Source organism: Pinus tabuliformis, chromosome 4_1 (assembly GCF_031772625.1).
Source record: "Pinus tabuliformis cultivar Carrire ecotype Pingquan chromosome 4_1, CPIR1, whole genome shotgun sequence".
In the NCBI taxonomy this organism is placed as follows: Eukaryota; Viridiplantae; Streptophyta; class Pinopsida; order Pinales; family Pinaceae; genus Pinus; species Pinus tabuliformis.
This window is the reverse complement of record NC_142303.1, coordinates 700,693,018-700,837,196: the sequence shown is the minus strand read 5'-3', so window position 1 is coordinate 700,837,196 and position 144,179 is coordinate 700,693,018.

The window sequence follows — 144,179 nt, the reverse complement described above, 5'->3', positions numbered from 1 at the left end:
AGAAAAGGCACCCAACTCCTTTCTTACAAATATGCTGTGTTACGCCTTTAATTCTTTCTTCATGTTTCTTTCGTAGCAGCTTACAAATATGTTATGTGCTAATTCTGTTTGCTAAACAATGTTTGTATTGCAATAATGTTTTTGTGTTTTCGCTGAATCTGTAAATTATGCGTTTGCTGGCATGTCTTCCTTCAGTTAAAAGGAGAAGAGCATAAGACCATATGTATCTGAGTTGTTTACGTAGGCCCTATATTTTGAAGGCTTGATCATTATTAGTCGTTACGAGCAATCTTAAACGAGACATGACATTTCTTATAGATTCGATGCCCCTTCTTGCAGACCAGGGTAATTGAGTCATCCAACCACGAATATTTCGCTGTTAAAGAAGTGATTAGCTTGGGGAGAATAATTAGGGTTATCATCATTGTTAGAGTGGTTTAAACCAGCCAAGTTTCCAATTGTTTTTGCTACTTCTATATATATAAAATTTAAATTTACATTATGATACTGGTTTTTGAGATTATTAAAAAAAATTATATTTTTTAAATTAAAAATTATTTTTTATATTTAAAAATATAATTTAAATAATAAAGCATTGTAATTTTATTAATAATTAGTAAAATATTTCAATAAATATATAGAATGTTAAAGCTAATAGATTCCTAAGAGGAAGGGAATGTTAAAATTAAAAGATTTATAAGATAAAGTGAGTAATATTGAATTGTAATAATAGAAGAATAAATAGGCTTTTTATTTAATATAATGAAGGAAAATTTGATATTGGATAGAATAATAGAAATTTAACATTAATATTATCAATTTCATCCATTCATACTACCTTTAACAAAGTTACTAATCATAAAATATTTCAATCTTAAAAAAAAAAGAGTCATCTACTTAAAAGAGGATAACAACTTCTATATAAGTTAGACAATCTTACTAACTAAATTATATTTTATGTAGTGAACCTTCATATTATTAATTTTTTGTTTGAAAGAAAAAATAACTTAGGATTTTCATGACTATTCATTCGAGATTAGTTTATTTTTTCAATCTTGATGTCACAATGAAAGTAAGACATTAGATGATAAAGTATTATCTCTAGAAAAATCTTTTCATATTCACTCTTGAAATGAAAGTTGTTGTCCATAGAGTTGGAAGCAATTTTAGTTTTTTCACCTCTTCTTTCACATTAGAAAACTAGTCAATGGGTGGAGAGTTTTCTTGGATAAGGATGATAACATAGGGTGTATCATTATCATCGTTTAAGCACTTAGTAGCAAGCTATGGAAATCATGGAAATCACTTTCAATGGAATAATATACATAAATATGTATCAAAAGTGAGGTATTAGATCAAAGATTACCATGTCACTAGTTGTAATTGAACATTGATGTGGATGATCCCAATCACTTCTCCTAATAGCCCAAGATGAATCCAATTGAAAGATGGAATTTGTAATTATTTACATTATTAAAAGGGTTTTTTAGCCAAGTAAATGCCTTCGAACTCTAAGATTTTATTTTTTTCCAATCCTATCACCAAATTTATCTTTTATGCTTGCATTAAGTTTCTATGCCAGCAACTTAATTCATATAGTTGAACTACAATAAATATATTCTTTAAATTTTACCAAAGAAATTACAAATATTCACTATATTTCATACTGAAAAATAATGTATAAATATTGAAAACATTATAGATAATGATTATTGAAGGATATGCACTACTGAATTATGTCTCTCTCATTTTGATGTCGTCTACTCATAACCATATTTGATGCTTTTCATCTTGTCTTATGTCACAAATGAGTTCCATTTTGTTTTTTTTTTTTTTTTTTTTTTTTTTGTAATAGCAAAACATTTGAATATAGAATTTCATGTGATAATTATACTCTCAAGCTACATAAAAATAAAAAGAGTAAATGTAAACATATATTTTATGCAGGTTGTTGTTCGGATGCTTCCACTAATGATGCAACTATAATTTCTCTCTGCCACGTGACCATATTATAAAGGTACCATTGACAAATATTTTCCAAAGTTTTGTTTGAAGGGGGAAGATTATAAAGTTATAGTTCCAATGTATTCCATGAATGTATTTTCTAGAAAGGGAGAGCATGGGTAACCCATAGACCAGTCACATATTTGTTCTTAAATTTCACCCAGAATATTGGAAATTTTGGATTTTTGACAAATTTATGTTAGTTTGGATGTTTCAGGATAAGTAATTTTGTGGATAACCTCCATGGCACCTCTAATAAGGCATATTGGTGTAAAGTGTCCCCACTAAATGCTATCTAAAATATCATTTTGATCAAGCCTTAAATATTTAATATCATTATCTAAGGTAGACTTAACGAATGGGTTTGTGTTTCCAACCATAGGTTTAAGATTCTAGACAAGGTGTTTAGCAAGATCGCGTACTGGACAACCAATAATATTTATGATGGGTCTTAAGGGTATACATTATTTATGAATCTTAGGGCCTTGGGGTTGTTTTATATCATTTTATTGTTGTCACATTCATTTATAGATCTGATGGAGTTGCAAACCTCCTTAGTTATTTTCTTCAAGGGATTCTTACTTAAATTTTTGTAGCCTCCACTATTATTGAAATGATATAACATTTTATTGGATATTTATTTATATTAATGATAGTAACTCCTCCCTTTTCTCAGATGTAACATTTCCAATGCTTAAATCTTAGGTGATTTCTATCTGAACTCTACATCTAGGGTTTATGTGTTCATCCATAGTTCAGATCACAGTAGAGGCTGGAGGAGGACCCCCTCCTTTCGGGATACTGTCAAAAGAAAGAATGAGGAGCCTGAAATCTCATTATTTATGAGCCTTACTACCTACAATGTCTTTCACTGTTCCAGAACTCCTAAATCTGCAAGAGAGGAAAAGAAAACAAATGGAAAAGATGCAGAAGCGAAGTCTGCAAATGGAAGTGTCCTAAAAGAAGCTTCGACTTCTTAAGAAAGAATGAAAGAAGAACCTCAAGACTCCCATTTAGACAAGCCCCAAAGAACCAACTCAAAAACCAGCAACAACTACAACCTTAAGGAAAAAAAGATCTTGGTGTTGGTTTTCGAGGATCCAAATGTGGGAGCCTATAGAGACTATGTGCAGGAGCATGTAGTCATCTATAAATTCATGGGAATCTGGCCCGTTGTAAAATCTTTGAACTAGTGGATTCAGAAAAAATGGAAATGTAAAGGATAGATTAGGCTACATCTGGGATCGAAGGAATTCTTCACAGTCATTTTTGACCTCCAAGAAGATAAATATCATATATTAGAAGGAGGCCTATACTTCTTCAACTCATTTGGGCTCTACATGCGATAAAGGAAGGAAAATTTCACCCCTAAAAAGTAAGACTTCACTAAAGTCACGCTTTGGGTTAGGCTCTACTTGCTACCAACATACTATTGGTCACCATCGATGTTAAAGGGAATCAGGGTTGAGCTAGGGGAATACATAAAAATGTCTAAGGGAACCAAAGATGATTACTATGTGTCCTATGCAAGAATATGTATTTACATGAATGTATCAGGTGCCCTACTGGATGCAATCAAGTTAGTCTTCAGAGATGAGGTTGGCTCTAAAATATTGACTATGAACATGTACCATTTAGATGTAGAAAGTGTCATGAACACATGCACCTATTCAGAGAATTTCCCCAAAAAAAGGCTCAACAAAGTGACACTTAAGCCCAAAATAAATCAAATGAACAAGGTTTCATAAAAGTGGGTCCTAAAAATAGCACAACAAGAAGACTCAAGGAAGCAAGGTCAATATCAAGTAGCCAACAAAAACAAGTTTGAAACCCTACAAGAAGAACAAGAAGAACCAATCACAGATAGTAAGAATGAGGAAGGAAATAACAGGAGAATCCAAAACTAGGCAAATCAGACACAACTAAAGGATCATTCCAATCATTTTCAAGCAGAGGAAAACCACATACATGAAGACGCTGATATGGAACTAGCAATGACATACAATTCCCATAGAAACAACACAATAGAGGAAGACCTTGAAGGAGTTGATTTCATCTCCATAGTAGAAGGATTGAAAACAAATGGCCTGGCAATTATACCAATAGAGCACATACAGAGAATAGAAGGAACATACCTTTTAAAATAAGAACTAAAACAAGGCATGTTCCAAAAATTCCCATATGACCAGACACATAAAGGGATACTGATAAACATGACAGTTGGGCAGCACAACCCCAAAGGATTGAGAATAAAACATCAAAGGAAAACCACATGTCAGCTCCTCCAGGAACTTGGAGCAACACTTATTAGTGAGGGTAAGGTAAAATCTCTCACTATAACCCCGCATCTTTATCAATGAATTGTATCTCATGGAATATAAGAGGCCTAAATGGTCCAGGAAAAAAATTGATCTTAAAACAAAGACTCATTACAGATAAACATGAAATTTTTCTCATTTAAGATACTAAGATTTCAATGGAAAACCTCAACATTCTTCAGAATAATTGCTTCAAAGAATTAGCTAAATTGCCAATTCAACAATTTCCACTAAATGCAAGCATTTGATACTATGGAAAAGCTCACTTTGTGAGTTATCCTCATCTACAACGACGAATAGCTCCATCATTATAGTTATAAATATTATTAGTTCTAATGATAGCATATGTGTAACAAACATATAGGATCCATACAAGGTAGCTGAGGGAATCCATATGGTAGAAAAAATTAAAACTATCATTGAGTCCATACCTCTACCCTACAAAATCATTGCAAGGGATTTTAATATGGTCCTGAATCTTGATGAAAAAAAAGGTGGATTCACAATTTGGACAAAGAATTAAAAGTCTTCCAAGTAACCATTGATGAGCTATGTTGGATTTGATATCCCAAAGACAAATGGAACCTTTACCTAGAACAATAGAAGGGGCGGAGTGAGACACATTTCCTCTATATTTAACCATTTTCTACTCTTAGAAGCCATCTACATGACCTCCTAGGAATGTGAAGCTCGTATCCTCCCCAAAATGGGTTCAGATCACTAGTCTATATCACTGAAAGTGCACATCTCCTCTAGCCCAAAAAATTGGCCCTTCCATTTTGAATCGCTCTGGCTTGAGTACCCAGACTTCATGGAAAACATGAAGGAATGCTGGAAAGGACTAGCACCCAATCAAGTACCAGAATGTATCAATTATAGTAAAAATTAAATTTCATCAAAAAATAAAATCAAATTCTGGAATAAAGAGGTCTTTGGTAACATATTTAAAGACAAAAAAGGGTTTGGAACATAGTATGGAAAATCTCCAAAAAATAATCATCGGAAATGGTATCACTAACCAAATCAAGTGGGAAGAAATAAGGCTCCATAAGAGATGGGAAGAAAGAGTCTTACAGGAGGAGAAAATTTGGAAACAAAAGTCTTGAATCATATGGCTTAAGTCTGGCTAACGCAATTTTTCCTTATTCCATTGCTCTATCATTCAATATAGGAGACACCACAAAAGCCTTGGCCATAAATCCAAACAAGGAAGCATGATGCATACCCATGAGGATATAGTGAGTGAACTCAATGAGTACTTCAACAATCTCTTAAAGGAGCCGCGGGTAGACAAAACTAGAGAAATCAAGGAAATCACTCACAACATCCCTGTAATCCTCAATCAAGACCATAACAAAATGCTTCTAAGGGAAGTAACAATGCAAGAAGTAGAGGAGGTCATAATGTCCATGCTTAATGGGGAATCCCATAGACATGATGCTTTCACTATTGATTTCTATAAATCCTATTGGCCTTTCAGCCTATTGACTCCAAAATAACAAAATTGTTCTGAAATCCCTCAATGCCACCTTTCTTACTCATTCTTAAAGAAGAAGGTGTCAATTATTTGGATCAGCTCTGTCCTATTTCCCTCTATAGTGTAATATACAAAATCATCTTAAAGGTCCTAGCCAACATAATCAAGTATGTCCTTCCCCTTGTTACATCGTCAAACCATGCGGAGGGAAGGAAAATACTAGACAACATTATTCTATGTCATGAACTAACTCACTCACTTAAATTTCAAAAGAAGCCTTACATGATGATACAACTGAACATGTTGAAGGAATTTTATAAAATAAGTTGAGATTACAGGAAGGAAGTCTGAAAGGCTTTTGGATTCAATCAATACTATATTAATTGGATTATGGCCATGGTTTCTAGAGCCTTTTTCTCCATTCTTCTCAATGGTTCCCCATCCAAGACTTTTTTCCCCTCTAGAGGAATAAGGCAGGGAGACCTCCCTTCCTCTCTGTCATCATGGCTGAAGGCCTAAGAAGATCCCTAAAGGTTTCCAATATTAATAACTCCCTCATTAACCTCAAGCTTCATGATAATGCCCCCTCCTCAATCCATCAACAATTTGTTGGGTCCCTATACTACTAGTGTAACCCCTTATTGTTATTAGTACAACCCCCTTATTATATTTTTGTGCCCATGTAGTCCCCATATTGTTATTATTGTGCCCCATACAAGCCCACTATTATTATTATTGTGCCCTTACATTATTATTGTTATGCCAGCTCTGATTATATTACGACCCCTTAGACTCCTATACATAGAAAGGAGGTCTTGTCATTTGTATCATCCAAGAATTGTTCATTTGTGTAATGTAAAGGAGGTTTCCTCTTTGAAAAGGCTTATTTCTACAAAGCTTATCTATCTTTTCTATCATTTTATGAGTTGGTTTCATAACACAATTTGTAGAGAATACCTTGTTACTAGGCATCCCCATAGTCAAGGAAGCCCTCTCCTTCAAAGAAATTCTCAAATTTTTTTCAAACACCTCGGGAACTTCCATCAACCTCAAAAAATATAAATTATTATTCTTCGACATTCCCATTTTGATTAAGAGAAATATCACTAGAAGTTTGGGCTTTGAAATATTTTCTCTCCCCTCTAGATATCTCGGAGTCCCTATGACTGACATATCTTTAAAAATGTCCAACTAGGAGGACCTTCTCGAAAAAATTAACAAAATAATTTCCAATTGGACTTTTCACTCCCTTAATTTGGGAGGAAGATTGCTCCTCATCAAATTAGTGATGCATGCCATGCCTCTATATATGTTTTCTACTATAGCTGCCCCCAAATCAATCACCAATTCCATTAGATGCATCCAAGGGAAATTTTTATGGAGGAGCTCAGAGACTAAGATAAGACAGGCTCTTGTACCTAGGGAAGGTCTGAAAACCAAAAAAATGTTGGAGGGTTTGATTTAAGGGATCCAGATATTCTTGGAAAACCTATAGGGGCTAAGACCTAGTGCCATTGGCTAGAAAACCCACAAACACCTTGGTGCCTCATCTAGAGGGAAAAATATGTGCCAACTCGCTCAAATGATGATCTCATAAGGCTTATAGATGACATCAAAGGTTCATCGATTTGGAATCAAGCATGGAAGAAAAGGCTATCATTCAAAAGAACAGCTTCTCTGAGATTGGTAATGGAGAGAAATCCATTTTTTGGGAAAATTCTTGGCAACAACTACCCAACCTAAATAAGGACCAGTTCACCCATCTTTAAACTGCTATGAAAAAAAATTAAAGAACATGTTGTCTCATTACTGGAAGCCCAACAACAGATTGGAAAAATGGCGAGAATGGTTGGAAGACAAGTATTTGGAACCTCTTCCCATTGGATTTGATTGGAACACTTTTCCCAATACCATTCAAGAAATACAAAACCAATTTGACAGAGGTGAAGATAAGATCAAATGGGGTAAAAGCTCAGAAGGGCATTTGAATCTCAAAGAAGCCTACGGCTATAAGGAAAATCATGATCAACTATAGCCTCAACAAAAATGGAAAACTCTGTGGAGCAGAAAATGATGGCCTAAAATAACCCTTATTCTTTGGTTAACCATGTAGAGGAAGATTCTAACATGGGACAATTTATGAAAAAGAGGATCCAATGAACCCTCAAGATGCCCTCTATATGAAGAGAGTGAAGAAACAATAAACCATATCATGAATGACTGTGATTACACTAATATACTTTGGGAGTGGACTAAGATGGTATTCAGATCCTCTAACAGGGACAAGGATTCCATACTTAATACTCTTGATAATTGGAGAAATTCATTTTCCTCACACCCAATGGTTGGAAGGGTTTGGAACATTTTCCATGTACTATATGTTGGTAAGTATGGAAAAAGTTTTAAGCACAAATTTTCATAGAAGAAAAAATACCAGAAGAGAATATGCTTGCCTTAATTAAATGGATGATCCAAGAATCTATAGCCATCTCTAAATTAATAATCTTCAGTGAACCCCATTTTCATGTTGATCTAAGGATCTTATAACTCCTTGAGCAGAACCCTCCCCCTTAAAATAATTTAACTCTAGCGATGGAAGACTAGGAAACTCCCTGTCATTGTTACCCTTCATTTAAATACATCCTCAAATTGAATTATGATGGAGCTACTAAAGGAAATCTTGGAGCTGCAAGTTTTGGTAGAGTATTCAGAGACTCAAGAGGAGAGATAATATGGTTATACATGGGAAGCAGGGGCATAGCTACCAATAATGCAACCTAACTCCAAGCTTTGGAACACGGTCTAGAAATTACCAAAGTCTAGGGATTTTTGCTACTCATCATGGAAGGAGATTCAACTATCACCACCTAAGCCCATCCAATGCTTCCCTAAGGCGTGATTGTCACCAAGGTCACGTACAACTGGAAACTCAACAAAAAATTCCATCACATCAGTCGCCAAATCGGAGAGCTGAGTGGGCTCCACTTCTAGGTCATCAGATGGAAGAGTAAAAACTTGGCCAATAGGTTGGAAAATGAAGGTAAAACTGGCAACACAAGAATTTACTCCCTTTCATGGAGTGACCTCAAGGATGGACCTCTCTGTCGAGATTGTGAGGCATTAAATAACATTAATAAAGGATTACAGGTTACTCTCAATAATGAGAATGCCTGTCAACCTTTATAGAAGGAATGATACAATACCTGCATCGTGTCATAATGAATTCCTCAAACAAAAGTCGTTTCAATTCTTCCTGTGAGGTAGGAAATTACGAGATCACAATGAAATTTCAAAACCATCGCCAACCAATCCCTTGATTAGTACCATTTCTTTCTCTCTAATGAACATGTTGCACCTCATACTAGCCGCAATTAATGGCTTTTTCATGCCTACATTTTCCCCTCTCACCTAGACCATCTGCTCCTCCTATGAATACTCTGACCTACTCACTCTTCCCCACTACTCTTTTCTCCCTTGGGCCTTCACTTTCATCACCTTTACCTTGGTTTTACCTCTTTATTCCCCTCCCTTACATATCATGCTCTCTCATTGTAGCTTAGCCTTTGTCCCCCATTGTGGTTGGGACATCAACAATGCAAGGTGCAACAACCCTAGTATGTAGCCCCGTAGAAGATTTGAGGCATCAACGAGAAGAGAAGCCCTCAATTAGGCTATCTCTATTAACCCTGAAACTCAAGAACACATTCATAATCTAGAGCTGTAGGCACATGACATAAGAAGTTCGGTGACCACGGAAGCGATAGATGGTCAACTCGAATGGATGCCAGATCCAAGCCTCACCCATGCTAGAGAGAATTTTTATAGTCACACTATTGAGCTCTCATGGCAGCTCAAGACCATTCTTAGAATCAAATGGCAAGAACAGTCTGAAAATACTAAAGTCCTGGAGGGAGAGTTAGACATGATGAATAATAAATTTACTGTCTATGTGGAATCAACCACCACTGACTCTTCGTCACGAGGTACTTGCCACATTACGCTCTTCTCAAGAATCATATCGTTACCACGCAATCCAATGGGGGTGCCTCTCCAAGCATCAAGAAAGAGACAGCAGGCACCTCCACTAGTCACTAAGCCGCGACAGATGCCCCTATTGGTAGTTCTCCTGAGAAGCCCATCAAGTTGGAATATTGTCCCTTAGATGGAATTTCTTCATGAAATGGTTTATGATGATTTCTACATGTCTTTGGCACTTTCCTAATATCTATGGAAGTCTCGATAGTAATGCTACTATTTGTGATTCAGTTCCCCCAGTTACTCATAGTTCTCGCCCTCTCAAGCTATTGGGTAATTTTGGTACTTTTGTAGAATTGGCAAGCAGAATCTCCATCTCTCCTTTCATCCCAAAAGTAGGGGCCTTTTTAGTAACTATTGTAAAATAAAAGTTTGGAACTAGTGTAAGAAGAGGTTTTTTTGTAACTATTGTAAAAAGAAATTCTATAACTAGTGTAAGAGCATCTAGCTTGAGTCACCCCACTCTAATTGTAAATACCATCTTCTGAATTAATAGATACTTTCTTACTTACAAAAAAAACTCCTTCCTTTTCTACTTTCAAAACCATAATGTTAGGGTTGTTGCTTAAGGCATTTAGTGCTTGGTATTATTGTTTACTAATGTTGCTTATCGGGGCTTTATCTTTCTTAAGAATAGTTGAGTAGCCTTGGTCGATTTATTATTTATTGTTATCAACTATATATTTAATACCATATTTGATATTACATAAGATGTAATATCTACATATCACCATTAATTTTATTTTATGGTTTTCTTTTTCTTTTAGCTTTTACTAGGCACCCTTACTCTCATTCTACCTTTTGTTTCTCTTTAAATATTTATATATTATTTCCTAGTAGATGAGATTCTCCCATCATTCTTATATTCATGTTGATGATGAGCCATGTACGTTGGTTTGAAACATAGAAAAATAAAAAGCCCCTTGTGATTTGAACATAAACAATTCAAGAAAGCTTCAAGTTTTTTATATAATTATCAATAATTATTAGGCATATGATATGGATCTAACCTTCAAAGAATATTCTCATTAGTATACAAAAAAAAAAATACATAATTTCAAAGTAATTAGTAACTTGAGATGTATGATGAAGTCAATATTTTGATGTGTATTAAGGATTGATGTCAGTGTTCATTTACTAATAAGTTAACTTATATAGATGTGCATTAAATAAAATTATAATTTAGTTTATTATTATGAATTTTTTAATTCAACAATTTGAGATGTATGATAAAGTAAGTGCTTTTATGCTTATTAAGGGTTTATGTTTGTTTTCATTTACCATTTATTTAATTTATATCAATGTGAATTAATAGTGCAACTATATAAATTAATTTTTTGGTAAACAACAATATAAATCAATCAATAGTAAGTATCAAAGAACTTACTTCAGAAAACATTTGACATTGTTAAAATTAGAAAAATCATAAAACTCACAAAATTATGACTTTTTTTGTAAATTATTATTATTATTATTATTATTATTATTTTGTAATTTAGATTCAAGAGTAAATATTTACAAATACACCCGGATGCGGGTGTTTTTATGAGAGGTTAATGCTCATACGAGTGAAGCAGGCATCTGGCATCACTGTGGAGCAAGTGGACGATTTCTGGCAGCGCATTAAATTCCTTTAATGAGGAGTTGGGTACACGGCATGCGGAGTAAGTTCTTCAAAATGGTGAGCACAAGCTACATTTCAATTGCTCAGACCTCGACATTCTCTCTGGCTCATTCAAGCAGAGACATTCCCGGTCGGATTGGTTCACAGAATTTAGGTGCAGAGCTGAGCATTTGGAAGCCATCATGGCTCCATAGATGCACGCATCTTGCCAGCTTCAAGCATTTGATTTCGATTCTTCTGGCTCGCATCTGGTATGGTCAGTCTTTTTTCCTTTGGTATATAATTGTAATAGGTCGTGTTACGGTGTCTGTTGAAGTTGTTTGGGCAGGGCGTGGGACTCATTCCGTCAGTACTGGAATTTCTTTAGGGGTTCTGATTTCTATCTGTGTGGAGCTTTCCCTGGGCGCCTTCTACTCTGAGTACTGTTATCTCCTGTTTATTTTAAATTGGGGCGGGTCGTATTTCTTCCTCCTTCAACCCTTTTGTCCTCTCAGTTTATTAATCTTTGCTGCTATGGCCCGACGTCGAGGAATTTCCCTGAGGGGTAGTAGTTCAGGAACTCGCGGGGTGTTAGAGGAAGGGGAGGTGTTGTTCCACGACGCATTTCCCCGCTAGCTTCTGTCTTGACGGCCTCACCATCATCCGACCACTCTGGTCCATCCCTCAACAGTTCTTTCCACTCTTCCCTATTCACATTTAAAAGCAAGCTAAACAAGCCTACTATCTCTGCTATCATCACAGTCATCTTCTCAGAGGAAGAAGATGATCTCTCAGGCTCTGATGAACAATTCATGAACAGGTCTCTCTCATAGAATTCTAAGGACTCTCAAGGAAGCATGGCAGGGGATATCCTCAATATTCCAGAGGCGCAGCAGGCGGAAGGTCATGAAGAGGACTCACAACATCAGAAAACCTCTTCACATGAGGAGATCATTCCTTGTGCACCGGCGCATTTCTCAGGCACTATTTTGTATCCGGTGATGCCTCCAGGCTGCAATAATATGGATGTAGAAGACAATGTGATCGTTGAATGGATCAGCTCTCCTTGCAAAGCCAACGATGAAGATGCAGAATTACCACCTCAGGCATAACTCTCGCCGTCTCAGCAAGACATCTCAGGACTGTGGTTTTTTGTTTGAATTCATTTCTCAGTGGGTATGCTCTATGGTATTTTTCAGTATAATCCTTTATCGTCTCCTAGTTTATAAGTCTGGCTTTTCATTTTTTGGTAATAGCCACATAGAACTGTATCTTGTAATAGGGTGGCGGGAAACTAAGTATAGATACTATTTAGTTCTACTGAGTTTTGGGCTCTTAGTTTTCATTTATGTAAACAGACGGTTAAGAGCTGAATGCAACAGTTTTTTTTTACAGAGGGCAGGCTATAGCCCCCTCAGAGGTTCTTTTCCTCTTTTATTTATACATAATAGAATAGTCTTTTCTCAGAAAAAAAAAAAAAAAAAAAAAATTAAATAAATAAATAAAATGTTTACAAATACATTACTTAAAATTCTAATGGTCTCACCTCGGTCAGGTTGATTAACCATTGCCATAAGCTCAAAATAAAGACTCCAAAAAAGATAAAGGCTAGCATACCATAACCTTAAAGGAAAGAGATACCAAAAAACTTACAAAATGAGTAAAACACCAAAGAACATACTTAGCCATTAGATTTGACTAAAGCTAGGTGGTCTTGTCCCATCCTAGGTAGGGGAGGAGGGTGAAATGAGTAGCTGAGGTGTTGCTCTGGATGAGTCGGCCAATCCTCCACCACCTCCAACTTGTTTAGCATGTGCATATGCCTGTTCCAAATCATCACCAGTCTCTCTCTAAGTTGACACTAGAAATATTGAATTTGTGTTAGGGTTGCTATTACCGCTTCATGTTCCTTTGCTCAAACATTCTTGTTGGCTTCCAATGACATTTTCACTAACTAACTTAGTGAACATATGGTGGGGTGAGAAGAATTTTTTCTCTTACACTGAGTAGAATGGAATCCATGACGGGGCCCCTAAAAGCCCTTTTGTGCACCTATGCATAGCCCTGACTCTACCTTTTTCTAGTAATGAAACTGAGGTTAGAGTTCCTCTACTAGTCCCCTCCTACCTCTTTCCAACTAGGAGATTTTACATGGTGCCATGCACTCTCAAATCCATGACACCCACCTGATTCCTTTGGCGCTTACGCTCCTATTTTTATCCTCCTCTTCCTCCTTATCACCCACCAAGTCCTTTAAAGTGACATGCTGCTACAAAAATATTCGAAACTTACCTTCATGTTGAATTCCCTACATTGTCAAGCCCCTCTCACACGTAATTTGAGCCACCTAAGACTTGTTCGATCTCTGCTATGTACACCAACCCTAGCTAAATCTGTCATAAATAGCGACTTGCCCAAGATCACACACCTCTATGGTAACTACTAAGGGCCATAGGGAAAAATAAATGATAATTAGTTGGGGTAAAGGCATCCTCAATTGCACTTTAAAACTCATCTTAACTCCACCACCACATCTAAGAATGATCCTTGTGATAAAAATTGCAATAGACCATACTTTTTTTAGATATCCTAAGGAAATTCATCAGTTAATTAGGATTCAAATGCTCAGTCGGTCAAGAGGATGGTACAATAAGAACATAAGTAAATATACAAGAAAAGGCCCAAAGGCACCCTATTGTAGTCGAATTCCAACCCTATCACAACCCAAGTAATGGTAGGTTTCTGTTATGAAACCAGCTCAAGAAAAGATAGAAAAGAAAGATCAACGCCTTAGAATTCAGCCTCTTCGAGGGGGCAACCTCCTTTACATTACATAAATGAACAATTCTTGGATGATACAAATGAAAATACCTCCTTTCTATATATAGGAGTCTAAGTGGTCCCAATACAATCAAAGCCTACATAACAATAATATTGTAGGGCACAACAATAACAATAGCGGGCTTCTCTGTGGCACAATAGTAACAATATGGGCACTACATGGGTACATCAATATAAATAAGGGGTATAACTACAATAGTAATGGGGTAATCACTAGTATTATAGGGACCCAACATGCCCCTCTCCTTCAAAAAAGTGTTGTCCTCAACGCTTGAGTAGTTCAGGATACTTCTGCATAAAATTCTCATCCTCCCATGTGGAATCTTCAGCGGATAAGTTCTTCCACTTGATAAGGTACTCTGAAATTGATCGATTTCGTAGCTGTCGAGTTCTTGTTTCTATAACTGCTTTCGGTTCCAATATAATTTTTCCTTCCTCGTCAAGTTCTGGAAATATTGTTTGAACTGGGAGCTTGTCGCCTATAACCTTCTTTAAGCATGAAACATGGAAAACTGGGTGCAATCGAGAAGCTGCAGGAAGCTCCAATTTGTATGCCATAGTACCAATCTTTTGCAACACCTTGTACGGACCATAATACTTTGGTGATAATTTATTATCCTTCTTAGCTTGCTTGAGGGACATTTGCTTATATGGTTGTAGCCGTAGGAATACCCAATCACCTACATCAAAACTTCTTTCACTGCGATGTTGATCTGCCTGTTGTTTCATTCTATTCTGTGCCAACACAAGGTTATCCTTTAAGAGTTGGAGGACTTGTTGTTGATGTTCGATGTGATGTTCCACTGCCTGAACCTTAGAATTTTCTCTTAAATATGATGTGATGGATGGTGGTTGATACCCATAAAGTGCCATAAATGGGGTCATTTTTGTTGCTGTATGAAAGGAAGTGTTATACCACCATTCAGCCAGAGGCAACCATTTGACCCATTGTGTCTGTTTATCAGATACAAAGCAACGAAGATATCCTTCCAAACATTTGTTTACTATCTCAGTTTGCCCATCAGATTGAGGATGATAAGATGAGCTATGAGCTAACTGAGTACCAAGACAAGAAAATAATTTTGTCCAAAAATTTCCAGTGAAAATGGGATCTCTGTCACTTACAATAATCTTTGGGTTTCCATGTAGCTTTTGAATTGTTTCCATAAATGCAGTAGAAACTGTACTGGCTTTAAATGGATGTGATAATGCACAAAAGTGTGCATACTTGGTAAGTCTGTCAACTACCACCATGATGACACTCTTTCCCTCAGACTTGGGTAAACCTGTGATAAAATCCATTGAAACCTCCTCCCAACGTTGGCTTGGAATGGATAAAGGTTGTAATAGACCCGGTGTCTTAATTGTTTCAACTTTATTTTGCTGGCAAACCAAACATTCTGCCACAAACTTTTGAATATCTGATTTAAGGCCATCCCAAAAAAATTCCTTCTTAACCCTGTGGTAAGTTTTTAAAAATCCTGAGTGCCCTCCTAAGGGAGAAGTGTGCAATTCCATAAGAATCTTTTGTTTTAGCTGGGAATTCTTACAGAGGTATAAGCGATCTTTGTACCATAACGAATCATTTTTCCAGCTAAATGTATCAGACGTACTGGAATCTTGTTGTAGCTTTCGAATAAGTGCCCACACTTCTTCGTCATTCTTCCATTCCTCCCTTGCTTCATTTATCCAATCTGGTTGGATAATAGAAATGGCGCACAACAATGCTTCCACATCCTCATCCTTTCTTGAGAGTGCATCTGCCACCACATTTTGCTTCCCTTTTTTGTAGATGATTTCAAAGTCATAACCCAACATCTTTGTGACCCACTTTTGTTGCTCTTCAGAGGATAATCTTTGTTCTAAAAAGTATTTAAGGCTATCATGATCCGTTTTTACCTTGAAGTGTCTTCCCATTAGGTAGGGTCGCCATTTCTTAAGTGCATGGAGTATTGCCAACATTTCCTTCTCATAAATAGCTTTGCTTAAAAACTTTCCCTTGATTGGACGACTTTCAAAAGCAATGGGTCTTTCATCTTGCATTAGAACAACACCAATTCCATTTCCTGAAGCATCACATTCCACAATAAAGGTTTTTGTGAAGTCCGGTGTAGCTAAGACCGGTGCTTGGCACATTGCCTCTTTAAGATGTTCAAAGGCCTTTGTTGCTTCCGGAGTCCATGAAAATGCATCTTTCTTCAATAATGTTGTTAGAGGTGCTGCTATTCTCCCATAATTCTTAACAAACTTGCGATAATACCCTGTCAACCCAAGAAATCCTCGCAAATGCTTTATGGATGTGGGGATTTTCCATTCCTTAATGGCTTTAATTTTGCTAGGGTCTACCTTAACTCCTTCATGAGATACAATATGACCCAAATATTCCACCTCCTGGACTCCAAAGAAACATTTGGATCTTTTTGCATATAATTGTTTCTCTTCCAATAGTTGTAGCACCCTGTCAACATGTTCAACATGATCCTTCCAAGACTTGCTGTAGATTAGTATATCATCAAAAAATACTAACACAAATTTTCTAAGGAATGGTTTGAAAATTGAATTCATCAAACCTTGAAATGTTGAAGGTGCATTGGTAAGGCCAAAAGGCATGACCAAAAATTCATAATGACCCTCATGAGTTCTAAATGCCGTTTTCGGAATGTCTTCAATCTTCATTCTGATTTGATGATATCCTGAACGAAGATCCAACTTGGTGAAGTAAATTGATCCATGCAATTCATCCAGTAATTCATCAATGACAGGAATGGGGAACTTATCTTTAATAGTGAGCTTGTTGAGCTCCCTATAATCCGGACACATGCGCCATGATCCATCCTTCTTGTGCACCAATACTACTGGAGCAGAGAAAGAACTTTGACTCGGTTGAATTATACCAGCCTCTAGCATTTCTGCAACCATACGTTCAATTTCACTTTTTTGGACATAGGGATATCTGTACGGCCTGATGTTTGGAGGAACACTTCCTGGAATCAGATGAATAGCATGATCATGATCACGCATAGGTGGGAGACCTTTGGGAGTCTCAAATACCTTGGAATGATTGTCCAGGACTTTTTGGAGATCTGGAGAAATAGATGATTCCAATGTGGAAACATCTAGCGAACATAATTGTGCAATTACACCTCTTTGCTCCTTTTTTAGAAGCTTTGTCATACCATTAGAGCTGATTATCTTTCCTGGTTTCCCTGCAATACCCCTTAATTCAACTTCCTTTCCTTCCACAGAAAATTTCATGAAAAGTTCTTGAAAATTAAAAGCTATTGTACCCAAGGATTGTAGCCATTGGACTCCTAGTACAACATCAGCACCTCCCATTGGAATGGAAAGCATTGGGCTAGTCAATACATATTCTCCCATGGATAGCTTGATATTATGGCACTTTCCAGAGCAATTTATTGTTCCTCCATTTGCAATCATCACTTGACACTCTGGTGCTGGATATAGGAAGCAATTCAATTCTTTTGCTACCCTACAATGAATAAAATTGTGGGTGCTTCCTGAATCAATCAACACTATTACCTTTTTCTTCTTGATTTGTCCTTCTATCTTGATGGTTTGAGGAGTGGTAATTCCCGCCAATGCATTACAAGATATGGTCGGATTTATTTGTTCTTCATCTAGGCTTTGTTCCTGGAATATATCCTCTTCTTTTGACCTTTCTTGCTCCTTTTCTTCTTCCTCTTCACAATCTATGTAGAATAATTTCTTCTCAGCACACTTATGACCTTTTGTGTATTTGCTATCACAATTGTAACAAAGCCCTTTTGCTCTTTTTTCTTCCAATTGTTGTGGTGTCAACCTTGTAGGTTGTGGAAGACTATGGGCAACAACACTTCCATCTTTATAGTTGTGAATGGTATGCTTCCTAGTTGCCATAATTTTGCTTTCCATTTTTCTTGCTAACCTGAATGCCTTCTCTAATGAATCAGGTTCCCAAAGGCGCACATCATGTTGGATATTATCCTTTAAAGACCCTATGAACACATCAATCCTATGCTCCTCTGGAATATCTTTTACCCTTATGTTCAATTTTTGGAACTCCTCAATGTGCTCCATTATTGAACCCTTTTGTTTGAGACTTATCAATTGGCTAAAAAAAGTGTTGCTTTTTGTATCCTCATAATGTGCTATCAATTCTTCCGTAAAAATTGCCCAAGTGATAAATTGTTTACGAGAACAAAGCCATTGATACCATACAAACTGATTTGGTTCCAAATATAAAGTTGCCATACGTACCTTTTGTGTGTTTTGCACATTATTGAGATCGAAGAATTGCTCCATCTGTAATATCCATGTGGCGGGATCCTTGCCATCAAACTTCCTCATATCGATTTTTGGAACATGGTGAGTCTTCGATCCAACATTAGCGTCTATGGTATCATGATTAACATTTCTTTTGTTCTCATCATGAGTTTCCTTTACTACCTTTTCACCATTAGTGACACTTTCTTGTAGCAATTTGTTCAATTCTTCCATATCTGTCTTCAAATCTATCTTCAAATCTGCCATGTCTCTCTTCAAATCTGTCTTCAAATCTATCTTCAAATCTGCCATGTCTCTCTTCAAATCTGTCTTTGAATCATCCATCTTAGCTTCCATGCCCTTTATCTTAGATTCCACGCCACTTATCTTAGCTTCTGTTAGCTTTTGTGAGCGTGACATTTGTTGCACTTGTTCTTGTAATTTTGATATATCATGTAGCATTTCTTCTTCTTCTTCATGAGTCATGCTAGAGCTTTCAGGTTCCTTACTAGGTGTTTGCATTTTCTTTCCTCGGGGCATCAGTTACCGATAATAATGCTTTACTATGCCCTTTGAATTCCTTTAAACCAAGCTTACACAAAAATTTAAAAAAAAAACTACACACCTTTTTTCACTTTATAGAAGCCTGATATTGAATCTGATGTATCTCTGTAATTTCGAATCATCCAGTTCTGAAATTGCTACCTGTAGTAGCCTTCTGCGCCCTCTTTCCAATGCCACAAGTCTGAGCCAAATTGGATTCTCCAAGGAAGAGTTATGTGAAATCTCCCACAGTGACTTGCTTTTAGACTGGTTCAGTAGAGCGAACTTGTACGACGTGCCACGAGTCACTGTTTCAACCTTTGAATCTAAAACACACATACAAGAAACTACAGTCCGTCCTCTTTCTATACCTTTTTACGAAATTTCAATCCGATCCTCAGAGAGAGAGTTATGACGATTTTTCCCAGGTCACCTGTTTTGAATGTAATTCAGGAGTCTGCAAAAAGGCCAACTTCCTCAGATCATATCTCCGAAAATATCGCGCGAAAATCTCTAAAATTCGGACCCAAGGTTCAGCGCCAATTTTTCTCAAATGGGTTTTTTTTGCGACTTCTGAAACATCACAGAAAACAAGTTATAGCGAAAATTCCACGATGACCTGTTTGGAGCAGCGAAACCCTAGAATCCAAAGCTCTGATACCAAATGTTATGAAACCAGCTCAAGAAAAGATAGAAAAGAAAGATCAACGCCTTAGAATTCAGCCTCTTCGAGGGGGCAACCTCCTTTACATTACATAAATGAACAATTCTTGGATGATACAAATGAAAATACCTCCTTTCTATATATAGGAGTCTAAGTGGTCCCAATACAATCAAAGCCTACATAACAATAATATTGTAGGGCACAACAATAACAATAGAGGGCTTCTATGTGGCACAATAGTAACAATATGGGCACTACATGGGTACATCAATATAAATAAGGGGTATAACTACAATAGTAATGGGGTAATCACTAGTATTATAGGGACCCAACAGTTTCCCTATCCCACCACTAATATCCATCGATGAGGCTCCATTCTAAACCGTACACCCCTAAATACCACTGCCAAAATATGATTGCAATTCTCGTCAAGCTCTGCTAAGCATCATCCTCCACCTGCCTTTGAAAAAATGCACTCGAACGTGGATGGTAGGATTCACATCAGCTTGTCATGACATACCCTGTCACGTAGCCCATTTCCATGTCATTCACATGCAGAACTTGGGACGTGGCAAGAATCAACCCCCGAAGTCCTGGGGTTATCCACTCCATTGGGGTTAAATTATTATTATTATTATTGTTTATAAAAATAATCACTACATAAGTTAACTATATATATATATATATATAATAACATAGAAGAATATTTTTATCTATTGGGATTCACACCCACTTTATGATGGATATTCTTAGTTTTTAAATATGCTTTCAGTATCATGTGTCAATTGCATTGTAAATAAATACAACATTGCCAAAAGACCATAACTTATTTCATATGACATTTATTTTAATGGATCAATTTAATTGAAAGGGAAAATGGCCGCAACTACTTTGGAGATAGGCATTAACCTTTGAGTTACATATTCTTCTAATAACATTCCAAAATATTCCATCAAGGTTAATCCATATCACTATGTCGATAGGCATGTCAGTTTTGGAAAAGGGCCATATTGGAAAAGGGATTCAAAATGGTAGGGATTTAATCTCCACTAAGTATTCTAGAATATTCTTAGAGGTATACATAGATCGAAGGCTAAGATATATCTCTAAAGAAGTTATGCCCTTTTCTCTTTTTAATTACATTTATCAATTGAAATATTTATCATATGAAATAGTGTCATATGAAGTGAGTTATGGTTTTCATCCATTTGGTATTGATAAGTCATGGTCATGACCAATGGTATTGTAACAAAGTCTATTTATAGACTAAGCATATTTGTGTTAAAGTGGAAGTAAATCTAAATTTTAAATAATCTTAGTTCTTCTTATTTTATTAATTTTAGCAATGTGAAATGTATTATGGACATACTCACAAATTTTAAAATATATTCAAAATGATAAAAAATTGTAATTTCATTAATAATTTACATAATGCTTTAATGGGTAAATGGTGTTTTCAAAATGTTGGAGGTGTGAATATATAGGAAGAAGAAAGTAACACTTAAATATACGTTCTTTCTGGATTACCAAACTGGCGGAGAATTCTATTGGATTTATTTAGGATTGGTTGGAAGAAGTGGTTTTTATCTTCTCTACCCAAATTGATTTCTTGTAAATAAAAATATATATAGACTTTAATTTGAACATTGAAAATATTGTCCCTATATTTGTTTTATTTAATATAATATCCAACATATTTTATTGTATTCAATTTAAAAAATTAAACATTAACATTACTAATCTTATCCACTAATAGTTCCTGTAACCTACTGATAGTAAAATATTTAATTCTTAGAAAGGGAAGAAAACATATTATTGGCTTAAACATCAAAGAGGTCACTTTTACCTTTATGGGGATGGAAATGTGCCATTAATTATCATGGTCAAATGGATGACTCCTAACTTGCGCAAACATGCCAAATTCAATAACCTCTCTATCACATGGAAATTTGATTCTCTCCATGTTGTTCTTTCATTATAGTTTGCATATTCATGGTTACTTGGAAGATTCTCCTCAAAGATAATGCATGTGGGATCCTTCCTTATCTCCACTAGTCTTAGGGGGCTATTTCTTGCTCTACTTTGCATATATTTGGCTTTTTATATCATTTTTTCACACCATTCAATTCTACTAATGTCATTAGCCAAGAAAGGAGGGATTTCGTTGGCTCTGGAAACCAAACAATTTTTGTGAGATCGATCGGCATTAGAGAAGCCATGGTTTGAAGGGCATTGACATGACCATCAACAAGCACTAGAAAGTAGTGAGGCCTTCTCATCTATTTTTCCTCCTCCAACCAACAACAAAATTCACAATATTAAGGCTTGAATTGTTGTAAGTGATAACTTTTATGTGATTCTAAGTCACTAGATGAGGTTTCATAGTGGCTTCTTGGACTTGGCCATACCAAGGATAGAAGTATAAATAGGGAGAAAGATACAATAAGTTTGTTTCTTTCGAGGACAATAAATGTGGCGAGGGAATCTATGATTTGGAAGCCAAAATTGTTGTTATTTAAAGCCTTTTATAGTGTCGAATGGAACCCATAGCTCCACTAGAATCTTGTTCCAAAAGCCCTACATAAAGTACCTCCTTGGACTCTTAAGAAAATATTATGTTGGTCAAAATCCTTTTGTTTTGTAGCTTTCTAGTAGATAGAACTATTTCAATAATGTATTTGGCATTTGTCCACTTTTCTTATATTGTATGTAAATAATTTTTTCTATTTTCGTTCACTTGACAATGAAGCTACCTATACAGATCTATGTTCCTTACAGGGCATGTCGATGACGTAAATTGATATTATGTTTTGCTAATGAAATGTAAAATTCAATTAATTCACAAAAAGAGTTTACTTTTATTTTTTTAAAAGAGGGTATAAACTTCGATAATGAAATGTAAAATTCAATGAATTCAAAAAATAGTTCACTTTTAATTTTTAAAACAAGGTATAAACTTTCATAAGTTATACCATCTTGCTACTTCATCAACAATATTTTAGTTTATAAAAAATTGTATTATTAGTTTTTATTTGAAAGATAAAATAACTTAAGTTCTTTATGGAGATTTAGTGGATATTATTTTAATTTTTCAAACTTTTTGCTAGAGCAAAAGTAAGACATTAAGAATTAATATGCTATCCTTAACATAAACTTTTGTTATCCCTTCTTGAGGTGAAGGTGCTTTTGGTTAGATTTGGAAACCATTTTATTTTTTAACCTTTTTTGTACATAAGATGTCTATATATAGTCATTCTTTTAATGGGTGAAATGCTTCCTCTGGTGAGAAGTATAAGATAGGGTGTATTATCACCATCATTTAAACAATGAGGAGAAAATTAATGCAATATTTTTTTATTGAATAATTTACACGAATATTTATCACAAGTTAGGAAAATCAAATTTAATCACCTCACTTGTTGGAATTGAACATTCATAGGGAAGATGTAAATCAATCCTACCAACTGCCCAAAATAATACAAATTGAAAAATGTAATTTGTGATTATTATCAATATTAATATGTTTCCTAACCCAATTTTATCACTTCCAACTATAAGACTTGAATTTTTTTAAAGCTTATTTATATATTCTTTAATTTTGTTAAAAAGAATTGCAAAATTTTACTTTATTTGGTATTTAGAAACAACGTATAAATATTGAAAACGAAACAATAGTGAATTATACCTCTCTCCATTTTATGCCCTCTATCATCAACCATATTTTTTCCCTCTCACATTGCTTTATCTAAAAATAGTTTCCATTTTATTTTATCTTATTTTTTGTATTAGGAAAACAATTGAATATAATATTCTATGTGAGAATTATACCCTCAATCTATGTAGGAACAAAATAAATGAAAGTAAAGTTATCTTTTATGCGGATTCGTATGTCATGAATGGATTCGACTCTTTTTCTTAATAAAAAAATATGAATATAACCTTTTACGTCTTTAAAATATCCAACAAAATTCATTTCTCAATTTTATATTATAATTCTACTTTTTGTCACTAGGAATATGAGGCGGCATTAATTGTACCCTTTTGTCACTAGGAATATGAGCCCGTCCTTCACTAATAAATATGTTAAAGAAACTTACATTTATGCTTGTTTTATTGTTATATTTCTTAAATACTTCATTGGTGTGTTATATACTACACAAAAGTGACTTTATCTCCACTTGAATGTTTGATGAGACTTTTTATATTCAAGAGCTGTCTTTATTTTCTTTAATATATATCACATTGGCATCTTTGAGAAAGATTAGATGTATGAAATTTATCAGTGGCGAGAACTCTTCCATGTTGCAATATTCTTAATGTGCTCTACATTTATTAAAGACAACACTTGTAACATGTTTTTTTGAAGTATTTGTTCTCAACCATGTGTCAATTGGATAATTTAATATAAAAACATAATCACTCTTATATTCATTGTTGTTTTATTATTATTGCATATACCAAACTATGTTATTGATTAAAATAATATAATATCATTTTTGAACATATCTTTATGCTACCTCTCATAGCTCTCCAAGATTGCTTTTATATATTTATTTCAACGAGCAACGATCAATATATGTAATTCATAAAATACTTTATTAAAGTTGCATATTCATGTAATATTTATCTTAAATCTCTACAATTCTCACTCCATTTTTTCAATGGCATACTAGACTGGAATTATACTTGTATTCTTCGATTTATCCAATGGCATACTAGGCTGGAATTATACTTGCATTCTTCCATCAAACTTTCGTTCCTTAATAGTTTATTTATCTACTTATATTATAACAATTCATATTTTTTAGGCTCACACTTTAATAACTTACTCTAATCATCTACTCTATAGCATTAGATCATATCTTTAGAAAATACCCCACTTATTTTGAAAACATATAGCCAAAGGTGAGAGGAAGATTTAGTGAACTAATAGTGGCTAACATCATTTAGTCACACAAATTAGCTTCTTGGTATCTAGGACGTTACATAATGTAAGTTTCCAATTTTTAAAATAACTCTCTCCTAAGTGTTGAAACAATTTTCGAAAACCGAAAACTAACACCATAGCCTTAATTAAATAAATTTAAATAAAATAATTTAGGTTGAGTTTAATAAAATTTATCTATATTTTCATATTATTACATGTATTCGAAGAATGTTGGTCATGATGATACATGTGGGCCAAGAGGAAATTTGCATTGGATGGTTTCAAAGGTATCCATACAAAGTAATGATATTAGTAATATAAAATTTGTATTGCTGATATTTTTATATTATAGTAATTATATTAATTGTGATCAAATATAGAAGCTAAAAGTAGGAACTAAAAAATTAGTTAACGTATTTGAAAAAAAGGAAAATTTAAAACCTAAATTTAAATACACATATTTCTATTAAAATCAAAATTTAAATACACATATTTCTAAAAATTATAACAATAGGTAAAAACATTGTACCTATATATCACAAAATCACTCAAAAGTCTCTCTAAAAATTTGTAATTTGTAAAATTCCTCATTCTTTGCATCATTGCAGCTATCGACCAAAATCGACTACTATTGTGCCTTTACTTTGTGGGGAATGTTGTGCACACATCGTAAGGAATATGATGATTTAGGTTCGAGGAATTGGTCTACTAAGATATGAATTATCTTTTTTGCATGTTGATGGCTATAACTTATTATATTATGCCTTCTTTCTTTTTCCCTTCTCTAGCCACAACCCTTTCACACCTTCCAATCTTGACTTACGTTAAGAATGTGTTCCATTTTTTTTGTTAAATAAATTGGCTATTATTATTTCAAGTGATAATTAAACTAATCCTTTAACTATCATGTATGTTTCACTCGACATTTTTTCAAAACATATTTGATATAATTATGCTTAAATTTCAAAATCTACACTACAAGGGTTAATTTCTCATTACATTTTATATTTTTTTATTATTAGTCATATGCTTATGTGTGCAATATGTAAAATATAAACAAATAAAGATAAATAAAACAAAATTCACAACACACAAATTATCACAAAATGTAACCTACGAAGCCCTTTCGAGAGAAAATCCTTTTGGAAGGTGAGGTTACTTCTATATCTTTCTCAATAAATAAAAATGGATATAACTAAAAATAAGTGAGGCCTATGTCTTGTGGGATCTAATTATGAAAAAGTCATATCAGTTTTCTCTCTCCCTATCTATTCTCAGCTACTATGTCAATCTATGGCTGAAAATGCACTAAAATATAACGGATTCCCTTTTCCTTTGAGTGGCCTAGTTATAACAAAACTCTACAGCCTATTAGTGCTTAAGTTTTATTCATTCAAATCTTAACTAAAGTTAAAATATTGACTCTTATAGAGTGTTATTCATCATGATCACATTGGTAGTAGTTTTGCATGAGTAATGGTGGTTGCAATGGCATCCTCTTGAATTGTGGTGGTCTAAACAAGAAGGTCAACTTCTAAGTCGCATAATTTTTTCATAAAAGACTAAATTTAGGTGATTATTGCAATCATATGAATAACAAGAATCCTTAATCGATCCAACCTCTCCTAGATTTGTAAGGATGGGTATTATCCTCCTTTACATATTTTTGCATACATAATAGATGAAAATGAAAATGATGAATATGTTTACCTAATTATTTAGAGAATCCTCCTAGATAATAGAAGTACATGGACACTCATTTTCCATTGTGCAAGGAGAATTATATGAAAAACTAAACTTGTTAGATTATCAAATGACCGTGAATGTCAAAAGCCATTATATTGCTTCATTTTAGTCATTCCACCTACAAACATATCACAAATTCACTATATTAGAGATCTAGAGGACAAAAAAATGGGTTGTGGGTTCCAATAACTATTCCACTAAAGTTCCCAACAAGGTATGGATATTGGGAAAAAAATTATTTCAAAAAGTACACGTGATTATCCATCAACCAATATAAGAGAACCATATAATTATGTACTAAGATTTATCAATAGGTTAGATGGAGAGAACAAGCCTATATTCTTAAAGGTTTCTTTGATACTCTTGATGCCTATTATCTTTAAGAAGGTATATTTTTCAATTAGCACACCATTCTATCTGATAATGGTAGAAAAGCACAAGTGGGAGTTAAATTATTTGGACATGACTAGACATACAAATATTTGAAATTATTTTGTTAGTTATGAATCTTAAAGAATTGGTTGCAATAATGTTTCAGTTGAACCTCTAATATATGTTTGTTTCCAACACTTCGGAATCATAAGTAGATGTGAAATTTTATCAAAAATTTTGATAATTTCTTTTTACATTTGTAGAAACTAATTTTGTATAAATAAAAAACCATACTATATTAAAAGGTTACGAATATATTCAAATACATAGGGATTTGGTAGGTTGAGGGATACTTCACCCATATAAATGATTTATGGGAAACGAAGTGTCTACATATGTTACAAAAATTCATCCTAGATAGGTTGGCCATGGGATAGATAACATTCCAAAATAACATTCAGGGTTTTAGTGTGGTAATAAGAAATGATCATAAGATATGTTATTAAACATAGACCTTTAAAATTAGAATGTATGGAATAAGAAAAGTAATGTTTTCAAAATTCAATCCCAATCTCTTCAAGATTACAAATTTAAGGAAGGATAGTCGAGACAAGATGCTCTCAAGGATATTGTAAAGAATTAAGATTCACTTGGGTATGTAAGAATGAATATTCAGAAGAGGATAAGACAATATGAGTAGATATACATGAAAAAATGTGAAACATACCAGAACTAAGATAAAGAGTCATAATATAAAAGATGAGTCCATGAGGAAAGTTGAAGTGGCGAGTCAAGTAATTGAGTGTATAGAAATTTCTAAAGGAGGATAATCATCATCCTTGCAAATCTAGACGAGGTTAGACCAAATAGGGAAGTAATCATCATCCTTGCAAATCTAGACGAGGTTGGACCAAATAGGGAATCTTGCTAATCCTATGACTGGAAGTATTAGAAAACATTTTTCTTCCTGAATTAACAAACACTTGTTGTGTAGTGGTCTAGTCGTCTATCCTTTTTTCATTATTTCCTTGTACTTTCAGTGTGAATTTGGTTTTCTCAGTTGACATGTATATTCTCTTGCCAATGTTTAAAATGAAATGTGACTTAGAATTATAACTTGATAATGTAGATATTAAAAATAGCTATTCAAATTTTAACATCAGAAGTTAATAGATACCCACAAAAGAACATAAGGAGAGCTATATTTTTATTGTATTTTTTGTGTGGTTCATGTACACCTTCGGTCAACGAGTGGCGCTATGTCCACTGGAAAAATTCGGGCTTGACACCCCGCGGCCTACTTAAGACCCGACCCCAAGAGCTTTTGGGAATTGATCCTGTGACCTCCCATCTGGTGAGGCCCCGTCTTGACCGATTGGGCTAACCCTTGCGGCTTAAGGAGAGCTATATTTATAACTACTACACCATGAATAAAATATAAGATTAATCTTGAATGCTTTGAATGATATGTTTTAGAATAAAAATATAAAGGGTGGAGGGAAAATCCACAGTATCTATAAATACAACAAGAACCATGGATTGAAAATTTTAAAAATGATAAGCAAAATAAAATAATACTGGTTTAGGAAATGCGTTAAATCTATGTATTCTAGCTATCATTGGTGGAGATAATACATTTTGTATATTGTACATAGATGATTTTTTTCTATTTTCCTTCAATTTAGAATGAAGTTTCCTACATTGATCAATGTTGGTTATAAGTTTCCTATTGATGATGTAGCTTGAAACTATGTTTTTCTAATGAAATGCAAACTTCAATTCCCATCAAGAGTTGACATTTAATTCTTTTTAAAGGATATCAAATTCTATAAGATACACTATAATCTTGCTACTTAAACCGTATTTTAGTAAGCCATTTTCTGTTTCTATTATTTTTTATTTAAATGATAAAACAAAATAACTTTGTTTATGATGATTCAATGGAGATTATTTAATTTTCCAAAATTATTGTTAGAGTGAAAGTACGACATTAAAACATAAAGTATTATTGTTTTGGGAAAATTTAGTGTTTCCTCAAATGCCTAACCCTCTAGACCTAGTAGCTAGTGTACAAACAACAAATAAAATAAGGGACAGAGAACCTACTTGTAACTTCCACTTGTTCCTTATCTCCCTTGACCGATTTCGCCACTCCTTTCTGTACTTAAATCGATTGGAAAGTACCTACACACAAGCCGAGACAGAAACCCATCAAAGTATACAATAATGACGATCTGTTAACTAAACATATCATAGAATCAAGAATACAATATACATCATATAAACACATGAATGGAAAAAGCTTAGAATTCTTTATTGATAGAAGGAACGATTACAACCCATGTAGATGCATGCTCGATTCAGTGTCATCCTTCTAGCTTCAAACCCTTCTCTCCTCATGAAACAAAAATTCGACATCATTACAATACTCTTACTAATCTCATTCAAACAACATTTCCTTAGCTCAAGAAATTCCAAACTAGACCAGCCTTTCAATGCTTGGTCAATTTATAGCTGAATGGAGGAGGTTAAGCCATTAATGGCCCTCATGAATGCTCTACCAAAATTGGGAAGTGATTCCAGGGAACAAGAGATAAAGGATTGAGGTTCATTCATCCTTTCCCTCATCCAAATGCAAGCTCAATCAACTTGGAAACTTCCAGAAGTATCCATTGGATGAGGATTCCAATGGATTAATTTAAAAAATTAGATCAATCTCACTTAGCGTAGGTGAAACAAAGGCTAAGTGCAAAGCAGTGCACCTAGTCAATGCAGTTTCTGCATTGCAATGCATCCTGATAGAAGGCTACATGTGCTGATCTCCTTACGGACACCTTTTGGATGAACGGTGTCATGGAAACTCTTGGGAGGAAAGCATGATGTAGATTGACCTCATTATGGAATGAAAACAACTGAATTAGGGCTTGATGGACCCTAATAATACGGATCTGGAAGTCAGGATTGATGTGCCCAAATTGACCTGTAACAGTTGCCTCCTAAAGCATGAAGTCAAAAATAGACATGTCGAGTGAGATGCTTTACAATACAAATATCATGATAATTTTATTTTTTTCTCACGAACTAGCTGAGGGAAGGCATACCCATGCTCAGCTTATAAAATTTCATTACAAGTACAAATATAGTTGTCTACAGATATAGACCCATGAATGGATTACCATGAATGTAAGGCCATTTGTACATTGATATAGTACTCCTGAAAATATATCGCAGCCTGCATGGTTGAAACTAGATTCAAGTTATTCAATCTCATCTAATCTTTCGTTCGATGTACAAGTCTAACCATGTGAATAGATGATTTGAAGTCAAACACAGAGAGACATTGTCTTATTACCAGCCAATGATGTAAGTTGTTAACAAATGTGAGAGGAGTCATCAGTAATGATAATGACCCTCAAGGTACTATAGTACATTCCGCAAGGTGTGAATAAATAATTTGATGTTGAACACCATACAAATTCTTTCAATCGAAGGCTAGTGATGTCAACCTATCGCCAGAAGTGAGAAACTTGCCATTGATGTATGCAAGCCTCAAGTTATTGAGGGGTGTTTCTAAGTCAACTTCTTGGATGATGTGTTGATGTCGACAAGAAGCGACTCGTCATAGGAGGGCCTTGATGTATCCCACACCAATGACACGAGATGAGGTAAATGATTTTGGAGATTTAATATTGACTAATGACACAAGGTTTAGGAATGGCGGGCATGAAAATGAAGGTTTACTATATTGTAAAGGATGAAGTTTTGAACTAAATGACCTCTCTTGAACATATCGGCGACACTGAAGTGAATTGGTAGCATTGACCCAAAACAAAGTGATGGATGGTATGATAGACCAACAGTGTGATAACCATCAAGCTAAATTGCCCAACCCACATAGTTGTGGTGATGAGGCAAAAGTGTCATGTTCAAGAGCGACCTACTACCATAAAGTGTTCCCAGAATTTTACATTTTCCCTAGTCATTTCTGAGCAATACCTCTTTATTTTCTTCTCAATATTAAGGAGGATAATATATGCTTGTTGTACAATTCCACCCTTCGGGTGAATCCATTGCTATTTTATGTTTTAATGAGTCTAGCGAAGGTGAAACTCAATCTTTTCTAGATGGACAAGTTTGTCGCTATTTAATGCTTTTAACGAGTTTAATGACAAAGATAACTCGGTCCTTTTCACATTTAGAGAGTCTAAAAAGGGACTAATAGGAAAAACTATAAGTTATTTTTTGTAAAATAATCTCTCAAGTCTGAAAAAGCATATAATAATACAAGAGAGATATCATTTCCAATCCATTAACGAGCTAGAAAGGACAAGTGCTTGATAATCTTTTCACATTTAGGGAGTCTGAAAAGAGCTTAAAGAGGGCTCCACTTTGAGGAACAAGTGGTGTCTAGGGTAGCAACTGGTTCTACTGATGTTGGAACTTTTCAAAACTTGTTGACTTATGTGAAGATGCTGGCTAGAAAGACCACTGATTGCAAGTGTTCCTCAAAAAAGGGTAAAACAACCTAGTGAAAGTGTATGATCAGCCAAAGTGATGGTTGTGATGGAATAAAGACAACCAAGGCTCATCTGACGAAAAAGGATAAAAGAATGGCAATCACAAGGGTTAAACTAGAAATGGGTTCATTTTTACATAAGATTGAACCATAGGGAACTATACTTGGATTCAGTTTTATGTTTACACAAGCTTGAAACAAAAAACTATGCTTGGCTTCAATTTCATTTTTACACAAGATTAAAACGAAAAACTATGCTTGAATTGATTTACATTCCCCCAGCATGATGAAAGGGAGAGTCTCTGATAACCAGATGGAAGTTGCTACAGTGAAGCAGGACAGTTATCCAACACCGTTTTGGCTTTGTCCAGATAGGACAAGGGTGAATGGGGTGATTCCCTTTACATAACCTATAGGGAAACTTAACTTTACCACTAGATGCATCCCCCCCAAGCTTCATTACATTCACCTAAGTAAACTACTAATATCTATTAGGTAGATGGAATGAAGGTTCTTTTATGAGATCGAGTGAAAGACTCGACTGGGATTTTACAAGATCTAATCAAAGACTCGACTTGGAACTTAGGACCTTGTTTCATTTTTAAATGAGCTTGCCATAAGGCAAGGAACTCTACTCAAATTCCTTGTTTCACTTTTTAACGAGGTTGACACAAGACGAGGAATTGTCCTTGTCTTCCATGGTTTAATTTTTTAACAAGGTTGACACAATAAAAGAACTACCCTCATGCTCCTTTGTTTCGTTTTTTAACGAGGTTGACACAAGACAATGAACTATCCTTAGACCCTTGTTTCTTTTTCTAACGAGGTTGACACAAGACAACAAACTATCCTCGGGCCCCTTGTTTCATTTTTTAACGAGGTTAACAGAAGACCAGGAACTATCCTCAGATTCCTTGGTTTCATTTTTTAATGAGGTTGACAAAAGACAATGAACTATCCTAGGGAGCTATTTCATTTTTGAATGAGGTTGACATAGTAAAAGAACTATCCTCAAAGTCAATCACAACTCATAAGAGGTCATGAAAGAGAGATTTGGTTCCAATACCCCTAGTACATGATGTACAACATCACTAAATTGATCGTGAGTTGATGTAGGTATGGAACAGGTTGCCACATAATTAACCCGTGGTGGGGATGATACCATTGGTACAAAAGGGCTACTTAGGGAAGATGGTTGACTGGAAGCCACATTAGGACAGGGAAATGAAAGTTGGTCAACGATGAAAATCCTGCCTTCATGTGGGAAACAAATCACTCGAAAGAGTGTTGAAACAATAGCTCCCATGTCATAAACATAGTTGCGCCCAAGAAGTAAATTATAATCTAAAGGTCCTGGGACTGCCATCACATTCAAATAAATAATTTTTCCTCCCAAAGTAAAGGGTAATTGAGGGAGGATCCCTAATGGTCAACTCGTTCCTCTGTTAAAAAGCAACAGATTCTAGGTAACTGACACAAGTGGCAGTGAACCGAGCACTTGCCAAGCAGTTGAGGAAAGGATACTCACAACGTACCTTCATCTATAATAGTTTTAGATACAATCATATCACAAACATGTACTATGATCTAGAAAGGCACATAAGAAGGAAGGCAGAATCCTGCCAGTCGGTTCCAATCAAAGGAAGTGACTAGACTACTTGGAGGGGGTATCATAGAAAAGGAAGATTTAAACCCTTGAGTTATAGGAATAGGAGGATTTTCCTCCTATCTTGATGGAATAGGAGGACTTCCCCTAAGCTCATTTGAATTTGAAGAAACAAAAAGAACTTGATTGGTATCATTTTCACTCTCTTCAGGAAAGGTACGATTGACTGAAGGTGAAATTGAGTCAACTATTACCTCGACCTGTTGATTTGGGTTGGGAATAGACTCAGAGGATTCACTTTCAGAGAGAGTGGGTTTGACCAATGGTTGATTCTGGTCATTCAATTCATTAACTAGTGAACGATTTATGGATAGTTTCTTGTAACTAGATGGAAATCGTTGCGGTGAAGTAGGACAGTTATCTAACACTATTTTGGCTTCATCCAGATAGGGAGAAAGGTGAATGGGGTGATTTCCTTCACATAACCTACATTGAAACTTAACTTCACCCTACTTTCCATGAACTTTACTAGCACTAGGTGATGTTGTGTCACCAACATGATCTCTAGAAGTTGATGAGATAGGATGATGTGACTGGGAAGACCATTCTTCTAAGATTTGAGGAATATCGGGACAATTCTAAATAACATGGTATCTGTCACAAAGTTTACATGGATATTGAACTTTGTGACGCTTGACGAATGGTTTCTCATCAAATGTTGCATTCAAAGCAATGGTTGTTTGGTTTTCCCTTTGCTGAATTTGATTCTTCTTCTTCTTCTTCCCTTGCTTCTTCTTCTTCTTAGCCACTTCGTTATTAGTAACAATACTTTCACCAGGGGAAGAGGAAGAATGGGAGGAAGAATCAACCAAGGAAGAAGGCAAAGGGTTAACTTTAGGATCAACTGGAGGTTGATTTTTTCCAATTGGAGGTGTACTCGATTATGGAGAAGTGACGAAATTTCAAACCATGGAGGTTGAAAACAACCATACTGGCAAGCCAATGGTAAATCCCAGAAGGGACAATGTATCCATATATGGACCACCAATATTTCCAAATAGAGGAAAAGGACTAGGATTCCCATCAAAAGGAATTCCTTGATTGGCAGACTCCAGATTTGTCGCCATATGTTTCAACCTAAGACCAACTAGGGAGTGAGTGTGGAGGATGTTATATGTGGTCAATTAATTTTTATGAAACTGGAACACAACTTCTTCTTTTCATTTTTAAAGAGTTGAGAAAAAACAAAAGATGACTCTAGTCGCTTTCGATGTTTAATGAGCCTGAAGGGACAAGTGCTCAGATGAACCTTTTCTTTTAAGGAGTTGAAAAGGAGCGAAAGTGACTGCTCTGAAGATTCTAGACAAGAGGGTTTACCAAACTAATAACAAAACTACAATATACACCTTGGTGGTAAATGAAAGAGAAATTACCAAGGATTTACTATACGACAAACAATCTTCCTGAATGTTGTGTTTGGTGCATTGTGATTGGTAAGGCGGCGGATTCGACTTCCTAGGGATAAACGATTTCAACCTATTGGGGTCTCCCACTATATACTCAATGGTACAGGGAGCATAAGTCCGTACTAGCACATATCGATTCAGAGAGGAAGAATCACCCAACCTCAGTGAAAACCATATCCACTAGGTTTAAAGACGTCAGAACACGTCTTTAGCCTAGACCTCTAAATGTTTTCGTTAGGTTCCAATGCGTTATTAGGTTAATTGATGTCAATTTTAGGTTGATCTTGCTTAAAATTTTCCTTTGAGGGTTCACCACGAGATATTTTCCAAAATTCCTGAGGATGCAACTAGAATGAGAAGCACTCTTTCCATTTATTTTTAGCAATGAAATTCCTAGCTATGAGGGATAGAGTATACAAATACTTTTTTAACAAACAACAAAGAGCACAAAATAATGAAATTCCCTAAACCATTCCTTTCAAGCATTCACAAACTTTAATATGCACAACGCATGCTTTTCTTTTTAGTTTCTCTTAATGTGAATAATGCAATAAGAAAAACTAATGCACAAACGATTCAGAACTCTTTTCATAAAAAATGACGATTTGTGACAATTTCTTTTAAAGGGAAAGGAAGACTGTATGACACTTTAGATTTTAAAGAAATGAATATTTACGACACTTTCAACGAAAAGAAAAACCATATGCACATATAAATCAATCAATCTTTTATGAATGAAGAATTTACGACAATTCAATTTTCGAAGGAAAAGACGACTTTAGGACAGTTTCTTTCGACAAAGATCATTCAACCATATTCTAACTTTGACTATGGACTGATAATGACAAATAAAACATTAAAGAAACATTAATCAATCCGATCAAAGTGAGGTTGGCTAGCTAAGGAGATGAAAAGACTGTTTTCAGAGATAAGACATCATTGATATTTAGCAAGCAAGCAATCAAAAGATTATTGGCAAAAGGTCAATCAAAAGGTGGTAAATTAACCTAAGGTTGATCAACACAGGTCATAAAGGAGCTAACTGCACTGCATAGCACCTTCTCTCACTAAAGACTGTGTTGATTTAAATTAATTGAAAACGGATCAGTGTGGGTCAAAGAGGGCCAATCTGCATTGATCAGCGCAGGCCAAAGAGGGAAAAACTTCGCTGATTAAAATATTCCTTTGTTAATCAGCACAGGTCAAAGAAGGCCTAAGTGTGATGCAGTGCACTATCTCTAATGCTAGCCTTCATTGATTCCCGTGCGGCCACTTAAGAGTCATCTAACCTCAAATTTTGACCAAAACTCAATGCAAAAGGGTGAATTACAACAAGTAAAGTATGTCAAGGTGTCTAAGGAGCTGGATAAGCTACTATAAGCGATAGGATCATTCCCCAGTATGGTCACCAATTTGTTTTGGGCAAATTTAGTGTTTCTTGAAACGCCTAACGCTCTAGACGTAGTAGCCATTCTAGAAACAACAGATAAAATAAGCGACATAGAACCTACTTGTAACTTCTACTTGTTCCTTATCTCCCTTGATCGATTTCACCACTCCTTTCCGTAAATAACTCACTTGGAAAGTACTTGCACACAAGCCGAGATAGAAATCTATCAAAGCATAAAATAATGATGATCTGTTAACTAAACATATCATAGAATCAAGAATATGATATACATCATATAAACACGTGAATGGAAAAGGCTTAGAATTCTTTATTGATAGAAGGAAATATTACAACCCATGTAGATGCATGCTTGATTCAGTGTCATCCTTCCAGCTTCAAACCCTTCTCTCCTCATGAAACAACAATTCGACATCATTACAATACTCTTATTAATCTCATTCAAATGGCATTTCCTTAGCTCAAGAAATTCCAACCTAGACTAGCCTTTGAATGCTTGGTCAATTTATAGCTAAATCGAGGAGGTTAAGCCATTAATGGCCCTCATGAATGCTCTTCCAAAATTGGGAAGTGGTTCCATGGAGGAAGGGATAATGGATTGAGGTTCATTCATCCTTTCCCTCATCCAAATGCAAGCTCAAACAACCTGGAAACTTCAAAAGGTATCCATTGGATGAGGAATCCAATATCCAATGGATTCATTTAAAGAAATCGATGAATCTCACTTAGCGCAGGTGAAACAAAGGCTAAGTGTGCTGTAGTGCACCCAGTCAGTGCAATTTCTACATTGCAATGCATCCTGATAGAAGGCTACCTGTGCTGATCTCCTTAGGGACACCTTTTGGATGAACGGTGTCATGGAAACTCTTGGGAGGCAAGCATGATGTAGATTGACCTCATTATGGAATGAAAACAACTAAATTAGGGCTTGATGGACCCTAATAATATGGATCTGGAAGTCAGGATTGATGTGCCCAAATTGACCTATAACAATTATCCTTAACAAAACATTTTGATATCCCTTATTGAGGAGAATGTGGTTTTGTTTAGAGTTGGAAGCAATTTTATTTTTTTAATTCTTCTTGTACGTAAGATATATAGATCATTTTTTCAATGGGTGAAAGGTTTCCTTTCATGAGTATAAGATAGGGTGTATCATTATCATCATTTAAACACGTGGAAAATTTTAGCAGCTAATATTCACAGGTGGGCTAATTTTCCATGATTTTTTGAAAAAAAGTCTCACAAATTTCCTTTTTTGTTATAAAAATTGCTTTCCCAAGTTTTACAATATAAAATTATTTCTCCTTAAAGATTGCCAAAATTATATAGAGAGTATATATAAAGTCATTATAAATTTCAAAAATTTTACATATACATTAATAAATATTTTATAGTTTTAATATTAGGGACTAGTGAGATTCACCAATGATTTTAAACTTCAAGATAATTTTCCATTCTTAAAAGTTTCACTGTTTAAACATTGAGGAGAAAACTAGTTCAATAAGTTTTGATGGAGTAACTTAAAATAAACATTTGTGTGGAATATCCCTATCATTCCTATCAACTGCCGAAGTTAAGTCCTATTGGAAAATAAAATTTGTAATTATTTGCATTATTAAGCCCTCTCACTTCTACTTTGAAGGCTTGAATTTCCCCTAAACCTATTTATATTTTCCTTATTTTTTTAAACTCAAATTGCAAGATTTTTCTTTATCTGATATTTATAAATAATGTATAAATATTAAAGGCCAAGAATTATTGAATTATGTCTCCCTCCTTTTTATTCCCTCTAACATCAACCATATTTTTTCTTGGTCATCTAGTATTATGTGATTAATGGGTTCCATTTTATTTTATTTTTTGTAATATCAAAACGAGTGAGTAGAATATTTCATGTGTGTTAGAAAACTATATATTATAGAGCAATGGAACACATAAAATATTGTAGAAATATAAACACAAAAAACGCATAAAACAAGAGAGACACAGATATACGTAGTTCACCCAGTTTGGGCTACGTCCACGGAGAAACAACCAGTCCTTCTTTTATTATACTATCCAGCAAACTAAAGAGATACAACCTACAGCAGATCCACTGTAACTCCCTCTTCGCTCTCAATCTCCTTCCTCTTCCTCACTCAGAATATAGACCTACATAGATTAAATACAACTCCCTCATATATAGAGAGGGGTTGCCTTCTAGGGAAAAAACCCTAAATTAAATATAAATTCTACCATCAGATCATCTGCCTAATGAATGGCCCAGATTAACTAGAAATTATTAGACTTTTACAAGGAAATTTTACATTTATTTTTAGCTTCGAGGGCGTTGCCTCGAGCTCCCGCCGGGGGACTGCTGGCTCCCAGACCCCCCATCTAGGGGGGATTAGCCCCCCCGGATCCCCTAGCTGGGGGGATTAGCCCCCCCGAACCCTCGTGGAGGGGACAAGTCCCCCGTGCACCCCCCTGTGTGGAGGGGTGTACAGTCTTCCTGGGGTATACATCTGGCTAAAACCTTTGAATACAGAAGATAATTAGGCTCCACACCCAACAATCTCCCACTTAGAGACTGATTATAGCAACTCCACCATTGCTTCATTTGCTACATAATAACTCCACTTTGGACCTCGTTGTTTCTCATCTTCTTCATCATTCTTGAAGACCAATTGAAACTGAGCAGATTCTAAGTTTCTCCGTGGTTACAACTTTTGTTAACATATTTGCAGGATTCTGGCTAGTGTATATCTTTTCCAACTTCAACTGTCCATCTTCCAATACTGACCATATGAAATAGTACTTGAGTTGTATATGTTTATTCTTGGAATGAAATGCAGAGTTCTCTGCAATATGTATGGCACTCACGCTGTCATTGTATAAACTGCCCAACTCCTACTTCTTACCCAATTCATCGAGAAACCTTTGTAACCAAATCATTTATTTACTAGCCTCTGTAGCAGCAACATACTCTGCTTCTGTTGTTGAGAGTGCAACAAAACTTTGCGGTTTTGAAACTCAACTAACAGTTGTTCCACCTACAGTAAACACATACCCTATTGTGCTCATCCTATTATCTCTATCACCTGGCATATCTACATCAACATATCCCTATAGTGCAATGTTTGAACCAACAAAACATAATGCTTGATTTGTGGTACCTCTCAAATAACCGAGAATTCACTTCACCGCCATCCAATGTTCTTTTCCTGGATTTTTCATGTACGTGCTTACAACTCACACTACATGTGCAATATCATTCCTTGTGCAGACCATTGCATACTTTAAGCTTCCAACTACTGATGCATATGGAACTTTAGGCATATAATCCATTTCTTCTTGGGTCTTTGGGCACATCTCCTTACTATGTTTGAAATGGCTAGCAAAAGGTGTACTAACTGGTTTTGCATTCTGCATATTAGACCTTTTCAACACCTTTTCTATGTACTCACTTTGAGACAATGTTAATTTGTGATTCTTTCTGTCTCTAGTTATTCTCATACCAAGGATTTGTTTTGCAGCACCCAAATCCTTCATTGCAAATGAGTTTACCAATTTCCTTTTGAGCACATTTATTTCCGGCATGTTAGAACCTACAACAAGCATGTCATCTACATACAATAACAACATAACATAGCTGCCATCATTTTGCCTTTTGATATAAACACAATGATCAGAGTGACACCTAGTATAACCTTGTTCAGACATAAACTTGTCAAATTTTAGATACCACTGCCTTGGAGCCTGTTTTAAGCCATACAAGCTCTTCTTCAACTTGCATACTAGTTTCACCTTCCCTTTTACCTCATATCCTTGTGCTTGCTGCATATATATCTCTTCCTCCAAAGCCCCATGGAGAAAGGTTGTCTTTGCATCTAACTGCTCAAGATGTAAATCTTCAGTAGCTGCTAAAATTAGATAGTTCTGATTGAATTCATTTTCACAACAGGAGAAAATATCTCATCAAAGTCTATACCCTTTTTCTGTGTAAACCCTTTCACCACAAGTCTAGCTTTATACCTTTTTCTACCTCCATTTGACGTAACGAACAAAAGCTTTTACCCGCTTTTTTAAAACATGAACTCTTTTACTAATGGTAAATGAATATATACAAAAGTTACCATTATTCCTTCTCATTGTAAAAAAGAATAATGAAGTTTCCATTTACAATTTTAATAAATAAAAATTCATGAAACAATAAAACCTACGAGAACAATAAAAGTAAAATGTACAAAATTTATTTTACAGATTTAGCTAGAATCAATTGAATGATAACCTAGCTTACCTAGCCTATCTAACTTATCCTAACCAAACCTACCTAACTTATCGGACCTACCTAGCCAACCTAACCTAACTTATCCTAGCACAACCAAACCTAACCCTGCCTAACCTAGCCTAACCTAGCCCAACCTAGCCTAGCCTAGCTTAACCTAAACTCTCCTAATATACCCTAGCCTACCCTAGCCTATCCTAATGTAACCTGGCCTACCTAGCCTACCTACCCTAGTCTATCGCACCTAGCTTACCTTAACCTAGCCTACTCTAGCTTACCCTAGCCTAACATAGCATATTGTAGCCTAGCCTAGACGAACCTAGGCTATCCTAGTCTAGCCTAGAATAGCCTACCCTAGACTACCCTACCCTACACTAACCTGACCTAAACTAAATGAGCCTAACCTTGCCTAGCCGAACATAGCCTAGCCCAACCTAACCTCGCCTAACATACCCTAAACTAGCCTAGCATAACCTACCCTATCCTAGGCTAGACTAGCCTACCCTAGCCTCGCTTAGCCTAAGTTAGCCTAACCTAGCGTAGGGTAGCCTAGCCTTGCCTAGCTTAGGGTAGCCTAGACTAGCCTACCCTACCCTACCCTAAAGGACCATAGCCTAACATAACCTAGCTTAGCCTAACCTTACCTAGCCTAGCCTAGCCTAACCTAGTCTAGCCTAAAATAACCTAACATAATCTATTCTAGCTTAGCATAGCCTAACCTAGCCTAGCCTAAACAAGCATAGCCTAGTGTAGCCTAACCTATCATAGCCTAGCCTAACCTAGCCTAACCTATACTAAGCAACCGTACCTAGACTACGAACATACCAAACCTACCTAGCCTACCTAAATTAACTTATCCTAACCTGACCTATGCTAGCCTAACCGACCTTAACTAGTCTAGCCTAGCCTAACCTAACCTAGCCTAGCTTCCCCTAACCTAGCTTAACCTAGCCTATCCTGGCATAGCCTAACCTAACCTAGCTTAGCCTAGCCTTTCCTAGATTAACCTATCCTCTCCTACCTTAGTTTAAGCTAGCCTAGGCTAGCCTAAACTAACCTATCCTATCATAACCAAGCCCAACCTAACCTAGCCTACCTAGCCTACCTAAGTTAAGCCTACCAAGACTTACCTAGACTGACATAACCAACCCTAACCTAGTCTACCTGACTTAACATAAGTGAGCCCACCTTAACCTAGCCTAACATAACCCACCCTAGCCTAACCGAGCCTAACATAACCTAACCTATACTAGTCTAACCTAGCCTCTCTTAGATTAAACTAGCATAAACTAGCCTAGGGTATCCTAGGGTAGCCTACCATTGCCTGGTGTATCCAAGGGAAGCCTAGCCTAACCTGGCCTAGCCTAATCTAAAATAGTGTAGGGTAAGCTAACCTAACTTACCCTAGACTTACCTAATCTAGGCTAACCTAACCTTACCTTAGCCTAGCCTTACCTAGCCTACCGGACATATCCCTCCCAGCCTGACTTAACTTAGCCTAGCCTAACCTAGCTTAGCCTCTCCTAACCTATCTTAGCCTCACCTACCCTTACCTAGCCTAGCCTAGCCTAGCCTAGTCTTAACCTAGCCTTACCTAGCCTACCTAGCCTACCAGACCTACCATAACTACAAAACCTACCTAAACTAACTTATCCTAGCATACCCTAGCCTAGCTTAGCCTAGCCCAATATAGCCTTTCCTAGCCTACTATACATAGCTTAGCATGGCCTATCCTAGCCTAGCCTTACCTAGATTAGACTAGCCTAGCCTAGCTTAGCCTAGGCTAACATAGCCTTGCCTGGCCTAGCGTTTCCTAGCATAGCCTTGGAGAGCCTAGCCTAACCTAACCTCCCTTAAACTAGTCTAACCTAGCCTAGCCTAGCCTAGCTTAACCTGGCCTAGCCTTGCCTAGAGTAGCCTTACCTAGCCTAACCTAACCATGCCTAAATTAGCCTAGCCTATTCTACATTAGCTTAATCTAGCCTATCCTAAACTAGATTAACCTAGTGTGTCCTAACCTAACCTAATTTACCCTAGCCTAATCAACCCTAGCCTAATCTATCCTAGCATAGCGTAACCTAGCCTAACCTAGCCTACCCAAGCCTAGCCTAAACTAACCTAGCCTAACTTGGGTTAGCATATCCTAGCCTAGTTTAGCCTTGCCTAGGCTAGCCTAGCCTTGCCTAACCTAGCCTAGCCTTGCCTAACCTAGCCTAGCCTTGCCTAACCTAGCCTAACCTTGCCTAACCTAGCAGAGCCTTGCCTAACTTAGCCTATCATAATCTACCATAGCCTAACTTGGCCTTGCTTAGCCTGGCCTCACTTAGCCTAGCCTAGCCTAGTCTTACCTAACCTAACATAAGCTACCCTAAATTAGCTTAGCATAACCTATCCTAACCTAACCTAGTTTAGTTTATCCTACACTAACCTAGCGTAGTCCAACCTACTCTAAGATAGTTTGACCAAGCTTACCGTAGCCTAGCATAGCATAACATAGTGTAGTCTACCCTAGCCTAGCCTAACATTTCTTAACCTAAACTAGCCTAGCCTAACCTATCCTAGCTTAAACTATCCTAGGCTAGTTTAACCTCACCTAGCCTAGCGTAGATTAGCCTAACCTACATTGGCCTAATCTATCCTAGCTTATCCTAGCCTAAACTAAGCTAGCCTAATCTAACCTATGCTAGCCTAGTCTAGCCTTGCTTCACCTAACCTACCTAGGCTACCACACCTAACTTATCTTAATGTAACCTAACCTAGTATACCTAGCTTTCGTAGCCTTCCTAACATAACCGAACCAAGCCTACCAAGCCTAAATAAGCTCACTTATCATAACACAACCTAACCTAACCTAGACTAGCCTAGCCTAAACTAGCATAACCTAGCCTAGCCTAGCTTGTCTTAGCCTAATCTCCTCTAACCTACCCTAACCTAGCATAGCCTAGCCTAGCCTAACCTCCCACAACCTAGCTTAACCTACCATAGCCTAGCCTAACCTAATCTAACCTAGCCTACCTGGTCTACTTGGTTTACCAAACCTATCGAACCTACCTAGACTAGACTAACCTAGTCCACCCTACCTAGACTACCCTACCTAGACTACCCTACCTAACCTATCCTAGCCTACCCTAGCCTTACCTGGCCTAGCTTAATCTAGCATAACCTAGCCTAGCCTAATCTAGCCTATATTAGCCTAGCCTAGTTGAACCTAGGCTATTCTAGCCTAGTCGAACCTAAGTTAGCCTAACCTAGCCTAACTTATCCCAACCTAAACTAGCCTAACCTTTTCGAGTCAAAGCTAACGTAGCCCATCATAACCTTGCCAAGCTGAGCCTAACATAGCCCAGCCTAACCTAGACTAACGTACCCTAACCTACCCTAGTGTAACCTAGCCTAACCTAACCTAGACTAGACTAGCCTAGCCTAGCCTCGCTTAGCCTAGGCTTGCCTACTATGGCCTAAGGTAGCATAGGCGTTGCCTAGCCTAACCTAGAGTAGCCTAGCCTGTGGTAGCCTAGCTTAGCATAGCCTAGCCTAAGCTTAAATAAACTAGCCTAACCTAACCTAACTTACCCCAACCTGACCTAACATAGCCTAGCCTAACCTAGCCTTAGCCTAAGCTAACCTAGCCTAGCACCTAGGATAGCCTAGACTAGCCTAGCCTAGCATAACCTAGCCTCGCTTAGCCTAGCATGGCCTAGCCTAGCCTAGATGGGGCTACCTAACTTAACCTTTCCAGGCCTACCTAGCCTAGCGAACCTACGAGGCCAAGTGAACCCACCTAGCCTTCCTAGCCTACTCGACCTACCTAACCTACCTAACCTAACTTATCCTAACATAACCTAACCTAACCTAACTTAACCTATCATAGCCTACCTTATCTAGCCTAGCCTAGCCTAGCCTGGCCTAGCCTAACCTCCCCTAACCTAGCCTAACCTACTCTAGCCTTGCTTTGCTTAGCCTAGCCTAGCTTAGCCTAGCCTAGACTAGACTAACTTAGCCTAGCATGGACTAGACTAACTTAGCCTAGCCTAGACTAGACTAACTTAGCCTAGCCTAACCTAGCATTTCCTAGACTAACGTAGCCTAGCCTAACATAGCTTAAGCTAGCCTAGCCTAGCCCAACCCAGCCTAACCTACCATATCCTAAACTATTTGAACCCAACCTTGGCTAAGCTAACCTAAGCTAGCCTAACCCAGCCTAGCATAGCCTAGACTAACTTAGCCTACCTTGGGCTAGTCTATCCTAACCTAGCCTATCATAGCCTAGCCTAGCCTAGCTTGGCCTAGCCTAGCTTAACCTAACCTAGCCTAGCCTTGACTAACCTATCCTTGTGAAGACTAACATAGCATGGCCTACCTTGGCTTAAGCTAGACTTAGCCTAAACTAACCTAGCCTAGCATAGCGTGGCCTAGCCTAGTGTAGCCTATCAAAAACCAGCTTAACCTAGCCTAGCGTAACCTAGCCTATCCTCAACTAGCCTAATATATGCTAGCCTAACCTAGGCTAGACTAATCTAACCCAGACTAACTAAGCCTAGACTAACCTAGCCTACTTTGGGCTAGCCTATCCTAAACTAACCTAGCCTAACCTATCCTAGGTTAACCTAGCCTAGGCTAACCTAACCTAACCTAGCCTACCATAGGTTAACCTAGCCTAGCCTAGCTTAGGCTAGCCTAACCTAACCTAACATATCCTAACTTCCCCTAGCCTAGCTTAGTTTAGTTTAGCCTAGGCTAGTCTAGCCTAACTATAACACTATAAGAAAAGAGACACACAGATCTGATTTCTAAATCAAAAAAATCTCTAACATATACAAATTATATATTGAACATTCATTTCCATGACTCAAAATATTCTAGGGCGGGAAAAAAAGAAACTAGAGAGGAGCACAGTATAGAATAGCAAACAGAAAAAGGGAAATAACTAAACTAATATGAAAACCATATGTCAAACCCTCTAACAAAGTCACGCAGCTTATTCGAATAATGTGGGCTTTGGAGATTGAAAAACACACTTAAGTTTAGTTGCAGCCAAATTTTTAAAGATGACAGAGGGCTGGAACGGCGATATTTTACTTGTAAGTACAGAGAATCCATCGGCTCATGGAGAACCTTTGACAACTCTAGTGTATTCGCGTTTCGTTTGAGTGCTATGGCCATCAGGGATTCCGATTTAAAGCAAAATTCCAATAAAGCAGGAAAGCGAACCCAAATCGTCCAAGGCAAACAGATGAAAGTCAACTCCGAACCCTGCCAGGCAAAGACATGGATGAAATGATAGAATAGTTTGGATTTAAAGCAAAATTCGAATAAAGCAGGAAAGTGAACCCAAATCATCCAAGGCAAATAGAGGAAAGTCAACTCGAAACCCTTCAAGGCAAAGACATGGCTGAAATGATAGAATAGGTGAATAAAGATCTCTAAAACAAATCCACAGAGAGAATGAAAAAGGCACATAAATTAACAGAAGCCTGCAATACATACCATTATGAGGAACATTCATCTCCATAATTTAAATAAAAACCTTGCACTTTATTTCAGAATAGAGGAAAGCTAAGCCCCAAGGAGAACAGAGGAAATTCAAGCCTAAACCCTTCAGACAAAATTTAATAAGAAACTCTGAAATTAATTCACACGAAGAAAGTAAAAGACATATATCCGATATATAGGAACCATTGATATGCATGAAACCATTAAATGAAACCATAAAAAGTATAAACGTTGAAGGAGCCTGACTGCCTCCGTCTGGCCTTCCGCCCTTCCCTGGATGTTTATTTCTCCTGGGTGAAGGTAAGGGTCCGATGACTCACACAGTGGGACTCAAGACATGAAATATTTTTCTAAAAGGAAATTTAACCACAGTATTTTACAACCGATAAGAAAATGGATGAATGAAACTTCATTAATTATTCACCAACTACCGTGATTAATTCTTTTACGACTATGGAATTATCAAATATTGATATCTATCTATCTATAAGCATGAATACCTGGAGGTTGTGCCGTTACAAATTGGGAAAAGAAGCTACGTTCACCATTGCAACTGAAGAAATATACTGAGTCGAGAGTATTTTACTTGTAGGTACAAAGCAGCCTTCTCTGTTGCTCCCAAATCCAATTATAGATACAAAACATAAGGAGACAAATACGAACTCGGACCTTTGTGTGGGAATGCTATAGCAGGTTGGACTTCCTTGAGTTCTCCCAACCAATGACTGCTCGCATCCAAACCAGATCATTAAGCAGTTCGGTGACTCTTCTATTAAAGTTGTTTTCTATGCCGGAGGATCCGATTGCCACTGATCCAGTGGAGCGTCGTCCTCTATCACACAGAGACCTCATTTAAACTCCACAGACTTCTAAGGAGATTATATATTCTCAACCATTCATGTTGTATCTGCTTTTAAGTCACCATCTCTTGTTTTTTTCTATTTTCATTTCGAATTTTAAAATAAGTGCAAGAACGGTCAGAATCATTAAACGCTTTTGTCCATCCTTCATCGATGCTTCAGTGACTCGATGCTTTGATGATCTTGTTTTTTCTCAACGGTCAAGTTTATAATGCTTTTCGTGAGGCTGAGTTACCGTATTATTATTTTTGTTCAAATTTTCATTAATATCAATGCTTTTCAGTCTGTTTTTCTTATTTTTTGTTTTTATCAACAGTTTTTATTCTATTTTAATTTTATATATTATTTTAATTTTTCATTTTAATTTTTCATTTTAATTTTTTTATTTCATTTTAATTTGTTTGGGCGCCCACTTTTTGAAGTTTCTAAGTTTTTGTTATTTTGTTTTTAAATATTACTGTAGTGATTTATTTTACTAAAAGAAATGATTCTATTACAGTTTTTATTATTTTAGTTTTAAATTTGATGAACATCAATATTTAGTTAGTATTCTCAACCATTCATGCTGTATCTGCTTTTAAGCCACCATCTCTTGTTTTTTTCTATTTTCATTTCAAATTTTAAAATAAGTGCAAGAACGGTCAGAATCATTAAACGCCTTTGTCCATCCTTCATCGATGCTTCAGTGACTCGATGCTTTGATGATCTTGTTTTTTCTGAACGGTCAAGTTTATAATGCTTTTCGTGAGGCTGGGTTACCGTATTATTATTTTTGTTCAAATTTTCATTAATATCAATGCTTTTCAGTCTGTTTTTCTTGTTTTTTTGTTTTTATCAACAGTTTTTATTTTTATTTTAATTTTATATATTATTATAATTTTTCATTTTAAATTTTTTATTTCTTTTTAATATGTTTGGCGCCAATTTTTTTTTGAAGTTTTTGAAGTTTCTAAGTTTTTGTTATTTTGTCTTTAAATATTACTGTGGTGATTTATTTTAACAAAAGAAATGATTCTATTACAGTTTTTACTATTTTAATTTTAAATTTCATGAACATCAATATTTAGTTAGTATCCTCAAAAAATTTTGTATTTTTTCTATTTTGACTTTAAGTTCCATTATCATCATTTTTAGCATATATTATCTAAAAATTTCCATTTATCTATCTGTTTTTGGGCTCCACCGAGTGGAGTGTTTTTTTACTTTGATTTTAGGTTCCATTAACATCATTTTTAGCATATATTATCTAAAAAGTTATATTTATGTATAGGTTTTTGAGCACCACCTTTTTTGAGGCTTCAAAGTTTTTGTTATTTTGATTTCAAATTTTTATTATATTTAGAGTTGGATGAATCGTTGATATTGACTATCCATGTCTAATATATATATTCTCAATGGTTAGTGATTTTCAAATACCATCTCTCTAGTGCTTTTTCTCTTTAGATTTTAAATTTTAAAATAGTTGCGAGAATTGTTCATCAATGATTCAGTTAATGGATTCGAGTCATGACCATTAGATGTCTTCACATTTTATCAACGTTTAAGTTTATAATGCCATTCAGTCACAAGCATTAAACTCTTTGGTCCATAAATGCTTCAATTAATGGATTCTTTTGAGTCACGATCACTAAACTCTTTGGTCCATAAATGCTTCAGTTAATGGATTCTTTTGAGTCACAATCAATGGATGCTTTTGTTTTTTTTCTTTTTTTCATAGATCCATAGTTTTTCAGCTACCATCATTATGACCTTTTTTTTTTATTCAAAATTCATCAACATCTTTTCAATGGCCATCATTTTGTGAAGATTTCAAATATCTTGTGTGAAAAGTTTTTGAGTTTGTTAATTTTAAATACATATATTTATTTATAGTAATATTCATATTATATATTATTAGTTTTTCACAAAATTATATAATATATATATTTTTTTAGATTTGTATGGTAATTCTTTTTATTTGTTTCAAGGTTGATATATTGAGATTTTAATCTTGAATCATATTCCTTACATAAAATTTTATAGTATGTTCATCCACAACTAAGAACACCCAAGATTTATGTTGTAATTTTATTTAACGTTGATGACAAATTATTAATGTGATAGATGATTTTTATTTACAGCATAGTCTAGAAAAGTCACAAATTAGTTGGAAAATAATGGTGATTCCCTCAAGATTATGAGAAAATCTTGCATTTTTGTTTTAAATATGGGTTAGAGATATCAAAGATCGGGATTATGGGTACCGCAAGGGTGCTTGATCGTGATGAATCTATTTCCACATCAAAGATAACATTCTAATTTTTTGAAAAAAAATTACGGCATTGGCAAGAAAAATGTCATCCACACAAATTTGTGACAAATGTAGACAACATCTTTCTTTATGAGTCATTTTTTTTCCATATACATACTACAAAATTTTAAAATTCTAAAGAATTAACGTCTAGACATTTTGGGTATGCTCGAGACTTCCAATATTAGTTTTAACAAGGATAGGTCTATTTATTTTAACCACAATTTAATTTTGGGTATGCTTGAGACTTGCCAATATTAGTTATAACAGTGATATATTTATTTATTTTAACTTCAATTTAAATGGTTGAAACCTTTAATATGAAATATCTACTAGATATTGTTGATTTCAAAAGTAAATTCATCAACATGAATGACTATAAATTTTCTCTCATCCCCTATGTCCAATAGAATTAAGTGAAGAAAAATGGGTCAATATTTCAATCTAAAATAGATTCCATCATGGTTAGTGCATGTGTTCACCATAATGGCAGGTCATACAAATAAAAATTAGATTTAAGCTAGATCGTAACCATTAAGCATAATATATGACTTTCAAATTAATTACTACAAACACTCAATATTTTCCAATTAAGATCTTCGTAGTTTCCTTAAAATAGAATTTGAATCCCAACGTTTGTAGAGTGGCTCAAATAAAAGGCCATTCAACACTTTCTAAATATTCACACAATTTTTTTTTTGTTGAATGAATTGTTTTTGTTTATTCCTCTAAATATTTGTATATATTTTCATTTTTTTTTTCCCAAATTTTAATTGTATATTAATCTCAAACCTAGAGATAATAATAGGAGGATCTATGTCACTTAAAATTGTATGACCTAAGGAATTAGAAAACTAGTAACTTGTAATGATGATAAGAGGTATTTACAAAATTCATTTTACGATGGTAATATAATTTTTATATAGAAATTGTGTTTATGTAAGTCAATATCTAGTTTTTGAAAACATTGAATATCATAGATCAGTGAGAGAACCCTTGGACGCGCGCAGGTTTCGACAGCTGCTCCCATGGCCGCCGCAGCATCCCTTCTTCTCGCTCAGCAAGCAGGGAAAGACTTAACAGGCAGGGCGGAATCGAAGACTGGAGCTAGGGCTTATGCCCGGAACCCATATGCATTCTCGTTGGCGGTTTATTTCGGCCACAGCGGAAGGGGGGTTCTGAATCAGAGAACCAACAAAGAAACTACAGCGCTTACGCCCATCGTAACACGGATCTGGTTGAGTCATTTTCAGAAAGACGCAGGGAAGCCGAATACTCAGAATAAAGACACGGGAGGAGAAATGAAAGGGGACCTGGGCGCTGTGGGTATCGGATCGGCAGCATTTCCCATAGGAATCAATGCAGAAATCAACGGAGGAGGGCTGCATGAAGCGGATCTACTTCCCTCCACTGAAAATAGATTCAAAAATCCCAGATCTGGCCTGGATCTACCCGATCCAGAAAACAATCGAAGGAAACAACAAAATCCAAGAGATCTGGAATCTCTCTCGAATAGGGAGCCAGATGAATCAGATATGCCTAGAATCGAGCCATCCCAAACTGCTAGGTCAGGATTCCAAATTTTTGTAAACACGCCAAAAGGAACCACAAGCGTGATCTGGACTTATGACAGCGACAGGGTCTCAGATCTGAAGAACAAGATCGCCGATCAGACTGGCTACCCGGGTGAGGAACAACACCTGTTAAATGAGGGCAGATCGCTGCAGGAATGCAGAACCATGCAAGAATACAACATCAAGCCAGGCTCCACAATCATTCTCAATATGAGACTAAGAGGTGGAGTTGAAAACGTTGGAACTAGCTCGCAAAACAAAGGGTCTTTTAAGGAAGCAGTGAAGGGCAAAGGAAAAAACCCCACAACTGTCACTAAACCTCAGGGGCAGTACATTGTAGATCAACTATCGGAGAGCCCATCTATCTCCATCAAAATACCAGAGGTAAAAGAAATGCATTCAGATTTACAGAAAAAAGCAGTTATTTTTAGATTTAATGGTTTTTGGCCTAGAACTGATGCACTATATCAATGGATCTACTCGGTTTGGACAAAAAATTTCCAAATCTACCTATACCCAAAAGGGTTTTTTATAGTATGCTTTGAGACAGAAGAAGAAAAGGAAACAGTTCTCAACCAAGGGCCATGGTTCTGGGGCAGTGCTGGACTTTTCATTGTCCCTTGGTTTCCTGATTTTGATGCCAACACCATGGTGGTATCAAGGATGCTAGTATGGGTTAGGCTGCACAATCTCCCTTTACATTTTTTGCATTCAAAGGTTTTAATAGCAATTGGAAATACCCTGGAGAAAATGTTAAAGATAGATGGAGACCGATATATAAAAGGAATATTTACTTTTGCCAGAATATTCGTTGAGGTAGATCTTAGCCTAGGACTACCTGAGAGCATCATTCTGAATTTCAATAATACACAGTGGAAACAACCCCTGGACTATGACAATACTGCCTTCAGATGCCGGGGATGTCAACAAACAGGTCATCTGTACAATGCATGTCCAAGCCACAATAAGAGTAAGCAACAGCAAAGGAAGCCGAAAGGATGGCAGAACATAGATGCAGTATATAAGAAGGCAACTACAACAAAGAAAGAAGAACAAAATTCAGCAAAGGATAAAGATCAGGACAATAAGGATAAGGAGATAAATGAGGAAAAGGAACAAGAGACCCAGATGGAAACAGGTGGTAATAAACGAAGCCACAGCCCTGAAGGATCAGATTCAGATAAGGAGCAACCAATGTGCATGATGGAAAACTAGCTAGCCATTCTTGACTCCACTCCCAACATGGATGGTTGGCGAAAAGTGGAGAAGAAGAAGGGCAGGAAGACTTAGGTCAGCAGGGTTTTCTTTTTGGGCTGCAATCCGGAAAATCGGAGCAGCTTCTTTTCTTGCCTTTAGGCAGTGTTGTATATTGCAGGCTGTGTGATCTTCACCCATACAGCTAAACTGAATGCTTTTTGCATATGCTTGTAACTTTTTATTTTAATAAAAAGTTCGCTTTTTTCTTTGGAAAAAAAAATGTCAATATCTAGTTTTCCTATCATTGGTAGTTTAATTTTCATATATATTATACTACATATTTTTTCTTTAGTAAACTCTTATGGAAAATAAATAATAATTTTTTTTTAATAAAAAACTATAGAGTTGTAGAGAGTAGATTGTTCTTATACGCAAGTCTTTTTCAAAAACTATGTTCTTATTTTTATATTTAATTTTTAAATTATGAAAGTGATTATATTATTCACACTATGAGGCCTTCCATTAGAGAAACATAAATGGGTATTAGCATTATCAAACAGCCATTTTTTTTTTTAAGGTTGTAGGCCTCAATGTCCTTTAGTGTACCCTATTATTTGTTTTCCAAACAATTAATGCTTGAATATTTATAACAAAATTAAACAAGGGGTTTGTTTTAAATATCTTGATATATTTAACAAGAAAAGTGTATTAAAAATAATTAGAATAATTATGATTATATATATATATATAGATATTCGCAATTGAATCTATATGTGTATGTAGCTTCAAGAAAAATATAGTTTTTGAACTTATAGAAAAATAACACACACACACACACACATATATATATATATATATATATATATATATATATATATATATATATATATATATATATATATATATATATATATATATATATATATATATATTCACAAAAAATGATTTCTTCAAGTACTTATAGCCCACACAACTGTGTTTTTCAACCTAGAACTGTATCTAATGAATCAAAGTCATCACGTACATAAGATTCTCACTTGGAGAATTTTAAATCTGAAAATGTGTATCCATGTTTCTAGCACTAAAACAAATGGACAATTTTAGCACAAAAACACATCAAGATTCCTAGCAATAAAATCAAATGCACATTTGTATCTCTAAAAATGTGTGTGCATTTCTACAACTAGTTGCTTAACAGATGGGAAATTAAATTGTGTTATGATGGGTGGGTAGTGGGATGGCGAGAGATAGACGGATAAAGGGGCCAAGAAAGATAAAGAGGGAAATAAATAGAGACAAGGATTGGGAGTTATGGAGAAATGAGTTAATGTGTAATGGGAGGTAGTGAATAAGAGTTGAAAAGTGAGAGAGATAACAAAAATAGGTGTGAAAGGAGGGGGATGAAGATAGTAATTACTCACAAAGTGAAGAAGGGAGAGACCAATTTGGAGGGGTTTTGATTTAAATGGGGGACTATGAGAGAGAGTAAGTGAGAGAGATATATATAAAGAGAGATTTCATGTGAAAGTGAATGTTTTGTGTTTGTTAGTGTTGGTGTCTTCTTGTAGCAATGGTTAGAAAAGATAGTTCAAAAACAGTTTGCTAATAGTCCAACACACAAACTTGATGATACATTGTCTAAACACTAAGATGATGTCGCTTTCCAATTTTAATGTAGCCTATCTTATTGTAACCTCACCTAATCTAGCTTAATCTAAACTAACTATTCTAACCTGACTAACCTAGCCTACCTTATCATAAGTTGACTTAGTCAAAACTAGCATGCACGTGCATAATTTATGCTATTGTAGCCTTACATAACATATGCTACCCTAAAATACAATATCCTTCTCTTATACTAATCTAAGGTACACTATACTACTTTCGCTTAACCTATCCTAGCCCGGCTAAAGTATTGTAATCTCCCAGTACCTTCCTTAGTTGAACCCAACCTAGTTTTTCTTAAACTAAGGTATAGTAATCTACCAAAGGTTAACCTAACACTAAAATATCATAACATAGCTTAGCCTATCTTAATACACCTAACTTAATCAATTGCAACCCACCATACACAAGCCTAGTCTACATTAACATATCCTACCCTATGCTAACCTAGGGCAACACACCTTGATCTAAGATACCCTTAAGTATCCTAGCCTAACAAAACCCTATCCTACCATGCCTTAACCTAACCTTCCATAGCCTAACATGCTCTACCGTAACTAACATAAACTATTCTAACCTAATATAGATATATTAGTTAACCTTATTCTTAGATAACATTAAGCCTAAAACCCTAAACAGTAATTTTATCTCTAAATTGTCAGACCTAAGAATCCTTCATTATCTTAATCCTAGATCTTTGAAACCAATCTTTAACCCTAAGTCCCGTACCAAAATGGCACATGATATATCCTTACATAAATAAAACCATTCTCTACAAAAAATTATAATCTAACAATATATAGTTTTACTCAATTTATTTTTAGATACGAAATAGAGAATAATACATTCATTATTATATTTGAAGTAAAATATATATACTTCTAACTAAAATTCAAAACAATAAACGAGGAGTAATAATATGGCATTAATTATGAATTTTAAATGTACATTCCACATCATTAATAAAAAGAAATTCAAAACTCCTGATTGGGATGAGGGAAGGTCTCAAAGGCACAAAGCCTAAGTTGACATGGTGAGTACAACCAAGTTCATTATAGCTACACCCCACAAGGCAGGGAGTGTGGTGTCATTTGCCTTGAATGCATGGGAGGTGGTAGAGGGAGGATTGAGGATGGTAGAGTGGGAAGATGTATTCGACGTGCTGGGTAGTTGAATTGTGTAGCGGAGATGGAAGGCATTGTAAAGAGGAAGGGAGGCAATGAAACAAAGTCTGCGGGAAAATGACGACTCACTGATATGTAGTCTAGTCTCTCCCTCATTTAATTAATAAGTTCTAGTCAGGTTTAAGGGGAAATTCCATGAGCTGGTAGGAGTTCCGCTAGGGAGGAGGGAGAGGCAACAAGCCACCCTAATCAGGCTTAGCCCAACTAGGGAGAAATTAGGCAAGGCAACGGGGGGCTATGGCTTGGATCTGCGTTATATTTATTTTTATTTTAAGAAAAAGTTGGGGCTATGGCATGATTAACACTGAGCAAAGCTTTGCTACAGAATCCTACCTGAATGGCCAACCCAAGGGTATGGGGGCTAAATGGCAATCCATGCTTGGGGGACTGTGTGAAATCAAGCGAGGCAAGGGAGAGATGTAGGCAGGGGGAGGGGATACTAGAAGAGTGGGAAATTGGCTGAGCAAACCCTATCTTATGGAAATTCAGAGTCACACGATTGCAATTAGGGACCCCGGGTGGCATGAGAGGTAGAGAGGCGAGAAAAACATGGGCAAGAAATTGCTAGGAGAGGGAACAACTTGCGGGTTTGAAAGCACTTGCAAAACCGGGCTCCAGAACGGTCTGAGCGCCAGGCTATAGATGCAAGGGGATGACCAAACTTTGCACCTTGACAGGGGAGAGAGGTATCGTAATAAGCTGGGGGAACCCTACTTGAAACCCAATTCCACTAGCCACTTGTCAGCAAAGGGATACCTTAGCTTGTCGCGGGCCAGGCAAGGAAGAGAAGCAAGGCTAGTGTAGTCGTGTCGGGTTGAGGTGAATGAAACGGTGAAGCTAGCAATGTTGGAATGTCTACGGGGAACAAAGAAATAGGGTATGGCTCCAGTAAAACTTGGATGTCGCAACCACTTGTCAGCAAAGGGATACCTTAGCTCGTTGCAGGCCAGGCCGACAAAGAAGCAAGGCTAGTGTAGTCATGTCGGGTTGAGGTGTATGAAACGGTGAAGCTAACAGTGTTAGAATGTCTACAGGGAACAAAGAAATAGGGTATGGCTCCAGAAAAACGTGGACGTGGCTGTGGCAGTAGGAGCCTGAATCCACAAGCAACCAAATGACCAAGTAGGACAGAAGGTCGCAGGGGCTGCAAGCTTGCTACAATTCATAGCTGAGGCAGTAGTGACATACGAGGAAACGAATGAGGATATCCAAAAGTGAATAGATGACTAGGAAGATGAGGCAAAACAGGAAATGGAACTAGGTGATGAAATAGAAGTCTGGAGAGCAATGGTGCCTCACCTGGGGACTACAAGAGGGTGAATTACACAATTCAGGGACACCTTGTACCTTCATTTTCTGATGAAAATTCTGCTTGGCAAAGCAATGGAGAAAATTTCTATGGGGATGGCAGATACAATTTAGGGCTTTCCCAATTACAAAAAAAACATGAAGAACATCCTATTTGAGCTACACAAACAGGACATCATGATGGACTGTATAGACTAACACATTCCTTGCATTGTGGAGCTCTATGGAATGCCAGAAGCAACTGTTGATGATCCTGCCCGAGTAGCTGCACACTCTGAGGAACAAAATGTCAAGAAAGATTATTCTCCCTATGCTTAGTTTTTGTTTATGCGAATAACATTTAAATTTCATTTAAATTTCTAGTTATTTATGTCTGTTGTCATAGTTATACAGTATGTGGTCATGAGACTGAAAATTACCTAGTCTTGCTAGAAAGACAGAAGAAGTTTTATTTTTGGATGATGTATAATGCTGACTGGTGGCCAACAGAATCGGTTTCCCCTCGGGGCGAGTTGAGGCCACCGGGTAAAACTGTGTGGTGTAAACTTGCCTTATATATAATAGAAAATGGATGATCCTGCCAAGCATTACAAAAAAAAATATGTATCAAAATAATGAATTTATTAACAAATTATAAAAGACAATTTTATATTTCTTGAAAATATATTTTATATATAAATAGTTAAATTAAAATATAATATATATTTTATAAAAAAAATATTCTTTCCATACATACATACATACATATATATATATATAGATAATTAGTAAATATAAATATAAATTATAAATATTTATAAATACTCTAAACATTAAAATCACTAAAAATTTAAAATCATCATAACTATATGATAAAAAATATAATGTCAAAGGAATTTATTAAAATCAAAATGTTGACAAATGAGCTCTTCCCAATCGACATGCTCTAGGGGCTTATGATCATGTTGAATGCATATATGTAGTCAAAAGGCCAATTTAAACAACAAAATTCAAGATTTGATTACAATTTTTTTGGCGGGAACCGAACGAAAATCCATAAGAAACTTCAAAAAGTCACTTAAAAACTACTAAAAAACAAATTCTACATAACAAACACAATTTTCATCTTTTTCTAAAAAGGTTAAATCTTTTTAGTAATGTTAAATGAGTATATACACAACTAACCCATCTTCCTTATCAATGTAAAAAAGAGTAAGGAATTTTCTATTTCTAATTATATATATATATATATATATATATATATATAATAAAGATTAAAAAATATAAATAAAATTATAAATAAATTACCATATTAATTTTCTTTTAAAAATAGATTACATATTTTACAAAAATGATTTATCTTATTGTTCCATAAATGCAATCATTTCTTGTCGAGAAGACAAATCATAATAAAAATAGTAAGTAATCCTTGGTCACACAATCCTAATAACTGACCTATATGACTACTAAACAAATACAACTAAGATACTCTAGAGTGAAATAGAGAGCAAAATATTTTACAAAATTTTAATTTTTTAAAAAAACTTTCATTTCCAAATCAGTTTAAGAAGTTTGTGTGACAATTGAAAAAAAAATACTTAAAAAAAAAAACTTCAATATGCAAACCTGCATGAGGATTCAACCTTATAAATTTTGAATACATTTTAATTTGTGTTGGGTTAGTGTCTTTAAATTTTCTTAAAATAGAGTTCAATGAATATTAGGTCCACTAAAATACGCATATGCTTCATATGACAATATTGGAATTGAAGGTGCCTATGAACGTGTAAGGGGTGCGAATAAATACAGCACCGAAAACATAATAATAGATAGCGCGGATGACCTCACTTGTATTATTATTGTTCGTTCAACTCAAATCGTGATGGTTATTCACTCAAATTTCGCTAGCAGTTAAGCCACTGTTATATTATGATATAGGTAATAATAAGTGAGGTTTATGGAGGTTTTTTTTGGAGCCAATGAGAATCCATCATTTTCTTCCCCTTTATCCCATCAATTTTGAACCCATGGCGATAATGCGGGTGCGTTCTTTTCACCAACGGCCGTCGACAAGGATGTCTGTCAATGAGGCAGAAGTAAGCACTGCAAGGTAATTAATGGAGGGATATATCGCTGATTCTATATTACATACTATCGCGTCGATCCCTGGTAATTTCTTTCCTTCATGAATGACTCCACACCTTAGTCGGCACGTTGCTCCTGCCACTGTTCCAAAACGAATTATGGAATTTCTAGACTTTCTTCGTGTTATCTGCAGAATTCAGTAGTCCATTCTTATTGGAATTGATGTCCATGGGAAAGACTCCGCTTCTACCCACGTGCTGCTATGAAAATTTATCAGATATGACCTTCCAATCCCAAACCCTTGTATTCCTCTTCTTTCCCTAAGTGCCTTCAATGGTTCCACTAGGAAGCTTCAAACCTCAGTCTGTCGCAACGCTTTATTCCAGCTTGTTTTATGTTGTTGTGAGTGGGACCTGCCAGGTCTTCAATAGAACATGGAGGTCCTCATGTGGTCGGATAATGAAATAGATTAATATAGGGTGAGGAAAATTTATGTCAAATGATTCTGGTTAGTAAAATTTGCAGCGAGTTATGTTCTATTCCTAAAGAATATGGATAATGAAATAGATTAATACAGGGTGAGGAAAATTTATGTCAAATGATTCTGGTTATTAAAATTTGCAGCGAGTTATGTTCTGTTCCTAAAGAATATTAGGATAATTTTACTAAATTTTAGCAAATTTATCTAAAGAGGAATTGCTCTGCCATTTAGATTTTGATAGCAGTGTCTACCAAAAGAGTTATTGGATCCTTGGTATTATATTGGTTGAAGGAAGAGAGTTATTGGATCCTTGGTAATATATTTTTTAAGGAAGAAGTAATGTATTTGTTGAAGGAAGAATTTTTCATCGATTTTTTTTCCACGTTGCTCCTTAGCAAGTTAAATTACAACAAATTTATGAAGCTGAAATGTCGGGAAGATGAAATTTTAAGAATTTATGAATTTCTTTTTATCTTTCATTAAGAGTTGTTGAAATTTCAAAAAATGTGGATACTTTATATTTACTCTCATTTTTATTTGTAATTATGTGAAGAGTACGGAGCATCACAAAACAAAAAATTGATAGCATATTTGGAGCTTTGGATAGAATACAACATGCTAATGGAAATATATGGGAAACATAAGGTGATAGTGAGCGAGTGAAAATTTTTGAGATTTGTTTCATTTATTTTTGAGATTTGTTTCATTTTATGTGTGTATTGATTCACTGAAATTATATGATAATTGAGGATTTTTTCTGTCACAATTTCATAATTTAAGTCGAATTATATGATGATATAGGCAACTTCATTTTACTGCACATACATTTCACTTTCAAAATAACTATATCAAGATATTTCATTTATGAAGTGTATTTGATCATAGAAAAACCAACTAAAGAATATAAACAAATTATATTTTCTAAGAAACTACTTCATTATTATTCTCTTAAGTGTGGATGAAAATTATACCATTCCTTGACCATTTTGACTATGCTCTCATTTCGTAAAGAAATGTTTACTAGAAGTGAAAAGCTATATTCCTTCAATCTCTCTAAATTTTTACAATAGTTTAATACATTTTGAAATTTGTTTAAGTGCATGCTGAAACCTAGTTTTATATACACTGTAACTTTAAATATGTAATCCTTATTTTGGTGGAAATATATGAAATTTATTTAGGAATCAACTACATAGTGTAAAAGTATGAAGATGAGAGGTACAATCATCAAACCAAATGCCACAAGGTGTAAGCCATAATAATTCTTTTTTGAAAACAATCACACTATAATTAATATGAACCAAGGAAACCCATGTTTTGAATGGAATAGTTGATCTTCTAGGAAAAGTGTATGTTATGCTCAAAAAATTTAAAAGAACGTTGAACCTTGGAGACACGATAAAATTAGGTGACAAACATCACTTTCTTCTTTGCAGCTATCATTATTGGTTGTGTGCAACAAATACTTACTAGCAATAGAAAGATATAAAATGGCATTTACTATGATAAATAAGATCAAATACCATTTTCCAATGAAATAGTGATAAATTATATTAGTTTAGTGATGATGGAGAGATAAGGGTTTTGATCAAGAAATTCTTTGTCACACAAAATTGGTGTCATCCTAACTTGGGTATACCCTTAATATCACGTTTTTGCGACTTGCATTGTCGAGTAATTCAAATCCTCATACTACCACAACCCACAAAATTGGTGTCATCCTAACTTCGGTATACCCTTAATATCACATTGCTGCGACTTAGATTTTTGAGTAATTCAAATCCTCATACTACCACAACCATGGCTCTTGTCACTGCCTTGGGTTCTTCATTCCCATTAACTTTTTATCCTTTTATTTCTAGTCCTCTGCTCTTGGCTTTTTGGAATCCACCCACTCTGCTCCATTCAAACTAATAAAAAAAATCACTAAGCTACTAAAAAATGTATGGAGAATGACTTAATTTGATTCCTACAATAGAATAGTTCCTAAATGATCATTAATTGGAGGGTACTTTTTATTTAATTTTAAAAACGAGCAGCTTATCTTAACACACATACATAATATAATATAATTTTATTTGTATTTTTAGTGTAGTTTGATATTCATTCTTTCACTAACAGGTCTAAATCTGGACAACATACATTGTTATTGTATTATGAGTTAATTAAGTGGGGAACATTTTCCTTTTTATATATGAAGCTTTCAATTCAATTCATAAGTAAACTATTATATTATATTATATATTACATTGGAGGTTTTTGTTTTTTTGAGGAGAGATATGATAATATAATATTGAATCGATATTAAAAACAAAATTCAAATTTTATTTTGAAATTGAAAACGATGATGGTAAGCATTTATTGACATTGGATTTAGTCTTTTTTGCTTTAAAAAGGGTAACTATTTGATTTGTTTAATTGAAAAGTTTTAGAGAAAAAAATTATGAAATTATCATAGGTTTTATAAGTTAAAACATTAGGAAAGTAGGTATTGTAGCAAATATTTTGAATTTTTTATTTAATGTAAAGCATTTTAAGAGAACGTGTTTTTCATATTCAATACTCCCCCATCACAAATATAAATCTATATACATTTTTAACTAATTCTTATTTTTTTAATTAAAGTAGATCATCTCCTTATGGTATCTCAATTTTATTTCATCTTCAAATTCTTTATCATGCCATAACTTCTCCCTAAATTTTCGATGGAATAACAATTTTTAAAATTATCAATTGACTTCTTTCTTTATTTTCTAATGATTTATCCAAGTTATTATGCCAACATCATTAGGTTTCTTGTAGTTTTGACAAAAATTTTAAGTAATCGTAGGACGCCTCTTATTTTCAACTGGAATTTTTAAATTTTGAATATTTTATAATTTATAAAAATTACTACCAATAAAACTTATTTTTCATAACTTTTGTTTACACAAAAATGATAGATATGTTACCGGAATAAGCACACCCATTCATTAATTCTGACTCTGTATTCATTGAATTTATTTTAATACTTATATATTTATCATTCCTAGCAAATTTCTTCTTTTGATATTTAGGGATTTTGCTAACACCATTTCATAGATGGTATTGCAATCATCCATATGATATTGCAATATTTCTTAAATGATCATTACCTATTTTTATAAGGATAAATATTTTTATTTTATATTATCTTCCAGTTGCAGTTAACTTTTTACTATATTTTTAATAGACTCTATTATACTCACCTTTGAAATCGCATATTGTAATTTTATGTATATAAATTTATTTTGATTTATATATATATTTTTTTAATGTAAAAAAGTTATATTTCTATCCATCTTTGGAAATTAAAATTATTTAATTTTTTATTCACTTTAAATATGATTGATTGTTGTGATTCCATGTCGAATATACAATTGATATAAAAAAATAAACATCTTAAAAAATAATTTACAAATCATGTAGTCTCTGAAGTTGTATCCATTAATTTTGTATAAATTACCTTGTTGTTGCTTCTATTATGCGTTTAATGAAGATCTCAATGAGAGAGTAGCTAAGTTTTTTATTAGCTTTATATTTGATTGATTGAAGTAGGTCCATGTGGAAGATATAGTTCTTATAAATTAAAAAATTTCAAATATAGTTTACAAAACTATGTAGTCTTACAAGTTCTATCCATTTGTCTCTTTGTTGTATACATTACTTTGTTGTTTCTCCTCTTCTACATTTCATGAATATCTCAATGAAATAGAAGTTGAGAGGAAAGTGATAATTCCTCATGTCATTTTAAATTCCACGGATGTTGTTGATGTTCAAAATAGAAACATTGTTCATCCAACATCTTTGTAGAAATTCTCACTATAGATTAAACTGATTGTGCAATGTGCTAAAGAAAAATACTTAATCTACTTCTACAATCAAACTTGAGGAAGCTTAATCGATTTTTAGCAAGATCAAATAGGAGAGATATAACAGATGAAGAAGAAACAATCACGCATGAAACACATAAGAATACTCTAGGGAAAGCCTCAGCTAAAAACCCCGATATCTGTATTATGACACAAGTGGAAATATATCGAGATTACAAAAAGCTTTAGCTCACAAGCTATCCAGCTCTCAATACAATCACTCACTGCTACTCATAGAAAGAATAGACAACACATATGCCTTTCCCTCTCCCCTCCAAGCCTATTATTTCCTTGTGTAGTTTCTCCTGGGTTCTCTAGTTGTCAACTATGTAAAACTCATCTCACACACTACTATAGCCTCTGTAGAAATTGCACAATCCTGAAGGAATGGATTCCTTTTGCATGCAAGATATATTCTCATAGGAATGTTCTAGCAAGTGATAATACACTATCCTTGCCTTTAATCTCAACTGGGTCTTTGTCTCAACTAACATGCATGAGTTATTTATGAGAGAATATTCAGTTATCTAGAGAACACTAGTTGCATGCATGCATGCATTAACTGACTGAAATCACAATTAGTTCCACAAACTGTTTGGAAGTAATTTAACTGGACTTAACTCAGTTAACTAAGCTAACTAATTACAACTCAAATACAATTCACCCTTATCTCCTTAATTAAGGGATAACTTCCTCAATCAAAGGGATAACTATTGCATGTCTTCACAAAGACTTCCTGTTTGAATTTCTCCAGATAATTAATCCAAGATGAATTAATTATTTATTTTTCAAATAGCTAGTGAGAATAAATTCAAATTTTAATTCTCAATTTTAATTCAAGGAAAAATTAAAATTGGAATATATACTGAAATGCTATCTATAGCACTGTTATTTTTAGCATTTCTTGTTGCTATTTTCGACAATTTTTTTTGAATTCCATGACATATTTACAATAGTTTTGAGCGATATATTGGTTGTAAAATGTATTATGCTATTGAACCATATATATCATTAATTAAGCATTGCAAAATATAACAACATGTAAAATGATTATGGTTATTGAGCCATATCTATCATTAAATGAGGATTGCAAAATATAACAATATACATTGGTTATTTTATATGTATTATGGCTATTGAGCCATACATATCATTGAGTGGGAATTGCACAATATAACAACACATTGTAGTTGTTTCATATGTATTATATTGATAAATGATTGTTTTTTGTAATTTTATAAATGCATATTTTTAATGTATTTAGTAGCATATATATATATATATATATATATATATATATATATATATATATATATATATCCTAATTAATTTACTTGTCACAACTGTTTGAATGATACTAATTTGGATGATGCACATATTCTTATTATTTTATATTTTCTATTAAATTTTGCAAGAACTATTTATTATACTAATGTCTTTTTAAATTCTAAATCCTTTTGTTTGTAGTGAAACACGTTTACAAATTAATATTAAAGCATTATCAAAAAATAAGAAATTACAAATTAATTTCATGAGTACATGATGAAAGTGAAAGCATATATTATGTGAATTTTAGTTTGGCTAAGCATGTGGAATCGTGGGAAAGATGTTAGAGATCTAATAAAATAATAGTAAAACTTGGAAGCTTATGTAGAAATATTATTTGCTATATTGTGAACATTTTTTTCTACGTGTTCATTAAACTTAATTTGCTACTATAAATAAGAATGATGTATAGTCCACTTTTCAAGAAACTAAGAAACTTTGTTCATTTCTTCAAATTTCTCTCTTAATTGAAATGTTGATTGTGAAGTGTAATCCTTGGGTGCCTTTTTGTACGCCTAAATGGTATTAAAGAAAACCTACATGCCCCTTTTATTCCTTCTATGCATCTTTTCACCTTTAGGGGCAATTGCTATTGTATTTTCAAATTTAGTAAAAGAGAAAGAGTTTCACTCTCTTAAGAAGATGTACATGTACTACATTACATTTTATGTGTTTTAATGTTTTGTGAGACATTATTTTTCTGAAACTTAATAACATGTTTTTGTTTATAATATGTTGTTGTACTTCTTCAAAAAATCAACATAGACCACTTTACCTTTTTATAATGCCACATCAAAATAAAATAAATAATCCTAAATTCATATTTTGAGCCAATCTTCTGAAATTGGTTCAAGTAAAGACCATAATATGTTCCCTAACTACACCCATCCATTTAAAAGAGAGAACTTGAAATTCAAAAAAACTTACCTAAAATATTAAAAAAAAACTAAAAAGAAAAAAAAATGGAACCGTCTACCTCTACATCATGTGTATAGCTAAACATGTAGTGCAAGAACCTACATTTTCCTCAAGAAACTTGTTTGCCATAGATTTGAAATGTTTAGATGTCATATTTCGTAGCATCTTATAAATTGCTACATAGTCACATAGGTTGGAAGCACATGCTCGAGTCTCCATATCACCTAAATCCTCTCTTCCTTCATTGCAACTCGTACAAGCTTTTTCATTTGGGACATATCTCATGCCGAAGATTTCTTATTTTTTTCTTAAGGATGCCATGGCATGTTTGTTGGAGAACTATAAACCCTCGTTCTCGTAAACCAAATAGTGGTACATGATGATAATTTCATAATGCATCATTCACCTACCAAAAAGCTCATTTCCCTGGCTGAGATTCTCCTCTTCTTAAGGATGCCATGGCATGTTTGTGAGAGAATTAAAAACCCTTTTTCTCTCAAACCAAGTAGTGGTACATGATGATAGTTTCATAGTGCATGATTCACCTACAACAAAGCTCATTTCCTTCGCAAAGATTATCTTTTTCTTAAAAAATGAGTGATCTAGTAAAAAATGGTGATGTAACAGTTTTTTGATATCCAATAACTTATATCATTTCTTTTATAATTTAACCCACCTTCAACTTTATAATTATTAGCTACTTCTAAAGCATGAATGTAGTTGATTATATGGAGTCTTAATAGTTAAGTATTGGGCCGAGAGACTCATTATCCAACCCAGTATGAGGGAATGTGTATGTTTATTTTTTCGTCGAGTTGACACATGCTTCTTTAAAACAAAAATGAATAAACTAGCATTTGCACCACATGTTGCAAAGGAAACGCCGTAAGGCAATGATATAAAAAACAACAACATAGAAGAAAGAAGTCAAAATTTTATGCAAATGACATAAGAAACAACAGCATAGAAGAAAGAAGTCAATTTTTTATGCAATTTTGTTTCTTTACCGGTGTTTATTTTTCATCATCAACAAATGGCTAGATCATCTATTCATATTACCAAGAACCTTCGCGTTTCAGGGCGTTGCCACAATGCCACAAAGCTCATTCTGATGATCACCGGGAAGCGAATTGTTGTGGGAGATGCAAATTGTTTCCATTGTTTCTCGAATGGACTTTGTTCTTGCACTGATTATTGTAATGCTAATTGCAAATCGTCTCATAAAAAATAGTGTGACTGCAAGCATAAGCAATTACTTGCCTTTTGTGACAAGCATATGTTTGATAGAGAAAAATGCAAAAATGCAAAAGCAGAGGGGATTAGTAAAATATTTGATGTCTAATCTAGGGTGCATACATAGCATCGGTGTAATCTAGGGTGCATACATAGCAAAAACATACCTGGATAGTTAGTGACATTTTCATAAGACAAATTGAATTTCTACCTGATTCATTTCTTCATATCGGCCATAATTTTACAAAAAATGTCGAATAGGGGTTACATTGAGTATAGTATTGCTAGAAATTTGCATAATGCAGTGTTGTTGGGTGGTATGACAATGGTGACACGTCATGTGATCATATTTCATTGATATAGATGGTATTTCGAGCATAATTATTTAAGGTTATGTGTAGAAGATTTCAAGAGAAGATATGCATGGCAGGTTCTAGCTGCCCTAACATAATTCACCCAAAAGATACAAAATTTATCTGACAAACTGAATTATCTTGGACAATGTGATTGTTACATGAGAAGGCGTGCATTGGGCTTAAGATTGTAAAATATCTCATAACCTTTTCCAATATACTATAAATCAAGGCCAAGGAACACTAATGTAGGGAATGAAACATGCGTAGAAGCTAGGACATTCATAACATAGTAAGAAGAGCATTCCCTATGGGGTTCTCTAGGTCAAACCCATTTCTAATTAAATGGACATGCACCTCGTTTCCTTGCTGCGGAGCTTCTAGGCTAGCAGACGCACCAAGTACACTAGAAAAGGTAACACGATCCGCCTCTATAGCTGTCAATTGCATCCAGCCATAAAGCCTTAATGCCTCCTGACAATACCCATTTTTAGTATATCCAACAATCATAGTATTCCATGACACCACATCCCGTTCAGGCATTTTGTCAAACACTGTCCATGCATCCGCTACATATCAATATTGACTTGTTCGACTTACTCAGAACTAGTCACTGAAGTTGATCATATAGTACAAGAACCCAGACCTTACTACTCTTAACATAATATTAGCTGTTACTCCTCTGAAGAGGGCATGGATGCCCTCTTGGCGCACAATCTGTTGAAAAGCATGGACGGTGTTGCTATAACTTGTTTCTAGAAAAACAGCTTGACAGAAAATTTTATGTGAGATCCATCATAGTTGCTAGAAGTAACATCACAAGCTCAGAACATGAGCAAGAATGTAGAAATAAAATTGAATCTATAACCAGGCATCTCTTTAACACAACCCATTCATATTTATGTTATCTAATGAAATTAGATTCTTATTTGCCTCTTCTTTTTCTATGTAGAAAAACATGTTAATGATCCAGAATCGACACTAATCGAACATGAGCAAATTATTTTCACCTTAGAAGCACTCACAGAAGCAACGGATAATTTTCATGAAAACATGAAGCTTGGAGAGGGAGGCTTTGGCCCTGTATACAAGGTATTTACCTACCCACTATTGTTTGCAAGTTTAACGCTATCACTTTACATCATCTTCCACATAGAGGAACAGGAACAGGGATTTTTAGGGATGTCTTTCTCAGAGGGAACGCCTTACGGCGTAAATATAAGAAATTCAAATTTGACGAAAAAAAATCTGTATACAAATTTTGAGTTGTGTTATTTCAATTGTTTTTTTTGGATTTTACAAGGGTTTGGTATTTTGGAAAATTTTAGAAATGTGTAATTTTAATAAAAAATTTGAGTATTTGTGATTTCAATAAATTTTTATGAGATTTTTTTTTAATATCAAAAAACAACTCTTTAAATTAGTTAGATAATAAAATTATAATAAATTTACCAGTTAGAATCAAGATCCTCTCAAAAAAATAAAAGTTCTTTAAAGCAAAATCACTAAATTTTTTATGCAGGAGCATCAAGACCTTTTTCTCCATTTGTAAATATGGGGTGTGATAATATTAATTTGTAAATATGGGGTGTGATGATTTTTAATATCTTGAGTCTTCACAACACAAAATGATCCTTTTCAAGTTATACGAAAGGGTACATAAATTGAAAATAGTTATAACAAATAATTTATACAAAATAACATAGAAACACGGTGATCATACAAAACAGTTCAGACTTTAGGTGAACCACTACATTCATCATCAATGAGTGATAATAGGACAGAAATCCAGATATTATACAATTCAGAAAAGTACATATCTATGATGCGGTTTAACAAAATATCTAAAAAGCATGGTGCACAATATGTCATTCCCAGGCCAGTATCATTTGAGCCATTCACAGCACAATCCCATTCTGCAGGACCAGATACATCAACCTTGACCTCACTATATTAGGTTTTTAAAGCATGAGAAATGTGACTTCTTCCCTCCTTCGGGATAATTAAAAAGCCAACCGTGCTTAGTTACAAAACTTCTGCATTCAAAATTTCAAACAAATTTAGCCATTGATTTTGAAGTAAGTTTTCTGCACCTAATTTTCCCCTGGTTATATATTATAAATTTATCATAGGTAGCATTGCTTTTTGGCTGCAATCTTCATTTATAATCCGCGTGTTTCCATTGAAACTCCCCACAATAACATGCATTACAAGAATCTTATATCAAGCAATCAAGAGACTTAGACCCAATACCGAAGTCGAAAGTGTCTCTCTTTGGAACCATGACACATTCTGCCAATGTCTTATCCTTCAATCTTCATATATAATCCGCATGTTTCCATTGAAACTCTCAACAATGAAATGCATTACAAGAATCTTATAATAGCAAGCATCAAGAGACTTAGGCCCAATACCCTACTCAAAAGTGTCTCTGTTTGGTACCGTGACACATTTTGTCAGTGTCTTATATTAAGGTCATTCATTAGGAACCCCGAGATGGTTATTAGAAACACAATATCTGCATCAGTATGCAGGAGAATTTCCCATGCATAATCGCGGTATATATTATTCAGCAACATTTGTCAGCCTTCATCATAAAATATGAATATATCCTACAAAGTTACAAACATAATAGCATAATACCTTGAAACACACATGTCTAGAATCTAGAGTAACCAGATTTCTAAAATGTCAAACACCGCATTTTCAAATGCAAATTTTCAAATTTAATAGAATAGTGAACCATACTCATAATAGTCCATTTTTAAGAAGGCAAAAACTAAAACTTGATGAATCACAGAATCAATATGGAGAGATTGAAAGCCATGACTAATTCGATCACTGGTAACTGCTTGGGCAAATTGCAAGTAAATACTGTCATAAGTTCTATCGTGTTCTAAATGGCAGTTTCTCTATCAAACCAGCCTTTGAGTCCATTCACATTCATGACATTAATAGTAGCAAATATCAGTGGGTTGGCTAAGAAGTGTTTTTCAATTTTTCTCTTTTCCCATTAACATGATTATTTCTTTGACCATAGATTTCACAGATTGTAAATTAAATAAAATCTAAAATAGTCTCTTGAATGCTTGCCCTAGGCATTCTCAATGAATTAAATTGTGGTTTCCTCTGCTAAGACTATCCGTTGAGACTTCAAATTTCAAATATATGACAAATTTCTAAAGTTTTCCTCTATCATGATTACCTAGTGCAAATATAACACAGTACCCCATAAGCAAAAAAATCAAACAATGCAGAAATGCCATACTCTTTTTAACCACTAATCAAAGCATTATTTTAAGGCAAATTTCAAATACATCAAAATACGTTCTACTCATTAACCTGTAAGAAACCATGACTGGCAGATAAAATACTCAAGTGGATCCAATCTTATATTCAGGAATAGGGATGAAAATGGAATCGATCTTGTGCACAAAAACGTTTAAAACTTGTAATACTATCTCAAACATTAAAAAAATAACAAAAAACACTTGAAACTAACACAAGAGACAGAATACCTTGTCCCATCCATACTCATTCCAGACCAGAGTTAAATTGTCTGTAATCTTGAAAGGCCCATTTTCATAGAAGACAGCCAATTCACTGCTACAACCAGGGCCTCCAGTCATCCAAAGAACAACAGGGTCATCCGCTTTGCTTCCCCATGACTCGAAGAAGAAGTAGAACATCCTAGACATAACAAATGTGTCAGTGTAACCATTTGTCACAAACCTGTTGCTAGTTCACTCAATTAATACCTTCTAATGCCTTCTGCTTTAGGAAAGAAAAGGATATAAATACTTAAATTTAATTAACAGTAAATACTTCCCTACCTCGAGCTCTCTCTCACCCACACATTGAAATGCATTTTCTCATTGCAAAGAGCGTTTTTCACATTTTTCTACTTTGCTGACTACAGGATAGAGGATTATTCTTTAGATGCACTCTACATGATCGTTTCCATTCTAGCAATGTTATTTCTAAACTATAGGTAGTGAGGAAAGATGTAGGAATAAAAACATGCATCCCTTGTCACTGATATCTTGAAAAGTTGTCACTGATATATTGAAAAGTTCATGCATCGAAAACCATAAATAAAGGGGCAAACTCACATAGCCTATTCAATAAAAAAGGATGGTATCCAGGATGAAATAAACAGCCACAACTGGGTAAGAATTAAGCGTGTCAGTTTACTCACGGTATGAAGCCTCACATGTATAATGTATCTACTTGCCTAGATAAGTTGCATAACTTGCATAACGTAAAGCTATAAGGGGCAAGCTCACGTCAGCTATTCAATATTAAAATAGATTTGCACAGAATCAAATGAACAACCACAACTGGGTAAGCACGATAAAAAATCAGAACGATAAAAATTCTCTTCTCATGAGAAATTTTGGAAATAGGGATAACATACCTCTACAATGGCTTTTTCGTGGAGAGAATCATCTTAAAAGCAATTAGCTTTAGACATTATCCCTATCTCCATTGAGGTTGAGGTTGCAAGCAGCTGATATATATAAATACTTAGGCCGTGTTGATGCAAAAGCACATAGACATTTAGCATCACTTTGTGAGAGAAAAGGTTGCTTGAGAAGACGTTTACCTTCATTTTTGTACTTCATAAAGCATGCATGTCGGCAGACAGTTTTACTACAGCACTTCTTTGGTTTAAGTTTCAGTCTCATGAATAGGATACCCATGATTATATTAATATTCAGGAATTATCAAAACAAAATATCAATAAAACTCAGAAGCACAATCAGAAAAATATATCAATGAAACTCAAAGCACAATCAGAAAAATAATATGTTGCAGAAGAGAAATCCTTAAACACCATGCAGAATCCCGATGATTGCCAGATTGGTGCCCGGAAATAAGGCAGAACCAAGGAGTAATAATCAAAAGTCTGTATGGTGTATGCTGTTTTCCTGTAAGAGTGCCAAGGCTACTCCTGAAAAGCTATAATAAAATGGGTAAAAGTTAATTCCCAATAAACGCATTCTTGTTCAGTGGATAGGAGCGTATATTTGACACCAACGTGGACATGAACTTGGCATTAATTAGGATAAGTAGAATGGAAATGTTAATTGTGTTTTGAGCCAGAGCAGTCTTGGGATAAGTAGATTGGAAATCTTGGAAATGTTAATTGTGTTTGAGCCAGAGCACTCCTGGAACGAATGGCATTACAGAAAATCCTGATTACCCAGTGAAACCATGGATCTAATGATATGTATGCGACTCATACTCTGGTTTCAACCAGCAATCAATACCGTGAACATCACTCAATGCACCCAGAGTCGAATTGAACAGATTTAAATTGAAGAGAATATTTAAAGAAACAAAAAGAAAAGAACACTCGCATAATCCCAGCTAAGCAACGACCTAAAGGGATATATCAGACACATAATGAAGCTAATAATTATTTTGTTCATTATCTAACGTCCATCAACGCCGTTACAGAACACCAGACCTTTGCGCCTTTCGAATTCGATTAAACCCAAGATTTTCCCCAAATTTTATCCAATAAACAAAGTTTACATTAATGGTATTTTAAACTACCAAAACATTATAGTTCTAAAGATGGATGTGTTCTGGTTCTAAAGATGGATAGTTAGGTGACCAGGTTTGGTCCCTACGAGTTTTGTCTTATATCCAGAAGACGACTTTATAGACTGGGGACATCTGGAACTTGCGCTGCAATATCCGCACAAACACCATAAAGCAGAGGACAATAACAAAATTAAACAGGGGAAAATAACATTTTCAAATTTAGACCTAAAACTTACAGGAAAAATTAAAATAACAAAAATAAATCCTTACATGCTCTGACTGCCATGTCTGGTTTAGGGCAAGAATCAAGATCCTCTCAGAAAGATAAAAGTTCTTTAAAGCAAAATCACTAAATTTTTTTCTCTGTTGTATCGCATCACTGCATGGACAATAATTTAGCTCGAACAATACCATGCTCTCAAATGATTTCAATTTTTCTGAAGTGTTTCATTTAAAAATCTTTCAAACTTGGCACCCAGAAATGGCATCGTGTACTTACCAGCTGGTAAATGGCTTTGGGAAAAAGTTTGTGGTGACGGCCATGGATCTTCAGGAGAGGCAAGCTGTTAGTGAAGTGGAAGTGGGCCAAAACTTTGCGGTCTGGCAGGGGTTTCAGCAACAATTCCTCGGTGAATTCTTCCTCTGTGTGTATGCACCGGACTGAAGTGCACTGAAAAATGGCTGCTATTGTCTTGAAACCCCATCGCTGCTAACTTTAAAGTGCATTCTCTGTAATTTGTAACGTTTTGTTCACCGATTACAAGAATCTGTAATGTTTTTCTTTATCCTAATTATTTATCGAACCCTATGCAATTATCGATCGAATGGTCTGTAACTTTTCAATCGTCTAACACAGGATCGAATGGTTCAGAGAAGTACACGGTGGCAATTAAGGAAGTTGATCTCAGAGGGAATGCCTTACGGCGTAATTATGGTCTAAAGAGAAAAGTAATAGAGGCTGTAAATATATATATATATATATATATATATATATGATGTAAACTAATTGGAAGCAGATAATGTTTGTGAGTAAGATGTTTAAGACTTAAAGTTTTCAAAAATATTTTAATAGGAGTTTTAAATAAACTATTTGAATATGTATGTTATGTTAAACAATTTGTGTCAATACCAACCCTTTATATATATATATATATATATATATATATATATATATAATAATTTGTTAAAATAAAGTATTTTAATGTTGTATATAAAACAATATTCAATGTAGGATATAGATAAAATATTTTAATTCAAATTAATATTGACATATAATTAAAAAAGTGTTAATATTAAAAAAACCATTTTAATTTGTGCTATAAAATGTCTCAATGTACCAGTTATGTAAAATATTCTAATGTAAATTATGCATATGTTGCATATCATTTAAAAAAAAAATGTATAGGTCATGAAAATAATAATCTTTTATGCTTAAAATGTTTATTTGGTCCTATATATACTCTACATAGTATTTAAATGTACAATTTAAACAATGAGAAATAACACATTGTATTTTTCACTCTAAGGAAAGTTTCACTTGAGAAATTCGATCCGCTCATGTTAGATCCATACTAGATAGATCTATGATGGTTTTAAATAGAATTTGTAAATAAACAGAGAGACTCATTTTATACCACAGTACAAGGGGGGCATGTATGTTTATTGACAGATGCCCTTTTAAAATACAAATAAATAAATTTTGCTTTAACTAAAAAAGTAATATACACTATAATAAAAAAATGAATATTTTCTGAAGTAATTAGAAGTAAAAAAACGTGTGAGAAAGATGTTTAAACCTTATCCTTTTCAGAAATATTTGAACAAGAGATTTTTATGAACTATTTGAAGATCTACGTTATGTTAACTAATTTATGTAGATATTAGCTTCGTATATATATCTATATATAAAAAGTAAATTGTTAAAATAAAATATTTTAATGTTGTATATAAAAAATTATTCAATGTATGTTATCAATAAAATATTTTAATACGAATTAATATTGAAATAACATTACAAATGTGTTAATAATGAAAAAAAATTGTATTATAAAATGTTTCAATGTACATCTTATGTAAAATATTTTATTATCAATTATGTATATATTATATACCATCTTAAAAAATTTATATATTGATCATGAAAAAAATAAGTTTTTCTGGTTAAAAAATTTATTTGGTTCTATATATACTATAAGAAGCATTTAAAAAACAATTTAAACAAAAAAAAATGCACATTGCATTTTTCACTCTCAAACAATTTTCACTAAGAAATTTGATCTTTCTCCCGCCATGTTAGATTTGTACTAGATCTATCTATCTTCATTTAAATTTCAAATGAATGCCTTTGTTGTATACATACAATGTAATAGAGTACAATCGGTTAAAATATTATCATGAAATCTATGGTAATGGTGTAAATAAATTCAATTCCGAATATCATATACCTCTGTGTGAATTTTAATTTTTATATTACAACTTATGATTTGCAGTGGTTGGAGGATATTCCATATACACTACACTATACTACCTCACATTATCCTAGCTTTGCCTGACTAAGGTACTCTAATCTCCCTATGGTTTTCCTAAATGAACCCAACCTAATTATTTCTTCAAAAAACATATACTAATCTACTAAAGCATCCTTATATTACATAAATCTACCTTAAAATCTCATATCATATATCAGCCTAACTTAATCTACCTAACATAATCTATCTACCGCAACCCACCCTAGATAAGCCTAGTCTAGCTAACCTTTTCTAACCCACCTTAACTTAGGATACTCTTCCCTAGTTGAAAATGACACTCTACTATTGGCCTCGATGAATAATATCGGTCTAACCAGATAGAGAGAAATGTTTGGTATAATTATTTTATAACTCCTCACGGAGATGTCTTCAGTGAAATTATTATTGTTTCTTACGTGTAATTATGTTTTTCCAAATTTTCACTAAGAGACCGCTAAATATATTACTTTCAAATTTCCATTAAAAATTTCGTGTGCAAAATTATGATTACAAGGAAAAGGCGTTCAGGCCTTCATCGAAGACGTTACTTGAGTTGAAAGTTTTGCATTTGGGAGGCAAGTATTGAACGTGTTAACTTCAAATAACTTTTGAAATAGTAAACTATATAATATTAATATAAAACTAACTAATATAAATATAAAATATATTATTAAAAATTTATCTAATTTAATATATAATTTAATCTTATTTTATTTGTTTTTAAATATTCATTAATGATAAAAATTATTCAAAATAATTTTAAGGATAAAAATTTGTCTTAAAGTTTAAAAACTTTGGTGAATTTTACTAATCTCGAAATTGGAAATTATAAAATTTTTGTTGATATCTTTTTAAAAAGATGCAAATTTATAATGCTTTGATATATATTGTTTGTACAAATTTGTCAATTTTTAAGGTAAAAAAAATATGATAAAATTTGAGCGAAATATTTAAAAAAAAGTGGAAACTGGCAAATCTTTTTTTGGAAAACCTATGGAAAATTAGCCCACTTGCGAATATTAGCCCCTAAAATTTTCCCTGAGAATTTTTTTTCCAAATTTAGATTTGAAATTTTGTACTATGTGTAGAGCATTATGATTGTGAAGAAAAATGGCTCAACATTATATTACTTGTCTTAACGACATGCCAATGTCAATGAATGCACTCTAACTCATCACAATTATTTAAGGAAAACTATGCCACCTAGAATAACCTATTAGTAGTCTATAAAGTTGGAGATGCCTCTAGGCCTTTTGTTGCTAACCCATTTCTTCTTTCCTTACATCCAAGAATGATGATATCTTACCCAAGGAGAATTTTTTTTAATAATAATAATTATTTTATATAAACTATTTTAGAATAGTAATAGTAATTTTAATATTTAGAATCATGTCAATGATAATTTTACATGTATTATATTATAGTAATAGAGACAGTGAACTTAGTGCATTAATTTTTTTAGTTGATTTTTTAATACATTTTAATGATGTTTTTACAGTGTCAAAAATCTTGAGAAAATAAATTTCCACTTTAACTAATTATTATTTATATAATATCATTTCATGAGAATGACATCAATATGGTGTAAATTTTTAGATGGGAGTGTAATTAGTATATTATTCGACCTTAAATCATAAATTTATGATTATTCAAATAAGAAGAACAAAATGAAATATAGTGATTCGTATCTAATTGAGAATATATTCAAAGTTTCACAAACTATTTTTATAGCATAAAGATTATTAACTAGGAGATACAATGATTAATCTTAAAAGGACATGATATCGAGCTACGACAAAGACATAAAGTTCTAAGATCATTTCTTAGATGTTAGGGTATTTCCTCAATGATTATATCATCCAAATAAACATTTCCTCTAAAAGGAAGTCAAGTTATAAGTGAGCATACCTTGATTTGAAAATAAATGGCTTTCCAAACTGAATAATATTCGAGCATTACTACCTTTAGCAAAATGATAGTATGTGAAAGATAAGTAAGTTATTATAATATATGAACATGCACCATATGAGCATGCACCATCACGACACGGGTTATAACATAGTATGGATAAAATAGTTTAGGCACAATGGAGACAAGATATGTGAATTATTTGATGTGACCCAGCCCACGCGCCCGATTAGCCTCGCCTTTACACCTGTTATGGGCTTTATGACGTGGAATGTTCGGTTATTGTTTTCGGCGGTTGCATGCAATAAGGATAGTGGATATTTTGGTTAGGTGACTGGAAGTGAGTTAATGCTTCATTCAATGTTCATTTACGAACATCAGGCCTGGTTCACTCCATTTGATCTTTGCCCAAAACGCCCTGATTCCCGGTCATTGGCGATTGTTAGGTTCTGTTGTGCGGCTCTGCGAGGGTTTGTTGGTTACTCTGTGTGGTTTTGGCTCCAACGCATATGACAACCTCTAGTTTTCCTTTGGGTATGGTTGCAAGTGAATGTTGACCTTCCAAGCTTGGTTATGTGGCTACCTCTGGACTTCTCCTGTGGCACGAATCTGCCTGGGCTTTGGAGGTGCGCTTGCTCGAACTCTTTTCAAACAGTAAGTTCCCTAGTCTCGTTCTGTCGTTCTTCTGTAGTTTGGTTCTGGTGTCTAATCCCTCATTCAATGATTGTCACTTGCTATTGTTATTATTGCTGTTGGTCTCTGCTTGTAATGTAAAGTGGGTTAACTTCAGGTGCCCTTGAACTCAGGTAACAGGGTGATGGATTTCTGTGGCTCCAAATAGGTACATGGTCCTCTCCTTGATTCAACTCGAACTTCTTCTGGTGTTAACACTGACCAGGCTTGCTCCGTCTATCTCAGGCTTTTTCGTTCGTCAGTGGCTCTGTTCCACGAACTCTTTGGTTCGGTCACACTCAGGTAATCTAGATAACCCTTCTGTTTCTATTTTGCTTCAATTTTCCAGGTCTCGCTATATAGATGTATTGACTGAGTTTTGTTTGGTATGTGCAGGCCAATGGCTCGACTTGGGTACATGGATTCCTTATGGGTTCGGTCTCCCAAACATAGCAACTCTCTGCCGGTAGGCTCTGGCTCTTAAATCCGTCAATGCACTGTTAGGGTCTTGAGTTTTCTGTAGGGGTTGCAGCTCGTCATTTTTCCTTTGTGTGTAGTCTATATCCCTTTCGATGATGTAGCTTTAGTCTGGTTGTAGCTCCTGTTCTGGTTAACTGTTCGTTTGAATTATGGGTGATCATTGTTACCAAACCCCAGGCTAGGGTTTTATCCACTATGTGGATGCGACACTTGTTTCTATTTATAAACGCATGTAATACATTTATATTTATCGGTCAATAGTAATGGGAACATAATTTTGTTATCTCTGTTTACTTATGGAAAATATGAAGGGTTGTTTGACAGTACCTCTGCTTATGGGTTGTTTTATTCGGCACTATGTTTCTGGTTCTTTATCCTCTTGGTCGTCTTGTTGTGTTGCATTATTTTGGCTATGGTTCAATTCATTTGTTCTTCACTCTGTTTTTAGATGTATGCATGAATTCGATGTTGTCTGTTGTCGGGAACACAATGAAACACGACTTTGCAGTAGTCGGTCTCTGTCTACTAGGACTGTTCTTAACAATTTGATAAATGAAAATACATTATTATAGTAAATAGGCAATGATACAGATGGACAGTTTAGAAATAAGATCTATCTTTGTTTTTATTTCTCTATTATGAAATTGCTGAACCTTTCTCTTGTTTTACATTGCTTCTTTTATACTTCTTTGGTTTATAGTTAACTGAAACTGCAATTGCTTTCAGTTGAACAGAAAATGATATGGTTATGTAACTACAGTTTGGTTTTCATTACAAGATCTTCATTTAGACAATTTTGTCTTTTCTTCTTTAAGTTGACAGATCAATTTTTAAACTACTGCTTTATTACCGTTGGACCATAACAAACCTAACCAACCATTTAACTTTGACTAACATAGCAACTAAAAGTAAAATAAAATAAAATCCTATCTCATGACCTGGTAAACTAATCATAAAAAAACAATCCAAATACTCAAACAACCTTCCAACCTGGTAGAGATTTCACCTGGTCATGGTGAGCTGGATGCTCCTACATCAGGCTCCCGGGGTAAAAAGAAATCATGGCTCCGGTCCATGAGCTTCTCGACTGAAGACCCTGTTTGTTCAATTTTCCTGGCATCAAGCCAAGAACTGTCCTCAATAGGACGATTCTTCCACTTGACCAGGTATTACACATACTCCTTTCACCGAGTTTGTTTAACCACCTGAGTGTTGAGAATGATTTCGATCTCGGGAGGTTGAACGTAAGGCATTTGTCTCTTCCAAGCTTCTCCTCCATCCTCGGTATTCCATGTAGGTTGCGTGGTTCCATCTTCTTCCTTCTCCTCTGGGTCAGTCGTATAAGGGAACAGCTCTACTACGTTAAAGATAGGTGAAATGCCTATTCCAGGTGGCAACTGTATCTCATAGGCATTCGCCAAAAATTTCCAAAGGACTTTGCAAGGTCCTATCTTTTTATACATCAATTTATTGTAGATACCTTTAGGAAAGCGTTCTTTGCACAAATGCACAAGGACTTCATCCCCCACGTTAAAATGTACTTCCCTTCTCTTCAAATTTGCTTGTTGTTTATATTTTAAGCTGTTGTCCTACAATTTAATTTTTACCTATTCATGCAAATCCCTCATCGCATTAGCGAAATCTTCTCCATCTGTGCTTCACCTTTCCTGTAGTCCAAGGTTCCACAGTTCATGCACTCTGTGAGGATGCATGCCGTACAGGATTTGAAATGGGCTGAAACCTGTGTTGCGGTTAGGCGAGTCATTATAAGCGAACTCTGCCTATGCAAGCACCTGATCCCACATCCGCGAATTCTCTCCGACCAAGCTTTGTAATAGGTTCCCCAAACTCCTGTTTACAACCTATGTTTGCCTGTCGGTTTGCGGGTGATATGCAGAACTATAGCTTAGTTTTGTGTCCATTATTTTCCATAAGGTATGCCAAAAGTGTCTCGTGAACTTCACATCCCTGTCCAAAAGGATAGATTTAGGCAATCCATGTAACTTGACAATCTCATTGAAAAACAAGTGGGCCACGTGAGTGACATCAATGGTTTTTTTGCAAGGAATAAAATGCACCATTTTTGAGAATCTGTCCACTACTACCATTACCGAGTCATAACCTCGTTATTTCTTAGGTATACCTAAGACAAAGTCCAAGCTGACTGAGTCCCATGGTCTGCCTAGAATAGGTAACGGTGTATACAGTCATGTGCTTTGACTCTGACCCTTTGCTAACTGGCACATTTTGCATCTGGCCACAAATCATTATACATCTCTCCGCATCTTTGGCCAAATGTAGAAATGACTAAGCTGCTCGAGTGTCTTGTCCATGCCAAAATGTCTAGCCAAACCTCCACTATGCTTCTCTCGAACGATATTCTCTCTCATCGAGTAGTCAGGTATGCACAACTATCCTCCCTTAAACAGCAACTTCACCTGTAGAATGTAGTCCAACCAAGGACTGTTATCTCTCACTAAGGGATTTTGACATGCTTCATAGGCCTCCTTAAAATCTGTATCTATCTGGTATAAGTCCTGTAAGTGCTCAAAACCCAGCACCTGCAGAGTGCTTTCCTGCAGAAGTAGAGCTTTCCTACTTAGTGCATCTGCTACCTTACTTGCTTGCCCGCTAATATGCTTCAATACGAAATTGAAATTCTGCAAATACCCCACCCATTTGGTGTGTTTGTGGTTCAGCTTGTGCTACTGCATTACATATTGTAGTGCAGAATTATCTGAAAACAACACAAATTCATTTCCCAATAGATAATGCCTCCAGTGTTTTAATGCATGTATAACAACATAGAAATCCTTATCATACAATGAATATTTATGTCAACTCTCATTCAGCTTCTCGCTAAAAAATGCTATAGGCTTATCCTCCTGACTGAGTACAACTCCAATTGCTGTCCCACTAGCATTCATAGAAAACCTAAAATAATTTCTTGAAATCCGACAATCTCAGGACCAACCTCTCAATGATCTTTCTTTTTAACAACTGGAAACTTCTCTCCGTTGCCTCTGTCCATCAAAAAGGCTGGCTGGACTTTTTAATGGTGTCCAGCATAGGTGCACAAATTTTGTTGAAATTATTTATGAATTTCCTATAAAAACTCGCTAATCTGTGAAAGCTATGTACCTCAAATAGATTTTTCGAAGATGGCCAATTCACTATCATTGCCACCTTCTCTGGATCCATCTTCAGTTCATTCTCTGCTATTAAAAACCCCAAATAAATCAATTCCTTCTGTAGAAAGTACATTTCTTCAAATTTATTAGCAGTTTATTCTGTTATATTTTCTCCAGCACTTTCCGTACATGTTGAAGGTGTTCTTCCCTTGTCCTGCTGAAAATAAGTATGTCATCCAAGTATACTATCACAAACTTTCCGATGTACTCCTTAAGCATCTCATTCATTAACCTCATGAATGTACTAGGCACATTGCTCAGCCCAAATGGCATGACCAGCCATTCGTACAGCCCCTCATTCGTCTTGAAGGCTTTCTTCCATGCATCCCCCTCTCGTATCTGAATCTGATGGTACCCGCTCTTCAAATCTATCTTAGAGAAATAAGTTGCCCCGCTTAAACAATCCATGATCCAGGTGGATATTGGTGGCCACCTGCCAAGTCCACCTGGACCCCTACCATTGTCTTTCTCATCATTTTCAGTTTCCTTAATTGTAGCACAACTTACTATTTTTAGCAGTTTTTCGGGTCCTGAACTTCCGGAGCCGTTTTGAGGCCCTAAACGACGTTTTTTGGGGAATCCGAGGGCAACATAATGTTGCCCGTTCCAACAATGGTAGTGCTCGGATAGATCTTTCTAATGAGCTATTGTATGCGTCAAACGGAGATCATATGCCAAAGTTACGACCCCGGGAAGTTGACGTACCAATTTATCCCAAACGGGGCCCACAGTTTGGTGTTTCATCTCCTAGGGTTAGGTTTTGGAATGTTAAGGGTTTTCCATTGTTTCTCAACAATAAATAGGCCTTCGAGCCTCATTGTAACACAGTTCAGAGGCATGTAGCCATCACATCTCTTCTCAGAGATAAGCTACCCTCGCCCTAGCTGGTTTATTCCCATTTCTGGTTGTAAGCATATTTCAGTATTTTCCATTAATGAAATGAAGTATTATTTCCACTGCATCTTTGTGTATATGGTTATCTCTGTAATTTGTTGCGTTCCTCTTTAAATCCGGATCAGTGGTATCAGAGCGGTCTGCTTTTTCTCTATTTTTCTTTGCATGTCCCCAACAAGGTCGGGATATAAGGAGTTAGGGCTTGAACTCGTTGAACCTTTGCAAGACCAGCCTCGCAAATCCCGACGACCTCCCATGGCGGATGAGAAGAAGGACGAGGGGGTAGGAGATCCCATCAAAATCTTGCTCGAAGAAGCCCTCGAGCGACAACGGAACGCGATGATGGACAGCTTTGCCCAGATCCTTCAGCGGCTACCCAGAAGCGACGCATCGGCTTCCAGCAGCTACTCTGGAAACGCCACACCCTTTAAGGTACAAGTTAATTTTGAAATCCCCATATTCGAGGGTCAGATAGACACAGATGCCGTAGATAAATGGTTAAATCTGCTAGAGGGTTATTTTTCTGTTCATGAATTTTCGAGTCGGGAAAAGATTGTTTTCGCTCTTCTCAAAGCAGCCCCCCACGTCAAGGACTGGTGGGAAACCTACTGCGAGCAGAAGGATGAAAGTACTGGCTCACTATTTTCAGCCGCACCCACATGGGATTCATTCCGGGATGCCATCAAGGAGTAGTAATACCCTGTTGGAAGCTATGAGGATGAATACATAAAGTGGACCACGCTGCGGCAGGGAAGGGACCAAGATGTGCCGGAGTTCACCAATCTTTTCCATACCCTTCGCACAAAGTTAGGTATCAAGGATTCGGAGCAACATTTGATACTCAAATACCGTGGCTGCCTACACAAGTACATCCAGGAAGAAATACAATTCCTAAACATCTCCTCGCTCGGTGCAGCATATCGATATGTCGTCAAGGTCGAGCAGAAGTTTAAACAAAAGAAGCGATACTTTGGATCTACGAATCCAAAGCAGGGGAAAGGTGCCCCTAAACCACAGAACAAAGGACAAAGCCAAGACGGGACAGCCCAAGACAACCAGCTGAAGCTGCAAGCAAAGAACAACAGCGCGAAGCCGAGAAACGACACTGGAAAATGGTGCGAGTTCCATAAGAGCTCCACTCACAACACAAGTGAGTGTCGGGCCAAGCAGTCACTGGTGGCTGAGCTAAAGGCTTCAGAATCAGATGCATGTTCCGACTCTGAGTCAAAACCCGATAAGGGGAATGAAAAAGGGAAGCAGATCATTGATGTGGATCCCAACGCCACTGTTGCTACCGCAAAGATCCAGAAAAATGAACCCGAAGATCCAGAGGAGGAGGAGCGTCTCTTCCACTCCCAGATGTGGGTAAAGGGCTCCCCGATACAGTTCATTGTTGATAGCGGGAGTCAAAAGAACCTCATTTCAGCAGAGGTCGTGAAGCAGTTGGGCTTACCGACCACAGCACATCCACAACCATACACCATTGGTGGCTTCACCAAGGACGAGATCTTCGCGTGAGCCAGCAGTGTCGCCTTCCATACAACATCAAGCCCTTCACGGATGAGGTATTGTGTGACATCGCTCCCCTTGAAGTTTGTGATGTATTACTAGGACAACCATACTTGTGGAAGCGACATGCTGTGTATGAATCAAGGCCCCGTGTTGTTATTATTACATTGGGAAATAAGTTGTACATGATACCAGAGGTAGCACCACCTACCGCCGTCTCTTTGATTACTGCAAAACAATGCAGTAAGATCATTTCCAAAACCAGGAAATTTGTTTTCCTGATGATACGCCCTCAAGGAAAGAAGAAGACAGTGGCCGCGGCCTCCAGACGGTGTCCCTCTGCACGACAACTACAGATGGACAAGGTTGTGGAGGAGTACGAGGACATCTTCACCTCCCCGGCAGGGGTTCCTCTGCACTGTCAAGTCAAGCACTCCATCGATTTGACCCCAGGTGCGCCGCTACCCAATGGACCAATTTATCGGTGCTCCGTTCTGGAGAACAATGAAATCAAGAGGCAGATTCAGGAGCTCCTGCAGAAAGGTCACACCCGTCCGAGTTCATCACCTTGTGGGAGCCCGATCGTGTTGGTACAGAAGAAGGATGGGACGTGGAGACTCTGTATTGACTATCGGGTGCTGAACAAGATCACTGTCTGTAATAGGTACCCGATCCCGCGGATTGATGACCTCCTAGACCAACTAAAGGGGGCGAAATATTTCAGCAAGATCGATCTGAAGTTAGGATATCACCAGGTACCAATTGAACCCTCTGATGTGTGGAAGACTGCCTTCAAATCCAAGGAGGGCCTCTTCGAATGGTTGGTTATGCCTTTTGGATTGACGAATGCTCCTGCAACCTTCATGAGGCTAATGGATGACATCTTGCGGCCATTCACCAACTCCTTTGTAGTAGTATACTTGGATGACATTCTGATCTTCAGCCAGAGTTGGGAAGAGCACCTCCACCACATCCGACAGGTTCTCCAAACACTGCGGCAACACAAGCTATGTGCCAATTTGGAGAAATGCACTTTTGGCATGACCCAGGTTCAGTATCTGGGATACATCATTGATGAACAGGGGGTGCATGTCGATCCAGCCAAGATCCAAGTCATTCGGAATCGGCCCTCTCCAACCACTCTAACAGAGCTCCGCAACTTTCTAGGTCTTGCCAACTTCTATCGCAGGTTTGTGTTGGGGTTTTCTCATATTTCTTGGCCCCTGAGTCAAGTCACCAAGGGAGGGGCGAAAGCAAAATTATTTTGGTCTGAATCTCAACAGAAGGCATTCATGGAGTTGAAGGATCGCCTCTGCACGGCACCAGTGCTCGCGTTACCAGATTTACAACAACCATTTGAGGTCGAGACAGATGCCTCTAACTATGCTATTGGGGCAGTCCTTACTCAACATGGACATCCAGTGGCATATCACAGTGAAACACTTTCAGACACAGTCCGGAAGTACCCCACTTATGATAAAGAGATGTATTCCATTGTACAGGCCTGTCGACAATGGAAGCATTACATTTTGGGGAAGGAAACGATCATCCACACAGACCACCGACCCCTGCAGTTCATACAGACCCAAGGGAAATTGCAGAATGATCGCCATCAGAAGTGGTCTACATACCTGCAACAGTTCCACTTGAATATCAAGTATAAGAAGGGCAGCACCAATAATGTTGCAGATTGCCTCAGTCGACCACCGATCATGGCGTTAACCACCGTGCTCAACTCTTGTGGGCACGAGACTTCTGATTGGCCACTTCTCTACAAAAGCGACCCAGAATTTGGCCACACATACCAGACACTCTTAGAGGGTCGGCATGTTCCAGATTTTCACCTCCAGGATGCCCTATTATGCCACCTCGGTCACCTTTGTGTTCCTTCAAGCGAGCGTGCCAAGATGATTTGGGAAGCACACTACAGTCAGGCTGCTGGGCATTTCGGGGTCGAGAAAACAGTGGCAGTACTGCAAAATTATTTCTATTGGCCGAATCTTCGACAGGATGTTGGGAAGTACATCAGATCATGTACTGCCTGTGCCATTGCCAAACCGACCATTAAGAAGCACGGCCTCTATACCCCGTTGCCTACCCCTAGTCGACCTTGGGAATCCATCTCCATGGTTTACATGTCAGGCCTTCCTTCCACTAAGCATGGAAATGACTGTGTTTTTGTTGTCGTCGATAGGTTCTCGAAGATGGCCATTATGGTGGCCTGCAAGAAGAATATCACAGCAGAAGCCACTGCTAAACTCTTCTTTGAACGAGTGTGGGTGCACTTTGGGATCCCACAGTCTATCATCTCAAATCGGGATAGTCGGTTTCTCAGCACATTTTGGTCCAGTCTTTGGTCAATGCTGGACACCAAACTCACGAATTCCACAGCCTTCCATCCTCAAACTGATGGCCAGACAAAGGTTGTCAATAGGATGATTGTGCACATTCTATGCATGTATAACTCAAAGCATCCACGCACATGGGACGAGAGCCTCCCCTATGTTCAGCACAGCTACAACCGAGCTCTTCATAGCTCCACTGGCCATAGCCCTTTTCAGGTGGGTTTGGGATTCCAGCCACTATGCCCCATTGATGTGGCCATGCCACTTGTAGCTACTCACATAAATTCAGCTCATGTCCAATCCGAAACAGATAAGGCCACCAGCTTCATTGAGCGCATCCAACATATTCGCCAGTAGGTCCATGACATTCTTGAGAAATCAAATGCCAAGTACAAGCAGCGACATGATCAACATTGGGTGCCACACAAGTTTCAGGTGGGCGACAAAGTCTGCTTGCATTTGCAAAAGGAACGCCTTACTGGAGCCTATCAGAAATTGAGACCACTCCGATATGGTCCTTACACCATTACTAAGGCTATGGGAGACAATGCATTTGAGCTCAGCATTCCCACATTCCTTGGCCTGCACCCAGTGTTCAATGTGGACCGCCTTCGGCCATACTTTCCACCATTGCTAGACACATCCGACATTGCAGAATAGCTCAAACCCATAGAATTAAATCCAGATTGCATGGAACAAGATGCAACTGATCGGATCATGGACACACAGATCAAGAACACTCACCAACAGAATATCCAACTGTATCGAAATGTCAAAGCAAGCCAACTGCTTCAGCAGGGCAAGTGGCTCACCAGGGAACAAGTTCAGCAAAAGTTTCCTCATCTCATGGAGGAGCTCAACGCAATGGGCACCATTGCTTCTTAAGGGGGGAGGAATGATCCAGGTGGATATTGGTGGCCACCTGCCAAGTCCACCTGGACCCCCACCATTGTCTTTCTCAACATTTTCAGTTTCCTTAATTGTAGCACAATTTACTATTTTTAGTAGTTTTTTGGGTCCTGAACTTCCAGAGCCGTTTTGAGGCCCTAAACGACGTTTTTTGGGGAATCTGGGGGCAACATGGGTCCATGGAATGGATCGATGTTTCCCGTTCCAACAATGGTAGTGCTCGGATATATCTTTCTAACGAGCTATTGTATGCGTCAAATGGAGATCATATGCCAAAGTTACGACCCCGGGAAGTTGATGTACCAATTTATCCCAAACGGGGCCCACAGTTTGGCGTTTCATCTCCTAGGGTTAGGTTTTGGAATGTTAAGGGTTTTCCATTGTTTCTCAACAATAAATAGGCCTTCAAGCCTCATTGTAACACAGTTCAGAGGCATGTAGCCATCACATTTCTTCTCAGAGATAAGCTACCATCGCCCTAGCTGGTTTATTCCCATTTCTGGTTGTAAGCATATTTCGGTATTTTCCATTAATGAAATGAAGTATTATTTCCACTGCATCTTTGTGTATATGGTTATCTCTGTAATTTGTTGCGTTCCTGTTTAAATCCGGATCAATCCATCATATCATCCATCCGTGGCAATGGAAACCTATATCGGATGGTGATTTTATTGATGGCCCTTGAGTCGATGCACATCCACCACTCTCCTCCCTTCTTGGGAGCGAGGACCGTTGGAACAGCATAATGGCTTAAGCTTTACCTTATCAATCCCTTGTCCAACAGTTCTTTCACCTGCTTCCTAATTTCTTCATTGTCTTTGGGGCTCATTCAGTATGCTGCTTTGTTCGGCAAACTGGCTCCGGGTATGAAGTCTATATGATGACTTGTGCTCCATTTGGGGGGTAATTTGTCTAGGAAGACATCTACAACTATGTCCGTATATTCTTGCAACATTTGCTGAATTTCCGTAGGTAATATGATACCTCTGTATGCAACAATACCATCCTTGCTTTCTTTACAACTGCGTAACCTATCTCACTATCCTCAACCTATTTTAAATATTGTTTTCCACTGACCAACAATGTTCTTGGTTCAGTAGTCTTTTCTGTCCCTTCTTCCTTGATTGGCACAAGCGTATGCTTGATTCCATCCTTAACAAATTTATAACAGTTCGTCAATCCATCGTGTACCACTTTCCTATCATACTACCAAGGTCTGCCTAGAAGTATGTGACATACATCCATCGGCATGATGTCACAAAAGACTTTGTCCTTATATCTGCCTATTTGAAACTCTACCTCGCTTTGTTCATCCACTAGAAACTGATGGCCTTTTTGCGGCCATGAAACTCTGTAAGGGTTGGGATGATTCAAGCGTTTCAACTCCAACTTTTCTACCATCTCTGTGGACACTAAATTATCAGTACTACCGCTGTCAATAATTAACTTACAACACTTACCTCATGACTTACAAATTGTTATAAACAAACCCTTATGTTGTGTCTATTCGGTGACCTCCTTGACTAGTTTTATCAACACCTTGTGCAGCACCAAAGCTTCCCCTTGTCTCTGGAGCATTTTCTGCTTATTGGGGAGGTACCGATGCTTCCTCTGGTTGTGCCACATATGCACCCCACTATCGAGCTTGATCTACTTCTGGACATTCAAACGATCGGTGTCCCCATTTATGACACATATAACACTGATAACTAACCCCTCTACCTTGGCCATTTCCCCTGCCTCGCTGGGATGACCTATCGCCTCTTGTGCTATCACCTCTATCTACTGACCTAGAAGCTTTAGAACTGCTACCTTCCTCGTTGCTATTAGCAGTCCGACCTCTGCCATATGACTAGCCTTTCCCTCTACTGGCTCCTCGTCCTCTCCGGGCATTCTGCCTTTTGGTAATTTTCTCCTCAGCCTTCATCGCACTCTGATACGCTTCCTCAGTGTTGTTCGAGACAAAATACGGATTTCATCCAAAATATCTAACCTTAGCCCGTTAACATACCTGGCTATTCTTTCCAATGTATCCTCTGTATATCTGGCTCACAAATTCACTCAATAGAGCTCCTCCCTGTACTCCCTTACCATCAATCCTTTCTGTTTTAGATTCTGCACCTGCCTATCCAATGGAATCTGATAGTCGCTCAATAGAAATCTGCCCTTTAACTTGGCTACCATCCTAACCACGTTTTAATCGACGCCTTGTTCAATCTTTTCCTCTCGTTCTGGACACTATCCCACCACAGGGCTGTGTGTCCCTTCAATTTTGTCGCAGTGAACTTAACTCTGCGGTCTTTGTTGACTTCCTCACACTCAAAGTACTTATCCATCTCACTGATCCAATCCAATAAAACTTCAATAGAGAGGCTACCATCATAAGTCGGGAGTTCTGGCTTGGGTTTACTGCTTGCTACTAAAACAGATCTCAACAATCTCACTTCTGCAGACTCACCTTCTGGTCCATCTACTACTACTTCAGTTTCCTCTTCATTGTCATCACCTATTTCCAGATATATTCATCTACCTGCCTCTACTGCCTCCAAACGAGCAGCAAGAATTCTAATCTCCTCTCTCAATCCTTCCTCTGCCAATCTTCGAGCACCTCTGCCACGACCCCGCCTTCCTCTCTCCATTCCTCCTACTAACATAAACAACTGCTTTGATACCACTCTGATGTGACCCAGCCCACGTGCCCGGTTAGCCTCGCCTTTACACCTGTTATGGGCTTTATGACGTGGAATGTCCGGTTATTGTTTTCGGCGGTTGCATGCAATATGGATAGTGGATATTTTGGTTAGGCGACTGGGAGTGATTTAATGCTTCATTCAATGTTCATTTACGAACCTCGGGCCTGGTTCCCTCCATTTGATCTTTGCCCAAAACGCCCTGATTCCCAATCATTCGTGATTGCTCGGTTTTTCTGTGCAACTCTGCGAGGGTTTTTTGATTACTCTGTGTGGTTTTGGCTCCGGCGCATATGGAAATCTCTAGTTTTCCTTTGGGTATGGTTGCAAGTGAATGCTGGCCTTCCAAGCTTGGTTATGTGGCTGCATGTGGACTTCTCCTGTGGCACGAATCTACCTGGGCTTTGGAGTTGCGCTTGCTCAAACTCTTTTCAAACAGTAAGTTCCATGGTCTCGTTCTGTCGTTCTTCTATAGTTTGGTTTTGGTGTCTGGCCCCTTGTCCGATGATTGTCGCTTGCTATTGTTATTATTGCTTTTGGTCTCTTCTTGTAATGTAAAGTGTGTTAACTTCTGGTGTCCTTGAACTTAGGTAACAGAGTGATGGATTTCCTGGCTCCAAATAGGGAAATGGTCCTCTCCTTGATTCAACTCGACCTTCTTCTGGTGTTGAAACTGACCAACCCTGCTCCTTCTATCTCAGGCTCTTTCGATTTCGTCAGTGGATATGTTCCACGAACTCCTTGGTTCGGTCACACTCAGGTAATCTAGATAACCCTTCTGTTTCTATTTTGCTTCAATTTTCCAGGTCTCGCTATACAGATGTATTGACTGAGTTTTGTTTGGTATGTGCAGGTCAATGGCTCGACCTGGGTACATGGATTCCTTATGGGTTCGGTCTCCCAAACATATCAACTTTCTGCTAGTAGGCTCTGGCTCTTAAATCCGTCAATGCACTGTTAGGGTCTTGAGTTTTTTGTAGGATTTTTAGCCCACCGTTTTGCCTTCGTGTGTAGTCTATATCCCTTTCGAAGATGAAGCTTCAGTTTGGTTGTAGTTCATGTTCTCGTTAACTGTTCGTTTGAATTATGGGTGGTCACTGTTACCAAACCCTAGGCTAGGGTTTTATCCACTCCGTGGGTGCGGCACTTGCTTCTATTTATAAACGCATGTAATACATTTATATTTCTCGGTCAATATTAATGGGAACATAATTTTGTTATCTCTGTTTACTTACAGAAAATATGAAGGGCTGTTTGATAGTACCTCTGCTTATGGGTTGTTTTCTTCGGCACTCTGTTTCTGGTTCTTTATCCTCTCGGTCGTCTTGCTATGTTGCAATATTCTGGCTATGGTTCAATTCATTTGTTCTTCGCTCTGTTCTCGAACGTATGCATGAATTCGATGTTGTCTGATGTTGGAAACACAATGAAACACGACCTTGCAGTGGTCGGTCTCTGTCTACTGGCACTGTTCTTAACAATTCGATAAATGAAAATGAATTATTACAGTAAATAGGCAATGATACGGATGGACAGTTTAGAAATAAGATCTGTCTTTGTTTTTATTTCTCTATTATGAAATTGTTGAACCTTTCTCTTGTTTTACATTGTTGCTTTTATACTTCTTTGGTTTACAGTTAATTGAAACTACAATTGCTTTCAGCTGAACAGAAAATGATATGGTTATGTAACTACAGTTTGGTTGACATTACAAAATCTTCTTTTAGACAATTTTGTCTTTTCTTCTTTAAGTTGGATCAATTTTTAAACTATTGTTTTATTACTATTGGACCATAAAAAACCTAACCGACCATTTAACTTTGACTAACATAGCAACTAAAAGTAAAATAAAATAAAATCCTATCTCATGACCTGATAAACTAATCATAAAAACACTATCCAAATACTGAAACAACCTTCCAACCTGGTAGAGACTTAACCTGGTCATGGTGAGCAAGATGCTCCTGCATCATTATTTTTCTTTTAGTTCAACTTTATCACCAAGATATCACTTTTATTAGAACATCAATTGGTATCAAAAAATGTATGAAAAAAATATTGGAGTGAGATTTTTCCAAACACAATTTGTTGTTACTATTATTTATATTAGGTTTTTTTTCTAAGGGAGGCAGGCCAATGTGACACTCTACTATTGTTTGGGATAACAATACCTTCCCAAATCAAAATCATAGAAAGAGATGTTTTGTGTAATTATTTCCTCACCCTTCATAGAGATGCCTTAAGTGTGGTTCAAATTTCTTCTCCGACCCTTCACAAATATTTTTTAGATATAATTATAACTTCCAAATTTTCATTAAAACCCCACTAAAACTATTACTTTCAAATTTATGTTAAAAATTTAGTGTGCATAATTATGATTATCACACAAAAATGTTCATACCTACACGCAAGAGTTCACTAGAGTCGAAAAATTCACGTTCTAGAGGTAAGTATTTGATGTGTTAACATTAAACAACATTTGAAATAGTTAGCCATATAATATTAACATAAAACTATTCTCGATTATGACACAACCAGCATAGCCATACCAGATATACTCAAACTCCATCCAGATCCGAACATCCAGGCTTAAACATGAGATAACCAGCATAGGCATACCAGATATACTGGAGAAATTGCACAGGCATGAAGAAGGAATGTTATATATAACTAGCATTTGCACCAAATCTTGCAAAGAAAACGCCGTAAGCCATAAATTGAGGAACAATCAGGACATGGAATGGGCAAATCTAAATGAAATGTAGAGATGTAGTAGAAATGAAATTGATTTAGGGTGCCTTACACTATTTTTTATTAATTATTGAATTAATATTGCATATAAATTGTTGTCCATGATTACGAAGCTACCAAGTTGCTCAATGGGAAAGCTATAGCCAAAAGAGAGGAGAGGTAGGAAGAACACTATAAATTTTACATGTGATTTAATTTGAATTTACTTTAAAATCATAGTAATTTAGTTTCAATTTGAATTTATTTATTTCTAAAGTCACCTTTTATTCATAAAAATTAATTAATGGTTGTGAAAGACATGAGCATCCTATTTATTGGTTGTATATCACTGAGAAAATAACTTGTAATCAGATATGCCAATCAAGAACAAAGAACTGGTTGAAGGTTGAACACTTTCTCTGAGTGTGGACAACTGAAGAAGAACCTCGTGAGTAAGCCCCAACTGAATCATGGAATTTGAAAAGGATGAATAAAAAATAGCTGCCAGTTTTCCTCTTCTACCAAATCCCCCATTCTTATTATAGATGTCTCCGCAGCTCCAATTTTTGACAGGACTTTGCGATTCCTTGAACTTACAACGAGTCTTGAGTTGGAGTGGTGGGTTAGCAGCAACAAACCAAATTTCTTCCATCAACTGGGAACCATCTCTCCAAACTTCATCCAGAAATAAATCAAACCTCTGTGTCTGCAATCTCTGACTCAACCACATCTTTGCATATTCATCACCATCATTTCTATCTAATTCTATCTTTGTAAGCATGGCTCTTTGCATACACAGTTCATTTCTAAGATTGTAGAAGATGGATTATTGGAAACAATGAGCCAAAGCAATAAGTCATCTCTCAAGAGATTTCTCACCTTTGGACTGTGGAAGACTGATATGTTTGCTGAGGGTTCTTGTGGAAGAGTATTGAAATTACTTACGATTATATGAATCTTTTGGTAGATCTGACGAGAAGACAAGGGTTTCTAGTATTTTTGGTTTCTTCATACAGGGTGTTGTTGGGTTTCAATTTGCAAGATTATTTTCCCTGGAAAAATGCTTGTAGCATGGATCTGTAGTTGTTCTCCATATTAATCAATCATCACGATGATTTTCCTCTGAAATACTCTTTGGTGAATTTGAATTTTCAGTGATAGATTTTGCTGGTGATAAATCTAACAACACTGATGGTTATGGATGTTTGATTTGTCATTTTTGAAATCTAATCATCTTTGCCAAAATCTGAGGAATGAGTTTTTTTCATGGTCCTTCTACCACGAATCCTTCATCAGAGAATGAATTATATATAGGCATAATAATTGAAATCGATTCCTGATTCCGTGAGCTGAAATTGTTTGAAGTAGATTGTCCATTGAAACACCCATCTCCATATTTTTCTATTGAATATCTCCAGCTCTTGTTTCTCAATAAGTCTGAGCATTATATTGACCTCAGAGCTCACTGTTTTAATATCACAAGTGGCTACTCATAGTGTACATTTCCCCTCAGAAAATAGAAAGGAAGCAATGTACAATTTTGTGTTGTCATGCCTCAGTAGCAAACTCAGAAGCACCATTACTTGAGAAGACCGAGCTTTTCTTTGGGTATCTGTGATATTTATCTTCAGATTAGGAGGCTCTACCTGTTTCTTCTCTTCAAGTTGTGATCCTAGGTCTGAAGCTTCACCAATAGCACTAATAGCTAAAGACCTTGACACAGGACAGAAACCTTGTGTGACAAATCCTTGATGATTTGTTGATGCTGTAAGAGTAACACTGATTGCATGACATTGACTTATGTGTGACTGTAACAATGATAGCAATGAGCATCCTATTGATTGGTTGTAAATTGCATATTCATCACCCTCATTTCTACCTAATTTTATCTTTTTAAGCTTGGTTATTTGCATACACAGTTCATTTCTAAGATTGTGAAAGATGGATTATTGGAAACAGTGAGCCACAGCAATAAGTCATATTTGAAGAGATTTCTCACCTTTGGACTGTTGAAGACTGATATGTTTGCTGAGGATTATTGTGGAAGAGTATTGAAATTACATACAGTTATATGAATATTTTGGTAGATTTGACGAGAAGACAAGGGTTTCTGGTGTTTTTGGTTTCTTCATAGAGGGTGTCATTGGGTTTCAATTTGCAAGGTTATTTTCCTTGGAAAAATGCTGGTAGCACGGATCTATAGTTGTTATCCATATTACTCAATTATCACAATGATTTTCCTCTGAAATACTCTTTGGTGAATTTGAATTTTCAGTGTTAGATTCTGCTGGTGATAAATCTAACAACACTGATGGTTACAGGTGTTTGATTTTTCATTTCTGAAATCTAATCATCTTTGCCAAAATCTGAGGAACGAGGTTTTTTCCAAGGTCCTTCTACCACGAATCCTTCATTAGAGAATGAATTATATAGAGGCATAATAATTGAAATCGATTCCTGATTCCATGAGTTGAAGTTGTTTGAAGCAAATTGTCCATTGAAACTCCCATCTCCATCTTTTTCTATTGAATATCTCCAGCTCTTTTTTCTCAATAAGTCTGAGCATTATATTGACCTCAGAGCTCACTATTTTAATATCACAAGTGGCTACTTAGAGTGTACATTGCCCCTCAGAAAATAGAAAAGAAGTAGTGTACAATTTTGTGTTGAATATTTCGTAGTTAATATTTTTCCACAAATTTTGGATCTGAAACATACATAATATCTCTATAAAATAGATGAAAAAACATATGTAATATCTCTATAAAACAGATGAAAAAACATATGTAATATCTCTATAAAACAGATGAAAAAAAGGACAAAGGGTTCGATTCTAGAGAGAAAAAATTACTGTGTTAAATTTGAGATAAATTGAATCTAATTGGACCAAAAATTCTTGATTTTGTGGTCCAAAGATTCTTGAGATGCTACTTTCCTATCTATTTCCTTATGTTAAATTTTTTTCTTTCTTGGTGATTTTACTTTATATGTAATCTTCAATCTTTTGTTGAAAGTAAATATTTTGAAATTTATCATTGATGTCTTATTTTCTTACAATCAAATACTTTCATTTTTGGAAAGCAAATATTTTAGAATTTCTCATTGATGCTTTATTTTCTTACAATCAAATACTTTCATTTCCTTCTAAAGCTACTTTAGAATTCATCCTCGTTGGATTCTCTACTATAGTGGACTATCATCCCCATTCAACTTTCAACTACACTGATAATCTAAGAAAGTTTCATCTATCCTGCTTTTACTATCTATAGCCAGGTAATGGAGGATCTATCAGATATTTTACTAATTATCATGACTCCATCCTCAATGGATATTTCACTCTGTCCTACAACATTTTAACCCTTAATATCACTAATGTCCATACCCAGGTAATGGAGGATCCATCAGATTTCAGGCTAATTATCATGACTCCATGCCTAATGGATATTTCACTCTGTCCTACAACATTTTAAATGGATCCATCAAATTTCTTGCTAATTATCATAACTCCATGCCCAATGGATATTTTACTTTGTCTTACAACATTTTAAATATTATCATACATAATATCTAGCCATTATAATGATTAAATAACGAGTTACTGAGGTGACACAGGATGACTGAGTTATGAGAGATAACTCTCTATAAGCTGAAAAGGTCCACTTCCAATCTAAAAACTAATTCAATGTTACCTTTGGATTTTCCTTTACACAGTGCGGTAAAATTCCCAGTGATAACATGTAATTTAAACCATTAATAATAAATTCTACTAATTACCACAATTAAAATGATGTACTTTAAACCATTAATGTAAATGTAAGTACAAATTCTATTAATTACCACCTTTAAAATTACCTAATAACAGATAGTGGGAATATTGGGTGGAACCCACTTGTTATAATTCTATTAAATCCACCCATTTAAAAATTCAATCACCATTATTGATATTCATTGTTAGATTCACTGGAATGTAACGTACGGTTAAAAACTCTGCAAGTTACAACCTAATATGAATATTCACCATCAATCTCAACTCACTCTGACCCTTCAATATATCAAAAGTGTAAGTTGACTTTAAGTTATATGTATGTTACGATATGGTATGAATATAGACCTTCAATCATGGGTCATGAGAGCTGTCAGATCCAGTGAAAGTGTAACTTTCTTTTAAACTTTACTTAATTTATGATGTCTTATGGAATTTGGATATTTCTTCACCTTTCACCATTGGATTATTAGATCAAGATCTTTGGGTTAATGTGCTCACATCTTCTATTCCAATATGGAATAACAACCATCAGATTTATTTCAATTTTCACTATTTGATCCATTAGATCAGCAATTCATTGTTATGAAGCGTTTAGTATAACTTTCAATATGATATTATGGAAATTTATCGCAACTTTTTCATCGCTATTGGAACTATCAGATCGACTGGTTTGTCACAAAATGACCTCTATTTTACATTATAACGTATGATTTTAGTTATATACATAGTTCATTGCTAACATTGTAAAAGATGGATTATTGGAAACAGTGAGCCAAAGCAATAAGTCATCTTTGAAGAGATTTCTCACCTTTGGACTGTTGAAGACTGATATTTTTGCTGAGGGTTCTTGTGGAAGAGTATTGAAATTACTTACGGTTATATGAATCTTTTGGTATATATGACGAGAAGACAAGGGTTTCTAGTATTTTTGGTTTCTTCATAAAGGGTGTCATTGGGTTTCAATTTGCAAGATTATTTTCCCTGGAAAAACGTTCGTAGCACGGATCTGTATTTGTTCACCATATTACTCAATTATCACAATGATTTTCCTCTGAAATACTCTTTGGTGAATTTGAATTTTCAGTGTTAGATTTTGCTGGTGATAAATCTAACAACACTGATGGTTATGGATGTTTGATTTGTCATTTCTGAAATCTAATCATCTTTGCCAAAATCTGGGGAATGAGGTTTTTTTCAAGGTCCTTCTACCACGAATCCTTCATCAGAGAATGAATTATATAGAGGCATAATAATTGAAATCGATTCCTGATTCCGTGAGCTGAAATTGTTTGAAGCAGATTGTCCATTGAAACTCCCATCTCCATCTTTCTCTATTGAATATCTCCATCTCTTGTTTCTCAATAAGTCTGAGCATTATATTGACCTCAGAGCTCACTGTTTTAATATCACAAGTGGCTACTCAGAGTGTACATTTCCCCTCAGAAAATAGAAAGGAAGCAATGTACAATTTTGTGTTGTCATGCTTCAGTAGCAAACTCAGAAGCACCATTACTTGAGAAGACCGAGCTTTTCTTTGGGCTTCTGTGATATTTATCTTCAGATTAGGAGGCTCTACCAGTTTCTTTTCTTCAAGTTGTGATCCTAGGTCTGAAGCTTCACCAATAGCATTAACAGCTAAAGACCTTGACACAGGACAGAAACCTTGTGTGACAAATCCTTAACGATTTTTTGATGTTGTAAGAGTAACGTTGATTGCATGACATTGACTTATGCATGACTGTAACAATGATAGCAATGAGAATCCTATTAATTGGTTGTATATTGCATATTCATCACCCTTATTTCTATCTAATTCTATCTTTGTAAGCGTGGATATTTGCATACACATTTCATTTCTAAGATTGTGAAAGATGGATTATTGGAAAGAGTGAGTCAAAGCAATAAGTCATCTCTGAAGAGATTTCTCACCTTTGGACTGTTGAACATATATATCGACCTCTCGTAGAGGGATGCTCCATCAAGAATATGTGAACATTACAAGCATCCTCAGTGTGGACTAATAAAATGGAACCCATGATATCATGAAGCTCCCTTAACCATTCAAAATGTTTAGTGTTGCCTGAGAGATGTGAACATTAATATAAGAACAGGAAAAATGGGCATTTTTCTGTTAATGGCAGATATCAAAATTATTCTCTTACCCATTGGATACTGAGAATCAAAATGTTCAACATTGATACAGAGATGCGACTTTAATATAAGATTAGATGAAATGAACATTTTTATATTGATTTCAGATTTCATGTATCTTATTGATATGAAACAAAACTATGCTTATACCCATGAGATACAGAGAATCCATAATCAACCTAAACTCAAATAAATAAAACAATCCATAAGAGAAACACCAACCCATGAAAATTTACAAAAATAATATCAAATATCTAATGAACGCATACCATACGTGTAACGAATAGCAACGCTTGTTCAATGCTGGCCGGAAGTGTGGGTGTAAGAAAAGGTCTTGCAACTATAGATGGAGCTATCGTCACTACTTCAATACCATGATCCTCTGACCCATATTGAAGAGTTGCTTGCTCTACTAATGTTTTTGCTACATAATACATCTTAAAATCAAGTGATTCGTTACTCCTTATTGTTTTGACAAGATAAAAATGTAAATTACATTTTTCTAAATATCAAGAGATTTTCATTTCAAAGTAATTTCAAAATAATGGTTGAGAAGCTCATTTTACAGTCGAGTCAAAAATAATGATTGTGTTGGGTAAGAGATTGTGTTAAGAAGCTCATTTTACAGTGGAATATGAAAATTATTTGGGATTTCATCACTTTTTAAAACCGGTCTACATTTATCTAATTCTAAATCTATTATGAGCATACAATTTTACAACTCATAAATTTGGTCCTCTACACCCTAACCCTAATAAATCCAGATTGATTAGATTTATCTAATTCTAAATCTATTATGAGCATGCAACTTTACAACTCATAAATTTGATCTTCTAGACCCTAACCCTAATAAATCTAGATTGATTATATTTGAAGTTAAAATAAACTTATGGATCTTTTAATACAAATCTTTGAAGTGAGTAGTAACAACGAACTTACCCAGAAAATAGGCTTTTCACGTCTCATGATATCGATTGGGGTCCAACAAGATTCATTGAGGTAGTCCCTGAATTCTCCATCATCATTAAGTGGCGAGGCTGCAGTTATGGATGATGTGTAAATTACACGCCTCACAGACTTTTCTTGACTGCAAGTCCTCAAAATATCAAGAGTACCATTCACCTCAACTTCGATAACATTCATCTGTGTCTGAAGAAAAAGTACATTCAAAGGGAAAATTTAAATCCAAAAAAGGGGTCAAAATCCAGTAATAAATTCGTTGTTTCCAGAAGTTGTGCATTCGGGTGGTTGTTAAAAAATACCTGTGCTTCAATGGTGAAATCCATTATAGTTTCCAAATGACAAATGTACTCACAACCCTCAACGGCAGCATGGAAGCTTCCCTCTTGGCGGAGGTCGGCTTTGAAGAGTCTGAGCCTCTCTTTTGCTCCCAGCAAGCACAGAATATGGCGAGTTTTGCTATCGTTGCCTGCAGCATGTGAAAGACGGTTGACGGTTCGTATGGACTGTCGCGCCTGGCATTAATCAATTCAAATAAACGGTTAATGATTACCCGATCATCTAACAACCAAATCGAATGGCACATATTTTGACACGACAACAGTTTGGAGAGTTCATTTCAGAGGGAAACGCCTTATGGCGTAAATATGTAAATAAATAAATATGCTAGGCAATAAATATGTAAAGTAAAACTGAAAATAGAGCCGCGTGACGAGACACATCAAAAGGATGGATGGGAGGCTGAATTTTTATAAACAATTCATACTCCAATTTTTATTCTGTGTAAATATAGACACAGTGTGAAACAATTATCCACAATTATTTTCTCTAAATATCTTAATGGAAAAGGAAAAAAATATCACCTAGAAATTCCAAACTTATTATAGATTGATTAATGGAACATTTGAAATAAGAAACTACACCTTGTTATCAATATATCAAAATATGATTTCAAATATCATGCCTCTCCTATCAGTTTTCATCACATGCATAGAATCAAAGGATCCATGAATTGTGTAAGAACAAATCTAAATGCCATAGTTTAACTAGTTGAGGAATTGTCTCGATTGTTATGGAAATTTAGGTTATATTTAGAAAATATGTGGTAAAGATTTTTGTAAATCCAAGTTATAGTTGTTAAATTTTAAAATTTTAAGTGTCCTAGACGTTTTTGATGGTGTTGAATCTATTTCTACTGATGGTGCTGAATCTATTTCTACTATCAAAAATAAAATTCAAACACTGCATCTACAAGATTTTTTGAAATTATTTTGCCCAGATGCCTACCACTTTTGGCCATCCAAACAATTCCTCCGCATCCAATTCAAATGGACAAAGGCATAGCAAGGCTATTTAAACAAAACGATCAACAATTCTCGGAACAATGTAATAAAATCAGTTTTTCTTCAAAGAATGTAATAAAGTTAGTTTTTCTTCAAAGCAATTTACATGCTTTTTCTTTGATTGCGGATTATCAGGAGGACAATCTTATTTTCTTTATATTATAAACTTTGTGACTGGTTTTTATATGTTCAACAGAACTGATAAATTATATATCTTTCATACACACAACTATGAACCTTTATAAGAGTTCTTATACCATATTATTATTTTGACATATCTCAGCTGGTACTATGGCCATATATACAACATAAACATGTCTTTAAGGTGGTAGGGTACTAATAACTGGATAGAAATTATTGCATCTCAGGTTTTTTATACTTGTTTCAGTGGCTCAACATCAAAGATATTCAGGTACTTGGGGATTTAAAAAGTTGCATTGATGGGATAAAAAGGCTCAATTGCTTTCGGCCTCTAGTGATGTCATACAGGATGAAACGTATTAAATCCATAAAATTTACCTTTCAGCACATCTCATTTGCACACATTTTCCTGAAACGAAAACCATATTACAAATATGCTTTACACACATTGCAAAACCATATTACGGATATGCTTTCCAAAAAAGGTGTGATTGGAACACCTGGAGTCATCTCCTAAGCTTCATATAGACAAGACAACAGGGTCAACTCCGGCAACTTTCATATTTTCTAAATTTTTCAGAACATAGATTTTGAATATTCGAAAGTTAATATGCTGCAACTCCCATATTTTCTAAATTTTTCTTTGAATATTTGAGAGTTTATATGCTCTTTAGTAGCACTATTCATGTATGTAACAGCTATATTTTCTTTTGAAAGATCATATTGATAGACTGTAAATGATTGGAATTTGTTTCTCTTTTTAGTTCCAACATGTCTTGCTAGTCAGACTCTCAAAAAATGCATTCCTAAAAACTAAGATACTCTTTTTGTATATAAAAAATAGCGAAAAATCATTACTTTCACACATTGATCTGTAAACATTCACTATATTGGAACCTTGAAACCTAGAGACTATTACACTAGTACGTGGTTAGGAGATGGGTTACCCTCGGCTTCTCGTTCATGCTGCACCCACTTCCATACGAGTTGCGGACGAGGCCCTTGTTCTCCAATTGATGCAAATTCCCGCCACCATTAACTCCGGCCTCAGCATGTCGGAAGCCTTTTTCACCAACGCCACGTCTCGTTTGGCATCCCCTGATCGGAATGGGGTGCACCAGCTCTCGTACCCATCCAACAAATGAAGATATCCCTCTAGGTTTTGATAATGTGCAGGGTCGAGATTTGGTTTCAAAGAAGGCGAACGTCTGTGATCCAACTTGATTTCCACTCCAACGTGAGCGTATGTCTAGGGGAAACGGTCAAGCAATGGCTTCATCAGTCGCTCGAATTTTTCCATCCCTTCGTGGAAGATGATCCCGGGCATCTTGGGAACCATGTCCTGTTCGCTCACCACGCGCAACACCTTAACCCCCATAGCCTCCAATCTATCTTTGAAAGCCCAGTTACCCACTCTCGGAGCTTCGAAAGAGAACACAGTCACAGGGACGTTCCTATCGGGATCGATTTTCAGCGAATTAAGGCCATTCGCTGCGACCTCTTAAGCGCTGAGCAGAGCGAGGACACCGCCGAGGCTATGACCGGTCATGGTGATAATCATGTCTTCTCCTTTCTACGTATACACATCCACCAGGCGGCCGAGCTCCTTCATTGCCCGCTTGGATGTGCTGAGCTTGTTGTATCCCGTGTTGTGATCCTCTAGGTATATATGCTCAAAAACCCTTGCTCCACCTTCACTGATGAATTCTCGTGCAAGCTGCCCAGCTCTCCTAGGGGATGGAGAATATCTTAAAAATCCTCCATCCACTCGAGCTGCATCACAGTCCCCCTCCACACCACCACGATGTCTCGCCTCCCCAGGCACCTCACCTTCTCGTTTGTGCTCACCGCAACGTATCTTGTTGAAAGACGGTTGACGGTTCGTATGGAGCGTCGCGCTTGGCATTGCGCAATTCAAATCAACGGTTAATGATTACTCGATCGTCTAACAACCAAATCGAATGGCACATATTTTGACACGACAGCAGTTTGGAGAGTTCATTTCAGAGGGAAATGCCTTACGACGTAATTAAAAGAGACGATCTAATTTCTTCGTGAAAATCACACGATCATTAAAATTAAATTTAAGATTTGTTTATTAATTAATAACAACAAAAATGGATAATCCATAATACCATAGCACTTGAACTGTATTATACCATAGCATTTTAACTAACCTTAAACTGTGTTAGTTAAAGGTTGTTGCGAGATTCTCACAAATCTTATATTCTCAGGATAAAGAGTGAATATTTTATGACCATAGAAACCCAACCTATGTAAGTAGGTGATATAAGTTTGAGAATATAGATACTTTGGAGATGAGTTGTTAGTCTAGTATGATGCTAGAGCCACATAAAAGATTTGATCATGGACAGATTTGTGATCCAGTGAATCAGTTTCCCTAATAAATCAAATGTCTTTTCTTCAATTCACTTACAACTTCATTCGTTGTTTGTATTTCATTCAGTTGTTGTTTTTCAATTCACATATAACTTCATTCGTTGCCTGTCTTTCATTGTGTTGGATTTTTATTCCCAGTATGGCCAACTCCACCAGTTTCCACACTCTGCTCATATTGAACTATTTTACCACTTATTCATCCCAAAAGATTTTAATATTTACTAACAAAATCATTTATCTCCCAGAGAGATAAAATTCGAAATCCACAACACCATTACATTTCTAGTTCTCCAATATCTTCATACCCACAAATATGAATATATTTACATGAACAAAGCTTAAATACGAGAGGATATGACTATTTTCCTCAGAGACATCTGTATCCACCAGTTCTCTCCCAGATATTATAGATACTCTAATTCATGACTTGCATTCAATGGAATGTCGAGTCTTGTTTTTGAGTCGGTCACTTCTCTAAAACATTTGGTCCTGTTCAATAACAAGATTGTTAGTTAAAACGAGTGGACATATAGTGATTTAGAAATTGTTTTTTCCTATCAAACACAAGGTTGGACATAATAGAGCATTATAGGGAAGTTTACCATGGACACATAATGGTAAATCAATATTTATAATTCTCCTTCACCATAATATGCCACAAATGACACACGAATTTATGGTGGAATTTTGAACACAAAGAAACTTATATTATACCTTCTCTTTCCCACATGTCACTGTTTTGTTTTCACACATTTCTCCGAAACTGCCCAAAGAGAGATCAAACCATTTAATTTTTATGACAAAATTTTTTTTGACATTTTATTTTTAATGACAATTTTTTGTTTTTTATATATGAAAACATGAGACCTTAATCAATCAAGCAATTATATATACCTCTCAAGCAATAATATATGCCTCTGTTGAGGGTTCCTGCTCTCCTTGTTTTGATGTTTTTGACAGTACTTAGATGGCATAGATACATGCATGATGTAGACGCTCAAATCCTCCTCTGCCAATTTGCGTTACGAAGCCACCGGTTATTTTCTCGATCTCAACTAAATTTTATGCATTGGGATGATGCTAAGTCATGCACAATTTTCAGCTCAATCAAATGAATTTTAGCTACGGGAATATTGTAAGATGTCGTTACAAAAGTTTCAAAATCACTTACAAAGTATTGTTGACTGAGACATAGACCAAAGGAAAGCATGGTTCAGCCCCTCACTACTTCGAGAAGCAACCCCAACACTTAGAGACAGTTCCTTCATTCCTTACGAGGCAATTAAGACATACGTCCAGATAACTGAAGAAGCCTGTGTTGACCAATCTCTTTGTACATCATGGGAATGGTATTGCTCTCACATCAATATCCAACAGTTGCGAAACAAGATCAACCATAGGTAATGATTCAATGAATGTAGTTGAAGACATATCAATATTGAGCGATAATCCATTTGGGTTGGCCTTAAACTTTGGTAAAACCCACGCCATCTTTCCAATCCCTCTCCAAGGGACTGCTTTGCCCCCAGGTCGCCAGAATAAAATGATCTACCAACAGGAATGTACCTTTCAGTTGGTGGCTCACATAGAACAATATCAAGAACTTTCACGGCTTCATGCGGAGCATCATCCTCCCTCCCAGATAGGACTTTACCTAAAATTTATAAGTATCTTGAACTGAAACTCCCTTATTGGACCACCAGGTCCATCATCCCCTTCAACAAGCAAGATGTTGAATTATTTTGAGGTAAAGGGCAATGGCCCAGCTGTGTACAAACATCTTCCACCATCATAAACAAGAAACCTTTTACCCAAATGGGTATCTCTGTATCCATCCCCCTCCACACCACCACGATGTCTCGCCTCCCCAGGCGCCTCACCTTCTTGTCTGTGCTCACCGCAACGTATCTTGTTGAAAGACAGTTGACGGTTCGTATGGAGCGTTGCACCTGGCATTGCGCAATTCAAATCAACGGTTAATGATTACCCGATTGTCTAACAACCAAATCGAATGGCACATATTTTGACACGACAGCAGTTTGGAGAGTTTATTTCATAGGGAAACGCCTTACGGCGTAATTATCAGGGTCCTTTCAATGGATATAATTATGCTCTTCAACCGATTATTTATATTTAAAACAAATTGGCAATGATTTAGTTATTCCGTGCTTTCTTCACAGTGTCAGTAATAGATTGAGTTTGCAACTGTTCTCATTACCCATATTTTTCAGGCTCTCATTTTTATCATATTTAGTTAAAATTTTTAGTTATATATTCTCATGCTTTTTTAAATTGGTTTTAAATTTGATGATTTCTTTAATCCGTTATTTCTTAAAAAATGATGTGATTTATTATGATGTCACTTATACTTCCTTTTTAATTTAATTAGATCAGTTTATATTATTTTGTGCTATTAAAAAATGATATTATACGAATTCAATTAGTAATTTTATTTTTTGAATGTAATATTTTTATTGATATTTCTTCTGGATTTAATGTAATATTTATTACTTTTCAATTTTTAAATTTAATTATATTTTTAAAATTTATTTAGTATGTGTGTTTTTTTAATATTTAGTACCATACTAATTTATTTTACAAATTTGTTAGATATTATTATTTTATATAAATATGATGTAATATTCTTTCAATTAGATATTTTTCATTTAAAATTTTAAATATAAAATTGAACAATTTAAAATTTTAATTTGAGATATCTAGAATATTTAGAATTAGGATTGAGTCTCTCTCTTTATAGATATGTTTTCACTATTATTTTTACCTCATAGTGATTTGGATATTCATGTTTACATTTTTCTAAAAAATATTAAATTAATCCCCGATCAGGTGCGAGTTGACATTAGTGGTTTGTACATGCCAAAGACATCATGCAGTTAATTAGGGGTGTGCTCGTCACCCTCCACATGCATCCAACACTTGGAGAGGTGGTGGCAAGCATGTAAGAGTTATTTCATTGGAGCAACAGAGTGATAAGGCCATGTTGAGAGGGAAAAATCTTGTTTCGAAGGTCAATGAGAGCAGTGTGGGTGATAACGGTTCTACGGAGGTGGAGAGCAAGGGAAACTCGCATCTAGAGGAATTCGATGTCTAGAAACCTCGGAAGCGAATCCTAGTATGTAATCAGTCTTCACATATCCAATTCAGTTTAAATGGTGATGAGTATGAAGTAGTATGACAAGGATTTGCCTATGTTTGGGTTGAGGGATGATAGTTTTGAAATGGCCAGAGCCATGGCCTCGTCAGGCTCTAGTTTGAGTTGGTTTCTATTATCCTTCCTGTCCCTATGTTTATATAATTTGGGATTTGTTTGTCTCTGATGGGTTAATGCATGGTAGAGTATTAGAGCGTTGGGATGGTGTAATTCACCCTCCTAAGGGTCTCGTAAATTGTTCAAGGGTTGGAGTCGCAGAGCTTGGGGGATTTTTTCATCCAGCATTGGCAAACAGAGATTCAGGGGCTCAAGAAAAGCTAGATATACCATTTGGTGGATGGGGGGGAAGGGAGCAAAGTAAGGTTAGCCAAGCCTCAGGTCAATCTAGTCCTCTACACTCAAACTTCTTGAGTTGGGAATAATGGAGAGGGTGGTCCTCATTTTAGATTTTGGGGGAGGGTAGGGAGTTACGTCGCGCAATTGAAGCCAACTTTGGTCAATATGGATCTGAATTCTAGTGTTTCAACATCCTATAAGTGGTGGATGTATAGAGGGTTTGGTGGGAAAGGTGATTGATCCCATGGCAAGCCCGCAAACCACTTTAGTCCTGGTGATTATGTTTGGTTGATGAATTTGAATTATGTTAGAAACTATGACTACATTATGGATGACATTGTGATAGTTGGTATGGCTCTATATTGCTTGTCTAAGCTCTAAAATGGGTAGATGAAGGATTGCAATCATGAATATATTAGATTCATGTGTTGGTATTCAATCCATAGTAGATAGATGAAGGGGATCCTTACTCATCTATTGTCCTTAAATTTTTAGTAGGGTTCTAGTGTGGGTGAGACTGTTGGCTTTGTCAAGAAGGCAACCTATGGCCTTGGGTAGTAGAAAAGGTGAAAGAACAGGGAAGTGAAGTGAAATTGAGAAACAAAGGTAGCAAAAGGCCTCAAGAAAAGAGGATAATGAACACTAGATGAGGTAATTGTGGTCAAGGGAGGCAAAGAAAGATGGCCCCATCTCAAGGTAGATGTCCAACTCCTCCAACAAGGTGATAGGGATGTGACGTGGGCATAAGCTAGCCCCTTGTATCATTTATGAAGAAACCCAAGCTTACCACGCTAGTACCTCGAACCTAGTCAAGCAATTAATAGTAGGATGGGAAGAATAAATCCAATAGACTGAGGAAGATTTCGATCTCGACCTAGATCAGTGGTGACTAGAGGCCGCAGATCCAAGTCATACTAGAGGTAGAGTGATCGAGTATAAGCAGACTGTGCACTTTCTCTGGATGATGAAGAGTATCCTGGCAAATTCTATGGAACAGTTTCCTTTGGACCTACATGCAGACCCTTGGGGGCATTCAGAGAAGTTGTATTTTACGAAGGAATTGAAAAAAATCTAGTTTCAGTTGCAATAGCAGAGTGGAAGGATGAGCCAGATCGAGAAGCACATCCCATGCATTCCTCACTCAGAGCTTCCTAGTTCTACAGTGAAGGGCCCTGCTTCAGTATATTTTGTTGATGATGAAAGGTGGAAATGAACCCATGATCCTTTTTGAATGCTTTGGTTATATAGTTATAGACATTATTAGTTATGTTTACAGTTATATAGATAATAGAAAATACCAAGACCCTCAGGTGTATATTGCATAGTTGGACAAACCTATGTTTTTTTGTTTAACGGTGAACTGTTTTGTAGCTAGGTGGCCAACAAACCTGGTCCCCCACTGGGCAGTTTGAAGCCACGTAACTCATTGATATATGGATGTAACTTGCCTTATTTAGAAAAACAAATAGAAAGGTACCACCAAGCTTACAAATATATATATATATATATATATATATATATATATATATATATGCACATCCACATATAATATTGAAGGTTTGGTTCAAAATATATTGCACAACATGTAGAAATTTAAATTAAAATATATAGAATTATGATTGAAACACACACACACACACACACACACACATATATATATATATATATATATATATATATATATATATATATATATATATATTCACAATTAGTTTTACCTGATATTTTATACGTTTTTCTCAAAACTTAATATATTGAGCACATCTACATGTAATATGGAAGGTTTTGTTTAAAGTATAGGATGAAGTACTAATATTGTTTTTTCCTCGTGCCAATTTTTATTTTAATTTTTGACTTATATGTTTTAAAATTGTGAAATGTTAACATCATGAGAATGAAAATATTTATCACATTTATACAAGGTTTGGATGGATTTCTATTTTTTATTAGTTTATGGTATATCCTCTATTTCTTTTCAATTTTTTTTTAATATATGCATTTCTTTAATTTACATAAATTTATAATAAAATCTCATAATTAATATGAATGATATTTTTTTTTAAATATAGATTTTAGCACAAAATTTTGCAATGACATGATTGTGTTCAGATTGTCACCTATGACAAGGATTTATACACTTCTTTCATTAGAAGTATATAATTAAGAGTGTGAAGTTTATAATTAAAAATGGGTAATAGTCATATTGAGGTGCAACTTTCTTATGTAGTTTTTTATATAAATAAATTATATCTATGATAATGGAATTAATGATTATATTGACGGCTATTTCATGAGTGATAGCACTAAACAATTTTTTTATAAAATCACTATTACTAAGATAGAACATGTCAGTTAGTTTTGAATTTCACTTACTAAAAGAATTCCACCATTAGCTAAATTGGATTTTTTCATATTTATGTTCATTTCTTTGCCAAGCATTGAAATTAAAACTACTTTTGTAATATCAATATGAAATGATGGTAGACTAATCTAAGTTTTTGCATTTTCTTCCCTTATGAAATCTTTGGAGTTCTATTTATACATTATATGTAGATGGGCTTGGTATCCAAACTTTTGTATCAATTAGCATTCAAGGGAGAAAGTTATATATTTTATTGAGATGGCCTTGGTATCCAAACTTTTGTATCAATTAACATTCAAGTGAGAAAATTATCGATTGTATTGAGATGGGCTTATTGTCAATGGTTTGTAGTGGTTAACATTGAAAGGATAATTTTTTATGGTGGATTAATGCATGTCTCATCTCAAGAAAAGGATCAAGATGTATTTATAAATATTGTTCTCTACATAACAACATTATAATATGTGAGCCTTTTTTTTTTCGAAGTAAAGATATTCTATTAATATGTATAGAAAATTACAAAGAGGATGAAGCCTCAACCAAGTTTAATGTAGAGATTTAGAAAAATCTGGACTGCCCCAACATTGGGGAAACCAATCCATAGAGAGCATTAAAACCAAAAATGGTATCAATTCTTGAGTCCAAAACCCACAAAAGAAACAGTGAGGTGATGCCCTGACAGAACGTCCAAATAGGAGACAAGAATCCAAGCAAAACTAATAAAAATAAAAATACCAGAGAAAAGCACCTGGAAGCCACGTCCTAAAACCAGGAATCCACGTCTGAACACCTGGAAGCCATGTCCTAACACCAGGAAACCACGTCCTAACATCATACCGCCACGTCTAGACACCAGGAAACCACGTCCTAACACCAGACCGCCACGTCAGCCTAGTTTAAGTCATCCGGGATGGGTTCCTTGATGATTGGGCATGCCCACTCATCCGCCTCATTTCTTGACACGCTACCGTGTGGCTCCCCACCTTCACCATGTGCCTCATCCGTTGGATGTGCGTTGGCCAGCCTACCAGATGCAACATGCAAAGCAGACCAGTCGTGACTCAAACCACCAGAGGGGCACGTGGCTGCAGAGCTGCCCCCTTCACCATGCTAATTTCCACCGAGGTTCCTGCCATGCGAAGTGACGAGGCCTTCGTCTATCACATTCTTGCCAGTATCTCTACCATTACTACATCTGGGAGCGACCTCCTGCGGCAAGTTGGAATTGTCTACCTGAGTGGTGGTCTGAGTATTGTCTTCAGTGAAGAGGATGGAAATAGTGGCGGTAATGACAGACATGTTCAGAGAGCTACAGAACCTGAATTGGGTTGAGTGCGGAGTGGGATGAAGGGGCAAAGGAAAATTAGTAGAGTGGACAGCAAAATCACCATGAACAGCACCTGAAGAATGAACCAGACCCCACCTACTTCTTGTGCAAAGATATCTACCCACCCCATGTCTTAGAGGATGATGCAGTTCAAGGGAAGGAGAGGAGGTAGCGTGCTCAGGGTGTGGCTCAGTCGGAAGATGAGAACTTCCTCCCCGAGTTCCGCCCCTACAACTTCTCATACGATGTCTCACCATTCTGATATCACTGGCTAAGCACTCAGAGGGAGCAGTGACAGAAAGAACGATGACAGAGGGAGCTCTAACAGAGGAATTGTGATGGGGAGCAGGGTCGTTCTGAGCCAAGGTTAGCATGCAGAGATCAGAATGAGAATGGTGAAACCCATTACCAAAATTCACACATCAGACTAACCAGTAACGTCGGCCCGTTGTAGTGCGAAAGCTAGGTTCAAGGGCTTCAGGCGGGTAGTTGGATTGGAGTAGGGGAGACGGAGGAGAAATGAACCGAGGTTCCTCCATATCCAGATAGTAAATGCCTTTTTGTCGCTTCAAACCTGCATTGAATGGTGCCTACAGTGTGTCGTGAAGGCACCTCAGGGTGGTATGGGGAGGGGCACCATCAGCCAAGTGGCCCGTCCCCTTGCTGCCATCCTTCAATGTATCCATTAAAACGAAAACATGTCACCCACATCCATGTGCCCTCCTGCTTTGTGAGTCTTCTCTTTCTCTACCAATTCATTGAATTCCTTCATCTGTGCTTCCGTGGCTATTGTAGGTAATGCATTAGCATTTAGAGCAGTGTTGCTCTCCACCCCAATGTTGGCAAGAAGGTCAGCCACCTTATTTCCTTCCTGATGAATATGTTTGAAATTAACTGCTATGTGGGTTCTGAGCCAATTTTCAACAAGTTCTAGTCTTTCTGCTAGTCACCAACTATTGCCAATTTTGTTTGAGGGAGACCCCTGCAGAATTTTATTCACCATATTTGTTAGGATTTGAGAGCCACCTTCAATTATGAGAGGGAAGAAACCATGTGAATGAGTTGAAAGGAGCCCTTGCCATAACCCTTCAAGCTCTGCTGAGTTATTAGAGTCCCATCCATTTGAGCCTATGAATGTAAGAAGAGTGACTCCTTTATGATCTCTGAAAATTCCTCCAAACCCAGCTTTGCCTGGATTGCCTTTTGAGGCCCCGTTGAAGTTCAGTTGGAACACATTCTGAGGAGGAGGGAGCCATTTATTTGATATTGTACTTTTTGCTACAGTTTTAGCAAAGATTTTTCAATTGTTGATTCCATTGTAGATTCCAGTTGTCCCAAATATTCTTCTCCTGTGGCAGTGAGGGAAGGTTGTTTTCATGCCAATATTGGAGTAGAAGAGTTTCCTTAAGGTTTTGACATACATTATTCCAAATGATTTCCATAGGTGATGATTGATCCTCGAAGATACGTTTGTTCCTCTCCTTCCATATAGTCCACATAAGAAGGTCGAGGATAAGCTTTCATAAGGAGTTTAGAACCTTACTCTTATAAGGATTTCTTCCCCAACTGCGAACTGTAGTGGGAATGTCTTCCTTGATTCGACTGTCCGTTTGGCATCAAAAACTGACTTTTTCCTAGAGCTTATGAGCTAGGGGGCAAGTATTCATGAGATGCAAGGTGGTTTCTTCTTCCTGTTTACAATTGGGATAGAAGGAAGGTCCATGAAAGTTTCTCTTCTGCAAATTATCCCAAGTGAGGATATTGTTTTGAAAAAGCAACCAAAGGAAGGTGGGTACCTTTGGCCATATGTTGGGAGCCTAGATAGTTGTCCAAAGTGGATCTTCGAATGTAGATTCTTTTATGATTATGTTGTATGCTTCATGCGTGGTGAACATTCCCTTGGCTTCATATCCTCATCTGAGCACATCCTTATTTTCTGAATATCTTATGTTTCGATTGGTGAGTTCCTTTCCCAAGATCTGCTGATCGGGCTCCAGGCCATTCCAAATAATGTGATTAGAGTCTAACCATTGCCTGAATCCATAGGTTGAGGAAGGTTTCCAATATTGATTGATATTCTCGAACCTGTGAGCTTCCCAATTGGGAATTTGGTGAGGATTAATCAAATATTTTAGTCTATGTTGTTGCTTCCAGGAATCTTCCCAGAACCTTTCAATAGTGTCATCCCTCACCTCCCAGAAGCTATGTCGCTAAATTAAATTTTTGTGTTGCTTTGCTGCATTCCAAACTAGGGAACCTGGACCTATGTCAGTGAGTCGGATGAGATCCTCAACAGGTCTGTTATTGGCATATTTTTCTATCCATAGAGTGGCCCAAGGAGTGTATGGTGCTATGAGCTAGTTCCACCATATGTGTGCTCCCATAACTGCATTTATATGATAAGGATCACGAAGCCTAGTCCCCCCGGAGTGCTTTGGAAGACATACTTTATCCCATTTAACCAGAGCCCACTTGTGATTCTGTCCTGAGTTACCCCATAGAAAGGATATTTGAAGCTTTTTTATTTCTTTGAGAACCCATTTGGGCACTGCCAGGATTGAGAAGAGATACAGTGGCATAGATTGTAGAACTAATTTGATTAAGACTAAGCGACTAGGCATATTAAGGGACCTGTGGGTCCAAGAAGAGAGATGTGCTTATAATTTTTCAGGGAGCGGATGCCAAGATGAGTGTTTCAGGGCAACATCAATCAAGGGAGCTCCTAAGTAGTTGGAAGGAAGAGCGGCAATCTGAAAACCAAGGATTTGAGCAATGGAGGCATGGGTTACCGCAGGGGTATGAAAGAAGAAAATTTGGGATTTTCCCTGGTTTATAGAAGCTCCAGAGGTAGCTGAAAAATTATTTAACAGAGATTTTAACTTGCGAGCTTCTTGGACTGAAGGATGCCCATAACGCATGTTCTCGTCAACAAATTGTTGATGGGTGAAGGGAGGGGAGTTGGGAAAGGAGAGGCCTCGTAGATGCTGGGAGTGAAGTGCATCTTTGATACATCTACCAAGACCTTCCGCCATGATGACAAACAGAAAAGGAGATAAGGGGTCTCCTTGTCAAATATCTCTAGAAGGATGAAAGGGAGAGTAAGGAATTCCATTGATTAGGATAGAGAAGAAGGTGAAATAAATGAGACTCATGACCCATCTAACCCATGGTGGGGAAAAACCAAAGGCAGTTAGCATCTTTTGAATATAACTCCAGCTTAGGCTATCAAAGGCTTTAGATAGGTCTATTTTAAGTAGCATACCCGCTTTTTATACTGCTTTAAAGATTGGATGATCTCATGCATTAGAATAATGCCATCCATGATTTGTCGGCTTCCCACATACCCTAATTGTTCTGGTGAAATAAGTAAAGGGAGCAATAGTTTAAGCCTTGAAGCAATGACTTTGGAGACTATTTTGTAGATGACATTGCACAACCCAATAGGCCTAAATTTATCAGGAGTTCTAGAATGCGCTTCTTTAGGAATGAGAGTGATGAAAGTGGCATTCATGGATGGAAGTATCCATCTATTGGATCTAGATTCTTCAACGACCTGCCAGACTTCCAATTTGATCAAATCCCAGAAATTGTGAAAGAAATTAGAAGTAAACCCATCTCGGCCTTGCGCCATTCCTTCTTTTAACTGTTGTACCGCCTTTTCCACCTCCTGTAAGGTAATCAGTTTGAGAAGCAATTGATTATGTTCCTTAGTGATGATCTTTGGAATAGATTTGATTATTTTATCTATGGCCTCCGTTCGATCTGTTTGAGTCTCGTGATGAACCTGCTTGAAGTATGCAAGAAGTTTTTGTTCTATGGTTGCATGGACCTCTACTCTTTCTCCTTGGTTGTTCTGTATATGGGTGATGGTATTGATCATTCTCCTTTGTATCATAGAGCGGTGAAAAAACATTGTATTTTTTTCGCCTTCCTTCAGCCACTTGACCCGTGATTTTTGCTTCCAAAGAACTTCTTCTTGCTTGTCTCTTTCAAAGATTTGAGATTGCAGATGTGTTTCCTGCTGTGAGAGTTGCTCTGTTCTACCTTTTGTGATGATTTTCTATTGTATTTCTTTCATTGCTTTGTCTAGAGAAGTTTGTGCCTGAACAATATTCCCAAAAGTAAACTGGTTCCATTATTTAATATGGAGTTCAAGATTTTCCAGCTTTTGCTGGAATTGGAACATTTTTGAGCCCTCCAAAGGTATGAAGCTTTTCCAAACCTTATTTATGAAGTTATTGAAGTCTATATGTGACAGCCAGAAGGCTTCAAAGTGAAAGGGCCGATGAGCAGTATTGCCTGGTCTTGTCCATTGAAGTGCGATTGGCCAATGATCGGAACCTGTGATGGGAAAAATTGAAGCTGAGAGGTATCCACCTAAATGGATTGCATTATCAGAGAGCAGGAATCTATCCAATCATGAGGCGATTTAATGAGGGCCTGCTCTTTTGTTGTTCCAGGTGAAAGCTCCATTATTGAAGGCTAGATCAATGATCCTGTTGTTCTGGATGAACTTCTTTAAGTGCCAGCTTTCCTTATCTAGTCTGCTTCTGCCTCCCCTTTTTCCCTCCAATTTGGTTATCATGTTGAAGTCCCCCCCGGTGATACAGAGCGGGTGGGTTCTTTCAGCATTGATTATTGATAGATTATTTAGTATTTCTATCTTATACATGGCTTCCTGAGGAAAGTATACATTTGTTAAATGCCCATGTATATTTGTCCCTATTATATGGAATGAAGCCTGAATGAAGTGCTTGCTCGCATGCATATTGGAAAGCGTGATTGTCTGAGCATTCCAAATGATTGCAAGGCCTCCTGATGTGCTTGAGGCATCCACGAAAATTGCATTACAACCTGGCCAAGCTTTTGCCATGGTTTTTTCTAGAGTTGCTGAGTTACACTTAGTTTCCTATATGAAGAAGATGCTAGGTTTTTCTTGCTGAATCATGCTTTTTATCAATCTGTACTTCCCAGGGTTGTTGAGCCCTCTAATATTCCATGAAATGAGCTTCATGATGAGGTATTAGGAAGGGTGGTATAATACTTTGTGAGCTTGGAATATCTTCCCGATTCCACTAGAATTTCCCTAATGCGAATGGTTCGTTGGAGATCTGTTTTCCTTCCTCTCTTTTTATTATCTTTGTTGAGGATCTTTCCATTCCATTGACTTCCAGTATGTACACCAAGGGTTCTCTATTTCTGTGCTCTTTACAAATTACTTTGAGGTTTTCCAGATATCTTTCTGGAATCTTGTCATAGTTTTTTTACAGGCTTGCTCTAAGCCTAGTATATCCAGATCTCTTATATCTATGCTTTCTGGTTCCTCTTCCATATTCTGGGTTTCATTTCTTTCTTCTATATTTTCCATTGTATCCTTAAAAGTAGTTTGCGCATTATCCACATCCATGCTTTGAGTGAGCCAGACAGGAAGGTCACTGGGATAGGGGGAACCAAGGTCAATGGTTTACTTAGATTTCTGGAGAATCGTTGTGCTGGTGGAGGCTAAATGAGATTTTAACTTGGGTTGTTCCTTAGAGAGACTAGGGGTTTCATGGTTGTTCAGATATGGCTAGGCCAGGGAATTGAAGTTGTTCTTTGTGCTCAGTTTGGGGAGGTTATCAGTAGAGGTCATGGGATTGCACCCAGATCTTCTGAGGTGGTTTTTGTGATGGGAGACTTTGGTAAAGCCATCAGCATCCGATTTTCCAGAGGGAGGAGGGACTGAGGTTCTCCAATTAGATGGGCAATCTCGAAATAAGTGGCCAGGAGCATGACATTTCCTACAATGGAACAGAACATGTTCATAGTCTATAGATTGGATCCATTCAAAATCGTTATGAAAAAGACTTACCGCATCCAGCCGGGTGTTGTTGAGGTGCATATGGATGCATATTCGAGCATATTAGGTGTATCTTTTGAGCTTAGTCTCCTCTACAATTTTGACGAACTCACCAATACCATTACCAATATCTTGTAATGAAGCCTCATTCCAGTAATCTAGAGGGAGGGAGTAGAGGCGGATCCATACTGGTGCCCAACTAAGATCTTTTTTGTTCGAGTTAAATCTCTCAACCCAATCTCTGAGATACAGGCCAACAGCGTTGAAGAAATACGACCCTCCATCGATGATTCTATTTCTATCCTCTAGATAGTTGAAAACTGCCGTGAAGAATCCCTTAGGGCCCAACTGTAGGGTCATATGTCCTTTCAACTTCCATTTGGCGGCAATCCAACCCTGCAGTGCTTTTTTTGTGGGCCAAAAGCCAATAAACTTCCCTATCAGAGCATGATCCTTCATATATTGTATTTGTGTGTTGATCCTACAGCTTGGTAGCTCAATCTTTGGTCTCGTGGCTGCAACTGGCTTGCATGTGGTCAAAGTCACTTTGGGAATCTCGTTAACTATTTCTTTATCTCCTTGAGAGTCCTGTCCTTCTATTTCCTCTTGGACAATTTGTTTGCAGGCTTCCTCCTGCATTGGAAGATGTTCATTTTCATTTGGGGGAGGCTCTGCGCCCTCCCCCTGAGGTATTCTCATGATTTACTCACCTCTTTTATCTATTGTGGTTTTTCGTGTTGCTATAAGAGTTGGCAGAGTTACTATAATATGTGAGCCTTTAGTCCCCGCTGATAGTTTAATTATATTCAATTATTCTTGTATATAAAATAAAATGCAAATGGGTTAAAAGATGAAAATAAATTGTAATTATTTTAATAACAATTTTTGCAGAGGTGAAGCCTTATCTAGACCATGAGAGCACCCCATTAGGAGGGAATCTGACATGACATAATTTTGAATTAAACCTTACTAATAAATTATTACTCTAAAAGAATGTCCATGAGACCTAAAATTTTCAACTTTTCCCAAGAAAACATATAAAGTTGATATTTGGTACTAGCTTCCACATTTATGGAATGAGTTTGGCCTTAATCCCAATGCCTTCTCTAGAGTAGGAGATCAATATTGAAAGAATAGTATTTCATTATAACTAGAAGCTTTTAACCTAACATTGATTGCTAATTCTTACAATAAAATCCATTAAGAAATATGTGCAATAAAGTAAAGGGAGAGAATTGTTTGCAATAAAATCAGAGGATCGCTCATGTAGAAGATGAGTCAAGAAAGTAAGGAAGAGATAGGGCATACAAGTAATAATAACAGACTAAAACTCATGGGGCTATGAGAATAGAGCTCAGATGGACAAATAGGCCTAGTCAAAGGAGGAGTTTGATTTGATGAAAGAGAATGGCCTTCATGACTCCACCCTACTTTTCTTGGCCATGAATTCCCTCATGGATTTATGTTCTACCATAGTAGTTTCCAACTAAAATAAATATTACAATGTGGATGAGATCAAATATAAGAATATAGTGGTTGTTTATTTACCCTAGCCTAACATTTCCTAAACCATCTTTCACTAAACTATCCTAGCCCGACCTAGCCTAACCTAGCATAACCTAACCTAGCCTACCCTAGCCTAAACTAGCCCGACCTATTTTGTCCTATCCTGAACTATGTTATCCTATCCTAGCCTCTCCTAGCCTGTCTTAGCATAAATTGGCCTAACCTTCCCCATCCTAGCATAAACTAGCTTAACCTACCTAACCTAACATATCCTACCCTACAATAAACTAGCCTAACCTAGCCCTAACCTACCCTAACATTGCTTAGCGTACACATTCCTAACTTAGCTTATCCTATATTATACTAGCATAACGTATCCTATCATATCCTAGCCCAAGGTAACCTAGCTTAGCCTAGTCTACCTTATCCTACTTTGTATAATCCTAGCCAAAACTAGAGACTAGCCTAGCCTAGCCAAACCTAACCTAAACTAGCCTAGCCTAAAATAGCCTACCCCATTTTAACATAAGCTACCCTATCTATTCTTCCACAACTTAGCTTAGTTAAGCCTAAACTAGCTTAACTTGGCATAGCTAAACTTAACCTTTCCTAGTCTTTTCTAATGTAAGATAGCCTATCCTAGCAGAGCTTAAACTAGCATAACGTAGTATATCATATCATAAAATACCCTATATTATTCTAACATAAAATAGTATAGGCTACCCTACCTTGGTCTAGACCAACATTACATAGTCCTACCTAACATATCTCAACGTACCTTAACATAGCCTAGAGTAACCTTCAATAGACTAGGGTAACCTTGCACAGCATAGCGTAGTCTTCCATAGCCTAGCATAGTATTGTGTAGCCTAACCTAACCTAACATAGAATAAATTATCCTAGCCTAGCATAGCCTACACTGCCTTGCCCTAGTCTAGCCTATCCTAACACAACCTAGCATAGTCTAGCCTACCTTAATGTAGCCTTATCTATCCCAACCTAATCTAATCTAACCTAGCCTAAATTAACCTAACATAGTGCTAGCCTAACCTGACCTAACATAGCGTAGCCTTGCCTAGCCTACCCTAACCTACCCTAGACTAATGTAGCCTAGCCTAGCCTAATGTAGCCTAACCTAGCCTAGCCATATCTTCCCTAACATAATCTAGCCAAGACTAACCTAAGATAACTTAAACTAACCTAACCTATCCTAGCCTATCCTAACCTAGCCTAGCCTAGCTAAATCTTTTCGAGCCTAACCTAGTCTAACCCAAGCTAGTCTAGTCTAACCTAGCCTAACCTAGCCTGAACTAGCCAAGCATAGCCTAGGCTAGTGTAGCATATCATAACCTAGCATAAGCTACCCTATCCTAGCCTAGCCTAACCAGCATTACACTAGCCTAGATTAATCTAGTCTGGCCTAACCTAGCCTTGCCTAACCAATCTTAACCTAATCTATCCTAGTTTAGTATAGCCTAACTAAACCTAGCCTAACCTAGCCTATCCTAACATGGCCTAGCTTACCCTAACCTACCTAGCCTAACCTAACCTATCCTAAAAAGACTTTGATAGCCTAGCCCAACCTAACCTACCCTTATCAAACCTTCCATAGCCTAGCCTAACATTACTTAACTTTGAATGGCGTAGCCTAACCTAACCTAGCCTAAATTATCTTAGCCTAGCCCAGCCTACACTACCTTGCCCTAGTCTAACCTATCCTATCCTAACCTAACCTAGCCTTACTTAACTTGGCCTAGTCTAGCCTATCCTAACCTAGCATTACCTAATCTAGCCTAACCTAACCTAGCATAACCTAACATAACCGAACCTAACCTAACCTATTGTAACCTAGACTAGCCTAGTCTAGCCTAGCCTAGCCTAGCCTAGCCTAGCATAGCATAACGTAGCCTATCCTAGCCTAGTCCAGCCCAGTCAAGCCTAACCTAGCCTAATCTAGCCTATCCTAGCCTAGACAAGCCTAGCCTAGCTTAACCTAATATAGCATTGACTTGCCTAGCCTAACTTAGCCTACCATAACAAAGCCTAGCCTAGCCTAAAGTAACCTACCATAACGTAGACTAACCACACATGGCCTTATGTACACTAACGTAACCTATCCTCGCCTAACCTAGCATAGCTTAAAGAAACCTAATCTATCCTAGCCTAACCTATCATATCATAACTAACCTAGTCTATCTTAACCTAACCTAGTTTAGCGTAACCTAGTCTAACCTAAGCTAACGTAACCTAGCCTGGCCTGACAAGGCTCAGCCTATCCTAGTCTAGCATATTGTACATAGCCTTTCCTAAGCTATCCTAGCCTAACCTAGCATATCCTAGCCTAGGCTACACTAACCTATCCTAACCTACCTAGCTTAACCTACCATAGTGTAGCATAGCCTAGTCTAGCCTATATTAGGTTATCTTAAGCTAGATTAACATAAAGTAGGCTAGCTTAACCTACCCTAGCTTAGCTTAACCTAGCCTAGCCTAACCTAGACTTACATAGCCTAACTTTGTCTTTCCTAACCTACATTAGCATAATCTATCATAGTTAAGCCTAGCCTAAACAAACCTAGCTTGACCTCACCTAACCTAATATGGCTTAGCCTAGCCTGATCTAACTAGCCTACCTAGCCTATCTTAACATATCCTGACCAAGCCTAACCTTGTCTACCCAGCTCACTTAGCCTAAATAAACTAACCTAACCTAGCCTACCTATCATACCGAACCTACCAGACCTACCTAGCCTATCTAGCCTATCCTAGCTTAATCTAGCCTATCCTAGCCTATCCTAACCTATCCTAGCCTATCTTAGCTAGGCTAGCTGAAGCTAACCTTGCCTCGATTATGCTAGCCTAGTATAACCTATGTTGCCCTAATCTATCCTCGTTTATCATAGCCTAACCAATCCTAGACTAACCTAACCTAAGCTAACCTAATCTAAGCTAACCTAACCTAACATATCATAACTAAAACTAACCTAGTCTACCAAGCTTACCTAGCTTACCTAACCTAACCTAACATAGCCTACCTAGCCTACCGGACCTATCGGACAGACGTAGCCTACCCAACCTAACCTAACCTAGCATACCCAACTTAATGGTACGAATTTGAACAGCTACGCAACAAATTACAGAGATAACCATAAATATAGATATGTAGCAGAAATAATACTTCATTTCATTACTGTAAAATATTGAAATATGCTTACAAACATAAATGGAAATAAACCAGCTAGGGCGATGGTAACTTATATTTCAGTAGAGATGTGGTGGCTAGATGCCTCTAAACAATGTTACAATGAGGCTCGAAGGCCTATTTATTGTTGAGAAATAATGGAAAACCCTAAACATCCAAAAACCTAACCCTTGAGGATGAAACGCCAAACTGTGGGCCCTATTTGGGTAGATTGGTACATCAACTTCCCAGGGTCATAACTTTGGCATATGATCACCGTCTGATAGAAACAATATCTCGTTAGAAATATCTATCCGAGAATTACCACTTTTTGAAGAACAACATCAGTCCATGGACCCATGTTGCTCCTAATTTTCCCAAAAAACATCGTTTAGCGCCTCAAAACGGCTCCAGAAGTTCAGGACCAAAAAAATTGCTAAAAATAGCAAACTATGCTACAATTAACAAAACTGAAAATATGAAAGAAACAATGGTGAGGGTCCAAGGGGACTTGGAGGGAGGCCACCAACATCCACCTGGATCATTCCTCCCCCCTTAGGAAGCAATGGTCCCCATTACGTTGAGTTCGTGCATGAGATGAGAAAACTTCTGCTAAACTTGGTCCTTGGTGAGAAACTTGCCCTGGTGAAGGAGTTGGTATACTTTAACAACTCGATACAGTTGGATATTCTGTTGGTGAGTGTGTTTGATCTATGTGTCCATGATCTGATCAGTTGCAACTCGTTCCATGCAATCTGGATTTAACTCTATGGGTGTTAGGTGTTCTATAGTGTTGGATGTGTCTAGTAATGGTGGAAATTATGGCCAAAGGTAGTCCAAATTGAACATTGGGTGCATGCCAAGGAATGGGGGAATGCTGAGCTCAAATGCATTGTCTCCCATAGCCTTGGTAATAGTGTAAGGACCATATTGGAGTGGTATGAGCTTCTGATGGGCTCTTGTAAGGCATTCTTTCTGCATATTCAATGAGACTTTTTCACCCACTTGAAACTTGTGTGGTACCCCTGTGGGTGAGGCGAAGCTGCTCCTGTGTTCAGTCATGACCATATCCATTTGTTGTTGTTGTTGCATGAGGAACCCTTCATGGATTTCATGGATGTGGCGACGATCTTCCCCTTACTTGGGGAGCAAACCAAATAAAAAGTGAATTTCGTAGTTTAGGAGATGAGCTTAGTGCATTTCTTAGCAGAGATCAAAGAGGTGGCAGTAGGTGGGGCTACCTCTGGTATCCTGTATAATGCATTACACAAAGAAAAAATCACAGTGCGAGGCCTTGGCTCATACAAGGCATGTTGCCTCCACAGGTATGGATGGCCTAATAATACATCACAAACATCCAGAGGTGCAACATCACACAATACCTCATCTGTGAAGGGTTTGATGCTGTAGGGAAGGCGACACTGTTGGGGAACTCGCATATCTTGTCCTTGGTGAAGCCACCTGATACTGTACGGCTATGGTTGCGGTGCAGTGGGTAGGCCCAATTTCTTCACAACCTCTGCTGAAATGAGGTTCTCTTGGCTCCCACTGTCAATAATGAATTGCAGCGACGAACCCTTCACCCACACCTGTGAGTGGAAAAGATACTCCCCCTCCTCTCAATCTTTAGGATCATTATTGTGGATCTTGGCAGTGACAATAGTGGCGCTGGGCTCTGTGTCAATGATCTACTTCATTTTTCCATTCCCCTTGTTGGGACCTGAATTAGTGTTAAAACATGCATCTGATTAGGAAGCCTTCAACTCAACCACTAGCGACTGCTTGATCCAAAACTCACTTGTGCTATGAGTGGGTCTCTCATGGAACTCACACCACTTTCTTGTGTCCTTCTTTAACTTCGTGGTGTTTTTCTTTTCTTGTGGCTTCGACAGGATGTCTTGGGTCACCTCACCTTGGATTTGTCCCTTGTTCTTTAGATTTGTAGATCCAAAATCTCATTTCTTTTGTTTAAACTTCTGCTCAATTTTGGCAGCATATTGGTACACCGTGTCGAGCAAGGAGATGTTCAAGAACTCCATCTTGTCCTATATGTATCTTTGTAGGCAATCGTGATATTTGAGTACAAAATGTAGCTCAGAATCCTTAATATCGAATTCCGTGCAGAGGGTATTAAAAACGTTTGTGAACTCCAACACGTCTTTGTCCCTTCCCTACCGCAACATGGTCCACTTTATGTATTTTTCCTCATAGATTTTGACAGGGTAGTACTGCTCCTTGATGGAATCCTGGAATGAATTCCAATTGGGTGTGGCTGAAAATAGTGAGCCAATACTTTCATCCTTCTTCTCGCAGTAGGTTTCCCACCAATTCTTGACATGGGGGTGTGCTTTGACAAGAGCGAAAATAATCTTTTCCCTACTGGAAAAGTGAAGAATAGAAAAATACCCCTCTAGCAAATTTTACCATTTATCTATGGCATCTAGGTCTATCTAAACCTCAAATATGAAGATTTCAAAATTAACTTGTACCTTAAAGGTGTGGAAATTCCAAAGTAGCTATTGGAAGTCGATGCATGGCCTCTGGGTAACTGCTGAAGGATCTAGGCAAAGTTGTCTATCATCGCATTCCTTTGCCACTCGAGGGATTCTTTGAGCAAGGTTTCGATAGGATCTCCTGCCCCCTCATCTTTGTTTTCATCCACTATGGGAGGCCATCCAGATTTGCGAGGCTGGACTTGTAAAGGTTTTTCCAGTTCAAGCCCTAACTCCTTATATCCTGACCTTGTTGGGGAAATCCAAAGAAAGAAAGAGAAAGAGAAGACCCCTCTTATACCACTGATCGATATTTGAACATGAACACAACAAATTATAGAGATAACCATAAATACATATATGTAGTGGAAATAATACTTCATTTCATTACTTTAAAATACTAAAATATGTCTACAAATAGAAATGGAAATAAACAAGCTAAGGCGATGGTAGCTTATCTCTGAGAAGAGATGTCCTAGATACGTGCCTCTTAAATTCATTGCAATGAGGCTTGAAGGCCTATTTATTGGTGAGAAACAATGCAAAAGCCTAAACGTCCAAAAGCCTAACCCTAGAAGATGAAATGCCAAACTCTAGGCCCTGTTTGGGTAAATTTGTACATCAACTTCCCGAGGTTGTAACTTTGGCATATGATCTCCATTTGATGTGAACAATACCTCTTTAGAAAGATATATCCGAGAACTACAACTTTGGTGTTGGAGAGGTAAATCCCCTCTGTGGACAGAGGCGATCCCACTAGTCCAAAATGGGTCTAGCAACAATCAATTCACGCTACCATGCAAGTTCCTAGTTGTAAACTTAAAGTGGATTATGAGAACCAACCTGGAGTCCAACGCTAGTGTCGTAGAAGAGTTGATACTCCCTTTCCCTTGCTTCGGCAGGTCACGATCCTCATGATCTCCGCGAATGGATACCTGCACATGCAAAGAACGAAGCGAATACAAGCATAAAATCCACTAAATACAACTATATATCAGTCAGAAAAGATATAGATCAAACATTATCATAGTGAACAATAAGATCGGAACCATAATGATAGTCGTTTATTAATGAATAATCAACAGAGAAAGATACAACCAAAGATCTGACGATGAATCTCTCCTCTGGCTGGGCGAGCAGCTATACATGTCTTGCAATAGACCTTCTCTCTCTTAGACTTCCGGCAGCATAACCTCCCTATGCTCCAAGACCCTTACTATCACTCGAGACAAGCGTTATCATTACTACTCAAGAACTAGCTTTTCAAATGCATGAGGACAGACTTTTATAGATGGAGGAGAGGAAGAAAATACAATGAATCAAGACACCCATTATGGATTGGCATTATCTCCAAAAAGCCGCTGTGGATAGATGTAAAGGATAGATGATGACTGTCGACATCTAGAAGATGAGCTTTATCCTCAAAAGACTTCATGACTTGAAGGGAAAAAACATCTGGGTGCGCGTTGGTCAAAAATCTTTACCAAACTTGGTTGGCGCGGGTGTTACTCTAAGACAAAGTGCCAATGGTCGCACCTTCTTTTGAGGATCTCATTCATTGGCATGGGTAGTACATTGTGGACCCGCGCTAATGGAAAAAGGGCACTTTTCAGGGATATTTTGCAGGAGGTGTCTTCAGGGCACATGAAGTCCATACTCAGGGGAACATAATGCAAGTGTTTTTAAGTTATGTCACTGCTCACAGGTCCCGGAATGAGTCCTCCAAAGTACGGGAAAGGGGTAACAGGGACGGTAACCAATGGTGACAAATTACTATGTAACAGATGCCCCCTAAAGCATGAGACCCGAGAGAGAGAGAGGGGTGAAATGCTTTACAAGAACACATGTAGCTGCCGTCGAGAATCTGCATTGAGAGATACAACTGATAGCTCAAGTACATGATATATGTGGTATGGTCGCAGCCATCCATAAGAGAGTACATAATAATCTAGATCCATAGTATGGGTGCAACCATCTGGTTAGGATCAATGAATTGACTCAGGTATGGTCGTAGCCATCCAGTGAATGAGTCATGTAACAAGAATCACGCCTGGATTACAACAGACAAAATCCAGGGTCTTGCGCTCCATCTCGACCTGAACAAAAGTACAAGTTCAAGCATGCGAATATATGAGCTGAAGTTGAACATGCATGAACATCGTCTGATTACCAGTCAATATTGGAAACCGTTAACAGACGCGAGAGGTACCACCAATAATGACAATGGCCCTCAAGGTACTATAGGTACAATCTACAGTGTGCGAATTAGTGATCTGACGTCGAACACCCGTAGAATTATTCGATCAGAGGCCAATGATGAAAACCTCACTTCGAACACGAAGAACCTGCCATTGAGGCATGCAGGCTCCAAGGCACCGAAAGGGAGTCTCTAGATCAACTTCCTGGATAATGAGCTGAAGTCGACAGGAAATAACCTTGATCTAAGGTGGGCCATAATGTTTCCCACATCATCGTCACGAGACAGAGAGATAATGTTGTGAATCAGGATTATGTGAGATATCAGAGAGAGGTTGTTTCTTTGCAGAGGTCAACTTCTCTTGAACATATCGGCGGCACGATAGTGGAATTGGCAGTATTTGACATCAATGGATCAGAGGTCATGGTGACGAGGCAATGAGAAGATGACAGGTCAAACAGGATTACCCAAATCCACGGAGGCAAGTGAAAAATGAGATGAGATATCCCCACCCAGACACGAAAGCAGATAAGTGCCATGTTCAAGAGCGACATACTGTCGACACGACAATAATTATGGTTCCTTTTTTCCCCCCGCCATTTTTGGCGAGTACCCCAATTATTTTTAACAAGCTTGATGGGGATAACATATGCTTGTGGTGCGTCTTTTCGACAAAATTCGATGTCATCAGGTTTTAACGAGTCTGACAAAGGAAGAACTCGTCGTCTTTTCATATTTAGAGAGTTTGAAAAGACAGCAGAAAAGGAAACTCCAGGGGTGTCCTTTTTCGTAAAGTTGTGTCTCGCAAGCCCGAAAAAGTATAAAACAATGCTCGAAAGAGCCACCCGACCATTACGATCGAGGAGTACCTTTCATAAGTAGTGATTTCGACCTGAAAAAGTAAAAAAGCGATCAAAACCACGTCGTTTTGTAACCATTAACGAGTCTGAAACAACAAAAACCTGGTAATATTTTTATGTTTTAACGGTCGACAAAAAGAACTTAAAACGACCGCCCCTTATTAACGTTTAACGAGTCAAGAGGAGTAACTCGGCAATCCTTTCCTCTTTAAACGGTCAGAAAAGAGCTGAAAGCGGACCTTAAAGTAACCTTTTCACATGTTTTACTGAGCTTGAAAAAGTAGAAAAAGGAGCTCATTTCATTGCTTGAGTTGCACCAACACCTGTTATTATACAAAAAACAGCGTAAAACCCACTTTGATATTCAAAAATACCCAAAAAATAATATTTTAAAGGCATTTTAGTTCAAAAAATGCTATAAAATAGTGAAATGGTAAAAAACAAATTTACTTTTTACTTTTCACCTTGTGAGTTTACCATTGGAGGGTTTTGAGTGCAAACTTCAATCGCTGATCGTGATCAATCCAGGAAAGCAATCGAGCCGCCGTCCAGAGCAGGTAAGAGTTCTCATCCTTAGCTTCATTTTCACTCCATTTTTTCAATTTTTCATCCATAGATGGGTCCCCTGCAAGAGGAATTGCAAAATTTTAGGGTTGCGCCATTGGCGCGGGTTTCCTGCTCGGGATCACGCCAATGGGATTATTTTCCCAAAGGGGGCGTGACATTGGCACGACTGTTTTGAAAACAGTCGCGCCAACCGCGCGACCTAATTTTCCCATGAATTTAACCGTTGATTTTGAATTTTTTTTTCAATTTTGGTTTCACCAGTGATCTAATGATGATATTTTCGACTTTATGATTGTAGGGATTCGTCAGAATGGCTGTAGAATGGAGAGAAAGAGAGAATGATACTATAGATGCTATGGCACTAGAGGATGAAGCCTGCATGGATGCTTTAAGAGACTGCGGCTTAAAGAAATTTTTCCTTACCTCCTATTTGCATGCACAACGTGAGTTACTACGATTTATCGTGGATGCTTGGGACACTGAGGATCAGGTATTCCGCTTGAAGTATCAGACATTGGAGTTGGATTTTTCCGATGTCTATTTTATCACTGGATTATCGCGGAGAGGTGCACGACCCATCTTGACCAGAGGTAGGCCTTCCGGGGAAAAGATGGGGGAGGTGATGGAACGAGTTTGTCCTGGGGCACAGTTTGGATCAAACAGTGCCAAGGTAGATATTGTCACGGTTCCCGACCTGGTGCTACGGGTGATATTATTCACTATCACACGGACGGCTGGGGTACAGGCGCCCCACGAGGCCAGCAAGAATCATTTACTGCTGGCAACCGAGTGTCTCCAACCTACACTGTTTGACTGGGCCACGGCAGTGACTACAAACATCAAGAGGCAGCTTACGAAGTGTAAGCGAGATGGTAACAAAAAATTCAGGTATGGATCCATTGTGGTGTCCTTCTTCTTGGAGCAACTGTCAATTTTCCGGATTCAGGGAGGTATAGTGGCGGATCCAATGCCATGGGAACCGATATTGGCTCGATGGGCAGCACCCATGCCCAGAGGAGGAGGGGGCCAGCAGATGGCCTGGAGGCCCAAGTTCTTCATATGGCTCCGTCACCAAATGATCGTTATAGAGGACTGGCCCTATGCGGGCACCGATTTTACTGGAGACCCAGATCTCCCATTGCCTATGGGGGAAGACTGGGACGAGGAGCTTGGTAAGAACTCTTTGTGTTTTTGATGTATTTAATTTTTTTGTAATACATGCATGTCTCTGACAACAGCTATATATATGTATGCAGATGTTGGTGCAGAGCGACCAGCTGATCTGTCTCATACCGCACGGAGGGCACAACCCGCAGCCGATCCTCAGGGAGAGGGTGGTGCGGGTGACGAGCTAGTACAGAACCTTGAGGCACTCACTCGAGGGATTCCAGACTATGGCAGATTGGTGGATGTGCCCTTCGCGTACCAGAGGCACACAGTGGGAGTACCTACTTGCATCCACCGTCTGTTGCGACGTTTGGTGCGAGCGGTGACATGCTATCATGAGCATCACCGTGATTAGACGCCTAGGTTTCATTTTTGCATATTTTGAGAGACATGTTTTCTGCGGCCATATGAGATTCGGACATGTATTATTTTTTGGATTATGTAATGCGCGCGGTGCAAACATTATGACACACACGTATATATATATATATATATACATATGCCTATGGTTTATTATTGTGTTTTCATGTGCTTGCTTGTATAATGTTTTGATTACAAATTACGCAAATGTCTATCTAATACATGATTAGCCAATGCATCAGATAATGTGTTTAATTGTTGTGGAATATGTTGATATGTGGTAAAATAAAAGTTCCTTTCTAACAATCTCACACGTAAATACAACCTTAGAATGTGATGGTCTCTGACAGAATACTGCCCGTTGAGCTGGTGGACGACAAGTTGAGGGTCTAGGTTCACTACTAATGCACGAATGCCGAGATTAATTGCTTCAGCAAGTAGCTCGATTACAGTACAATATTCGGCGACATTGTTAGTGGTACGACCCAAAAACACACCTTGAAAATCTATCAACTCGCCATGAGGATCATAGATCACCCACACCGCAGACGACAAGTTGCGAGTACTGCGGCAGGCACCATCAACGAAACCAACATAAGGTGCATCAGACATCTGCACAAGAAGCGAAAGACAAAATAAGTGGCAGTTACGCCTTTAAAACTGACAAACATACACACAACACACTTGCTAGAGTACATGTATGTACAAAATAAAATGTACAAGCATCATGCATAGTAATTTTTCAAATATAGCCCATTTCGGGGCTTCCCAAGAGGGTTCCCTTCATAATCAATTAGCTCGTAGGCCCCTTTCTGCAAAAATTTCTTGACAATGTAAGGGCCTAGCCACATAGACTCGAGCTTTCGTGCTCCTAGCTTATCTTTTGCCTAATCGTAGAGCAGGACTAAATCTCCCTCAACAAAAGAACGTGCATGTACAGTCTGATCGAAGTGAGTCTTGACTCGCTTCTTTTGTGTTTCGATGGCCAAAGAGGCCAGGCGACGGGTCTCATCTAGGCGTTCCAAGTAAAGAAGGCGTTCTTCTAATGGAGTAGTGTTGGGAAGTAACTCGACAACCAATTTTAATGAAGGGATTTCACGTTCGATTGGAAGGGTAGCCTCTAGTCCATAAACTAGTTGAAATGGAGTGAAACGAGTGGCATCCTTCACGGAGGTTCGGTAGGCCCACAAGGTAGGGAACAACATCAAATGCCAGTTAGACTTATGCATGCCAACGGTACGCTGAAGCATTGTAACCAAAATCTTATTGATAGCTTCAACTTGGCCATTGGACTGAGGGTAGTATGGAGTTGAACTATCGTGCTGCAAGCCTAGCTGGGTTGTTAATTCCAACATCATATGATTACGGAAATGCTTCCCGTGATCAGTGACGATGGCTTGAGGGACGCCGAATCGTGAAATAACATGATTAAATAAAAATTGCGTCTGTTACACTAAAAAATGTCACCGTGGCTATTTACAGTTGGTATGGCTCTATCAACAGTCATACTACCCTCTTAAGCAAGTCTTATGCCTCTGCTATCCATGTCAAACTCCAAGAAAGAGAGAAAGTCTTTATACATGTGTTTATCTCTGGGTACGCAGGTTCTCTCAAACCTTGCCTGCGGGTACGCACCTATTGTTCATGAGGTCTGCGTCCAAGGACGCTCTGTATCTAAAGGGGCAGGTGCGTCCCTTTGAAAAGGTTAAAATGCGCAAGTTTTATCTTCAAAAACTTACTTGTGGGCATTTCTAGAGCATTCTAGAAGGTTGATTGACGTGTATTGAGCGCCTCCAGATGGTTCATGCACTCCTACCAAAGAGGAAATTATCCCATCAATAAGGGAGTGATCCCATCCAAAGAGGGGACTATCCCATTGATGGTGGACCTGAGTAACTTCCTCTTGAACATTATAAATACAAGCATTGGGCCAGAAGGAGGGAGGTTGAAAGCTATACATTTCTAAGGGTAAATGCTGCAGGAATTAGGACTCCCATTTAGAAGCTTGTGAGGAGAGATTGCCATCTTTACTTGTTCTATTTGGAAGTGGGTGAGCTTTGTCAAAGTAGAGGAAAACTCTTGTGAACCCTGGAAGGAGCTTGCACAACACCAAGGCTCAGGTTGTAATGGTTCCTTTTGATTACCTTTAATGCAAATTGGTCCATTCTTCTCAATAACTTGTCGTTTATGGGTTATTTCATGTACTCCTTGGTCTATATGTTGAATATGCTTTGTTTTATGTTATAATCAGGTGCTATTTAATTGTTTGACTGTTGGTGATTGCAGGTTTTGGAGAAAAGGAGGAGCTCATCCAGATCAACAAAGCTTGGACTTCTACAACAACGTTTGGACAAAGGTAAGAACGAAACACTTGATTTCTCATATCATAATGCATGTTTAGAGAAGGATAGCTCTAGTTTGTTTTGTTTGTCATCAGAATGTCTTAGACTTCTAGGAAGGTCGGTTGTGTCCGCACTTTTGACTGATTCCATGTGACAAATTGGCGACTCCACTAGGGATTCCATTGATGAGAAAAGTCTTTTCCTTTGTGTGAACTTTGCTTTGAGAAAATTGGTTTATTTTTCTGGTTTTGGCTCTGTGATTCTGTCTCTGGGTAGGGTTAGCTTAGGATTAGTTTTATTTTGGGTTTTCTTGAGTTTTTCAGTAGGACGCACCCTCTGAGTGCTGCACAGTGCGTCCCTGGACACACTTTTGCTGTGTGCACAGAGTGGGCCCGCACCTGTGCTAACGGGTTGCCTGCGTCCCCTGCTAAAATTTGAGAAAATTCCATTTTTTGCATTTTTTGCTCTTAGATTTTGTTTTTTCTTAGTTTTTACTGCCCAGATTCATTAGTCCCTTGTCAAAGATCTTCACCTAGGCTTGTTTCATTGGCATTCCTGCTTTAAGCTTTCATCAATTGGGTGTTTTGAGTCTCTTTTTTGAGAAATTCTTGATTTGATTTCCTTTGGTCATTACTTGGAGGTTTCTCTCAGTCCTTGGGCTAAATTGTGTATGAGTGTTAATCGCCTTTGAGTGTTTTTATTTTTGATCTTTGGAACTCTCACCCAATTTTCTCAATTTGCACTAGATTGGTTCTTAGATCACATTATAATCGTCTTGTGTTTGAGAATTCTCTTGCATAGATCACATTTGCATAATTAGAATTCTCATTTTCGGAATATGAATGAAAAATGTGCATAGATTACATTTGCATACTTTTCAAGTGAATTGTGCTTAGATTACCATTGTATAGTTTACATTCTGAAAAATCAATCGTAGATTTAGATCAGCTTTCTTTGATTTGAATTTACACAAAAAATAAAAATAAAAAAAATGGTTTGGAATTGATTTGCATTAGTTTTTCTTGATAAAATTAGTGCATTAGAGAATTTGTTATATTTTCTCTTAGTGATCAATTTTTTGCATTGTTGGAAGTGAATGGAAACTCTCTCCTTACTTTAGTTAGGATTCATCGAATTGAAACGATTACATTATCATATTCGATTGCATTCAGTTGAGTCGGGTCATAACACCATTGGTTTCATCTCCATTTATCCATTTGAGTAATAACAGCCTTAATAACACAGCGCTTAATTAAAATTCATCTAGTAATTTTTACATTTCTAGGGCTCTGATACACCAATATAGCTTAGGCTAGTGTCTTGGAGTAGGTGAGTAATTAACTCTCCAAGACAACAAAACCAAACAAGTAGCTTATCTTGTGATAGAATAAATCCAATTGTCTCACTTGTACTCTGGGAAAGCTCCTCTTAAAGGAGAAGCACGAGCTCGTGTCCGAACCAGTGAGGGGATCATTCCCCCCTCGTTGGGAACGATGCCAGACACGCACGTATTACAAATGGTAAACCTCGGATTAACCATTGTCGAGGAGCCAGGGGTCACTTGTCGGTAAACCTTGGATTATTGTCAAGGAGCCGGCAAGGGGATTGAGCTTGCTACTCTGCCCTTGCGTGCTGTCGGAGTTTAGACTGTTCTCCCAGGTGCATTTGTTGCGGTTGGTAACCTTAGTGGCCATTATCTTTAGGATTCTATCGAGGTGACGGTGGAGGGAAGGTCCCACTGTACCTGGAGCAGACGTCGGCTATACTCACTTGGATTTTCTGGGGGGTTCACTTCACTCGAGACGGTTAAAGTGGAGGAACTTGGTCTAGTCTATTCATTAAGCAGGTTGTCGGGGTAACTGTTCCACCCGCCACTTCTGTACTGAATTCTGCGATGTTGGATTTCATCACCAACTAGTGTTTTTGGTCCGGAAGGCTACTGTTTGTGTGTGGTTTGACTCCTAGATTTGATAGCACGTGTTAATTTGTTTGTTTTTACTTTTAGAGACCATAGGTGTGAATTTTGAATTGTTAATTTTAGTTTTAGATTGTTAATAAAATTCACTGAAGTTGAATATAATGGAAAATGTTCCGGAATTTATCAACCTAGGAACCCCTCCTAATGAGAATCCTAGTACTTTTCCTTACTTTGGAAATGTTGGTCCTCCTTATATGGCTACTTTGTCATTACCTGGATTTACAATAGGTTTACCGATATGGTTATTTTCAACTTCGTTGGCCCAAAATACTTCAATTGTTCCATCTCAACCGGATGCTTCACCTCAACAGAGTTCACCATCTCAACATCACCAACCTTCTGTTGACCCTTTACCTTCTTCGCCTAATTTTTCTTCCTCCATTTCTTCCTCTTCGCCTGGTAAAAGCCTTTATACTAGTAACCAGGAGGCTAAGAAGAAGAAGAAAGGGAAGAAGAAGAAGAAGAAGAAGAAGCAAGATAAGAAAGAAGTCAACCAACCAACCATGGATGTAAGTGTTAGTTGTGTTGAGGAAAATTCCGACATGCATCGTAAACCCAAATACCCTTGCAGGCTTTGTAAGGGTGACCACTTCCTTGTCAATTATCCTGGTATACCAAAGGTCTTGGAAGTATGGTCAGAAAAATCTCATCAACTTTCCGTTGATCCATCAACCAGTGATAGTCAGGTTCCTGGGAAAAAGGGTAAAGTTAGGTTTCCTTGTAAGTTATGCAAAGGGAGTCATCAAACTCACATTTGCCCTCACATGGATGAAGCCTCAACATTGTTGGAAAAACTTACTGTTCCACAGCAAGAATTTCCAACTGGTTACCGTAAACTTTCTCCCAACCTACCGTCAACTGACGGAGTGATTGATTTAAATTCAAGTACAGTCGATCACACTCTTCCATTGGAGAGTGAAACTCATGTCACTCAGGTTGATGATCCGTTAGTTGATCAAGTGGTCGATCCAATTTCACATTCGGTCGATCCCACTTTCCCTTTGGAGAGTGAACTTCATACCGCTCAGGTTCTTCTTGTTACATCAGATTCTTCTATGCCGGGGGGCATTTCACCTATTTCTACAGAACCCCCTCCAAGTACTGAGGTCTTTTCCTTTGATTGGAATAGACTGACAGAACCTCGTCTTCCTTCCTCCATCCCTTTCCAAATCATTGTCAAGGCTGGTGGTAGGGATATACATCATACTCAGGTAGATGAAGGTGCTTCTGTTAGTATTCTATCCTCAACTGTTTGGAAAACTTTGGGTTCCCCTCAGCTTGCGCCTATTACGCAGAATCTGAAAGCTTTTAATAGAACCATTAGTGAACCTTTTGGGATCCTTCCTAAGTTTTCCATTACCTTGGAAGGTAAAATTTTCTGTATTGATCTTATGGTAGTTCGAGGTCCCTTGGATTTCAATTTACTCCTTGGACGAGACTATGTTTATGCAATGAAAGTTGTCGTATCGACACTCTTTCGCGTGATGTCTTTCCCTCACAATGGCAGTATTGTGACTGTAGACCAGCTTTCATTCCCTAGTCTTGTCTCAACTACCAATAATATGACACCCCTAAATGTTCCTGATCCTAAAGTGGTATCTACCCTGCCACGGGTTAATTATGTGGCAACTGGTCCCATGTTTTCAGTTACCGAGGTAAGTGAGCCTCTCACTGTTGATTTAGATCCGGTAATTGACATGGAAAACTCTATGGGATTATTTGAACACGATGTTCTTATCCCTTTTGAGTCCCTTGACATGTGTTCCTTCCAGAGAAGTGTTCTTCCTTCTGATGAAGACCTTTTGGAAGCCATGATCAAGGTGTGTCCATTGACATGTCTTTCTTCCAATTGGAAGCCATGATCAGTGAGAGTGAGGATAGTTTCTTCTTGACTCAACCTCGTTAAAAAATGAAACTGGAAGTTATGAGCATAGTTCCTTGTCTTGTGTCAAGCTCATTTAAAAATGAAACAAGGAGTTGTGAGGAAAGTTCCTTTTACTGTGTCAACCTCGTTAAAAAATGAATCAGTGTATGCGAGGACAGTTCCTTTTCCTGTGCCAACCTCGTTAAAAAATGAAACAGGTGTCCGTGAGGATAGTTTTTTCCCATCTCAACCTCATTAAAAAATGAAACTGGATGTAATGAGGATAGTTCCTGTTACTGAGTCAACCTCATTAAAAAATGAATCAGGTACGAGGATAGTTTTTTCCTGTATCAACCTCGTTAAAAAATGAAATAGGCTAGCATGAGGATAGTTCTTTTACTGAGTCAACCTCATTAAAAAATGAATCAGGTAGATTTTAGGATATGTAGGTAGATTATAGAACGTAGGATTATGAGGATAGTCCCTGTTACTGAGTCAACCTAATTAAAAAATGAATCAGGTATGAGGATAGTTCTTTTCTTGTGTCAACCTCCTTAAAAATGAAACAACTCCCTTTTCAAGTTAACTATTGAAAATAAACCTTCATTCCATCCATCTGGTTGAATGCAATGAAGCCTGGGGGGCATGTACCTCGCTTTGCATCATTATCCTGGGGGCATGCGAACTTTTTGAGCATAGTTCCTTGTCTTGTGTCAAGCTCGTTAAAAAATGAAACAAGGGTAGGTTAAGTAAGTAGATTGTAGAGTAGTTATGAGCATAGTTCCTTGCCTTGTGTCAAGCTCATTAAAAAATGAATCAAGGTTTTTAGAGCAGAGTTCCTTGTCTTGAGTCAAGCTCGTTAAAAAATGAATCAAGGTTTGTAGAGTAGATTTTTGTTAGGTAGACTGTAGAGAGTAGTTATGAGCATAGTTCCTTGTCTTGTGTCAAGCTCACTAAAAAATGAAACAACTCCCACAAGTCTTTCCAAGATCTTGAAAGTAAAGCTTCATTCCATCCACCTCATTGAATGCAATGAAGCTTGGGGGGCATGTACCTCATTTTGCGTCATTATGTTGGGGCATGTGAACTTATAACAAGCATAGTTTTTCGTTTCAAGCTTGCGTAAACATGAAACCGAATCCGAGCATAGTTCTTTTCCTGTGTCAAGCTCGTTAAAAAATGAAACAAATCCTCCTCTAATTGTGTCGAGAGTTTGACTAGATCTCATAAATGTTAAGTTTAGGTTAGTTATTTCAATGTTTTGCATAGTTTTCTTACAGTTTTAGGTCGAGTCTTTCAAATGATCTCGTTCATGAACCTTCATTTCATCCAATTGGTTGAATTAAATGAAGCTGGGGGGCATTCTCTCTAGCAGTTATGCTTAGGGGGCATCAAGCACAGTTTTCTCTCTGTTTCAAGCTTGTGCAAAAATGAAACTACTTTGAAGCATAGTTTTTGTCTGTTTCAAGCTTTTGTAAAAATGAAACCTATTTTGAGTCAATTTCAGTTATTTTCAAGACTCGTTAAACTCATGAAAATACCGAGATTATTTTGCTATCTTTCATTCTCGTAAAACAAATGAAAATGCCGAGTTCTTTCCATCTTTTCCTGCTCGTAAATTAAATTGAAAGTCGGCCATATGAGTACATTTTTATCATTTTTTCGAACTCATTAAAACTTACGAAAAAGTGAAACATCAGAGTCATCTTTTAAGCCCTTTTCTGACTCCTAAAACATGAAAAGATTGCTGAGCGTTTCTTTTACACTCATTAAAACGGAATTAAAAGATGGTCCCCTTATAGCTCTTTTCTGACCGTAAAAACAAGAAAAGATTGCCGGGTTTTTGTCGTTTCAAACTCGATATGGAAATAAAACGACGTGTCCTTGATCGCTTCTTACTTTTCAGGTCAGTGGCACTAATTATGAAAGTACTCCTTGGTCGCAAGATCAAGCGGTTCCCCCAGGTATTATTTTATACTTTTTCAGGCTTGAGAGACACAAATCTACGAAAAAGTTCAACTTGGAATCTTCCTAAGTTTTTCAGACTCTCTAAAATTGAAAAATGCCGAGTTTTTCCTATACTGGGCTCGTTAAACATTTCACAGTAAAGGACCTGTTCAATTACAAACAGGAACGAACCACTCCTTCCTAGGGTTCAAATCAAAACTGGGTTGGACTCATCCGAAGGATGAGCTTATAATCAAGCATATGTTATCCTCCTCAAGCTTGTTAAAAATAAAGAGGTACTTGCCAGAAATGGTGGGGGAAAAGAGAGAAGAATGAGCCTATTTGTTACCTTTTGTCTCAGAAGAAACTTTATTACCACTCTTGGACACGACACTTTTCATTCACCTGGGTTGGGAAATTCTTTACCTCACAGTTGATCAAACCACTTTTGAAAGTCTTCAACCGGGTTCCGGGGATTAACTTTGAGTTATTTAGCACAAAACCATCTTTCGTGTCGTTATGTGTTCAAGAGGTCTGCAAACAAAACTTTCATCTGCAAAATACTTGTCATCCATTTGACCATCCCTGAGTCAGTCCTTACAGCAACATTTCTTCAACTTGAACAATGATTTCGTGTTGTGGGCTTGCCTGCAACGGGTCACTTTCTATCGACATCAGCACATTATCTAGAGAGATGACTTAGAAATCGTCAGTGCCTTGAAGTCTGCATGCATCAATGGCAGGTTTCTCGCCTTTGACGTCAGTTTACATCATTGACTTTCGATCGAAGGATTCCGTGAAATGTTCGACATCAACTCATTCATTCACATCTCATGGATTATACTGGGTACTTTGAGAACCATTGACATTACTGGTGGTCTCTCTCACGCTTGTTAACAGTTTACATCATCGACTGGTAATCAAGTGGTTTCTACCATGTTCGACATCGACTCATTTATTCACATGGCTAGAATCGTACCAATTCGAGAAGTAGGAATGAAGACCCTGGATCGAATCTTTACCATCCAGGCTGCGAGGAGTTTTGTATTCATTATCTAAGTAGACTAATCATAAACAGATGGTGCGCCCATACTGTGTCTACAAAAGTCTATGATTATGATGTACTGCAAAATCATTCCTGTATCAGAGTAGTTAGTCTGCTAGTTAAAGTTTTTATCTGAGTATGGGAATGCCTACCTCAGTGATGATATAATCTTATCCATGTATTTTGTGTTGAAAATTGCAGGTTCCAACCAGGCTCTCCACGAGATAATCCTCGAAATGATAAAGCACTTCACCCTTCCTAGATAATACAAAACCCTAATCTATTCCAGGCTTCGCACTTTAGGGGGCAATCTGTTACACTAAAAAATGTCACCATGGCTATTTACAGTTGGTATGGCTCTATCAACAGTCATACTACCCTCTTAAGCAAGTCTTATGCCTCTGCTATCCATGTCAAACTCCAAGAAAGAGAGAAAGTATTTATACATGTGTTTATCTCTGGGTACGCAGGTTCTCTCAAACCTTGCCTGCGGGTACGCACCTATTGTTCATGAGGTCTACGTCCAAGGACGCTCTGTATCTAAAGGGGCAGGTACGTCCCTCTGAAAAGGTTAAAATGCGCAAGTTTTATCTTCAAAAACTTACTTGTGGGCATTTCTAGAGCATTCTAGAAGGTTGTTTGACGTGTATTGAGCGCCTCCAGATGGTTCATGCACTCCTACCAAAGAGGAACTTATCCTATCAATAAGGTAGTGATCCCATCCAAAGAGGGGACTATCCCATTGATGGTGGACCTGATTAACTTCCTCTTGAACATTATAAATACAGGCATTGGGCCAGAAGGAGGGAGGTTGAAAGCTATACATTTCTAAGGGTAAATGTTGCAGGAATTAGGACTCCCATTTAGAAGCTTGTGAGGAGAGATTGCCATCTTTACTTGTTCTATTTGGAAGTGGGTGAGCTTTATCAAAGTAGAGGAAAACTCTTGTGAACCCTAGAAGGAGCTTGCACAACACCAAGGCTCAGGTTGTAATGGTTCCTTTTGATTACCTTTAATGCAAATTGGTCCATTCTTCTCAATAACTTGTCATTTATGGGTTATTTCATGTACTCCTTGGTCTATATGTTGAATATGATTTGTTTTATGTTATAATCAGGTGCTATTTAATTGTTTGACTGTTGGTGATTGCAGGTTTTGGAGAAAAGGAGGAGCTCATCCAGATCAACAAAGCTTGGACTTCTACAACAGCGTTTGGACAAAGGTAAGAACGAAACACTTGATTTCTCATATCATAATGCATGTTTAGAGAAGGATAGCTCTAGTTTGTTTTGTTTGTCATTAGATTGTCTTAGACTTCTAGGAAGGTCGGTTGTGTCCGCACTTTTGACTGATTCCATGTGACAGCGTCGTTGTGTGACCGTCTTCAGTTAATGTAGGCATCGCCTCGGCCCATTTAGTAAAGTAATAGACGGAAACGATAATAAACCCATGCCCCCCGGCCGAGCGAGGGTTACAGGTCATATAATCAATGCCCCATTTTGCAAAAGGGCCGACGGTGACAACAGGGTGCAATGGAGCAGGAGGCACTCGCATTTTCCGCTGGTATATTTGGCACTCATGACAAGAGCGAACAGCAAGAATGCAATCCTTGAAGATAGAGGGCCAAAAGTAGCCAACACGGAGGATTTTTTGGGCAGTGGCATATCCGGACATGTGACCACCACAGGCACCTGAGTGACAGTTATTCAAGACACGATCAGCTTCCTTGAGAGTTAATCATTGGTGGAGGACAGAGTCGGCCAAGGATAATTTTAGGGGCGAATGTTCGCCCTTTGGCGAAATTAAGGGGTTTTAAATTTTTAGTGGGCGAATATTTTGTATCATAGTACATTTTTACAAATCACCTCAAATAGCCCACCTTATTTTAAGGGAGAGGGTAAAAAAGGTAAATTTAGCCCTTGAAATTAGGACTTACAACCTTCCATTCACCCATTTTCAAGAATAGGTTTTATTTAAGTGAATCCATTCGCGCGTTTTCAAGAATTGATTTTATTTAAGTGAATCCTATGGGCCAAATACCATAATTATAAAAGAGGTATGGTAAATTAATAAAAATATAAATAAATGAGCGGTATGGTAAATAAATAAAACATAAGTCACCTTATATACATGTAACGGTGTAAACAAATAAAAATATAAGTAAAGTGGAGGTATGGTAAATAAATAAAACGTCTTTTTATACTTACTCAAACGGTATGGTAAATAAATAAAAATATAAATAAACTAGACGTATACCTATTTTTATATTTAGTCCATAACCCTTGTTCTATTTATGAAGGCTCAAGAAAGAGGTTTTATTTAAGTGAATCCTATGGGCCAAATACCATATTTGTAAAAGAGGTATGGTAAATTAATAAAAATATAAGTAAACGAGAGGTATGGTAAACAAATAAAATATTTTTTTATATTTACTCCATAAGTCACCTTATATTTACGAACACTCAAAAAATGGGTTATATTTAGGTGAAACCTATGGCCAAAATACTATGGGACAAATACCATGGACTAGATTTTTATTAATACCATGCAAAAAACCATTATTAACCCTAATATTAGAATTAATAAAAATAAAAATGGCACATGGTATTGACCCATGGTATTCACCAAAATGGCACATGGTATTGACCCATGGTATTCACCTGGAATGTAGCCTATTTAAATGGGGGAATTAAACCAACATGTAGCCTATGCTAAGATTCACTAGGACTTTACAAAGTTTTATTATTTAGTGAAAGACTCGCCAAGATCTTACAAGATTTTATAATTGAGTAAAATATTCGCCATGCCTGGTGAGAAATTCGCCAAAAAATTATATAAACATATTATATTATTGATAAAATCGCCTTCCATTTTTCCTATATACCATGGAGATTCGCCCATTTATTATATTTATAAATTTAGGGGGGGTTCTTAAAATTTTCCCTGGAGTCAGCACCGAGGCGATATAGTGTATCCCCAATGATAAGGTATCGTTGTGATTGATGACGAATCCTTCGCCGAGCGTCTTTGGACATGCCAGGGCGAAAGGAGGACGTTTGTAGATATATAATGATATCTCTGTACCATGGATCGAGGGTGCTAATGAGAAATAAGGTCTCATCCGGAATTTGATCCTCTACGTGAGAGGTTGGGGAAGAAGATGGCAAAGAGCAAATTAACTCAGCAAATACAAGGGATTTCTTAGACTTGGCAGTAGTAAATTCCAAGTCAAACTCTTGGAGGATGACAATCCACTTTGAGTACTTGCCCCCCAGCAACTGGCGTGACAAAATATACGTCATGGGGTTGCAATCAGAAATCACAGTAGTAGTACGCAGCAGAATGTAATGACGGAAACGTTGGACAGCACAAACGACGGCCAAAGCCAACTTCTCGACATAAGCATATCGAGTTTCCGTGTCTAAAAGGTTGCGACTGAGATAATAGATAACATGCTCAGTGTCATCATCGTCAGCTTGAACAAGAACCATGCTGATAGTAGTGTTGGCGGCGGCCAAATACAGGGTGTAGTCACGGTAATAGTTTGGAGGATGGAGCAATGGAGCAGAAACAAGAAGACCCTTGAGACGCTCAAAAGATTCCTGAGCGATGCTATCCCAATGAAAAGGGACATCTCGCTTTAGTAATCATGTGAAACCTTTGGCCACCTCGGCATAGTTTGGAAAGAAACGTCGTAGAAAATTTGCTTTACCCTGCAAGCTTTGTAATTGCTGTAAAGAAGCGGGGTGAGGAAGATTCACTATAGCCTCGACCTTAAGGGGATCCAAACGGATGCCCTCTCGGGAGACGAAAAACCCGAGAAGTCGGCCGGATTCAATGCATAAGACACATTTGTGAGGATTAAGCCTGATTCGATAGTATCGACAGTGAAGAAAAATTTCGCGAAGGTGCTTAGGGTGGTCCTGACATTTGGCTGAATGAGCAGGGAGATCATCCAGGTAAGGCTGTACAATGTGTCGAATGTCATGGAACGCATAGGACATTACACGCTGGAAGGTAGCACCGGCAGTTTTAAGGCCGAAAGGGAGCTTCTTATAGGCAAATGTGCCCCATGGATAGATAAAGGCGGTCTTGTGTTGATCGGCAGGAGCAATATTGATCTGGTTGTATCAAGAAAAACCGTCCATAAAAGAGTACGTTTCACTTCCGGCACACTCGTCAATAATTTGATCAATGAATGGTGTGGGAAAATTGTCTTTAGGACAGGCTCGATTTATATCACGATAATCGACACAAACACGAATTGTACCCTGTTTTTTATTCACAGGTACGATATTAGAAACCCAATCTGTGAGTGGGATAGGATAAATAAAACCGGCTTTAAGAAGCTTCTCGACCTCGGCCTTAATAGCTGCAGCCTTTCGGGGGTGTACAGGTCGTAAACGTTGACGAACAGGCTTAGCTCCCGGGTACGTGATTATCTCATGCACCACTATGCTAGGATCAATGCCGGGCATTTCTTCATAGGACCATGCGAAGACGTCACGAAATTCGCGAAAAAGATTGGAATAAAGTTGAATCTCCTCCGGAGTACAAGTGACTCCAATGTGAAGATGCTCGACAATCCCTGGTTTCACGGAGATGTCGATGGGCTGGATTTGCGTAATGTTTGCCATATTCCCTTCAGAAGACACCTAATAAATCTGAATAGGTGTTTGTAATGGGAGACAAAGAGCAAACCGCTCAAGGCAACTGAGATCAGATAATTTCGAAGTATGGTCCACAAAAGGGATGTTTCCTTCTGAAGAGGAAGTGAAGAATGATAGCTGGTCTACGGTAATTATCTTCCCTTGATGAGGGAAACGAATGATACGAAACAAAGATGAAGCTACAGCTTTCATCGCGTAGATCCAGCTACGTCCGAGAAGGAGGTTGTAGGTAAGAGTAGCATCAACAACTTCAACTTCCATTTCGACCGTCTTCCCTTCCAAAGAGATGGTAAAACGTTGTAGTATACCATAAGGACGAGATTCTCTTCCATCAAAAGCTTCTAAGGTGGTGGGAGACTGGCTCAGCGTTGCAGATCCAATAGCTTTCCAACAGGAAACAGACATGATGCAAGTAGAAGCACCTTCATCGATGACTGTACGATGAATCGTTCTGGAATCAATAATAACCTGTATAAGGAATGCGATTTGGGGAGATAGTCTCTGCGTATGGCGTTCTAAGTCAAAAGTAATTAAGTCCGAGTCGGCTGGGTCTATGCCACCGATAGCGGATAGCAAGGACTTCCTCTGAGAAGGGCAGCTCTAGAGAACTTCTAAAGCGGACATAGCTGACGGAGTCTGAGCTAAGTCCTCAACGATATTGTAGTGATTTACAGCGCGAGCATTTGGGTTGTAAGAAGACTTCCGGAGTACTCCTTTTGGAGGGGGTCGAAGAGACGTCTCAGTACTAGGTCTCTCGATATGGAGCGGACCTGAACTGAACGGAGGAGCACTAGAGGGGATCTCAGGCTCTTTCTCGACAGATGGCGGATAATCTTTTGTTCGAGTACTGATATTGACAGGTATCGTTCCAGCCATAAACACTTGAGAACCGAAGGAAGAGGGAGGCTGAGAAGGGTCAGCCACCATTTGAGTTTTTTGAGTTTGTTGTGAGGGAAAGGGTTCTTTGAGCACCACAGGAGTCCCGGGAGCACCTTTCAACAAACGACTAACTTCAGACCGCCTAGGGCAGTCTTTGGTATAGTGATCTTCATCACAGATAAGACTAGGATACTTGGGTTTGCGCTTGGCACCATCCTCGGGCGGAGGTTTAGGGGAGTCCTGTTTAGGTTGATCGGGCTTATTCTTCGCTTTCCCTTTCTTCTTTCCTTTCGAGGCTTTGTCTGCCGTGGTGGACTGGACGGCATTGACCTCGGAAGTAACATTCGAAGTAGGTGTTACCTAAGAAGTGGGTTCATTCAAAGCACTTGATTTTTTCTTCCCAGGGTTCGTGGGATTTTTCTTCGAGGATGAACTAACAGAACCAATAATACCGTCAACAGTTGGTGTTGGCAGGGCTTTGGATGTTCCTGGTCTCAGGGCGTCAGGCATATAATCATACAATGTACCTGACTAAGAATAAACCAAGTCAAGGTACTGAGCGCGCGCGATAGCTTGCTCTTCAGTGACACACGCCCCCATGGCAATGTCCCGAGCTATTAGAGGAACGAACGAAGTCGTAAACAAATCGGTAAGAAGCTAGTCGGGAATCCAAAATTTAATCATACGTCTACGCCGTCTCCATTCATGGATATGATCAGAGATATGCGTAGCCGTTGTTTGTCTTAAGGATGTGAGGAGGTGTGTACCCGTTTCATATCGAATGGGTAACTGAAAATGAGTAAGAAATGCCATAGCCAACGAGTTGAAATCCTGAAAGGATCCACGATTGAGCTCAATATACCACTTAGCGGCAGAGCCAGCGAGAGTCCTTTGAAAAAGGTGAAGCCGAATTGAATCATCAAGCCATGAATTGGATGAGCACCAGAGGTGATAAGTCATGACATGGGCTTGTGGATCTTCATTAGCTTTACCATCGAATTTTGGATAGTCACCGGGAATTTTCATTGGAACCGGAGGCCAATATGGGTTATGGAGAATAAGATCATTGGTCAATTTAGACACATCCGGTAATTCTAAAGTCGCTAAGAAAGGTAATTGAGGATTAAAGGACATCTGGGGCTGCTGATGGGATGGAGCATGTTGGGTCCCTATAATACTAGTGATTACCCCATTACTATTGTAGTTATACCCCTTATTTATATTGATGTACCCATGTAGTGCCCATATTGTTACTATTGTGCCACATAGAAGCCCACTATTGTTATTGTTGTGCCCTACAATATTATTGTTATGTAGGCTCTGATTGTATTGGGACCACTTAGACTCCTATATATAGAAAGGAGGTATTTTCATTTGTATCATCCAAGAATTGTTCATTTATGTAATGTAAAGGAGGTTGCCCCCTCGAAGAGGCTGAATTCTAAGGCGTTGATCTTTCTTTTCTATCTTTTCTTAAGCTGGTTTCATAACATTTGGTATCAGAGCTTTGGATTCTAGGGTTTCGCTGCTCCAAACAGGTCATCGTGGAATTTTCACTATAACTTTTTTTCTATGATGTTTCAGAAGTCGCAAAAAAAACCCATTTGAGAACACATCGTGCTGAACCTTGGGTCCGAATTTCAGAGCTTTTCGAGTGATATTTTTGGAGATATGATCTCAGGAATTTGGTCTTTTGGATGACTCCTGAATTACACTCAAAACAGGTGACCTGGGGAAAATTGTCATAACTTTCTTTCTGAGCATCGGATTGAAGTTTCGTAAGAAGTTACAGAAAGAGGACGGACTGTAGTTTCTTGTGGGTTTTTTTCAGATCCAAAGGTCGAAACAGTGACTCGTGGTACGTCGTACAACTTCGCTCTACTGAACCAGTCTAAAATCAAGTCACCATGGGAGATTTCACATAACTCTTCCTTGGAGAATCCAATTTGGCTCAGACTTGTGGCATTGGAAAGAGGACGGAGAAGGCTACTAAAGGTAGAAATTTCAGAATTGGATGATCCGAAATTACAGAGATACATCAGAT